The sequence below is a fragment of the Anabrus simplex genome, chromosome 7 (genome assembly GCF_040414725.1).
Source record: "Anabrus simplex isolate iqAnaSimp1 chromosome 7, ASM4041472v1, whole genome shotgun sequence".
Lineage (NCBI taxonomy): Eukaryota > Metazoa > Arthropoda > Insecta > Orthoptera > Tettigoniidae > Anabrus > Anabrus simplex.
The window spans coordinates 196,834,328-196,978,506 of NC_090271.1; the positions used below are offsets into that span (position 1 = coordinate 196,834,328).

General features: G+C 38.3%; 1 protein-coding gene across 4 annotated transcripts; it reads right to left on the bottom strand.

Annotated features, from left to right (window-relative positions):
* Positions 1-22,628: 22,628 nt before the first annotated feature.
* LOC137501485 (transmembrane protein 18-like) lies at positions 22,629-95,695 on the bottom strand. Of its 4 annotated transcripts, XM_068228523.1 has the most exons (6): positions 91,703-91,859; positions 67,209-67,326; positions 57,128-57,182; positions 51,173-51,266; positions 37,249-37,405; positions 22,629-23,738 (listed from the first exon to the last, which is right to left on the bottom strand). In XM_068228523.1, the coding sequence occupies exons 1-5, from the start codon at positions 91,763-91,765 to the stop codon at positions 37,274-37,276; spliced, it is 462 nt and encodes a 153-aa protein (XP_068084624.1). In that variant the 5' UTR covers positions 91,766-91,859; the 3' UTR covers positions 22,629-23,738; positions 37,249-37,273. The 4 variants fall into 4 exon arrangements, with proteins under 4 accessions (XP_068084624.1, XP_068084625.1, XP_068084626.1 ...); XM_068228524.1 differs by lacking the exons at positions 22,629-23,738; positions 91,703-91,859 and adding an exon at positions 95,632-95,695 and having other exon boundaries at positions 36,107-37,405; XM_068228525.1 differs by lacking the exons at positions 22,629-23,738; positions 91,703-91,859 and adding an exon at positions 91,522-91,572 and having other exon boundaries at positions 36,107-37,405.
* Positions 95,696-144,179: the final 48,484 nt, after the last annotated feature.

Here is a 144,179-nt window from a genome sequence, read left to right on the forward strand (position 1 = left end):
ATAAAATTTAAAACTGCAATAAAGGAATAAAGTTCCTAATTTACACCATTATCTCATAAATAAATAAACCCCATAGCACTACAGCCCTGATGGACCTTGGCGTACCAAGTGACTAATGCGCAGCCCGAAGATTGCGAGGTGATGCGTAGCCAGTGCAGAGAATTCTCTCGGCCATTATTCTTCATTTTCTAGACCAAGGTCAATACCTCACCATAAGATAACTCCTCAATTGTAATCATGCTGGCTGAGTGGACTTGAAAAAGCCCTGACATATGGATAAAAATCCCTTATCTGGCCAGGGATCAAACCCAGACTCTCTGGGTGAGAGCCAGGCACACTACCCCTAGACCACAACGACAGCACTATCTCTTAAGATCCATGCAAATATTGTTGTTGGTTTTTTGTTAGTATTTTAACGTTGCACTTACTCAGACAGGTCTTTTGACAACGATGGGACAGGATAGGGCTAGGACTGGCAAGAAAGTTTCCATGGCATGAAGAAGCTATACCAAATGAATTGGGAGTCACTATAGTAGCCCCATCATACAAAGTAAAGGAAGATAAACATAAAGCCGAGGCCAGTCAGCTCGACGTGTCTGATGTAAGCTGTGGGAAAGCATTATTTCTGATTATATCAGACATTTGTGAAATTACTAACTGGTTTGATAGAAGACAGTTCAGGTTTATTTTGTTAACAGGGAGCCATACTTTCTAGTGCCAACTCAGTTAAATGTAACTTAAAAGCTTTTCAGTCTGTCGAACACACAAGTTCAATATAAATATTACACTATAACATACCTGTAAAAAAAAAAACCCACTATTAGACAAGGAATAAAAATATACACTATTAAACAAAGAATGAGATGTTTCGTTCTTAAAAAAACATCATCAGATTCTATCATGTAACACCCAATATTTGGAAATATCTACATATACATAATACAACATGTTCTGACTGACTGACTGATTCATAATCGCCGAGCCAAAACTAGTGGACACAAAGAAATGAAATTTTGGGGACACATGTATATTACAGTGTAGGTGCTCACTAAGGAAGGATTTTTGGATATTCCGTCGCTAAGGGGGTGAAGAGGGGAGCAAATTTTTAAAATGGGTATATCTATATCTCAAAAACTGAACAGTTTAAAGATGTGAACATTTGAAAATAAACAAATACAACTTTTTGTTTTCAAAGAATTCAATTATGGGAGGAGGTGTAAAAAAAAGTGGAAAAGGGGTTGAATCCTTTTTTTTATGAGGATGCTTATACCTCAAAAACTGAAGATGTTACAGATGTGAAAATTTGTACTGGAATCTCCTTTAAAAATAAAGAAACACTTTTTTTTTGTTTTTGGAAAATTCACTAAACAGCGGAGGAGGGGGGGGGAGGGAAGGACTGAACGTGGGGTTGAATCCGTTGTCTGGGATACTTATATCTCAAAAACTGAAGATGTTACAAACGTGAAAATTGGTATTTGGAATCTCCTAAACATAAACACATATTTTTTTTTGTTTTTGGAAATCCATTCAAGGGGATGAAAAGGACCAAAAATTGGGTTGAATTATTTTTATTGAGAATACATATATCTCAAAAACTGAAGATGTTACAGACATGAACATTGGTGTATGGAAACTCTTTTAAAAATAAAGAAACACATACTTTTTGTTTTCAGAAAACCACTTAAGGGGAGGGTGTGGGGTGAAAAAAGTAAGGAAGGAGTTGAACAGTTTTCATAAAAATACTTATATCTCAAAAACTGAAGGTGTTAGACATGAAAATTGGCATCTGGAATCTTCTTTCAAAATAAACACGTATTTTTAGTTTTCGCAATGTCCACTTAATGGAGGAAGGGGGTGAAAAGAAGTGAAGGAGTTGTATTATTTTTATGAGGATATATTTATGGCCAAAACTGAAGATGTTACAGACGTGAAAATTGGTACTTGGTATCTCCTTTAAAAATAAAGGAACACTTTTTTTTTTCTTCGGAATATCCGCTTAAGGGGGTGAAAAGAATTCAAAAATGTGAATTTTTAAAATGACTATATGTACAGTATATCTCATAAACTTAACATGTTACAGATGCGAAAACTGGTATTTGGAATCTCCTTTAAAAATAAAGAAACACATATATTTTGTTTTCAGAAAGTCCATTTAAGGGAGGGATGGTGGAAGAAGTGAAGGAGTTGAAATCTTTTCATGAGGATACTTGTATCTCAAAAACTGAAGATGTTACAGATGTGAAAAGTGGTATTTGCAAACTCTTTAAAAATAAAAGGAATACGTATTTATTTGTTTTCAGAAGCCAGTTAACGGGGGTGAAAATAAGTGAAGGAGGAGTTGAATTCTTTTTATGAGGATACTTACGTCTCAAAAACAGAAGATATTACAGACATGGAAATAGGTATTTGGAATGTTCTTTAAAAATACAGAAACATATTTTTTTGTTTTCGACTTGAGAGAGGATTGTTTCTCACATGTAGCCTATAGTTCTGTGTCGCTTGTTCCAGACTTAGCTCTGGTAGTAGCCTGGTCATCTTAGCCCCAAAAGGCAATACCACAAACAAGCGGTAAATGAAAGGAAATTTTTCATTGAGTTTTTATACTTGAGGGATTTTCAGATAATGTCTTAGTGTAGTAGCGGGGAATGATTAATTTTACCAAATTATGAAATCCTCGCGAGCAAAGCCGCGGGTAACAGCTAGTCTCTGTATAAATACTCAGGAATTTGAAATTTGGAACTTATCTTAATGAAGTCCTTAATGAAATTCCTAGGTGTTTAGACTTGGTGACTTGAGAACCAAAAAAGTCCTATTTTGAAAGAAAAATCTTAAATTTACAATTAGGTATTTTCAGAATACATGAGATTTTTCATTTTTAAAAATATATTATTTTTTTAAATATAAAGTTAATATATTCATATATTATGAGATAGCAAAAAAGACATTTAATTTTCAGAATAAACCTCTGAAAAATAATTTGCGTTGTGTTCTGTAAAACAATGACGCTTATTTGTAAACAGAAATTAAAAAAGGCAGGACCGCAAAGCCCGAACAATCCCTTCAAAGAGACCTGAATGATGGAGTGATTAAAGTGATCCTATGTGTTCATAGAAGAAGAAGAAGAAGAAGAAGAAGAAACAATACCTCATCACATTGATCACACTAATCCATTGGTCTGAAATGACTTATGCCTGAGTTCTTTGTACGTAAGGCTTCTTCCTTTGAGAAATATTTCATTACAAGACAGGACTTCATGGCTAATGTGCTAGCCTTTGGTCCAAGGGGTCCTGGGTTTGATTCCCAGCAAGGTGAAGGGTTTTAACCTTCCTCTGGCTTAGGTACTTGGTCTGTGTGCTGTCTTGGGCACTAGAATTCATTATCATTCTCACTGACGCACAGGTCAATTTGAAAGACCTGTACCAAGCCTTTCCAGAGGCCATATGTTGTTGTTATAGTGAATGACAAAATCTTGTTTCTATCAGAGGGAATTTTACAAATGGATAGAAGGTAGAAAATGGAATTTTGGAAAGATGACCAAAGAACTCTGTTCCTAACAGAAAATTATCTACAATGTATTATCAATTTTTAAAGTGAACCTGCAATTCAGTGAATGCTGATCTTAGTACACTTGTTAAGTTCAATTATGCCAGTTACATTTTAAAACTTATAGCTGTTTATAGATCTAAAGTCATGTCCAGGGAAGCAAAGGCTGGGTTAGAAATATACATATGAAGCAACAGTTATAAAAAAATACAATGAAATTTAATTAAAGTCAGACATCATAGCACTTGTTCCTTCATGGTCAAGAGCTTGAAAGATTCCTGAATGGTTGTCCAAGAAGAAGTTCATGGTAAGTCCATTACTGGCAGCACTCATTGCATAGACATCATTGCCTTCGATGAATAAACAGAAAGCAGGTATAGTATATAATTGATCCAACCTTCAGATATGATGATGTGACACAGCCAGTAGAAGCTGACGAAGGGAAAATGAAAGAGACAATCCATGTATCCCCTACTATCTTAATAAATGTCACTTCAGGAACTTTGAAGTTGTGGGACCTCTGGTCAGACCCAGAAGCATGATTATGTCTTTCTTTGTAAACTTCTGCAAGAGGCTCAGAAAAATATGTCAACTATGCCATTGCTCTCATAGCAGTTGTGGGATCAATCAGAATATTGAGACATCATTTGCATTCATCCTCATGTTAATGCACTCAATATGTCCAAACCCCAAACCAAACCCCATGGCACTACAGCCCTTGAAGGGCCTTGGCCTACCAAGCGACCGCTGCTCAGCCCGAAGGCCTGCAGATTACGAGGTGTCATGTGGTCAGCACGACGATTCCTCTCGGCCGTCATTCTTGGCACTCAATATGTCACAAATCACAAATCTTTTAAAAAATATATATTTATGTTTCATTTCAACTCCCACAGGCATTTAACACATACATTTCTGGATTTTTGTAATCTCCTGTAATTTTAGACTGTTTAATAAATAATACCGTACTTTACATAAAATAATGTGAGGGACTATCACTGAAAAACTGGTTCTTATTTAGTGTTTTCTAATTGTAATCTTCCCCTGCAAACCATATGACCTTGCCGCAGTGGGGAGGCTTGCGTGTCCCAATGAAGCAGATAGCCGAGCCGCAGGTGCAACCATATCGGATGGGTATCTGTCAAGAGACCAGACTAACGAATGGTTCATCGAAAGGGGGGTAGTAGCCTTTTGGAAGTTGCAAGGGCAGCAGTCTAGATGATTGACTGATATGGCCTTGTAATAATACTCAACATGGTTTAGCTGTGTTGATACTGCTACACGGCTGAAAGCAACGGGAAACTACAGCTGTAAGTAACTCCTGAAGACATGAAGCTCTCTCTGTATGAATGATGTACTGATGATGGCTTCCTCCCGGGTAAAATATTCCGGAGGTAAACTAGTTCCCTATTCGGATCTCCGGGTGGGGACTACATGAGAGGGGGCAATCGTCAGGAAGACGGATACTGACATTCTGTGAGTTGGAGCATGGAATGTTAGAAGTTTGAATCGTTGTGGTTGGTTAAAGAATCTGAAAAGGGAGGTGGATAGGTTAAAGTAAGATGTAGTTGGTATAAGTGAAGTACGTTGGCAGGAACAGTGGGATTTTTGGTGTGACAATCACAGGATTATCAACACAAAATCAAACAGGGGAAATGCAGGAGTTAGTCTAATAATGAATAAGAAAATAGGGCAGCAGGTAAGATACTGTGACCAGCATAGTGAAGGGATTATTGTTGTCAAGATAGACACCAAACCAATGCCCACCACAATACTGCAGGTCTATATACCCACTAGTTCAGCAGATGATGAAGAAATCGAAAGAAGAGATAGAAGATTTAATACAATATGTAAAAGGTGACGAGAATCTAATTGTGATGGGAGACTGGAATGCAGTGGTAGGTCAAGGAAGAGAAGGTAATACAGTAGGAAAATTTGGATTGGGACAAAGGAATGAAAGAGGAAGTCAGCTTGTTGAATTCTGCACTGATCATAGGTACCAAATATACTTCATTATGACTAGGCAGAGATTCAGAAACCAGGTGTTGGATTGCAAAACTTTCCCAGGAGCAGACATGGACTCTGACCACAACTTGTTAGTCATGAAATGCCATCTGAAGTTGAATAAACTGAAGAAAGAAAGGCATGCAAAAAGATGGGATCTAGACAAGTTGAAGAAAAGAGTGTAAGGGACTTTCAAGGAACATGTTGCACAAGGACTAAGTGAAAAGGCTGAAGGAAACACAATAGAGGAAAAATGTACAGTCATGAAGAATGAGGTCTCTAGGGCTGCTGAAGAAATGCTAGGAAGAAAGGAAAGATCAACTAAGAATCAATGGATAATTCAGGATATACTGGACGTGACTGATGAACGACGGAAGTACAAGAATGCAAAAATTGAAGAGAGCAGAAATGAATACAGGCGATTAAAGAATGAAGTGGATAGAAAGTGCAGGACAGCTAAGGAAGAATGGCTGGAGGAGAAGTGCAAGGATGTTGAAGGTTGTATGGCTGTAGGAAAGGTAGATGTTGCATACAGGAAAATCAAGGAAACCTTTGGAGAAAGGAAATGTAGGTGCATGAATATTAAAAACGCAGATGGGAAACCACTTCTAGGGAAAGAAGACAAGGCAGAAAGATGGCAGGAACAAGAAGAGGCTGTTGATGCTGAATAAATGGGAGACCCAGTTTTGAGGTCAGAGTTCGACGGAGCTCTAAGAGACCTAAATAGGAACAAGGTATCTGGAATTGATAACATTCCCTCTGAATTACTGACTGCCTTGGGAGAAACCAGCATGGCGAGGTTATTCCATTTTGTGTGTAAGATGTATGAGACAGGATAAGTGCCATCCAATTTTAGGCAGAATGTCGTTATACCTATTCCCAAGAAAGCCGGTGCTGACAAGTGTGAAAACTACCGCACCATTAGTTTAGTATCTCATGCCTGCAAAATTTTAACACATATGATTTACAGAAGAATGGAAAGACAAGTTGAAACTGAGCTGGGAGAAAATCAGTTTGGATTCAGAAGAAATGTAGGAACACGTGAAGCAATCCTGACTTTATGTCTGACCTTAGAGGATCGAATATAGAAGGACAAACTCATGTACATGGCATTTGTAGATCTAGAAAAGGCATTTGATAATATTGATGGGACCAAGCTATTTGAAATTCTGACGGTGATCGGGACCTGATACAGAGTAAAAAGAATTATCTGCAATCTGTATAAAAATCAGTCTGCAGTGATAAGAATCCAGGGCTTTGAAAAAGAAGCAGAAATCCAGAAAGGAGTGAGGTAAGGTTGCAGCTTGTCCTCCCTGCTTTTCAATGTTTATATAGAACAGGCACAAAGGAAATAAAAGACGAATGTGGGAAGGGAATCACAATCCAAGGAGAGCAAATCAAAACCCTGAGATTTGCTGATGATATTGTTATTTTATTCGAGAGTGCAGATGATCTGGAGAAATTGCTGAATGGTATGGACAGAGTCTTGGGTAAGGAGTACAAGATGAAAATAAGTAAGTCAAAAACGAAAGTAATGGAGTGCAGCTGAACGGTTAGGTGATGCAGGAAACATTCGATTAAGAAATGAAGTCTTACAGGAGGTAGATGAGTATTGTTACTTGGGTAGGAAAATAACTAGCGATGGCAGAAGTAAGGAAGACATAAAATGCAGACTAGCACAAGCAAGGAAGGCCTTCCTTAGGAGAAGAATTTTGCTCACTTCGAACATTGATATAGGAATTGGAAAGAATTTTTTGAAGACTTTCGTCTGGAGTGTGGCATTGTATGGAAGTGAAACATCGAATAGAAGCTTTTGAAATGTGGTGTTACAGAAGAATGCTAAAGGTGAGATGGATAGATTGAATCACGAATGAGGAGATACTGAATCGAATTAGTGAGAGGAGATCGATTTGGCTAAATTTGACCAGAAGAAGAGACAGAATGATAGGACACAGCTTAAGACACCCAGGAGTTGTGCAGTTGGTTTTTGAGGGAAGTGTAGGTGGTAAGAACAGTATGGGTAGATCAAGGTATGAATATGACAGCCAGATTAGAAGAGATGTAGGATGTAGTAGTTACATAGAAATGAAAATGTTAGCACATGATAGGGTGGCATGGAGGGTTGCATCAAACCAGTCTAAGAACTGATGACTCATACAACAACAATAATTGTAGTTTATGCTATTACTTGATGAAAACAATTTTAGTTTTTTTACAATATATTAGGTTAACTGGACGAGGATGAAGAATTAAGGATTTAGCAAAGATAACATATAATAACACCCTTCCATGATAAACTGTGAATAAAAGTGGATTTATTACCTATAAATCAAATAATAGCTTTTTAGACAATATTGCAGTGCACCAAATAAAGCCATTTAAAAATTCTTACACTGAGCTCAATAGCTGCAGTCGCTTAAGTGCGGCCAATATCCAGTATTCGGGAGATAGTAGGTTCGAACCCCATTGTCGGCAGCCCTGAAAATGGGTTTCCGTGTTTTCCCATTTTCACACCAGGCAAATGCTGGGGCTGTACCTTAATTAAGGCCACGGCCGCTTCCTTCCCACTCCTGGGCCTTTCCTGTCCCATCGTCGCCGTAAGACCTATCTGTGTCGGTGCGACGTAAAACAACTAGCAAAAAAAAAAAAATCTTACTACAGAGTGAACAGGCTACATTTTTAGAGAGAGACAGTAATAATAATATGGCCACAGGTACTATGTTGCAAGCACTCCTTTTTATTTCATGCTACTTTGGCTGCCAACATGTCAATTTTTATGTTACGTTTAACCTGCGAGTGGTTGCTACATGAGATTTTCTCTCACATTATTTTTTATTGTGAAATTACTTCACAGTGATGAAAGGGAGATGACTGTTCCCTCTTCTAGCTGAGTTTATAACTGTCGTGAGTAGAGCGATTCACATTTGAAGGGTAAGCACCCCCTCCCCTAGTCAGAACAAAGGTTCCTATGTGTCCGTGCATGCTGCGTGAGAGTTTCTCTCATCGTGCGACTAATGACATTGGTGTTATGTTGAAGTGGAGCAGGAAACTTATTCCTGTTGTGTGCATTAGTATCTGTATTATGAGCACTTCTTGCTTTTGAAAATGTTATTGTGTTCAGAAACCTTGCTTTGTACGTAAATATTACTAGATATAATGCATGTGTGAGATTTTATTTTTTACAACTTCAGGAGGGAAGTTATTTTTTATGTACATTACATATGTTATTTTAATAAGTAATTTGTGTCTTAAATAAACAGCTAATCATTTCATTTTATCTAAAATATATAAGGAAGAACTTGCGTTTCATTTCAGTGGTAAATTTCAGCCTTACCCGCCTCTGCTTTGTCCAGCACAAATCTCACATGGAGTGACCGGGATTTGAACTACGCTATCCAGCGGTGAGAGGCCGATGCTGTGAAAAATGTCATATTTACTTTAATGTGAGAGAACGTCTCACGCGCGACCACTCACGTTATATTTTGGCTAGCGACCACTCGCGGGTTAACTCTACAGAAAAATTATAACTCTCTAGGGTGATCTCAGTGAATTTAATTTCTTCTGTCGGGTAAACACCAAATGTGTCACCAAAGACTCTTTACATGCCGACATAGTGTGTCCATGGACATTATTCCACCCTTCAAAAATCTTACTACCACTGCTGGGTTTGAACCTGCAATCCTGGGATTCGGAGGCAGACACTCTATCACTGATCCACACAGGGAGCTACCTAACATTTATTTTTTATAAAAGAGACTGCTCCATAGTTCACTGAATTGGACGTTGTTTTTAATAATACTCAAAAATTCAAGTCTATTTTATGCTCTGAATTTTATTCTGGGCATTTCTTCAGGGTTTTTCTGGAAGTTTTATTCCTGTCCTTATCTGAGATGATATGTTTATATTGCTTTCCATCTAAATACATTTTCTTTGCTGCCTTGTGTGATTTTCTCATTTCTGCTCAAAACATTAAGGATCAGAAAATTATTACAGTTATTACATAACGTTACATTCAAATAATGCACAATATCATTGCAGAAGCACATTTAATGAACAATGACAATAAATTCTAAGTAACTAATAAAAGAAATTTACAGTAGTGACTTTAAATGCATCTGTATGGGGAAGTGTAGGTGGTAAGAAAGGTGGTGACATGAAGCAATTAAGGTACTCATGATACAACAGTTGTTACAAGAAGCCTCAATATTCAACAGAAAAATGAAAAACAACCTGCTTTCAAATCTTTGACCAGGTCAGGGATGTAATGAATGCTTGCTTGTTGTTTTAAGGGGCCTAACATCGAAGGTCACCAGCCCTGTAATGAATCAACCCTATACAGGCTATTATTACAATGGGGTCGCCACTCCCAAAGTGGTTTTGACTGATAAATGCTACGAAATGATAATGGAGTGTTGCTGGAATGAAAGATGACAGGGAAAACCGGAGTACCCGGAGAATAACCTGTCCCGCCTCTGCTTTGTCCAGCACAAATCTCACATGGAGTGACCGGGATTTGAACTACGCTATCCAGCGGTGAGAGGCCGATGCTCTGCTGTCTGAGCCATAGAGGCTTAATATTCAACAGAATACCACATATTAAAAATTTACTGAATGATTCTCTGTTCTTGCAAATGTCGACCATATAAATATGAATACACCACTTCCAGTTATATTTATATGAACAATAAAAGTGGAAGATCTGAGATGATATGTTTAAATTGCTTTCCATCTAAATACATTTTCTTTGCTGCCTTCTGTGATTTTCTCATTTCTGCTCAAAACATTAAGGATCACAAAATTATTACAGTTATTACATAACGTTACATTCAAATGATGCACAACATCACTACAGAAACACATTTGACGCACAATGACAATAAATTCTAAGTAAGTTAACTGATAAAATAAATTTACAGCAGAGACTTTAAATGCATCTGTATGGGGAAGTGTAGGTGGTAAGAAAGGTGGTGATTGTTGTTTTAAGAAGAAGTACAACTGGATAACCATCCTGGTAGACCAAGGTATGAATATGACAAGCAGATTAGAGTAGATGTAGTAGTTACGTAGAAATTAAATGGATAGGATGACATGGAGGGCTGCATCAAACCGGTCTATGGACTGATGACGCAAACAAGAACATGGGGATGTTTTAATATTCAGTGAAAGTGCAGCGGATACAATTTGAGCAGGTAACTTTAATATGGAAAGATCATTTAGAATGTAATAACTGAAAGCAATGAAGAATTCATGTTAATCATCTGTCACCTTCAAGTCAAGATATTATGCATTTTCTTTCACTAGCCAATACATAAGTTTTTACCTATAGATATATTAGTTATTTTCACTTGACATTTTGTGAACAATGCTATTTAAATCAGACGCTATGTACCCGGTCACTAATATACAGACATTATCAGATACTGCCTTTCTGTGGGTTTAACTCCAAATTTACAGTCTGCTGGAATGATAGTCCAGATCACAGATGCTTCCTTACCAATTCATATCTAACCCCACTCTACTTACACTGACTCTATAAGTTTTCTAATTTCTTATAGCTAGGAAGGGGACCAAACGGATACGACTCATTATCTTCAATTTTTGTATCATGAATCTAAAATTCAATATATATATATTATAACCGTATGGCCTCAGCTAACGTGTGCAGACATTTCAATCTGACGCCATCTAGCTGTCTGCTTGTCAATTTCGACAGGTTTTTTTTACTCTAGTCCTACTAGATGGCAGGCCGATTAAACCGAAACTCTCATGGGTGTCTATGGCTCAGATTTTATTAATTCTGTCGGATAAACATCGAATGTGTCACCAGAGATCTTTTACATGCTGACATCGTACGACATGGAGTGTTGAATGGACTTTTCTCCGCCCTTCAAAAATCCTACTACCTCTGCCGGGTTTGAACCCACCATCTTGGGATCCGGAGGCAGCTTCTGCCCACTGATTACCGTGGAAGAATGATCCCCCACCAAACAGGGAGGGTATAAAGAATGACTATATTTTAATGAGTTCTGCTACACCAAATTAAAAATCTTTGCACTGTAATATGTCATTCCACATTCTACACAACTGTGAAACCTAGGGGTCAAAGTTGGAATTAACTATCAAATGCTTTGTAAACTTCAGAGATTGTGAAAACAGGCAGAAACTATCATCACTACATGTTTGAAAATACTAGTCATATCATCCTGGGCTTTTTTCTCATTCTAAACGTTTACTAATTTCTCTCTGGTTTTATTCTGATGTACAAATATAAATGTTTTGTTTCCAATGCTTCATGTTTAGTGTGTGTGAAATCATGTTCAACACACCCATGAAATTTAGTGAGTGTAAAGTTTGTCTTATATCTTATTTGGCTATATCATACTGTTTTATAATTTACTAGGTTCAGGATTGGCAAGGGTGTGACTGTGGCCTACATATTAGGTAATATCCAAATATTTGAATGTATCTGAAAGGAGGAATTTGTGGAGAATTGCTTTTTAGTGTGGAAGAGAACAAGATTCAAATCTACCATTCTTTTCAGTTGACCTTAAAAAGCTGAGTAAACTCCTAATCAAATCTGAGGGTAGGGTTAAAATCCTATCAATTACACCAAGGAATCAAACTCAAGCCAACCAGGCTGGAACTCAGTGGCATATACTGAGGGCTACCAAGGCTATCGATGAAGCCCAAACCTCAAATAAGAATGATGGAAATCTCAACCAGATTATAATGTAAGCATCTGACAATGTTTCATTTACAAAACTTGAAAGCAATGAGAAGAAACGTCGTTCGTATTTCTGAGTGCAAGGCATCAGAGACTGACATTGCAGCCCAGGTGCTGTGTCCCTCTCCCCTCGACCCACCTTGTGTGGCTTGCTACTGAATGTCCTACAGGTGCGGGGACCGAGGTGGGCAAGGTTTTGCTCCATCAGATCACCACTGCTAAGGAGGGGGAAGAGCTCAATGACTCGAAATGCTCCGGAAGACTCCGAATTGACATGATTGACCCACGTACTATGGTGTCACGTGTTTGCTGTTGCATGTACAAGACATCTGATTGTTTATAGTTCAGAAAATTATTTGTGTATTTCAGTAGTATTAATCTTCTCAGAACACTTTTACTTTACTTGACGCTGCAGTGTATAACATGACTGACCGCGTGGGGTCACTTTTGAAAAATGGCTGAACCGAGTGTAATAAAACAGGAACTGGATAAACCATTCTCGCAACTGAAGTACAGTATGCAGATAAATTGGTGACAGTTTAAAATGGTAAGCCTTCCCCACATCTTTCTCAAAATCAACCTCCTCTTACTCTTTATATTCCATGGCTTTGGAACTGGGTGTTTATGATGTCTTCAAAATTCATTTCATCCTCATTAGGTTACCACCAAGCCTCTCCAGAGGCCATGCACTATTACTATTGTTATTGTTAAAAAAATTAAAATGTAAAATTTTACAGCATTACCAAGAGTCGTACCTGTCGTTTACTGGTTTATTATCTTCTTCAGCAGATCAGTGGTGGTGTCCGACCCATGATCATGTGCTCAATTCCAAACAACTATATTGTGTTCCTCATCATATATACTTCCTGACCTCATACGTTTGACTTAATTATATTGATACCAGAGTGCTGATATTTCACTCCCTTCTACTTCTATTTACATCCTCGTAGAAAGGCACTGCAGAGCTGCTGTTACAGGATTAATATCATTTTCTTTTTATAGGTAGATCTGCTAAAATGAAATGCAATCTTTCAGGTTTAGTGTTCTCTTTTGTTGTTTGGAATCAAACCCATGATCATGGGTCGGACACCGCCACCGATCTACCGAGGAAGCTAATAAACGATGGGTACGACAACAGGTAATGCTGTAAAATTCTACATTTTAATCTGATAATAGTGCATAGCCTCTGGAAAGGCATGGTGGTGATCCAACAAGGATGAAATGAATGGCGATGACGTCATAAACATCCAATTCCCAAGTCAAGGAAATTAAGAGTATGAGGAGGTTGATTCCAAGAATTGAACCGGGGCCATCGGGTCAAAGGCAAACATTCTATCCATTTAGCCACAAAGTTGAACTTTAATTTACTAAACACTAGGCTACCATTTCCACTGATCAGGTGCTGAGAACTGGTTTGTGAAACAGCCTTGATAACACAGCAGGCTACTCCGGTGGCTCAAAATGCTTAAGGCTTGATGTTCACTAAACAATCGAAAAAAGGGGTAACATAAGTCTAGCGGTAGCCCATGTCTTCATCCCAGCATATGCCACTGCTGGAACCTAATAGGTTAATTCCTAATCTAGCAGGATCAGCAGATTAGAAATGGTAACTTTTTCCTTAATGTTTTCATTTCCAGTTGCCATATAGTAACGAAGCACTCCTAGTTTAACGAAAGATACAACTGATGACGAGGATAAACTATGTCTGATGAAAATTCAGTACATCCAAGTAAGGGACATATAAATAAAAGTAACAAACTTGATCAAGCCCACGCTGGAGAACACTTGGCACTATGTCTTCTGGCATGGGCAAGATCAGACACCAGCAGGCTTAGCTCTTACGAGCCAACTCTTGCCCTTCCTGCAGTGTGGGCTGTATACAGGATTCTCGTTTTGGCTTTGTTGTGTCAGCGCTATGCAGTGGCCATAAAATAACTTATGCTATTGATGAAGGAACTTACATAATAAAATAATACATCAAAGAATAAATATAAATTTATAACAACAATAAACTATATTTACAAGTCTGCCATGCAAGCATTTCAAATATTATCAAACTGATATAACTTCTTACATTTTTAAAAAATTAATGCTATACTTTACTTTTATAAATCTGTTATTGTCTTAATGTTTGCCTATCATTTTATCCCTAACCATGTGTTCAATATTTAGCGTTATATTCTGCACACAGTTTAACCAAAGAACAGTTTTCAGGTTTCCATCGGATAATCTGTTTTTTGGATTAGACTTTTGTAACTAAAATTAGCTGCCCTAGAAGTATGTTGACCAGGCGAGTTAGCCGTGCAGTTAAGGGCGCGCAGCTGTGAACTTGCATCCGGGAGATAATGGGTTCGAATTCCACTGTCGGCAGCACTGAAAATGGTTTTCCATGGTCTCCCATTTTCACATAGGGCAAATACCGCGACAGTACCTTAATAAAGGCCATGGCCGCTTCCTTCCAACTCCAAGGCCTTTCCTATCCCATCGTCACTATAAGACATATGTGTCGGTGCGAAGTACAGCCACTAGCAAAAAAAAAGTATGTTGTACCAAACATACACAAGATCTTAGCCGCATAATTATGTACATGTGGGAATACTGAATGAGAAACGTTTGGTAGTAATCTTGCATGCATTTTATTTTTAAAATTATCTGCTTGCTCCCCGTTACACAGAAACTCAATAATTTCTAGCTGTGATGGAGTCAACAATTATTGAAAATAAAACAGCAAATATGTCACACTGTAATGCAAGCTTGTCCAATTCCTGGAATCTTGATTAGGACTATGCCTGCAGTCCAACAAGTATTTCAGAATATTCCTTGAGATCACACTGTGAGTAGGGAGACAAGCGTTGCTTTACGTCCGTAGGTATAACCTTAAATTACCCTACACGTGTCTCCTGGGTGGTGCTAAATAGGCAACGAAATTGGCTGCTGGACCTTAAGCTCTGCTTAACGGATATCCCAGCAAATAGAGGATACATTTAGCTTCGACTATAATGACGGAAAATTATTCCAATCAAAATGGCTCTTTTCAGAGCCAAACAAAGGACATAGGGCCCGCTTTGAAGGTCCTACAACTGAATGTTGAGGGTATAAGCCGATCCAAAAGTGACTACCTCTTAAAACTGCTTAACGACAACCATGTAGATGTTGTACTACTTCAAGAAACACATTGCGAGAATGAGTACCAACTTCACTCCAGATGTAAACTACCAGGATTCAATCTTGTTGCAGCTACCTTCCATAAAACCTATGGCATCTCTACGCACATTCGAAATAATATTGAGCAAGTAAAAATTCTTGACATCAGCTGCGATAACATTTTCACCACCAGGATTAAAGTTGCAGACTTGGAAATAGTAAACATTTACAAACCACCATCTCAACCTTGGTGTAATGAAGCCATCAAGAATGTAAATCATCCGGCAGACATTATGGGAGATTTCAACAGTAGGAATACTTCCTGGGGGTATGGAGATACTAATTCAGATGGTCTTGGTGTGTTAGAATGGACTGAAACAGAAGATGTTTTCCTTGTGTACGATGCAAAAGAGAGAGGCTCCTTTCACTCAGGAAGATGGAAGGACACCAACCCAGACCTCTGTTTTGTTTCAAGGGACGAGCATGGAAGACCTTTACAATGCAGCAGGAAAGTACTGAACAATTTTCCCCGAAGTCAGCATAGACCAATTCTTCTAAAAATTGGCATTGAAGTCCCAATAATAAGATCAACACCTGTACCTCGCTGGAATTTTGAAAGAGCAAACTGGGAAGCATTTACTAAGGAGTTGGATCACAATATCCAGTGGATTCCACCCAAACTGGACAACTATAAGCGATTTGTTAGTTTAACATGCTCCATAGCAAAGAAACACATTCCCAGAGGATTTAGAAAAGAATATATCCCCGGATGGAATAGAAGATGTCATGAGCTGTACAAAGAATACCAAATCAGCAACAGAACAGAAGTCGCTGATGAACTATTGCAAAGCTATTCTGCCAGAAAAGATAAATGGAACTCATTGACAGCAAGCATGAATTTCCAACACTCAAGCAGAAAAGCATGGACTCTTCTTTAGAAAACTTGGTAGTTGTACTCCCAAATATATTAATAAGAGCTCAGAGGTATCTCCAGTAGATGTAGCTAAAAGAATCATCAAACTGTCCAAAATACCAGAAAATGTCAATAAAGATGAATAAAAAAAACTCAAGAAAGAGCTAAAAACTAGGCTATCCTCGACTGAATCAACCCCCCAGTTCTCAGGGGAATTCACAACTTCAGAAATCTCAACAGCTCTAAAAGAAATAAAACCAGGCAAAGCAGCAGGAGTGGATGGGATATATCCAGAATTCCTGAAACATTGTGGACCTAGAACCCTACACTGGTTACTTATGTTCTTTAATGACATCTTAAGAAATGGTAGGCTTCCATCTTTGCTTAAGAGAACTAAAATAGTTGCCATTCTAAAGCCCGGAAAAAGTGGAGATAGTCCTGAAGATTATAGACCATTAGCACTCTTAAGTATTTGCTACAAGTTAACGGAGAGAATGATTTACAACAGAATCTCAACCACAGCCTTCCAACGCATACCAACCGAACAAGCAGGATTCCGACCTAACCGAAGCTGCTGTGACCAGGTCTTGGCACTCACCAGCCACATTGAGAACGGATTTCAAGACAAAAAGAAGACAATCGCTGTTTTTGTGGACTTGACATCAGCTTATGACACCGTATGGCGACAAGGGATGATTTTGAAATTCTTGAAGATCATTCCCTGTAAGAAACTTGCAACACTGCTGAACAACATGCTATGCAATAGAGCGTTCGAAATACATTTAAACAGCAATAAGAGTAAGCCCTATATACTAAACGATGGTTTACCCCAGGGATCAGTTCTTAATCCTCTACTATTCAGCATCTATACTGCAGATCTTCCAGAAACTACTTCCAGGAAATTCATATATGCAGATGACATAGCTCTGGCTGCCCAATCGAGTGACTTCAAAACAGCAGAAATTACACTCAGAAAGGATCTCCATAACCTGAACAAATATTTCAGTACTTGGCGACTCAAACCTAACTTGAACAAAACTGAAGTAAGCTGCTTCCACATAGACAACCAAAAAGCCAACTATGTACCTCAAGTCGAATTCAAAGGCCAAAAACTTAAGTATAACCCATATTCAAAGTATCTGGGCGTCACAATGGATCGGACACTTTCATATAAGCAACATCTCTCTAACACTGCAGCCAAGATAAAAACAAGGAACAACATATTACACAAGCTCAGTGGAACAGGATGGGGAGCAAACGCGACAGTACTACGAACATCAGCTCTTGCCTTGATCTATCCAGTTGCAGAATACTGCTGCCCTGTGTGGCTTAACAGTGTATATACTTCAAAAGTTGATACACAACTGAATGATACCATGAGGACGATATCAGGCACTATCAAATCGACACCCCTTAAATGGTTACCCGTTTTATCCAATATCCATCCCCCTCACATACGAAGAGAACTGGCTCTAGTAAGAGAATGGCAGAAATGTCGCAGTAACCCTCAACTGCCCTTACATCAGGACTGCAACCCTCAGAAACCGAAGAGATTAAAGTCCAGAAACCCATCATGGAAGTTAGGCGAGAAGCTCCTGGAAACACATTTTGATGCTGATGAGATCTGGCGCGAAGAATGGACCTCTTCAAATCCTGACCACCTGGGTTTAATCCTCCATCCTTGTAGAGCTCCTCCTGGTTTCAACTTACCGAGAAAGGAATGGACATCTCTAAACAGAATCAGAACAAACCATGGAAGGTGTAAATTCTGGCTTCACAAGTGGGGAAAATCTGAAGACCCATTCTGTGACTGTGATAATGTGCCTCAGACCATCCAGCACGTTGTTATGGACTGCCCAAAAAGAAGATTCAATGGATTCATTAAAGAACTACATATTGCCTCTACAGAAGCAGTGGACTGGCTGAAAAGTCTGGACATTTAAGTTTTGAATGCTGACTTGTAATCACATACTTATTTAAGAAATATGTATTTATATGTACTTATAATGTATCCTGTTTTGCCATACGAAATAATAATAACGCTGTGAGAAAGAGATGTTTCACTGAAGTAAACCTTGGAAAGTGATCAGAGTTATTGTAGCAGGCAAGTGTGTGACATCATGAATGCTAGTACATAGGTTGTAAGGGCTGCAGCTGTTCTTGGCCTATCCACAGCAACCTTGCCCATCACAGTGCTAGACCAAGTTTGTTATTCTCACTTACCTTCCTCTGTCTCGGCTTTGACAATGTGCAAGTAGCAGAGGTATGAGCAATGTTGTGTATGTAAGTTCAGTCTTCAGCCCTAAGGCTGGTTGGATCCTCAACAGCTCTGCTATCAGCTGTCATAGATGGCCTAGGCATCACTGAAGAGGCATACTAGGGAAATGAGGAGCGAGGTAGTTTCCCGTTGCAACACTACTCCTTCCATTGACAGTCCCTGTGATGAATGGCATGGAAGTAATAATTTCTTGGCCTCTTCTGGTCATTGTCCAATACTGATGGTCACAATTCATAGATGGACTTGCTCCTACACTTCTGTATGTGGACTGTGGCACACAAACTGATGGTACCATCAGCATCAGTGGAGAAGAGTTGAAGAAAGTGGAGCAATTCAAATACCTCGGCTCCCTCATAAGCAGCAACGGAGTATCAAAGACGACACGGAATACATGAGTGTCACCTCAGAATATGCCTTGGACCGGTTTAAATGGAGACAAATGTGATGACAAGCAGACCCTGCCACTGTGCGGGAATGGAATAACACTAGGAAGATGATAATTGAGCTTGGCTAACACATAATAGCACCTTCTGGTTTGGTGACGAAAGCCATGAGAAACTACTTCACTCATTTTTAGAGGATGTGGTTATACTGTAGATGCAGTTTGCTACTTGCATTTGTTCATTAGAGACCAAACAAAATTCTGGAACATTGGTCTGATGAATCTCATATTATTATGTTGATCTTCCAGGTTAGAGTAAAATATTACCTGTAATTTACCAACTTCATATCGACTGTAACTTTCTTATTTTGATGGACAATTTACATTTCATTAGCGTTGCTCTTAGAGCAAGATTCTGAAGTATTTACTTTTTCTTAAAATTGCAAGATACAGATCCTCTCAATTTGAAATTTGCTTTAAAGGAATACAGGAGCTTACTTAATTTTCATTTTTGAATGGTATGTAACTTATCTAGTTTTTTCATGATGATGATGATGATGATGGTGGTAATATTATAATTATCATCATTTAACATCCTTTCTAACAGCTAATGGTATTAATGGATGCCAGGGTATTGGATTATTGTTCTACAGTAGTTATATAACATGCCAGAGACTCACAACAAATATTTATCACATTTAAATACCCTCAAATGCTACAATCTCAGCTGGAATTGAACTGGCTTTCTTAAAAACCAAAAGGCTAACAACTAACACCAAGTCTGGTTCTTGTTTTTACTTCACAAGCAATAAACATACAATCAATTGACATATTTAACAATTAGGATGAAAAATCATTGAAAGAAGGTTATAACTGATTATATTAAGCCTGCCATTAATATCATGAGTAATGTATTCCCTCAACTCCCAACACTCTACAAACCCTTATGTTCTCTACTCTTGTACAAGCATGAGAAACATTTGCTGCTTGGATGCTTCCAGGAATGTACAAGGAATATATACATATATTTATTTAATTTCCATCCTTAATAACCATTTTATTTCAATGTACAAAAAAAGGTAGTTTTTTATTAAGATGCATTTGAATCACCTGACGAAAAATTTTCCTCTGTGTAATTCTTCACAGACATCCAAGATCTAAACTGCCACTCAGTGTGCAGTATCGTTCACTATCATTAGTACAAGTGGAGCTGCATTTTTCTGAATTGCTTGACTGATGCGCAATTGGAAATGAATCATTTCCATTAAACAGCAGCTCCTATTATATAAAATTCTGTACATCATTGCTAAAGGACACTGGACAAGAATTAATATTCAGGTACAGCAGAAGTGAATCTTTATAACTTCAACTCTACTTGCCAAAGTAAAGCTCAAATTGTGTAGCTTGTTTTCCTAATGGTAATCTTTTGTGCAGCTGGAGAGCTGGTGCAAATATAACTACATTAATACCACATCACCTGACAAAAACTGTATAGGTTCTATATGATATTTCATACTCGAACATTTCCTTGCAGTTCTAACAAACTAAAAACAAGTACTCAGGTGAGTCACCTGAGACAACATATCATGTATTGTGGCTCAGTCAATCAGTTATAAATTATTAACCCATTCTGTGTTTTACTTTGTATGTTGATACTGTTTGGTTGGTTAGTTGTTTCAAATTTGTTGACTGAACATGGAATTTGGCTATTAATTGTGGTGTAGAGCAACATTGTAAAGTTTTACACAATGAGGATCAAGAAGTGATTTTTTAGATGATGATTATTGTACAACTAGAAAACTATCCCATTATGAAGCCCAGAAAAGATTAATCCTGTCAGTTACTGCATAACATGTGAGAAAGAGAGGTTATACCTAAACATTTGTAACAAATGCTGGAGGTGGGGTGATTCCTGGGATCAAAACAAGAAAAAAATCTACCTATGAACATATGACCTACAATGCATTCTTAAGGAGTTACAGGATGTACATTGGCAACATCACAGGAGATGCTCAGTCTGCCATGAGCTGTCTCGGCATGAACTGGTGAAGCCACTCCAAGGTATTTGGGTCCTGTCAAACAGTTGCACAGACATCATTGACATGCTTTTACAGGTCATTGATGTTGTTGACCAGAGTAGCATACACCACACTTTACATATGTCCCCCAGATAAAAGTCCAGAGGATTAAGGTCAGGAGAATGGAAAGGTCAATGAACACGACCTCAATGCCCAATATGCTGCCAATGAAAGGTGTTGTCCAAAAACTGGCATACATGTAAACAAGTGCACTGGAGCCCCATTGTGTGTGAACCACACAACATGACAAACTGCTAGGGGCATATATTCCAGTTGTACACATAGTGTGTCTTCAAGGTCAGATATGCTTGCCTATTCAGTTGTCAGGCTAGCATGTATGGATCGATCAGTTGATCAGGAATAATACACCACAGCAGACATCACATCCAAAGTGGTGTTGATGATTAACAACAACTGTACCATGGTTTTCAACTGCCCGTGTACGGTATGTGTATGTTATGCCAGGTTTATGATGCCATCTCTTCTAAAAGTGTCTTCACTGGTGAACAAATGGATGGCAAAAACATCACTATGGTAGTGGCCATGTGCAATGCTTGTACCTCAATACCAGCACACTGTTGGACATACTGTATGTTCATGGAGACATTGTTTCTTGTTTTGATCCCCAAAACCACACTCCATTGTCCACATTTTATTCCAAATTATAAGTGTGAGATGTAGTATTTACCCCTCCATTTCAGGACTTTGACTTTATTCAGAGTCATCCTGAGTATGAATTGGAGTAAAATTTGTGGTAAATGCTGTACCTCAAACCTATCATAATGAGTAAAGACATTTAGAAAAAACAACTGTTAGGGTCTTCTGTCTGCCGAAACTAATTGTTATCATATCACTTTAATTAACGTGTTTCATTTTTGGGTATAATTCCGTTACCATATGATTTCTTTTTCAGGTAGTTTATAAATTTATTTATTTAAAATTAGTTTTGCAGACCTAACAGTTATAATTTAAAAAAAAAAAAAATTTTTACAATTTGCTTAACGTTGCACCGACACAGTTAGGTCTTATGGCAACGATGGGACAGGAAAGGGCTAGGAGTGGGAAGGAAGCAGCCATGGCCTTTTAATTAAGGTACAACCCCAGCATTTGCCTGGTGTGAAAAATGGGAAATCATGGAAAACCATCTTCAGGACTGCTGAAAGTGGGGGTCGAACCTACTATCCCCCGAATACTGGATACTGGTCGCAGTTAAGCAACTGCAGCTATCAAGCTTGGTAGTTATAAATTAACCAAGTCAGAACTGGAAAGAGATGGCTTCAAATATTTCAAGAACATCTCTACTACAACCATTAAATATTTGTTACAAATGTTCAGATACACCCTGTATAGTTCCTACAAATGCCTGTTTTGTTATTGGAAGGAATGACAACATCCGTGATGCTGATGTTGTTCTTGTTATTATTATTATTCATAGCGTGAAATATTGAACGAGAAATGATTCTACACAAAACGGTGTTGTCAGACTAATGCCTATTGTTTTCAGGGTCTCTGAAAAAGAAATTTGTGTAGCTTGGATCCAAGTATAATTGTACATGTTTACACATTAGCATACTATTTATTTAAATATAAATACAGTAAATATTTTTATACATTTCTTCTTTACCAGGATCATTTCTTACAGCAAGCTGTTCTCACTCCCAATAACAGTTTTCTCCTTTGTCAATGCAATGTCCTTTCTTTTTCCAGTCCAACATCACAACAAAGTCCACTTTCCATGCTCAAATCGTTGAAACAATGTCTAAAGAATGTTCATGGATACTACCAGAACAATACTTCACAAATTAACAAACAGTGCAGACACAGTTCCTCCCAGTTAAATGGTCAAGGAACAAACAGTGTCTCTGAGAAATATGCTGCAGGTGATTCCGGCTTGAAACAAGCCACATTTCATATCTAGGCGAGTATATTTCTTCTGAGTATGCATTTGGACAAATAGATTCTTCAGTTTATAAATACAACAACTGCCTCCGGCCCATTCTACTTAGGTTGTTTTGTTTTTTTTTCCCACGTTTACTGGACACTCAAATATTTCAACAAAAATTTGAATTTAATGTGTCTTCATTAGAATATGTAGAACTTTTAATGGCAGAAGTGAGCTGACTGCTTTTCATTGCTTATTTACCATTACCTATATCATTGGAAATAAATGTAGAAGCTGCACTTAAATCCTACTCATAGAGATCAGGCCCTACAGGACATCATTCACATACCGTACATAAATATACCATAAGGTGAGGCCAACCTAACACAGAGTGTAGGAAGTCCCGTATGAGGACTAAGGGCTGGGGATCTCCAGGCCAAGTATAAAAATTTCCCCGAAACATACTAAGAGAAATTTTCCACTTGCTGCCACCCAGTTACTTGTACCTGAACAGATAAGGTGTCACAGTGAAAATGCAATGCACAATACACAAGACAAAACAAATATTTCTTGCCGAGACGAATCTTTTAAAGAAAGCCTTGTATGAGAAATGCTTACATAATTTTCACAGAACAAATCTGGACACTGCTTGGCCAGCGAATAGTACCATGGTGCAGTTGTTTATGGCGTGATGAGAAATAGGATCAGTTTCCTATCAGAAAAAGTGACGTCTAAGATGACCTCTGGCTGATGCGACGCTTCAAGATGAGTCCAAAAACAATGACTCAGTGACCTGCACAAGAATGCAGCATTTCTCAACGTTCTGTTGAAAGAGGTCTTAAAACACTCAAGTTTCATCCATGTGGCTCATAAATAGACATCGGATTTTTAGGTTCTTGCCCATTATTTTCCGTAAGACTATCAAACTATCTGTGACAGTTATCTGTATTATGTACCTACCGTCACAGTGAGTGAAGTTTTATAGTACCTATACACACTTATTTTGATGTTATGACCTATTTTTGCCTTTCTATGAGAACCTTTTTTTTTTTTTCACTTTAAATCTTATATATTTTCAAATAAGCAGTAATATTATTAATTGATTTTAGTGTTAAGTTTTTGCAGTAAGCATGTAAGATAAAAGGACAAGTCATGCATTAATATAATCAATTATATTTATTAAGTTTTCACATTACGCATCTAAGATAAAGATGTCAGCCAAGCAGTCGAGGGGGCAAGTGTGGCGGTTGTGTGGGAAGCCTGGAACCAGGAAGTGATGGGTTTTACCATTATGTCCATGCTGTTTGCTTCTACTAGAATGTCACAGAAACTAGGGACAGACAACATTTCCAGATTTAGGATGACGGTAGTATGGAATTCGTCAATTTCCAAGAAGCTGTTTGACGATGGGCGTTGGTGACTTCCCTTTCTTTACAGTTCCAACTGGAACAGTTGAGGCTAGAAACTGATACGAAGTGCTGGTTTTCTTTTGATATTGTGCCAGTGTTACAAAATGTTTAAACCAACACACTTGTAAATCTGCATTAATAAGGCAGTAGACTGCAGACTTTCCGTGTTTAACGACAGATGGAAAAGTGATTTTCTGGCAGCCATGCAACAAATAGCCAAATGCAAATTTTTAAAGTGTAACTTTTTCTTCTTATTTCACAGATTATGGAAATATGTTTTTCTTCTTCTTTTCACAAAAGACAACAACCTTACATTTCCGATAGAGTTCATAAACATGCTATTTTTTCAACGTAATACACAGCCTACTCAAATGAAATTTATAGCAGTAAAGGGGCATTTGTCAACTACCAGACTCCACAATCCAATACATTTAAATACAGACTGTGTTGTGCCGTTTCACATAGCATTGGATATCTGCCTTTGCTGGCAGGACCTAGTGTTTGCAGTGCACTATGTCTTCTGGTATAGGCTAGAGCAATTTTGTTACTTTCATTGATCTGTCTGTCTCATCCTTGGCTTTGACAATATGAAAGTGACTGAGGTATGAGCGATGCTAGTAATGCCATTCCTTACGCAGCCAGTCCCTGCCATGAATGGTGTGAAAATGTTGCTCATAGGGTCAGACGGTGCATGCATTTCAGTGGGCTTGGCAGACTGATCTGTAATAGCAACTCTGGCTCGGTGAGGAAAGCAACGGGAATCTACCTCACTCCTCATTTCCCTAGTACGCCTCTTCAGTGATGCCTAGGCCATCTATGACAGCTGATGGCAGAGCTGTTGAGGATCCAACCAGCCTTAGGGCTGAGGACTCAACATACATACATACATCTGAAGCAATGTTCTAGAGCTATCATTTGTTAACTTTTGCCATATTAAATTGTAGTTTCAGCAATTCTGTATATGATAAAACATTTTCTTAATCTATATGACAGCTCACTTTTTTCATGCTAAGAAGCAGTTAATGCTCACAGTACGTGATCTAAAAAATTCTTTGAATGCATCTCAGTAAAAACTTGTTTTAGGACGTAGCCAAACAAACGCTTGCACCATGTTAAAATACAACATGGTGTCTGACAAATCTGGGGTATACAGTATTGAAAAGTGTGTCAGATGTTTTGAATGGGTGTACTGCAGACTAACCAGAAGGATTTAATCTTGTTAGTATTTCACTGTTCAAATACGTTCCAGTCGTTTCAGCAAATGCTGAAAGATCATCCTCTGCATTCAGACTCATCTTGTACAGCAAAAATCATACTCTTACACCACAACATCAGGAAATATTAGTGATTTGCTGTGCACAAAATTATGGCAGAAACAACAGTGAGAATGACAATGATACACAAATAAATTTGTTGTTTCGTTGATCAGCTAGTTCCCAATTTTAGTGATTTCATCTCAACCAGATTTAAACTATTGTACACAAATGGTACATTATAATGTCTTGCATGCTCTATATTATAAAATATAAAAACTCCAAAAAACGTAAAAGTAAATAGTGGGACATAAATACTGTAATATTACAAAAATATAAACATACTGTATTGCTGTGTTTCTACTTGTATAGTACTCCTTCATAGGTATATTTACTTTCATTGTGCCCATTTTGAAACAATAAGAACCTATTTTATACATTTTTCTCACCTATATAGGTGCTTAAAACTTATGTTTTGGGACCTAAAGATCCAATGTCTATTCATAAATAAACCACTCTACTTTTTGTAGGATGGTTTTACAAACTGTATGCAATAGAATCGTGTATCCCACAACTTCTTATCAGTGCTTAAGCTTGGTTTCATCCTAGCAGATATTTGAGCATTCAGAATACATAGTATTGGGACACCACAAATTCACATGCAATTCACATGAAGTTCATTACATGACCAAACAGTCAGGTATGGTGAGCGATTAGTATGGGATGGATATTTGGTCCTACATTCATGACATAGTGAAATTTAAGCACTATGTGAATAACATTTTGCAATCATTTGCTGAAATGAATGAAAAGAAAAACAATACATGTACTTCCAACAGGATAGTGAAACAGCCCCCAGTTCGGTCCGTTCCATGGAAGTTACTTGTGTGATTTTTTATGAAGAAGCAATTAGCTAAAGACTTTGTTCCCCATCCTCATTTGTTAGACTTAACTGCTCGCGATTATTATACTTGGCACACCCTCAAACAGGAAGTGTGTAAATGAATAACCCTTCCACTCGAACAGGACATCTCTAGTGTAATACACATTATAAGCCAAGATGAACTGAAGTTAGATTTCCAGAACGTTTTGTGCCACTGCGACTTGTGCTTGGATATGAAGGGTGAATATTTTCAACAGCTGCTGTAAAGTTAGGACACAACCTTCATTACCACAAATTATATTACAACAGCGCATCATGTTACAGCTCTCCTCGGTGAGGTCACATGCAATGTGGGCCAAATGGGACCTGCTTCAGTCTGTCAATTTCCTAATGCATTAGATTTGCCTCTCCCTGTATTTATGTCCACATATCTTAAAGTTTTCCTAATAATCTCAAAAGTAAACACATCTTATTGGATAATAAAAGGAAATAAATTCTGGCTCACTAAAATACTGACAATGATTTTGTGCATCATGGATATAGTACAATGCAATATACTCATAAGAGAGCACAGCACTAAAAACAGGGAAGGTTGAGGGTACTTGAACAGCAAACAAACTCTGATAGTGTTAAAAATCTTCACTTTTTTGATTTCAATCATTAGAGATACAACAAAAATTTGCTTTTCAGTTTGTATTATCTCTCACTCTGCTTACCAGGTGATGAGTTAACAGACAAAATTACAACTTTACAAACTATTTATCAACTGAGTACATTTATATTACTTCCCTGTATTAATCCTATGTTGGTGATATCACATATTTCGCAAGAAAAATTACATTAAAAACTATGTAGTTTTGTGAAACCTTATGAAAGAATAAAAATGAGCACAAGCAAGAATAGGCCACCAGAATGATTTCTGAAAGCTGTCATATGCACCCTTCTATAGTCAATGATGAATGTTACAATTTTTGATTAAATATTTCAAACTTATTCCCTATGTTATAAAAAAACATACAAAAAAAAAAAGAATGGAATACATGAAAATGATAAGAAAAAGCAAGGGAGACAGATTTCATTTAATTGATGGGTTTACTAACAGCCATAGTACATTCAAGAAGTGAAGCTGTACTACTAGGAAAGAAAGCAATCAATTTACAGTTACAGAGCTTGAAAAAAGTAAAAGAACTAAATGAATGTGGAAAAGCAAATCATTATGAAAAAATTTCAGGTACTCCAAAAATGTATTAATGTACTGTAGTTTCAAAAATTTCAAACATTACTTCCACTAAATTTTTGAAGCCCAGCTAACTTTCCTGTACAAAAACTCACGATTACTTACAGCAACATTATTCTGGAAATATCAAGAGAAATAGGTAGTAATGCATACAACTTGCTACAAAGCTTTTTCAGTCCCTTAATACTTTCAGAGAATTTTTTTTTTACAACAGCCTACTTCTGGTCTGCTGTTAGAAAAAGCATTAAGTTGGCAGCAACAGCCAGGCCAGGTCATTTTAAAAGGTTAAATAGTCTCAGGAATGTCAGTGAACTGTGAAGTATGTGAGCATTTAGACAAAATACTGGTGACAGTGCAACAGGATAATAATGTTCACTATTAACCGTCAGTCAAGCGCATAGTGGTCTAAGCGACCACCAAGCCCTAGAAGGTTTGGACAAGCAATCCGTCTGAAAGTCAGCTATGCCTCCACTCTTCCAGACTATCTCGACCAAGCAATCATCTAGCCCCACCTCAGCAGCCCTGTAGACAAAGAGGTAGGAAGCTGAGTCAGTCGGTGTCTTTTTCACCCAATAACGTCACTTGTATCTTGATCATTGTGACTGGTATGCTCCCAAAAGAGATTTCCTAGATTTGCTTGTATCTACCTCATATGGACCCTGCTGTAGAGGAAAGAGTCTGAATATTGATAGTGTATTGGAAAGGTAGAAAGTGCCAGAACAGCTGCATTTGTAAAAGACAGAGATAAAGCACTAGGACAACTACTGGAAGAAGAAGTTGACTGATGAGGCAAAACTGAAGATCTTCAGGTTGACAACCATGATACAGATAATGAGCTGTCAGGTGAAGAAGAATGCGGTTCTGTGGTCCTAAAGTGAATTTGACAGACAAGGATGGTGGGACAGAATAGCGTGCGCACCCAACATTCGCAAGGACTGGTTGTGAACAAGATTACAATATTGTACCTCTCCTTTCAGGGCCTAAAGATTTAGCCAGGAACATCAAAAATCTAGCTGAAACCTGGGAGCTATATTTTCTTGATGACATAAAAAAAAAAAAAAAAGTCAACTATACAAATATTTAGTTAGATGAAAGAGAGAAATAACTTTCAGGGAACTCAAAGCACTCTTAGGTTACGGCCACAGTGCAGGCGGCGAGCGGAGCGTTGCCGCTATCGAAAAGTTGAAGAGTGGGAAGGAGAGAGCGGCTGTGTGGACATCTAGCAAGAATCAGTCAGCGGCGCGGTGTCTCCTCTGCACGTAGTGATTAGATAATGGCAGTTTCAATTTTCTCGTTTGTCTCTGCTTTTAGAAATGTTTTATCTAAACTGAAGAATTCGACGTACGGCTAGGAGAGAATTTCGTGATCATCTAGTAAATAAATTACGTGAAATGCATGGGGAATTTCATCATTTATATAGAGAACTGAATTGATTTCCTGCTAAGATGTTTCAAATATACTTCTATGTCCATTCAAACTTTTGACTTCTTTCTAAAACTTAAGGCGCGACTGCAGAAGCAAGTCACCAACTTCCAGAGACCCATAAAATTCAGATGTAATGACGAACACAAGTTTTCATAACGGCAATATATGACAAAGGATAATAATATTAATTAAACAATAATAATAGGGCGAATAATAATAATAATAATAATAATAATAATAATAATAATAATAATAATATGTTGCATTAAATACAATATTGTTTATGTCCATAACCGTGATTGATTTTTAACTGAATTTATCTCGTATATTTAAGATCGTTCCAATCTCTTTCCAGGCTTCCCTTGTCACTAATAGGTTTTCGAAATTCTTCTCTCTGTCGTTCCATAGGAAAGTTCAGGTTTAAACTTCAGAAATTAGCACTTTCATCTCCTCCCTTATTAATTTACTAACAGTCATTGCGAGCGGCGCAGCTGAAATCTCAAACAGGAGTGAGCGGCTAGCGGCAGGCAGCGTTGTCCTTGAGCCAACTTCCCCTCCAAAATGACGCGCCGCTGGCACTATGGCCACATGCATTTGCTAACACAGGTTTGAGTCTCATCTTTGCCGCCACACAACGCAACGCTCCGCTCGCCGCCTGCACCGTGGCCGAAGCCTTAGGGTTTCTCTGCTTCTCAGGTGCTTTCAGGTTGGCTTGCTGGCTTATGGAAAATGTTTAGAGTACACATGGTATGGGGATCGATGTTTTCTGTAGCATTATGAGCATCAAGCACTTCAAGGTGTTACTGCGTGCTTTATGATTCAACAACATTGACAATCAAGAATGTAGTCTACCAGTTGACAAAATGACAAAAATTTGTGGAATATTTTATCATTCCGTTGAAAAATATATCAGATTGTACTGTCCTAGTGAGTATACAACCACTGACAATATGCTTGAAGGTTTCCGAGGCAAATGCCCTTTCAGACAATACCTGCCTAATACGCTGGCTAAGCATGATTCGAAAATATCTGGACTAGCACGTGCAAGAATGTACAACACAGTGAAAATGGAACTCTATGTAGGCCAACAACCCGTTGGACCCTACTAGCAGGTAAGAACATTGAAAAAAAAAATGGTGAACGAATGGTACATTCCATCACTCAAACAGGGAGAAATATCATGATGGATTGGTTTACCTCCATTTCTCTTTTAGCTCGCCTGAGAGAAGTTTGTAAGTTGACAGCAGCTGCAACGATCAGAAAGAACAGCAGATCCATCCAACTTTTATGAAGCAGAACTTTTATGAAGCCAAAATCAAGACCTACCTGTAAGACTAGCAACTAGTTTGGCTTCCAGGATGAGTGTAGTCTAAGTGCCATACAAACCCAAGGTGAACAATGTTGTTATGCTCACCTCCACATAACTGCCAACTTTACAAAACCAAAAATTGGGAGATTTTGATATGAAAATCAGGAAAAATAAGGAGATACAATTGGTCAAAACTGCTTCTTCTATATATCTTGCACATTAAAGGAGTACTGTGATATACTGTATAATATAACACGTATTGTCTCAAAACCCGTCTGTTGCTATACGAAGCTACAAGGCTAAAAATTATCCGTCTCTATTCCCTCACAGGAAGTACATGAGTGAGATAATCCATCTCTGATAAGTCTTCCGAAAATAGTATAAACTCATGCTCCACATGTGTGAATCAGTCATGCACTTAGATGCTATTACTTAGCAAATGCATAGATTAGTATATTGCATCACACGATTATGCGAAGCGCAATTTTTAAAAATCATGTAATAAATTAAAATTCACCACAATTGTCTCCAAATGGCTCCTAAAATCTGTACAAAATTCGTTAGTCACTATCTCTGAAATTCTGTCACTAAATTACTAAAATAGACTCCAACTCTAGCGACTAGTCGCCAGAATCGACTAGAATGTGAATGAACACCAACATAGCATGCGAGAACGAGATATCTACAATCGTTATACGCATCGTGATATATAAGGTTTCAATAAACATCGCAAATTCGCGCGCATTTCTCGTATTAATAAACATCGATATTTCATTTGAAAGCGGCCAATGAGCGAAGGACTTCCGGCCAGTGGCGTACAATGCTGAAATGGTGGGATGTGAAAACATGTTTGAATTTCACCAAAAAAATAAGCTAAAATCGGGAGATATAATAGAATAATCGGGAGACGGGTACAACTGTTGAAAATCGGGAGTCTAACGCCTAAATCGGGAAAGTTGGCAGGTATGCCTCCAGCTTCCACAAAACACATGCCATAAGGTGAAGAATCAGGGAAGGTAGGAAGCAAAAATTCTAACATTTTATAATCTCACTAAAGGAGGTACCGACACTGTGGTACTCCGTGTCAGCGAGAAGTTGCAGATGGTCTCAAACCATGTTCTCTTTACTAATTAACATAGGCACAATCAACAGCCTCCTACTGCACAAGAGGCTACTGGTGAAATATGGAGACTATGATATTATCATACCGAGATTGGCGTCGAGCCTCCGTGCCGACTTAGTGAAATTTCGAGCCTTGTCACGAGACCTCAAGATGAGAATACAAAACATGTTTCAAAGCAGAAGAGAAAACATTCCAGAGCAACTAGAGAAGCACTTTCCTGAGGTTTGACAGTCAGCATTTCCAGAATTGAAAGAAAAAAGCATAGTGTTCATTGTACATGGCATTCATGTCGCAAACACACTTGTTTCCTTCGCTATGTTTGTGCTAGACATCAGGTAGAGAGCTGAAAAAAGCCAACGACTAATGTGAATGTTCAAAAGTGTATCTGTATAATTTCCAATACTGTACCACTTTAAAAAAAACACCACTTTTGTTTTGCTTAGTCTTAGTTGTTGTTGTAACTAGTAATTTAAAACTATATTTTCTATCAAATCAATTATATATATATTTTAAACAATTTTTTAGTGTGTTTACATAAATAAAATAGCACAAAACTGAACATGAATTGAAAATGTAACTTATACTTTTTTTCATATAAGTGGATTTCAGTTAAAAAGGTTCTTAAGATGTAAAATTAGTACTTTTTACCATTTGAAATAATTTTTTTTCTAAAAACCACTGTTTTAATTTATGACTATTCATGCCTAAAATATTACAGTGACGGGGGAAGAAGGGAACGATAAATGCTAATTCTTTATATTTAGTTCAAATAACTTCCATTTTAAAAACTGGGAAATTAACTGGAAATTTATTGTTCAGAGCTTTCAAGATTTCTTTGTAAATTAACTCACTTTTCAAAAAAAAAATTAATTATTCTAATAAGGCCATTAAGTATGTACTTTATTATCTTAATAAAAGTAAACTTACTTGCAACAATATAGGCCTACACCTTAATTTTTAAAAAAATTAATTCCAAGGCTGTACAATAAAATGATGAAAATAATCACTGTGGTTTAAAGGACTGCACGCCTGAGTGTGTTCGTTGGAAGGGTGCACCCAACTGAGGGTTAAGGAAAGACTGATCACATAAAGAAGTTGCAGAATTGTGTATGGTTCTAGAGATTCATAAATGAAGATGGAGTTATAGTTTTATTTAAAATTTTCTTAACAGGCGAGGCATAGTTTCACGTATCCAGCTGTGTAAATTCTAAAAATACACAGATATGGTCTTTGACAATGCAATGATAGTGGAGAGTACACAAATTGCATTTTATTTAGTTACAAGCGTTGAGTTCATACAGCCGACATAACTGCTGTTACTAGCACTCACTTCAGCGCAGAGCAACATCCCGGTAGAGTATTAAGAATTCTGGTTGAATGCCAACCCTAGTTATATCATTATCAGGTGTTATCAGGCTTTGCTTGAACTCCTTTGATCTATTTCCAGATACTAGCCCTAGTAGCATATGATCAGCACATTACTTCCACTCTTTTTTTTTTTTTTTTTTTTTTTTTTTGCTAGGGGCTTTACGTCGCACCGACACAGATAGGTCTTATGGCGACGATGGGATAGGAAAGGCCTAGGAGTTGGAAGGAAGCGGCCGTGGCCTTAATTAAGGTACAGCCCCAGCATTTGCCTGATGTGAAAATGGGAAACCACGGAAAACCATTTTCAGGGCTGCCGATAGTGGGATTCGAACCTACTATCTCCCGGATGCAAGCTCACAGCCGCGCGCCTCTACGCGCACGGCCAACTCGCCCGGTCTTCCACTCTTTTGTCTTGCTGTATCATTAGTCGCACCTCAACTATTATGTACGTACTTATTCCCCAATTCACACTGTTATACACTAAAACTTAGTTGGTACCTGTACAAAATGAAAGAAAATTTATTCCTCAGAATGGAATTTCAGATTCATTACCAATTCCATCCAGAAAAAACTTACTCATGGCAACATGAAGTAGTGAAGTGGTACTAAGAGAGATAAAAACAAAGACTGAAAATGCTCTTTGGATGATCAAGACTTAGATTAATTCAGCATTATGTAACTTCTGCCATTTTTTTCTGTAAATCAACTATTGATCCTATTTTTAAAAAAAATATTTTCTGTCAGTAAGGAAGGAGAAATAAACTGTTATGAGCTTTTAGATTTCTTTGTTTTCTAATACAACAAAGGTGACTAAGAAATGAGTATTGATGTATCATTATTTGGGGGGATGAGAGAAGATAAGGATGTTAAATGGCTGGCAAAACCAATATAAAAAATTACATTTCATTAGATATTGTAAAAGAAACATCAGAAACAGTACAGAAAGTAAAAAAGAAAGAAAGAAGTGATATTTAAAAATGTATTTTATAAAAAATTAAAGGTTTAAGAAATATTATTCCTAGTGTACAATGATCATTGCACTCCTAAGCAAGCATATAACTTAATATATTAAGGAAATTGCAAACTATCTTTGCATGTACTCACTTAAAAATGTTATAATTTTTAACATTACATAGGAATGGTACACGGAAAGCAATCACACATCTCAATAAATACAGTGCAGATCCATTTCTTTTTGTAAGAGTGTTATAAATGTGTCTTCAAACTTTCATGTGTGACTGCCAAATACTTACAGAGACTTACAGTAATTGAAAATCTTCCACCTTTTTGATACTTTTTATTTGCTTTTTAGCAAATTAATTAATTATAAACAGTACATGTTTCATTCTCACTTGAGTACATCTTCAGCTGTTGTTAAGCTTAGGTGAATCGCTAAGTTTTTGAGTACATTATTTTCAGGTACATTGTTCCTCTTAAAAACTATTTGAATATAAATTAAATTAAAATGATGTTAAAACAATGTGGGGGTTAATGGGTTAATGAAATGAGACAGGATGAATACATAGTTAGCCTACTTAAAAAACTATATCTATTCATTAGAATAGTTGTTACACTAAAAATATCTGTTTGTCTTCCAGTTAAAAATTTTTTTTTAATGATTGACTTCTTAACACTGTTCTATGTATTGTTGAATGTTCATTTCTTTCACTCCTTCCAGGTTGGCTGTTATTTATTTTGAGCTTGCTTAACGTGCCCTAAATTGAGTCTAATGCGGAACTATGAAGCTGCTTGCCGTTCACTTTTTGAGAAGGGAGCTTGGTCTTAATTTCGAGCCATCTTGCAAGGGTATATTAACAATGATAGTGTTGTCTTAGGCAACTAACGACACCAGCAGGGCTCTCTCAGACATGGACACAACCGACTCTCCCGGGCGAGGTCACCTCATAACAGGCATCAGTATATTCTGAGTAATCTTAGGAGTTATCAGGTTAACTGTCTGTACTGGTTTATCTGTGGAAGTCTGATAGTTTGCTGTCACAAGGCTCGTGGATTTACAGAGTTTTAACGTATTTTCCTCTGGAGCTTTGGGGACAGCAAGAAGTGAAGAACAGCTCTTCGATCTCTGCCTTGTTGTAGATACTGCAGGAGAAGATTGTACTGCTTCAGATACAGGTAGATCATAATAACAAGTGTTTAATACCTTTTCTTTCAGTCTGGCACGTATCAAACCAAAGTGAGTCTCATGCGGAACTATGAAGCTGATTGCTGTTCACTTTTTGAGAAGGGAGCTTCGTCTCAATTTCGAGCCATCTTGCAAGGGTATATTAACGTTGACAGTGTTGTCTTGGGCAACTAACGACACCAGAGGGGACTCCCAGACATGGACACAACCGACTCTCCTGGGCAGATTTTGATCTTAAACACACGCCAACGAATAGCTTCCACTTTCGATCAGCTCATATGTCAGATTGAAAATACTTTCCAACGCAGATTTGAACTACTTCTTCTCAGTTGCTTTTCTTGGATTGGTGTTAAACACTCATTATTATAATCTACCTGAATCTGAAGCGGTACAATCTTCTCCTGCAGTATCTACAACAAGGCGGAGATCGAAGAGCTGTTCTTCGCTTCTTGCTGTCCCCAAAGCTCCAGAGGAAAATACATTAAAACGCTCTAAATCCAAGAGCCTTGTGACAGCAAACTATAAGACTTCCACAGATAAAGCAGTACAGGCAGTTAACCTGATAACTCCTAAGATTACCCAGAATAACCAATGTCTGCCATGTGGCGACCTCACCCAGGAGAGTCGGTTGTGTCCATGTCTGAGAGAGCCCTGCTGGTGTCGTTAGTTGCCCAAGACAACACTGTCAACATTAATATACCCTTGCAAGATGGCTCAAAATTGAGACGAAGCTCCCTTCTCAAAAAGTGAACGGCAATCAGCTTCATAGTTCCGCATTAAGACTCAATTTAGGGCACATTAATCAAGCTTAAAATAAATAACAGCCAACCTGGAAGGTGTGAAAGAAATGAACATTCAACAATAAATAGAACAGTGTCAAGTCAATCATTAAAAAAAAAAAAAAAAGCAACAACTTTTAACTGGAAGACAAACAGTTATTTTTAGTGTAACAGAGTTGAAACTTTTAACAACTATTCCAATGAACAGATATAGTTTTTTTAAGCAGGCTAACTATGTATTCATCCTGTCTCATTTCATCAACCCATTAACCTCCATATTGTTTTAACATCATTTTAATTTAATTTATATTCAAATAGTTTTTAAGAGGAACAATGTACCTGAAAATAATGTACTCAGAAACTTAGCGATTCACCTAAGCTTAACAACAGCTGAAGATGTACTCAAGTGAGAACGAAACATGTACTGTTTATAATTAATTAATTTGCTAAAAGGTAAAAAAAAAAGTATCAAAAAGGTGGAAGATTTTCAATTACTGCAAGTCTCTGTGATTAGAATTTGATACGGAAAATGAAGCTGATTACTTGCAATGCCAAATACTTACAGAGGTGAGTTACTATCACCTCTATCTTCTCTTCCTCTAAAATACTAACATTTGTAACTGTTTGCTTCTTTCCATATCAAGCATTTTCAGCAAGAAATTGTGCTTGATTGTCACAGTTGAGTAAAGTGTAACAATTTTTCTACATGAAGCAGTACAAAATACATCATTTTGAATGACTGCACCTACCAGATTGAACAAGGAACTTGAGGATGAACTACCTACAAATAATATGCAGCCAGGATTATTTTATGTCCTCTGAAAACTTACCGTTGACGAAAGTTATTTTACTCACTTCAGTGTGACATGCTAATTATAGCAAACAAATGGCATTTAATGAGTATGGTTAGGCACCAACAGTACTATTATTAAGAAAAAAAAATCTTCAAGTGTTTTGAAGGCACTCACATGAATAGTGAATTGAAATTCAATCAGCCTCCACTCCCACGTCAGTCTTTCGAAAAATTTACCTAACTTCTGGAAACTTTTCTCAAAGATTAGCCTAATCTAGCTTAACAATTTCTTCCTATCTTCAAGTATCATTAATAGAGTTTGGAAGAAATTAAATATATGCATAATGTACATTACATATGAAAGCACTACATGCCTTAAGTATACTCTTTAACAAGTGATGTTTCAGTGTTACGAAAAGGATTTCAATGCATGATCAAGTTATAGGCATGTAAAATTTCTTTCATCATCAGTTCTTTGGTTGTTGCCAGTTAAGTACACTAAACTATCTATCAAGACTGCAGCTTGAAATATTATTAATGGCATACTTTCAGCATTCAAACGCAATGACTAGTCCACTCACATCTTTCACACATCAAAATACAATATTAGTCTGTCTTGGAGTGAAGCACCTCTTGAGATGTAGAACGACTTTGTTGCCGCAGAAACTGAGCCTGTTGCCGAAGTTGAGCACGTTTCAGCTTTGTCATCAGCTGACTGGACTGCCATAGCCAGTTAGCCTGAAATTAAAAATAAGGTACAATATAAGAAGCAATACCAATCCTATATCTGAATGTCAAGGGAAACAGCATTTTGGATCAAATTTATTAAGTGTATAGACAAGCAACTTTTACAAAGATAAAATTCTTATGAAGAAATTTTAAAAATATTGAAACTAGCAAAGTTTAGAGTTCAACCTTCATTTTTTTGCTACTTCTTTCAGATCATTAAATACAGAGACATATAATAACCATCCAGATCTAACCCATTTCTTTTACCCTAGACAATTAAGTCCATTAGAATTTTCAGTAATCTAAGTAATCTTGAATTATCTGCACCATACAACCCTATCATCAAACTATACTTACACATACATATTTCAGAAATATATCCCACAGATACATTCAACTTCATTAGACTGTTATGCCTTTCAGCGTTCAGTCCGCAAGCCTCTGTGAATTTACTAAATGCCACCACAATCCTCTGTAACTGGCTCTGTGGCCTCATTTAGTTCTATACCTCTTATCTTTAAATTGCTAGAAACTGAGTCTAACCATCATCGTCTTGGTCTCCCTCTGCTTCTCTTACCCTCCATGACAGAGTCCATTATTTTTCTACGTAATCTATATTCTTCCATTTACCTCACATGACCCCTCCACTGAAGCCAATTTATGTGTACAGTTTCATTAAACCAGTTCATTTCTAACTTAGCCTTTATCACCTCATTCTGACTACCTTCCTGCCATTGCTCCCACCTATTTGTACCCACGATAATTCTCGCTACTTTCATACCTGTTACTTTTAACTTATGAATATGATATCCTAAGTCAACCCAGCTTTCACTCTCATAAAGCACAGTTGGTCTGGTACAATAACAATAATAATATTTGTTTTTTTGTCCCACCAACTACTTTTTTTCGGTTTTTGGAGATGCCGAGGAGCCGGAATTTAGTCCCGCAAGAGTTCTTTTACGTGCCAGTAAATCTACTGACATGAGGCTGACGTATCTGAGCACCTTCAAATCCCACTGGACTGAGCCACGATTGAACCTGCCAAGTTGGGGTCGGAAGGCTAGCGTCTACCGCCTGAGCCACTTAGCCCAGCAAGTTGGTCTGAAAATAGACTGGTGTAAAGATAGTTTCATCCAGAAGCAGACTTCTTTCTTACAGAATACTGTTGATCACAACCGTGAGCTCACCACATTACTGGTTATAATTAATAATAATAATAATAATAATAATAATAATAATAATAATAATAATAATAAATATACTAATTCTGGAATGTATAAACTAAGAGTGTCCAGAATGTGAATCCTCTTAGGTTGGTCAAACAGGTCGAAATTTCATAACAATATACACAGAACATCGTAATGCCACGAAACATAATAGTTTCTCAGCCGTAAGTGCCCACCAGAAAGACTCCAACTGTAATTACGTGACAACAGACCAAGATTTGAAGATTCTGTGTCATGATCAAAAAGGCCCATAACTTAATTTTCCAGAAAACATCTACATTAATACTTATCAATACAAGAACCCCCTCTTAGAACTTAAATGAAAGTAACAAAAAAAGAAACACATTATTGGATTCCAGTTATTTGTTAACAGCCCAATAGTAAAGACAAGCCCTTCCCTCAGCACACAAGACCAACATCTCATCCCACAAATCCTTCCCCTCTCTCCACCTTCCCCAACTTACCCTGCCACTCCTCTCAACATCGCTCCCCACCAACAACAGCAATAACACCTCACCAATTAGAACACAGCAATCGAGGACAAGACTTCTAAACTAGCAAATCCTAGACAGTTAAGTGGACAATGAAAATGTAATTCCTGTAAGCCTCCAAAAAAGACTTTACATCTTATACATTCAGCTCTTTCATATCCACTACAGATCACACGGAATCCATTTAATGGTTGCACTTACCAGAATTAACACTACAACATAGCAACTAACTACAAAACCCACCTTTGCAACAAATTAACTATATCTAATGGCATAACTCACAACACTGTTTTATTGTACATTTATTACTATGCCATATTGAGCTTACACAAAGATGGAATTTAGATAATTTTAGGAACTATGAATTTTTAGCATAATTCTCTGTAAACATAGTAATATTTTATAACGTTTTAATCTAAAATAACCACTGAGGATGACTCAAATGGAGTTGAAACATGTTTGGGTAGAATAAAATTTCATCTCAGCAGAGGAAAACTGTACTGAATAGGATATAATAAATGGTTATATTATTGTAAAACTCACTGCATTAGCTTTCTTGCATTTTGATTTAATTTCACTTATTGTACTACCATCCTGGGAGAATGCACATCCTAAATACTTGAAATTATTTTCCTGTTCTAGCTTCGTATTCCCAACTTGATATTGAGTTCTCTTAGGTTTCTTAACCTACTTTAGTCTTGGAAAGGCTAATTTTCGTATCATAATCATTGCACATATTTTTAAGTTAAAAAATATTAGATTGCAGGCTTTCAGCATAATCTGCCATTAAGACCAAATTGTTGGCATAAGCCAAATTGCTTGCTACATTTCCACCTAACTGAATCCCTCCCTGCCACTTTATACCTTTCAGTCGATGATCCATGCAAACTATGAACAACAAAAGTGAAACATTAAAGCCTTGTCTAATCCCTGGAAGTACACTGAACCAATAACTCATTTTACTATCAATTCTCACTCCACCTCAATTGGAAATGTGCTTTTAATAATCTACCCTTAATCCTACAGTCCCCCAGTATAGCCAACATCTTTTCCATAAGTACTGTCATGTACCTTCTCAAGATCCAATATAGTCTTTTTCTGTTCAAGCATCTTTTTGTGACACTATCTATGGCAATTATTTTGTATAATTTTTTATTTATAAGGGTACTTAAGTCTACCCAGCCTACACTATCACACAAAAAAATCTGTCTAAATAACAAATTGTTTTTGCTAGAAGTTTTGTTACACCATCACATACAAGTTCTTAGAGACACTGGAAAGACAAAGTGCTACGATTGTGACATTAGCAGCCATGGCCTTAATAAAAGGTTTTGCTCGAATTTGTCTAGTGCAAAAATGTGAAACCACAGTAAACCATCATCAGGGTTTTCCATCTCCAAATGCAAGCTTGGAGCTACACAACCTGTATCATGTAGCCAAATTGCTTTCTGTTCCTAAGTAAAAAAACACCAACACCATACTCACCACACAAGATTATAGCTCAAAAGAGTTTTATACAGTTAACCATTTTATGACAAGAAATTCAAAACTACTGCCAGAGAAATAGCTCATAAAAATATACCACTGTCAGGTATCAGCTAATGTAGAATTTCTACAATTAAAATACATGTCAAGCTCAAGTTGGATGCACACCCTTCTGATGAGGCTGGAAAACAGAAATGAGCTCATGGGGAGCTGGGAAGAAATAAATCTGAATTACTGGGATTGGTGAGGGAAGAGCCCATTTTTAAAGACGGCCAGACAAACATGGAAAAAGTGAACAGGAAAGAGGATAGAAGTGAATACAGGAATAAAAGACCCGGAATATACATTAACATACAAAACTGAAGATCTGTCAAAATGGCTCCTCCATTAGTGCTGAGTTGTCTGCCCTACTGATGAAGCTGGGAAGCAGAAACAAGTTCTTCAGGGGCTGAGAAGAAATTGATGTAGAACTCAGACTTATCAGGAGAGAACCTGAAAATTACAATGTATGAAAAAGGGGAAATTGTTGTCTTTTTGTGTTTTGATCCCCTCTTTCTGATGCTCCTATCTTCCAACAATGACCTGTCATTGTGTCTATCCTGTAGTGTGTCTGTTCCTACTCATGTTCCTATCTTTCAATACATGACATGATTTGTCACTTATTAGTCCCTTTCCATTACTTAAACAGCAGATCCGATGGAACAAAGGAGATTGGTAAACAATAATGACCTGGTAAAATACACAGACCACCTATTGAAATTTGCAAGAAAGTTAGAAGAGCAAAAACTGAATGGCTATGAGGGCAAGTCAGTAAGTATCTGCAATCAATTTATTACAAAAAGAGTACACACTTTTTACTGATACCATTTTTCAACATAGTCACCCTGCTTTTCAATGCACATGGCCCACTGTTTCACAAGCTTTCCGATGCCCTCTGCAAAAAAGGTTTTTGGTTGCGCAGCAAGCCACGTATGCACCGCTTCCTTCACCTGTTGATCGAATCTGAATTGACTGCCTCTTAGAGCATTTTTAAGTGGACCAAACAGATGGTAATCCGACGGGGTGAAATTGGGACTGTACGCAGGATGCTCCAACACCTCGAAACACAGCATCCGAAGAGTTTGAGCGATGTGGACGTGCATTGTCATGCAACAAAATAACTCCTTCCGACAATTGACCTCTGCGTTTGTTACGAATTGCAGGTTTCAGCTTGTTTACCAGCATATCACTGTCTAGTGTCAAAAATTTCATTTTTAAATTCCGTATTGAATCGAGATTTACATTCAAAATTGTTAGGTATGGGGATCCACCTATTCAGTACAAGAAATAGTGATAATTATAAAGTCATCACATATTCATTTTATTTGGTACCGGTTTTGGCAATAGGGTATGCCATCCATCATCAGCCTAGGAAGTAAGACAAATACATTGGACATAGAGTACATTACATTTCTTAAAATTATTAACACTACTTTTTTTTAATTTATGTGCTTGAACTGAATTACTTTACACATGTACAAGGGTTTTTATAATTAAAATTGAATATAGAAAGGTGTACACCAAAATATTTGTACACTTAAAATTACAAAAGTGGAATGAGCTTTTTTCACATTGTAAGAACAATATGGGCCGCAGCTACTTTGTAGTCATAATGTTATATATGAAACTGAGTTTCTTAGTTCAGTAATAACATTTGCAGTCTTTATAGATAAGCTGATGGACTAGTTGCAACAACCATTTGTTTACCTAAAGTTCGTCGTAAATGTTCAATAATTATTCAATTTGGATATAGCAATGTGTGAAGTTTAAATAAATGTCTTATACGGCTAAAATATAGTAAGGCTTCTGTGTCACAGGTTATTATATCCACAAGAGTTCAGTAAACAAAAAGGATAAGTCCATTGTATAGCTTGGTCTGCGTGTCCGCAGGTGTTAACTACTTTCCAGTTCTTGTGGTATATGTAAAATTTGGTTTATCTATTTGAACATCTTGATGTCAATTTTTAAACATTTATAATAAATACAGATATGCTGATGAGCTAATTGCTACAGCCTATTATTCAAGTAAAAGTAGTTCCTCGAAATGAGTACTAATTAAAATACTTCCAGAATTTTTACAAGATCCACTCGATAATATTACTCTCTCGAAACCTCGTCTCCTCTTCTATATTAACTTACAATTTTTAAGTCACAATTTACGGTTACGAAAAAACCAAGCCATACAATGAACATACTCTTTATTTAATGAACTTTTAGGGATATAATAACCTGTGATACTGTATCATATCATCAGATTTTAGCTATATACAAGATTTTTATACAAAATCCACACAATGTTAAGTTCAAACTGAATGCCTCAGAAATTTTAATTAGTACACATTTTGAGGAACTTCTTTTACTTGAATAACAGGCTGTAGCAATTAGCTCATCAGCATATCTATATTGATTGTAAATGTTTAAAAATTGACATCCAGATGTTCAAATAGATAAACCAAATTTTACATATACCACAAGAACTGGAAAGTAGTTAACACCTGCAGACACACAGACCAAGCTATACAGTGGACTTATCCTCTTTGTTGACTGAACTTTTGTGGATATAATAACAAGCAACACAGAAGCCTTACTCTATTTTAGCCGTATAAGACATTTATTTAAACTTCACACATTGCTATATCCAAATTGAATAATTATTGAACATTTACGAGGAACTTTAGGTAAACAAATGGTTGTTGTAACTAGTCCATCAGTCTATCTATAATGACTGCAAATGTTATTACTGAACCAAGAAACTCAATTTCATATATAACATTATGACTACAAAGTAGCTACGACCCATATTGTTCTTACAATGTGAAAAAAGCTCATTCCACTTTTGTAATTTTAACTGTACAAATATTTTGGTGTACACCTTTCTATATTCAATTTTAATTATAAAAACCCTTGTACATACGTCAAGTAATTCAGTTCAAGCACATACAATTTAAAAAAGTATTTTTAATAATTTTAAGAAATGTAATGTACTCTATGTCCAATGTCTTTGTCTTACTTCCTAGGCTGATGGCATACCCTATTGCCAAAACCGGTCCCAAATAAAATGAATATGTGATGACTTTATAATTATCACTATTTCTTGTATTGAATACGTGGATCCCCATACCTAACCATTTTGAATGTAAGCATATCACTGTAACGTTCACTGTTTACCGTTTTCCCCCTTTCCTGGTAATGTTCCCGGATTGGCCTGTAAGAGTCTACAAACACTATGAGTATCACTTTTCCTGTAGAAGGTTGACTCTTGAATTTATTTTTGACTGGGGATCCGGAATGCTTCCATTCCATGCTCTGACGTTTGCTTTCTGGTTCGAAGTGGTGAACCCATGTTTCATCTCCACAGATGATCCGCTTCAGAAATGTTTTACCTTCGTTAGCATGATGGTCCAGTAGGTGCTGACAGACTGTCACATGATTGCACTTCTGCTCTTCATTGTTTCGGAACCCATCTCGAACAGACTTTTTGAAAGTTAAGCCTGTTTTGCATGATATCATATGCAGAACCATGGCTAATGTGCATATGGTTTGTCACGTCAACAGTCACTCGTCTGTTATTCAGGTTCATATCATGCACTTGTTCAATATTGACATCAGTTACTGCCGCAGATGGACGCCTGGATCTTTCTTCATCCTTCACGCTCGTGCGACCCCTTTTGAACTGTTCAATCCATTGGTCAACACTTCGTTGTGGCAAAACTTTGTAGCCATATCGTGCTGAAAGTCTTTTATAAATTTCCGCTCCTGGTACACCCTCATATCACAAAAAATGGATTACAGAACACGGTTCTTCCTTGGTGTAAACAGAGAGTGGCGTGGCCATCTTAACGTTGCAACAGCACAAGCTGTACTGGTCTGATAATGCTGAAACCTACCACAGACGTAGACAACAGTGCCACCTAGCGGCTGGTGAGCACACAATGCCATAGAGCCAACCTAAAGACAATTAGAGCAAAATTGCAGATATTTACTGACTTGCCTCCGTAGTTAGCCAGTGTAAAGAAAGAGAAGATCTTGATTCTAAGCATGATACATTCAACACGCATAAAGTGATCAAAGAAGCTGCTGGACTATATACAAGTAGGACTGGACTCCTTTATGATCAACAAGGAAAGATCAGTGTTGACAGAGTTGGAAAGAAATTGAGTCAACGTAATCAAATTACTTGTATTGATTACATTTTAAATAATTTTTGCTTGTAATCTTTTTCTGTCCACGTATTTTTTTGCAACACTATCCACCGCATTTTTTATAATTTCTAAATTTATAATTTTTCGTTTATAAGGTAGATATTCAAGTCTACACTATCACACAAAAATGTGATTTTTACTTGAATTTACTACTTGAAATAAAATAAAACTGTAATCGTTACATTCTACTAATTGATATCCATTGCATGGAAGCAAAACAGGGAAAAAATAAATGATAATGAAGATAGCTTTTTCATTTCTATTACAGCAGAACCAGTAGCTTCACCAGAACTGGACAAGGTACTTTTTTTACTTCTTCAGGGCTTCCAAAGTCTTCACACTTATCCCAATGATGATCTTAAAATTAACCACAGGTACTCCTTCAAGTGTCCCTGTACAGCATCTTTTCAATAAGTGCAAAGATGTACTTTCTCCTGAAGAGGATGAGGTTTAGTGAAGAAAATCTGAAGAACCAATTATTTTATTTGTAAAGTAAATGGCAAAGTATTTGAAATGCTAAAAGTCTCGAACTAAAACTAAAACAACAAGAAAAGATCATTTTGAAGTTCCAAGGTCTTACTTAGTCTCACCTAGTGTGCTAAAAGACACACAAAATGAAGTGATATCTTTTTCCTTAAAAACTTCTGTATAATTGCAGTGCTATGCAAAAAAGTTTTAGTGATTTCCTGAAGACTGGTGTTCTTTGAAGTAGTTGTAATTTTACTGATTACTTGCTGAAAAAGTAGTATGTAATTGTAATTAGGTAAAACATTTCTCAGGTAAGTGTAATACAGCCCAATTACTTTTTCCTTATACTTTTCCCATCTCTGATTGTTGAACATGAAGAAAAACAACTAAACAGCTGGAAAGGTTACGTGTCTGAACCTTTTCATGATAATAGACAGACTTTTCTCTTCTCAAATGGTTCAGATGTTGGACCACCCTTAACTCGCCAGAAGTAGAACATGCAATTAAGTCCTGTAAAAGCAGGAGAACTCCTGGTCCTGATGGTATACCTGTAGAAATGCTAGAAATAATGAAAGTTGTTCATTAGATAGTCTGATGGAGTAAATAAACCTAATTTATATACCAGTGGAAAATTTCCTTCAAGACTGTCTGACATCAACCTTTGTTCCCATCTTGAAGAAATCAACAGCTAAATCCCACAGAGATTATGCAATTTTAAGGTTTTTGAGACTTGTGCTTAATTCCTTTCTGAAGGCAATACACGTACGGATACATAGCAAATACGAAGTATATACGGGCAATACTCGATATTTTGTAATTTTTTTGTACCAAAGAAGCACTGGTTGGAATTCAAATTTTGGTACATAGATGCCTGGATATGTCTCAGGACAATGACACATATTTTATTGATTATGAGAAGGTATTCAACCTTGTGAAACATGGGACATTAGTGTGTATCCTCAATGATTCTAGCCTGGATGACAGAGGCCTAAGAATTATTTCCAACCTGTACTGGAATTGGAAAGTATTGATTAAATTCAAAAACCTGAACATAGCAGCCACTGAAATAAAACTATGGGAGATACAAGACTGTGTTCTATCCCCAATTTACTACAATTGCTACTCTTAATGAATCTTCTCTTAGGCTTTGGAAGGAAAACAGGAGGGGATTGTAATGAATGGTGGTGTAATAAACAACCTGAGGTATGCAGATGACACGATTCTACTTGCAACAAGTGCTGAAAATCTCCAAGCATTGCTGAATGGGGTAGAAAAATAAAGTCCATGACAGGCTTGTATCTCAACACCAGGAAGACAAGATGGTTGTGAGCAGACATACCATTCCCCCTGTTAACCTGACAGTCACAGGTAAAACATTAGGACAAGTTCACAGTTTCAGGTATCTTTGTTATTTACTTAATCATAAATGGGACGATTCAATAGAAATAAGATCTTGGATTGAACAGGCAAACACTCCCATTTACTGAAAGGAGAACCCCCTCCAGTGCGTACTTGCGGCGACCATCTTACTGTGGTACACATCTTTATGGAGTGCGTGGACCTGGTCGACCTGTGTCATAGACTAAACCTCCCGAATACCATATCCCTCATCCTGAGAGATGACGAGCAGTCAGCAAACCTCGTCATCCGTTTTATGAGGGTAGTGGTCCTTTTTATTGCGTGTGGTATTGGTCTTACAAGGGGACATTCCCTACTCTTCACCACCGATTTTGCTCAAATTTATAGAACATGCAGGGCTAGGCTAGAAATGAAAGTACCCAAAGTGGGAACTTCAGAGCCAAGCGTATAGAAAATAAACATTTTGATGTGGCTCTCGCACCGTATAAGCCACTTACGTTAGTGGGCACGCCGAGCAGTAGGTGGCGTAGCGGTAAGAGCTTGGACTAGTAATTCGATGGTCGTGGGTTCGACTCGCCGTGTGGATAATATTTTTCTCAATTTTCATATTATTCATTTATTTTAATTTATTTTACTTATGCAAAAGGCATATAGGATGTAATTTTTTTTAATGAGCGCACAATTGTAGAAAATTTGGAGTTGCGAACTTTACCGACGTGTTCAAACAGAAATTCTTCCTTTTTTTTTACCTTTATTGGCTATCTCCCCTCCCTGGGGAATGTGCCATAAACGTGAATAGTCACTTCGCTGTAAGATTCGTTTTCACCTGACAAGTGAAGGTTGCTCCTGGTGGTTGTACACAAACAATAGGTTCTTGGCGCAGGTAGACAATGACAATGAAATCCCAATTATTTTTTTTTTTACCTTTTCTATGCTTTTTGCGTATAAATATATAAAATGAATTATTCACCTCTTTGTGTAATTGTAAAATTAATAATATAAAATATGACTGAAAAAAACAGTCTCTATACGGGGAGTTGAACCCATGACCATCGAATTACCAATCCACGCTCTTACCACTACGCCAACTACTGCTTGGCGAGCGCACAAATGTAAGTGGCTTATACGGTGCGAGAGCCGCGTCAACATTTCTATTTTTATTTTCTATGCGCTTCGCCATTTGGAGTTCCCACTTCGGGTACTTCCATTTCTAGCCAAGCCCTGCATGTTCTATAAATTTGAGCGAAATCGGTGGTGACGAGTAGGTAGTGTTAGTGTATTTGTGTTAACTGCGCTTTTATCCTACTGACTCTCTTTTAGTTTGTGTTTGCGTATATTAATATGTTAATTTAACTTCTAACTTGAATTCTTTATATACGGGTATAGGCAGGACCTAGTGTTTTCAGTGCACTATGTCTTCTGGTATGGGTTAGAGCAATTTTGTTACTTTCACTGTTCTGTTTCAGTCTTATCCTTTGGCTTTGACAGTATGAAAGTGACTGAGGTATGAGCGATGCTAGTAATTCCATTCCTTCTGCAGCATGTCCCTGCTATGAATAGTGTGAAAATGTTGCTCACAGGGTTGGTTGGTGCATGCATTTCAGTGGGCTTGGCAAGACTGATATGTAATAGCAACTTCTGGCTCAGTGAGGAAAGCAACAGAAAACTACCTCACTCCTCATTTCCCTAGTACACCTCTTCATTGATGCCTAAGCCATCTATGACAGCTGATGGCAGCACTGTTGAGGATCCAACCAGCCGTAGGGCTGAAGACTGAACATACATACACATAAAACACTTCATTTAAGAAAATGTCAGAAATCCTCTTCAGCGGGGAATTTAACCTAAGTCTTCATCTCCGTATACTTTAGTTTTCTCAGTGATGCTAATCGGTGCTGAGGCCTTGACAACCACAACCAGTTCCAGTAAAAGGTTAACTTTTTTTGAGATGTGATGCTATAGACTACTAAAATATCATGGGGAGACAAAGTATGCAACACTGAAGTACTTCAACAACTACATAAAAGAACTAGAAATCATGCACACCACCAAAAGGAGAAAACTAGAGTATTTTGGACACATGAGAAACAACAAATACCAGCTCCTTCAAATTATCATCCAAGGTAAAACTTAAGGAAGAAGAGGCAGTGAATGAAGATGAATATCTTGGTTAAACTTGCGTGACTAGCACGGAACCAGCACTTCCACACTGTTCTGAGTTGTACGAAATAGGCAGCAGATTGCCCTGATGACAGCTGAAATCTGATGATATAGCATAAGAAGAAAAAGAATAGCATAACAGCCATACCTGTCATTTCAGTGCTTTTCTAGCAACATCAACAGACCTTATCTACTAGTTATAATGTACTTTTTTTTATTTCTTTTTGAATTTCAACATAACTTAAAAAGGGAAAAATTAGCAATGAGAATTACCATTCTGGAAGTTGTTATAATAACACTACTTGACTGTGTAGGAGCATGTTATGACAAATTGCTTTGCAACCATGTGCTTCAAATAATCAAGGTACCTAAGTGCAAGTGGCAAATTATGCAGATTACCGTATAATTTCAATCCAGAATGTAAAATAATTTTACACTTTTATATTTTTATAAAAGTTGTTTTACTGTTTTTATTTTAAAGGGTTCTCTATACTCAACCTTATACAAAAGTAATGTAAAACATGTTAAAACTACCAATGAATAATTATTTCCTTCAAAGAACTGATGAATATGATGACAATGGATCAGTTTCTGTGAAGGAAATCAAGACTCCATAGAAGTACTGTATGAGGATTGATGATAGGAGCAAGAGGCACAAATTTCATAACTTTTGTAAGATATTTAATTGGATAACAAATTTATTAAGGACATTGGGTCAGTGGCCTTGAAAGGCTCGTTGACAATAGAAATCATTTATACTCCTTGCAGTCTCCCTTAGCTACATCTTTGCCCTATAAGTAGTTCCTCATAGGTTTCAAAATATTGATTGATTCAATTTTTACTGAGTAATAGATATAACATGGTATACTAATCATTTATAGACAGCAGCCTCCAAATGGGGGAAGTAGAAATAAATGCATTTCACTCTCTCTAGTGGCAAACTGAATGAACCATTAACAGAAAGTCTCAATATTGTTGTCTGCCCAACCATTGTCCCATTTCTCTACGGAGTCTGGTATGAGGCGGGATGAATCTGTCGTGGAGGGTTTTATGACAGGATGCCCTTCCTGATGTCAAACTCATCAGAGGAGTTAATAAGTTGAAATGAATGGCATGGTATACGATAGTAGGAAGGGAGAGAGTGAAACCCGGTGCCAGCACATAGCCTACTCCTATCGAATAGCACTAAGGGGTCTTCTCAAGGCTTAACGTGTTGCCATCTGACGGACAAATCACCACTGACAGCGGCATATGCCCTCACTCCATATGAGCACTGCGGAGAGGTTTGGAATTTAATCCAGGCTTTTGACATGCAATCTAGTAATTAGAAATTGTATACCACCACCTCCCCTACCCTGCCGGCCAACATTCTGATGGTGACATTTTTCAACCAATGGGACTCGAACCAGCTAAACACGGTGTCAGAGTGTTTAAGCTTCAACGCCATAACAATCATGGCCAGCAGGCGGACAAACTCTCTATATCGTTACACTTACAAAACTTTAGAGAAAGTTCCAGATAGTGTTGATTAATCAGTGAACGACAAAAGAAAGTGTTAACTTTGAGTATAATCCAGGATGGTAAATGTAGTTCTACAAGAAGATTCAGAAACTCGAGCGCAAGTAAGACTTGAGTCCCATGAAACTGTTTAAATGAGGTTCTGTCGGAATAGTATACACGAGGTAGAAGTTTCACTCTCTCTAGTGGCAAACTGAATGAACCATTGACAGAAACTCTCAATAGTGTTGTCTGTCCAACCCTTGTCCCATTAATCTATGGAGTCCGGTATGAGGTGACAATCAACAGAAAAGTTTCATTCCCAAACTCTTGATTAATACAAGATAATGGAAGTTATGGTATCGTGTAAGGAATAAGGTGCACACACAGGATATTAAAAGAGAAATAATGTTCTGTAATTTTGTCTCTTTTAGCAACTATTTCATTAATTTTTCCTGCTTTAAATATCTATTTCTTAAATATTTAGGGCCTTTCTTACCTAATTACACTTATAATGCTTACAGAAATGCACCTGAGTCATCAGGCAAATCTAACACATTCAGTACGTTATATCACATGATCCTAAAAATGAAGCACCAACAACATATTAAATTTTTTAATTTTAAAAAATTATAATGTGCTTTACGTCACACCGACAGGGATAGGAAAGGGCTAGGAGTGGGAAGGAATTGGCCGTGGCTTTAATTAAGGTACAGTCTGGTGCGAAAATGGGAAAACACGGAAAATCATTTTCAGGGCTGCCAACATTGTAGGCTTTCATCCACACATCTCTATTCATAACAAATATAAAACACAATGTTCTTTGTACAGGAGGAAAAAGATTCTTACCACCATAATCATGCAGTTCAGGAGGATTGGCACAGAAAACACAAGGGATATGAACATCCCCTTAGAATCAAAGTATTGTTGTCTTGAGAACAAGCTGAAACACACACATGCAGACATAAGAAATCAAATAACTTATACACAATTTCAAATGTTATTAAAAATTAGATTTAAAATAAAACCATATTATGTTTAAAACTGACAGAATATAGGTGGGCCTATCTTTAGAAGCAAGTGGAAAATGGATTTTGAAGTGAGAAATTGTCTTTCTCTACTGCAAATAGTATGCATTCCTAGGTTGATGAAAATAATCTGAATACAAATTATGAACATACCTTGCTTGGGAAGTGACAAATGACTATAATTTGGGAATCTTATTGTATGTATGGATGTATGTGTGTATCTATAATATCCAACCCATGCACCGAATTCTCTAACAGGGTTGGGTATGAAGTAAGATGAATTTTCGTAGCGAGTTTTTACAACTGGATGTCCTTTCTGATGTCAACCTCATCAGAAGAATTAACGAGATGACATTAGGAAGGGAGAGGGTGAAACCTGGTGCCAGCACATAGGCCACTCCTGTCGAATAACACCAAGAGGTCTGTTCAAGGCTTAACGTCTCCATTCGAAGGACGAATCACCATCAACAGCGTCATATGCCCTCACACCATACAATCGCATTAAAAATTTACTCCTAAGAGAAAATTATATTTTTCCACCTTTCAATACACCATTAAGAAAGACTTTATCCTATTAACAAATAATGAAAGGACATTTTTATAACACCAGAACATGTTTCGGTCCACGTTGGACCATCATCGGCTGGCTAACAAATAAAATAGAAAAATTTGATGCATAAAAGAGATGGTGTGTTGTGAAAATTAAAAGTTCATTAAAATATAGCACGATGATTTTAAAAAGTCCACTACCGGGCAAGTTGGTTGTGCGGTTAGAGGCGCGTGGTTGTGAGCTTGCATCCGGGAGACAGTGGGTTCGAATCCCACTGTCGGCAGCTCTATGGATGGTTTTCCGTGGTTTCACATTTTCACACCAGGCAAATGTTGGAGCTGTACCTTAATTAAGGCCATGGCCGCTTCCTTCCAACTCCTAGGCCTTTCCTATCCCATCATCTCCATAAGACCTACCTGTGTCGGTGCGACGTAAAACCACTGGCAAAATAAAGTCCACTTGTTGCGAGCCTTAATACTAAGTACACAATGCATTATTATAACATATAGTGCAACGATTTTAAAAACTCCATTTTGTTGTCAATCTTAATGCAAGATACACACTGTGTTGTTACATGGATAGAAATCAACACTTTAGAGAGGTCTGGAATCGAATCCAGGCTTTTGGTATGCACCCTAGTGATTAGAAATTGTAAATCACCACATATCCTACCCTGCCGGCCAACAATCTGATGGTGAAATTTTTTTCAAGCAACGGGACTCGAACCGGCTAACCGCAGTGTCAGACCATACAGACTTCACGACTTGACGATCATGGCCACTAGGCGGGCTAATTTGGAAATCTTAATAATCTCGAAATTTACAAACATAAGCTGCACTCCCTTTAAAGGCTTAACAAAACTGTTACAGTACAGCTATATATTGTAAAGAATTCAGATTTGATGCATCAAATTTGGTTCCTTCCTCCCTGTATTTAATCATGACCACCATCTAACAATTCATGATTTAAGTGAGTTTGAATTCCACTCAAGGCTATGTTTGAAATGGTCTTCCGAGGTTTCTTCGATTTCAATGGGAGGAATGTCTGTGTGGTCATAGTCAATTTCTTTCCAACTGTCTCTATTATACAGATATCAGACAGAAAAAAGCATGCATACACAATACATGCATGGAGCCAATGTCTGGTAAGTTCCATACCCCTAAATTAAATCAAAACAACAACCTTTACCACACATGCACATGTACTGACAATATTGGGTAAACCTATATACAACATAACACTGACTGTTCCTGTTGTTCTTTCTTCAAATAACGAATACAGTCTCCATGGCTGTCTTACAACTCATAACTGCTAACCTGTGAATCATTACTGAATAGCAAATAGTAAAACACTAGACAGAATTACCTGAAATTAATTTTGAAAAGTACTGTAAAATATACATCGACTTTTATGTCAAAACGATTATTGGAATTAGAGAACTCATCATAGGAAGATGGAGATCATGTGAAGTAAACAATTTGAGCACAGAGTGTTTTAGTAGTGAATATCAACAGCATTAGCAGTACGGCACTGACAGTAAGAATCAATGCAAGGATAGGAAATTAAGTAAAAGGTATGAGAAGGTAATTGTTAAGTTTAGTAAAATACAGAATTTGTTTAATTTCAGTGAATACAAGATTGTTTAGAAAACAACAGTCATTTCAGTAGAATATGACAATGGACAAAGATATCCCCTTTACATGCCCAAAATAAGACCATACTAAGAAGGATATGAAGTGTTCTTTTTTAATGGGGAACTAAAAGATTAATGGAATGAATCCAATCACCTGCCATTTGAAAACAACAATATAAAGGTCAGCTTGGATGCTAAATATAAAAGGGAAATAAAATATAATGCAAACCATGATTTACTTTTCTTCAGCAGCTACACTCCTCTGTCAGCAACTGACAAATAATATAATGTCAGTCCAGAGAAATCTTGCTTTCTGGAAGAAAGAAAGTATTGGAATGTAATTTCTGCATCCCATCCCTTTCTTTAGGTAGTTGTTCAGATGCACAAAGGCTATGAGCTATTAAGTTCAAAAAGAATGGTGGATGCATTAAGATTTTGTACTTCCTGCAGTATCATTCTTTACATGAGTATATTTGCATTATCATGCAGAGCCTTGCTTCTGGCTTCTTCACCACAGGCAGCTGTTAAAATACTTATACATTCAGCCAATCATGACGAGTGTGCAAAATGGTGCTTCCACTAACATTCTGGAATACATTTTATCTGCAGAGCTTCATCCCTAAACACCCATCTTTTCGTGTTGATCAAAGAATTCTCCAGTTTTTCCTATTGCCATATAGTGAGGTGGGCAGGAGATAATCTTGAGAAAACTGCCATGAAAGGGAAAGCAAATGGAAGGAGATGTTAGGGATGGCCTCCCAGCAAATGGATAGGATGGATGACATCATTTACCACCTTGCTGCTCCAATACACCTTGAGGAGAGCTGAGGGCCATACAGGATAGCAGTGCTATAGCAATGGGGTCACAACGCTCAGTAATGATGATAATAATAATGTTATTGTTTTTACGTCCCACCAACTACTCCTACATTTGACTGTTTTCAGAGATGCCGAGGTGCTGGAATTTTGTTCCAGAGGGGTTATTTTACATGCCAGTAAATCTACAGATGCAAGGCTGAGGTAATTGAGCACCTTCAAATATTACCTTACTGAGCTAGAATCAAACCTTCCAAGTTGGGGTCAGAAGGCCAGCGCCTCAACCACCTGAGCCACTCATCCCAGCACTCAGAAATGAGCTCAATGAATAACGATGATGCAGAGCCTACCATGCCACCAAGAACACTCCATGCATTCAACTCCAATTGAAAATGTTGTCTAGGAGTTGCACAGTTTGGAAACTGTCCGGATCATTGATGACTGAGAGGTGCCCATTTTTCCATCCCTTGTTGCAGAGCTATTTATCAAAGTAAAGACGATATTACTGTTCTCTTAGTTAGCTCTCTGTTTATGCTTTGTTATTTTATGTGGAACTATATATAGTGTTATAAATAAAACACTCTCTGTTTTATTGATCTAATTTAATGTAGGATGACCCGATCAATACACACACACACACACACACACACATATATACACTCAATTATATTTGAGAATGAATAGCCCCAATTCCTTAATTAGCGGCTAATTACTTAGTCTCTAGCCCTCTCACAGTGAGTGGCAAGCTAGGTGATGTCTATCTGAAGCAGTGATCACTTCAGTAGTCTTGACTGACAGCTTGAACACACAATCTGCTAGCAATCACAACACACGGCGACTGTTCCTTGGCTCTACTTCAGATGGGTCCGGTAACTCTCATAATCAGCACAGTCAATTCAATTATTCCACAGTCAACGTGGCCGCACTACACAGTGAACTACTCAGCAGAATACACAGCATCACTAAACAATAGCGACCACACTTTAACATTACTCTTCGTCATATTCCAATAACAACTCTGATGACAGCTGCACTACTGGCATCATACTCCCCAACTGACATTGACACCCATCACACATTCGACACTACTACTACTACTACTACTACTACTACTACTACTACTACTACTCGTTCACAGCGGCCCTATATTTATATCTCAAGTGCTGAAGTACTGGAATCTTTCTTTGAGATTACTTCCAGGTTAAACTGACAGATCGGCAGCGCAAGACCCAGACCAAGGACATATTTCTGCAATCTCAAAATGCTTCTTCATCTGTATACTTGATTGCATAGAGAAGCTCCTAAAGTTCTTTCAATGCCTGGTTCCATCTATGTAGGCGAGTGAGTTTTTCTTTTTTTCTTGTTATGAAACTGACCAAGTCCCAGCAATGTGCGGGTTTAACAGACTTTAACCTACGCAAATCTCTGTTACTGATTACATCACGAACCTTTGTTCTAAACATAGATCTAACATATAGCAGTTGAGGCTTTCACGGCTGGCATTATAAATCATGTCTGTATTTTTTGGGCTTGTAGGCCATGAACAAGGAGCATATGATGGTCCCGACGTTTCACCGAAGACCGTGTTCGGCCATTTTCAAGGGTTCCAACTGACTTTGATGGCTGCGGAGCTCATAGTGGAATGGAGTGGTGTCACAATTCCACCTCAGTATCTAGTGCAGTCTGAGGTCTGCCACGGTGGGGGGCAGTTGTTGATTGGCTGTTCTTTGGCCAATGATAGTGCAGGCAACAGCGTGCTGCTCGCCTATTGGTCTGCCATGCTGGAGAGGTGGTGGTTGATTGGCTGTTCTTTGGTCAATAATTGAAGCACTAAAGAACCCAAAGTTGGTTGACCTGTCTTGGTGGAAAATGCCAAATGCAGTCTTTGGTGAAACGTCAGGACCATCATATGCACCTGGACCAAGGCCTACAGGCCTGGAAAATACAGACATGATTTCTAATGCTGGCCAAGAAAAGCCTCAACTGCTATATGAATCGCCTCTACAGGGAGGAAACTTCAAACTCACTTCGTCACTTCGAGAAACTACATAAGAAAAAGGCGCAGCTCTTGTCTTTACTGACTTTTCTTCTCCGATGCAGACTCTGGGATAGTTCCCAAATTCCTCAGAATGAAGCGATCGTTCAGGTCTGCCCAGCCATATCGTATCTACGACAGAACAGAACACTCATTGCTGCGGAAACATATAACCTCCAGACGCAAAGAGCTCGCTACCGTTGACCAGGCGCATTAGCAACTACATTATCTTCTCGGCGCCACACTCTCACCACAGGACTGGGAGGAAGCAGTATTGCTTTAACTTTTGGTTGTTTATACCGTTGGCAAGTTTCTAAAAATAAATGTGAAACAGATACAAGGTTCTCTTGAACTTTACTTGAACAGACCAGCGATGGATTTTCTTTTTCCGATTGCCTGTACAGAAGGTGAAACAAAAACAGAATATACCTAAGATGTCAGCTTCTATTATAAGCAACTGGTATTTGGACATCGAGAATATCAACTCACCTGCCATATCATATGATTTCATGATGAAACCTGGCTTGCAATTCTTGTGCAATTAATTCATCTACAAGTCTTTCAATTGTGGACAGAATACACTGACATAAATTTTCAAGAATATTTCTGAATGTGTCTGATCAAATGAATGATAAACAAGTATTTCAAAACTTCCACAACATTCCAAGGACTGTTTAATATATTTCAAAGGTTATTTAGAGAAAAATGATGTAAAGAGATTTATAACTACAATATTACTAACCTCCAATTGTTAGCTGCAATTTCATTGATGCTTTCTGAGAAGTAAACAAGTAGCACTGTAAAAGAATATCAAAGAGGTCAGTATTTAATAGCACATAAAATTCTTCTCCATACAGCAACAACAATTAAAACGGTCACACACAAGAGAGGAAGGCAGTAGAAATAGGATGCACAAAAAGTTGAAAAATCCTAACATAATAGAGTGCTCTCATTTTATGAGGAAATTTCTTATCGTTGAGCTGCTGACAAACTTCTGACTCTCAACTACAGTGTGGGAAGCCAGGCGATATGACAAAACCATCCCAGCAGTTAGATGCTTCTGAGAATTGTATCAGAATGTGTGTGCAACTGTTATTTGTGTATTACGGTATTGGGAGACCAAAATAAAACTGGCATAGAAAATATTTACAATAGGACTAACGCCGAATTGACCTTTGTTAATGAATATAACAGAAGATGGTAGAAATGTCCTCACCTGAAGAAATGAAAAACCGAGGATCCAAAAATACTGACTCCCCTTCACTCAGAAACCACAGGTAGAACTCAAGACGCCAAGGTTCGTTCGGATGCTTTAACGCATTCACAATAGTAAATCTGTAGGTATACAGATATAGATCCTTTCTGATGTTTGAACATGACGATCTCTTAACTCCAAATTGCAGAGATAAACGGCGCTGAGATTTCGTCGGACTTCGTTCCAGGCTTCCCTTCACTCAAGCAATGTTTTCTGGTGTTCAAACGTTTTTCAGATAGTTATGGTTTTTATTTGCTACAGAGTCCGTTTCACGCCATTTTGCCACCAAGTTTTGCATTGCAGACTTCCTAGAGGTTTTGCCACCAGGCGAGTTAGCCGTGCGGTTAGGGGCCGTGCGGCTGTGAGCTTGCATCCGGGAGATAGTGGGTTCGAATTCCATTGTCAGCAGCCCTGAAGACGGTTTTCTGTAGTTTCCTATTTTCACACCAGGCAAACGCTGGGGCTGTACCTTAATTAAGGCTATGGCCGCTTCCTTCCAACTCCTAGACCTTTCCTATCCCATTGTTGCCTTAAGACCTATTTGTGTCGGTGCGACGTAAAGCCACTAGGAAAAAAAAAAAAAAAAGGGTTTGTCATAACACTTCCAGTCTTAAACTCTTGCGCAAACAGTTCCGCAGAAGTTTTCTATGACTCGTGCTTCGTACAACACTCGACAATGAACACGCGCTGTTCCATTGTGAGCACCATTTCGTGTTGCATTCAACTGGTCACTAAACACATCTGCTCCTCTCACTCACACATAATGATACAGCATACTCAGGAGATACGTACGTGCAGACATGTGACAGCAACTAATTCGTGCATCGAAATAATGGTTTCCAGCATTTTCTGTGATGGGCAGTTCTGTTCATTAAAAAGTGTCAATTCTGCATTAATATATAATAATAATAACGTAAATGTTTCCACCTTTTCAATACAATATATTCACAAAATTACAAAATTATACGGTACTAGTTTCGACCCATCTAGGGGTCATCATCAGCCGTATTGGAGCAAAGATCATTTGTGGCGAAATCCTAAGACAATATTATTTTAAAGAATAACAAGTGAAATGAGATGTTATGGTAATAGTTAATAATACAAGGAATATACATACTAAGAGGTTTTAACAAAGAATAAAGTATAAATGGGGTGTTGTAAAAATTATAATCATGGAAATCAGTAAGTTCTTGTATTGAAATGAAATATGGCTTAGGAAGAGGGCTTAAGGTGGGGCTGAATGGTGCGGGAGAAAGTGTAATTGTCTTGGAAAAGTACCTTTGATTAAATTTAGGATTGAGTTTAGGTTGGCTGCATTATTGTTTCTGAGGAAATTGATAAATAGATCGAAGAGTATGTTGGGTTTCTCTGAGATTTCATTGAGATTGTGACTGGCATTAAAGTATTGGTCTAGGTGTATGTAGTAATTTTCCATTATGTTCAGTAAAGGGCCCTTGTTTGCTAATACGAGGATAAAATACAACAAGTTTTCAGCCATCGGCCAACACATGCAAGATTATAACCATAATTTCACCAATATTGAACAAGACATGGACATCCTCGTATTAGCAAACAAGGGCCCTTTACTGAACATAATGGAAAATTACTACATACACCTAGACCAATACTTTAATGCCAGTCACAATCTCAATGAAATCTCAGAGAAACCCAACATACTCTTCGATCTATTTATCAATTTCCTCAGAAACAATAATGCAGCCAACCTAAACTCAATCCTAAATTTAATCAAAGGTACTTTTCCAAGACAATTACACTTTCTCCCGCACCCTTCAGCCCCACCTTAAGCCCTCTTCCTAAGCCATATTTCATTTCAATACAAGAACTTACTGATTTCCATGATTATAATTTTTACAACACCCCATTTATACTTTATTCTTTGTTAAAAACCTCTTAGTATGTATATTCCTTGTATTATTAACTATTACCATAACATCTCATTTCACTTGTTATTCTTTAAAATAATATTGTCTTAGGATTTCGCCACAAATGATCTTTGCTCCAATACGGCTGATGATGACCCCTAGATGGGTCGAAACTAGTACCGTATAATTTTGTAATTTTGTGAATATATTGTATTGAAAAGGTGGAAACATTTACGTTATTATTATTACTTATATATTATTCTCAGTTCAATACGGACCAAAAACATGAAATTCATAACCATCAATTCTGCATTAGTCTTGTAAATTTTTTCAGGGCCAATTTATTTTCCCCAGCCTGTATATATTACTTGTGTGTTAAGTTATCGATTGGAAAATGAAGTATTTGGTGTAATGTTACATAGAAAAAAAAAAAAAAAATATATAACTATAGCATAGCTGCCAACTTTTAGAAATCAAAAATAGGAAGATTTTAATTCTTGGATTTCATCGCATATATTGCGCCACGGTCTAAGTGAAAAAAGGACAGGATAAAAGGCATACATATCTACAGTTACAATGTGAATTGACCATTACATTTAAAATCTTAAACTAAAAAAAAAGAAAATGTTTACAAGAAAAAGTACCTAATCACTCATATATGACACATACCTATGAATAATAATACAGTCGAACCTCGATGCCTCGGACCTCCATTACTCGAATTTTCAGGGGTATCTCGAAGTAACTTAAATTTTCCGGCCATTTGTTCTATTATTCACGTGTACTTATTTCTCTATTACTCGAAGCAAACATTTCCTCCATTGGTATATGATGGGCTCTTAATGAAGTTTCAGCTTCCTGCCACTGGCAGGAGCAGGTCCAAAAATATTCTATATACAACATCATCACTATAAGATTAGTACTTCTATCACCTAAGCTATTCAGTCCAGGCTAATCTGAAAAAGATTTGAATTAATATGTTTGAACAAGCTGATGTTTCATTAGCAAAGTTCATAATGGGAAGTGTCTATCATTGGTACGAATTGCTAGACTCTGTTTAACGCCTATGGTCACTGTTCACCTGAGAGAAAACTTTACAGAACACACGACAGGTACTTCAAGCATGCGTAATACATCACTGTTCACTACAATACCCAACAGAGTTAGCATTGTAATATTTATCTTCACCACTTGTTCACATTAGGCAATTTTGAAGAAATGTTTGATAATGAACAGCATATCAAGTCTCGGCCAATGAGATTGGTGTTCCGCAACTGGTGTGCCGTTACAAGCTGAATGTTTGCATGTTGTATTAATTGTAGAGTTTTCATTTCTTTTTAATTTATCACAGCTGCTGTGTTTCATACGTTTGTATATTTCTTCTCTATTACAGCACTGATATTTGTTTTTTCTTTATTATATGCTGAAAATTTTTGTGTATTACAGGAAATTAAATGTAAATTATTTGCTCACAGTTGTTGTAGGATAGTTTTGTCTATCAGCATATTCTTATTTCTTGCCTCTACCACCATGCTATGTGACTTCTTTGTTATCCTTGCCACATGTTCTGTGTTATGTGCTTTTCCCAAAACAGTTGAGATTAGAAAAATGCTATCTGTCCTTTATTTATTTATTTATTTATTTATTTATTTATTTATTTATTTATTTATTTATTCATTTATTTATTTATTTATTATGATCCAAAATTACTTTTACATTGTTTTGGTTCTTGATCCTATCTGAACAGAGTACAGCAAGTGTGTCATAGCCAGAATTTGTAGGGAATAATACGGAGATGATCATAGTACACACAGAGAAGGATCTGGCACAGGGGGTTTCCAAAATGTAAGGGCTCGGGAGTCACATTGGAAACCTTACGCATGATTTAGGGCTGCACTTTAATAATAGGCCAATGTTCATAAAATTCTACAAATAGAACCAGAGATGCCAGTATGAAATAACATGCATAGATCAATTGAAATTAAGGTGTAATCACTTTAATTACTTAAAAACACTATTTTACAAAAATGCATAAGTTTAAAGTAAACAGAAATGATTACACCCAGAATCATTGAATTTTGAAAAAAGAGCACTCAAACGATATCAGTTTATTTGAATTAATATTTGACAAAACTTCAAAAACGGAATAGATAACCTAAAGGAAAACAAAATAAAAGTGTAGTCAAAACAAAACTTCAAAAAGAAGAATTTAGCGGTAGTACTGTGGTCGATAGAGATCTGCATTCTAAAAATGTCATCTTGAATAACTGGACAGTAGCTGGGCTTGAGAAACTGTTTGGTGCATCAATTCTTTCACAAAAAGAAATCTGGTCTGGTTATAGTTCCCTAAGAGATACTTGAGTGAGCATGTTTTACTGCATTGCAGAGTAGTGGTTACAGACAGAGGGTGCAACATGAAGGAAAGCAATGCAAAACTTCTTACAATACTTTCATTTAAACAGTTAGTTTTCTTGTAGATTTGAGCACTTGTGAGGTCCAAACTTGAGTACGCGTCGGTAATTTGGTCTCCCATTTATAAATCTTATCAAAACCATGTGGAGAAAGTTCAAAAATGTTTCTTACATTATCTTTACTTTAAAAAATATAACAAGTTTGTTCCTAGCGACATAATTCACTATCAAGATCTCCTGAAAGAATTTAACTTCACTTCATTATTAAACAGACGTATAATAAATGATCAAAAATACCTCCGTAGAGTTATCAATAATGTGGTAGATAACAGTTACTTTCTACAACAATTCTCGTTCAATACCCGGAATGGAAGTTTAAGACACAGACATCTCTTGTTTCTTCTGATTTCTAAAACAGTATTTTATAGAAGCTCACCACTGTTCAGAATGTGCACTACTTATAACGTCACAGTCCATAAATTTCCTGATATTGATCTATACTTTGTTGTTAGATACAATTATTATGTAAAATTATTGAAGAAGGCACACAGTTGAAGTAATGGTCGCACTATGCTGGGCACTTTGAGTTCAGTTCACTATTTCTGAAGGTTTACCCTATAGGTGTATATATGTACTATACTATATTTATACTTATTTCTTGGTTAATTTGTGTTTCATTTTAGTGTTTTATTTTATTTAAATTTATATAATTTAAATATAGATAAAGAAAATGTAGGGAAAACTGCAAATAAATGGTCATTACTAATGTCTATTTGTACTCAAGATCTAACGTGCTGTTCATACTGATTGCCACAACTCATCTCTTACCAAACACATATATTTCATGCGTTACTTTCCATGATTTTCTTTTTATATGTCAGTTGCTTTAACTGGTGTCAGTCTACGATTGGAGTTATTTCTTTTGTAGATACTAATTCCTAATTTATTTTAAATTTCTGTATTTCTACTTTTTAATTCATTTTTAGATATTAAGTATTTTAGGTCTTAAGTCCACTTCGAACCTGAAAAAGTCTACTTTTTAATTAATTTTTAGATATTAAGTATATTCAAACTTGAAAAAGTATTAATGTGTAAATTCCGTTTGCTACTCTACTTGTTAATAATGTTGTATATTTTTATTACCATGGGCAACGGCTGAGTGGCCTAGTAAGTGGTCCTGAGAGTCGGGATACCAGTTGCTATGGAATGGGAGTGGGCATCTCGGACATATTCTGAGTCGTGGCCCTCCTTGTGCTCAGGCGGCTAGGACTACACAATTCACCGGTGGGCCATAACCCGTTAGAGGAGAGATCCTCACTTGGACTATGTGCAAGTAGGGCAGCATCCTGCTTCATGAATTTACCGAGCTCAGAACACTTTAAGCAAGCCTCGGACCTATGGGAGTAATGGAGTCCCACTCCCATTTGACAGGCGAGGGACTCCTTGGAAACAACTTGGCGAACGAAATGGAATTCGATGGGGAGCTATCAATATTAATGGGGCTTATGGAAGAAAGAAGGTAGAACTTGCTGAGTCAGCAAAGAGGATGCATCTGGATGTGCTAGGAGTAAATGATATTCGGGTAAGGGGAGATAAGGAGGAAGAGATCGGAGATTATAAAGTGTACTTGACGGGTGTTAGAAAGGGAAGGGCAGAGTCTGGGGTAGGGCTCTTTATCAGGAATACCATTGCACGCAACATAGTTTCTGTTAGGCACGTAAGTGAGCGAATGATGTGGGTAGATTTGTCAGTGGGAGGAATTAGGACAAGAATTGTGTCCGTGTATTCACCATGTGAGGGTGCAGATGAGGATGAAGTTGACAAGTTTTATGAAGCATTGAGTGACATCGTGGTCAGGGTCAACAGCAAGGATAGAATAGTGCTAATGGGCGATTTCAATGCGAGAGTTGGGAATAGAACTGAAGGATACGAAAGGGTGATTGGTAAATGTGGGGAAGATATGGAAGCTAATGGGAATGGGAAGCGTTTGCTGGACTTCTGTGCTAGTATGGGTTTAGCTGTTACGAACACATTCTTCAAGCATAAGGCTATTCACCGCTTCACATGGGAGGCTAGGGGTACCAGATCCATAATAGACTATATCTTAACAGACTTTGAATTCAGGAAATCTTTTAGGAATGTACGAGTTTTTCGGGGATTTTTCGATGATACAGACCATTATCTGATCTGTAGTGAACTAAGTATCTCTAGGCCTAGGGTAGAGAAAGTGAAATCTGTCTGCAAACGAATAAGGGTAGAAAATCTCCAGGACGAGGAAATTAGACAGAAGTACATGGATATGATTAGTGAGAAGTTTCGAACAGTAGACGGTAAGCAGGTTCAGGATATAGAAAGTGAATGGGTGGCATACAGGAATGCTGTAGTAGAAACAGCAAGGGAATGCCTAGGAACAACTGTGTGTAAAGATGGGAAAAGGCGAACATCTTGGTGGAATGATGAAGTGAGAGCAGCCTGTAAACGTAAAAAGAAGGCTTATCAGAAATGGCTCCAAACAAGGGCCGAGGCAGACAGGGATTTGTACGTGGATGAAAGAAACAGAGCGAAACAAATAGTTGTTGAATCCAAAAAGAAGTCATGGGAAGATTTTGGTAATAACCTGGAAAGGCTAGGTCAAGCAGCAGGGAAACCTTTCTGGACAGTAATAAAGAATCTTAGGAAGGGAGGGAAAAAGGAAATGAACAGTGTTTTGAGTAATTCAGGTGAACTCATAACAGATCCCAGGGAATCACTGGAGAGGTGGAGGGAATATTTCGAACATCTTCTCAATGTAAAAGGGAATCATCATGGTGGTGTTGCAAACAGTCAAGCTCATGGGGAGGAGGAAAATGATGTTGGTGAAATCATGCTTGAGGAAGTGGAAAGGATAGTAAATAAACTCCATTGTCATAAGGCAGCAGGAATAGATGAAATTAGACCTGAAATGGTGAAGTATAGTGGGAAGGCAGGGATGAAATGGCTTCATAGACTAGTCAAATTAGCGTGGAGTGTTGGTAAGGTACCTTCAGATTGGACAAAAGCAGTAATTGCACCTATCTATAAGCAAGGGAACAGGAAGGATTGCAACAACTATCGAGGTATCTCATTGATTAGTATACCAGGCAAAGTATTCACAGGCATCTTGGAAGGGAGGGTGCGTTCAGTCGTTGAGAGGAAGTTGGATGAAACCCAGTGTGGTTTCAGACCACAGAGAGGCTGTCAGGATCAGATTTTCAGTATGCGCCAGGTAATTGAAAAATGCTACGAGAGGAATAGGCAGTTGTGTTTATGTTTCGTAGATCTAGAGAAAGCATATGACAGGGTACCGAGGGATAAGATGTTCGCCATACTGGAGGACTATGGAATTAAAGGTAGATTATTAAAATCAATCAAAGGCATTTATGTTGACAATTGGGCTTCAGTGAGAATTGATGGTAGAATGAGTTCTTGGTTCAGGGTACTTACAGGAGTTAGACAAGGCTGTAATCTTTCACCTTTGCTGTTTGTAGTTTACATGGACCATATGCTGAAATGTATAAAATGGCAGGGAGGGATTCAGTTAGGTGAAAATGTAGTAAGCAGCCTGGCCTATGCTGACGACTTGGTCTTAATGGCAGACTGTGCCGAAAGCCTGCAGTCTAACATCTTGGAACTTGAAAATAGGTGCAATGAGTATGGTATGAAAATTAGCCTCTCGAAGACTAAATTGATGTCAGTAGGTAAGAAATCCAATAGAATTGAATGTCAGATTGGTGATACAAAGCTAGAACAGGTCGATAATTTCAAGTATTTAGGTTGTGTGTTTTCCCAGGATGGTAATATAGTAAGTGAGATTGAATCAAGGTGTAGTAAAGCTAATGCAGTGAGCTCGCAGTTGCGATCAGCAGTATTCTGTAAGAAGGAAGTCAGCTCCCAGACGAAACTATCTTTACATCGGTCTGTTTTCAGACCAACTTTGCTTTATGGGAGCGAAAGCTGGGTGGACTCAGGATATCTTATTCATAAGTTAGAAGTAACAGACATGAAAGTAGCAAGAATGATTGCTGGTACAAACAGGTGGGAACAATGGCAGGAGGGAACTCGGAATGAGGAGATAAAGGTTAATTTAGGAATGAACTCGATGGATGAAGCTGTACGCATAAACCGGCTTCGGTGGTGGGGTCATGTGAGGCGAATGGAGGAGGATAGGTTACCTAGGAGAATAATGGACTCTGTTATGGAGGGTAAGAGAAGTAGAGGGAGACCAAGACGACGATGGTTAGACTCTGTTTCTAACGATTTAAAGATAAGAGGTATAGAACTAAATGAGGCCACAACACTAGTTGGAAATCGAGGATTGTGGCGACGTTTAGTAAATTCTCAGAGGCTTGCAGACTGAACGCTGAAAGGCATAACAGTCTATAATGATAATGTATGTATAATGTATGTATGTAGATATTAAGTTCTTTCTGACATTTGTTATTTTTAATAATTAATGCATAGTGACTAAGCCACCTGTAATTGGAGAAACATCTCTGTTGGTGGTATGAAATAAATAAAATAAATAAATAAATATTGTGTCATGTCCTTAAATCAATAAATTTTAGAATAAAAGAGAAAAGAATCCTACAAGTTTCTATTTAAAATAAACACTAAATTTACAGAAACAGATGCAAATTTTGATAAATATACATGCTAATTTTTTCAGTCCCTAGGTATACTGTACCAGCATGTGGCATACAGCAGTATACCACCTCTTGTACAATTTAGTTCTATTATAATAAGTGCCACCTAAGTAAACACCATTCTGAAGCTGGTTGTCCTTCCATATATTTAGTATTTTTAAGGCATCAAAGATCATAATTTAGCAGGACATCATCAGACTGCATTTGACAGTTTCAAAGCGCACCTTTCATAAAAACAATGTACACTTCTAGCTTGACTTGAAAGATCACTCAATTTGTTACCTAATGTAAATGTCTGGGACACGCTCAAACAATAGTTGCAATGGTTCACTCAGCCACCAGCAAATCCTGATGAACTTGGGATGCATGTGGATATATCACAGGACTCAATTCATTATCTGATTCAATGCCTTGGCATGTACACCAACTTATAGATGTCAAAGATGGTTGCACCAATTACTCTCATGAAGTACAATGTGAAAATAAACAACATACAGCAACTTTTTCAGGTTTTATTATTTTAATGAACAGCAATGAGTCTTAATATAAATATTCAGCTGAATATTAAAGTAGCTTTCTTGAACGTACATAAAAGTTAAAAATAACTACTCACATAGTGTAAAAAACAGCAACACTTGGAAATTGCTGTGGTTCCTTGTAAGCAGTGTCATCATCGTAATTATGATATGGAACAAGATAAGTCCCACAAGCCAAGGATCATGCCAATCAACCTGGAAAAAAGAAAAATAACATTTTTTTAATTGGAGGACATTATAAAAATATCTCATTACCTTGTAAATTTTTGAATTTACAAATAGCCTCTGTATTTATGATTCAAGCCATACAAAAAGACAAAATATGTTGTAGTTTTACTGACTATATGCTCTCCATTCCACTGAGTAAAATTTTAAGACAGAATTTTCATTCAACTATCATGTCAAAAACAACCTACTGAGAAAAGCAATTATCAGCAACTTTCTAAATGGTTTAAAGGAAAAGTCAATAAATACATCTGCTTCTTAATGAGGATTAAGGCAAAAGGATGCCTTCAAAACACAAATTGGAATCCTGTTAGTTTTCTAGATGAACACAATACCATTATACTTCACTAGCAGTTACCCACGGCTTCGCTTGCGTCAATTTCGTAATCTGATAACAGTAATCGTTCCTCGGTACTGTACTAAGACATATCTGAAAATCCCTAAAGTATTAAAACTCACAGAAAAATTGAGTTTCATTTACCTCAGAAACTCTTTATAAACCACGTTTGTAGTATTGCATTTTAGGGCTAAGATGACTATGCGACATAGAACTGTACATGTGAGAAACAGTCTTCTCTCAAATTGAAAAAAAAAAAGTTTCTTTATTATTAAAGGAGATTCCAAATACCTATTTCCATGTTTTTGAGATATAAGTATCCTCATAAAAAGAATTCAACCCCTTTATCTGTCCTTCCCCACCCCATTCTAAGTGGATTTTCCGGAAACAAAAATAAACATGTTTCTCTATTTTTAAAGTAGATTCCTAATACCAATTTTCACGTCTGTAACATCTTCAGTTTTTGAGATGTACGTATCCTCATAGAAAGTAATTCAACACTTCTTTTCACCCCCGTTAAGTACCTCTTCCGAAAACAAAATAATACATGCTCCTATATTTTTCAAGGACTTTTGAAATACTTTCTTGTCTGTAACATGTTAAGTTTTTTACATATACTGGTACTTATTTTAAAAATTCACCCACTTTTTCAATTCTTTTCAGCCCCTAACTGGATTTGACCAAAACAAAAAATACGTGTTTATTTTTAAAGGAGATTCCAAACAACAGTTTTCACGTCTGTAACATCTTCAGTTTTGAGATATAAGTATCCTCATAAACAAAATTCAACTTCTTCTTTGCGTATTTTCACCTCCACCCTTGAAGTGGATTTTCCAAAAACAAAAGAAGATGAGTTTCTTCAAGATTCCATATACAAATTTTCATGTCTGCAAAAACTTCAGTTTTTGAGATATAAGTATCCTCATAAAAAATAATTCAACTCTTTTTTCACCCTCCCCCCAAATGTGTGTTTCTTTATTTTTAAAGGAGATTCCAAATGCCAATTTTTATGTCTATAACATCTTTAGTTTTTTAGATGTAAGTATCCTCATACAAATAATTCAACTAATTTTTCAATTCTTTCAACTCCCCTCCACTTAATTGGATTTTCCAAAAATGAAAGAATATGTATTTCTTTATTTTTAAAGGAGATTCCAAATACAAATTTTCATATCTGCAACATCTTTAGTTTTTCAGATATAAGTATCCTCATACAAAGAATTCAACTAATTTTTCAATTCCTTCACCCCCCTTTAAGTGGATTTTCCAAAAACAAAAAAATATGTATTTATTTTTAAAGGAGATTCCAAATACTGATTTTTCAAGTCTGTGACATCTTCAGTTTTTGAGATACCCTAATAAAAAGAATTCAACCACCTTTTCAGTCCTCCACCCTAAGAAATTTTTTCGAAAAAAAAACTTGTATATTTATTCTTAAAAGAGATTAAAAATAGCAATTTTCACATCTGTAACATGTTAAGTTTTGAAATATACTGCAGATATGCTCATTTTAAAAATTCACCTCCTTTTTCCGTTCCCCTTAAGTGAATTTTCCAAAAACAAATTATCTATGTTTCTTTACTTTTACAGGAGATCCAAATACCAATTTCCATGTCTGTAACATGTTACATTTCTGAGATATACTGTAGATATAGTCTTTTTTTTTTTTTTAATTCACCCCCCTTTGTCATTCCTTTTCACCCCCCATTAATTAGATTTTCCAAAAACAAAAATATGTGTTTCTTTATTTTTAAAGGAGATTCCAAATAATTTTCATGCCTGTAACATCCTCAGTTTTTGAGATATAAGTATTCTCATAAAATGTATTCAACCCCTTTTTGGCCCCCCTTAATGGAATTTTCCGCAAACAAAAAGATACGTGTTTCTTTATTTTTAAAAGAGATTCCAAATACCAATTGTTACGTCTGTAAACTTTTAAGTTTTTGAGATATACTCATTTAAACAATTCACCTGCCTTTTCACCCGCTTAGCACGGGAATATCCTAAAATCCTCCCTTAGTGAGTACTTACACTAATATAAATGTATCCCCAAAATTTCATTTCTTTATGTCCAGTAGTTTTGACTCTGCAATGATGAATCAGTCAGTCAGTCACGACATGTTATTTAATTTGATCTGTCCACTGAACTAACATGGCTCACCATAATGCTCTGTTGATGAAGTATCTAACACCTGAAATTCTACGATGAAGAAAACAGAATTGTATGTGGTGAGACCTGCAATGATCACTTGAATTCAGAGACTATTCACCACTAACAGAGCAGACTACCAAACCTTGAAAATTAGGGGTTAGACTGCATTAACTTTGTTACACACTGATTTAGCTTCTTTCTGCATAGTACTATTAGAGAATAATACACAGTTAAAATACTCTACTTGAAATGGTCCATTTATTTACATAACATAAACTTTTATTTGGTATCTCCTACCTGTTGGATACATTATCTGATATTATTCACGCTGCCTGGATGTTAATTTTGATATTCTTTTTTTTAATTTACTAAATGGTCGAGAAACTAGCACTCTACACGTGGAGCAACTGCAAAATTTTAATTACATTTATTGGGTAAACACTACATGTGTCACCAGAGTTCTTTTACAAGCCAACATTGTACATGAACTGTTGAACAGCTGTCTTTCTCCCTTCAAAAATCCAACTATATCCACCATGTTCAAACCTGCAGTCTTGAAATCCAGAGGAAGACACTAATTAATAATATTATTGGTTTTAGATTTCAACAACAGAAGCATGTAATAGTGAATACATTCACCCACATAGTGTGGGCATTAGGAAGGGCATCCAGCTATAAAACAAGTTCAAGTCCACATGTGTAACACAGATTCCACCTGACATTCTACCAGGGTGCGGGAAAAGTGGTGGAGGAAGAAGTAGATTGGTTTTACATCCCACCAACTGGCAAGAAAAGTGGATCACTTTGTAAAAATTGAATCGGAAAGAGATAAACACTAACATACAGGAGCAAGTAACATGTCTTCACCAATTTTAAAGATAAGAGATAATAAATGTCAAAAAGATTAACTTTTCAACCTTAACTGCTAAGCAAAGACATTATTCTACCTGTAGGCAATAAAACTTTTTAAAAAGATTTTATGATACCAAAGCAAAAGCTACTGTTGGATTATCGATACGTGGGGTAATTTTCATCACAAGTAACAAAATTTCTTCAGTTTTTCTTTCACATTTGTTGAATAAAAATGACTCTAAGCCGTGAAGATGCTGCGAGAGCTATTGTGTTAATAAAAAAAGGATGAAACATTTGCTGGGTTACTAATATGTTTGGTGCTTCATTTAGAAGTGTCCAGAATGGTCTAAGACAATTCCGTGAGCTCTGTACTTATCAGAGACTATTTGGCTCAGGCCATTGGAGACCTACAACTGCAGGTCTTGCGTGATCATCACACTGCTGCAGTCCAAATTATAAATCATCTCAAGATGGTTAAAAAACACAAAAACTTCTAGAAGCCAATTCGAGGTCAAGAAGATCTGCCTCTAGCAAGCAGCTAATACCCCAGAAATAATCAGCATGATTAATTTGCACGCCAGCACCAGAATTTCTTTCTAAATAATTTCAGAGAAAAGTCTATAGATACATTTGCTTCTTAATGAGGATTACGGCCAAAAAAAAAGAAAAAAAAGAAAGATGCAGTGGTCAAAGGTGTTCTTCACATGAGTTGCAATATTTTCTCCAGTAGTAGCAGAAAGATTTATGAGCTCTGCAATATCCCTGAGAATACACCATTTGGAGGTGGCTCCGTAATGATTTGGGGTGGTATGATCCTTGAGGTGCGAACAGAGCTTGGTCATAATTAATGGAGGGCTCTAAATGCACAGTGTTGACAGAGCATGTGATTCCCTTTGTTCCATTTGTCAGTGAAAACTTCAGGCTGATACAATAAAATGCCCGCCTACATGTCACTAGTGATACAAGTTTCTTATAATTTTATTAATGATCATAAGTTAACGTAGAATTACATCCTTATTAAATTGTTAACATGGTACATGTTTCGCTCCTCTTAGTGACCATCATAAGCCAACTAGCATTTACTCAAAGGTTTAATAAGATCATGAACATATTCTATTGAGCTAAAATATGCTTTACAAGCGTAGGTGAGAAATTTTACAATATTTACTGATCATGTGTCAGTAAAAAGTTGTGTCTTTAAGCATAAACACAATTGTCTAAAATGTCTGCATTAACATTATCTTTTAAAAAACTTATAGATGAAACTCATCTATTAACCATCTACTTGAAACCTTTGTATGAGATCTGGCTAATTGTATAGATTCAATATTTTTGAGTTGTATTATTGTCCTTGAATCATCATTTTATGAAGTTAATAATAGCCTGTATTATAAACCACTGTCGTATTCCCAATATTACTGAAGTAACACTAGTACAATATTTACTGGCTAAAAATCCAAATGTTTATCATTACATCAGTCTTGTTGTTCTTAAACGAACTTGTTAGTAAAATGAGATATTCAATATGAAGTAGACTGTAAATGGATACTGCAGATTTCAATTGAGCTTGTTGATATATCTGTAAATTAAAAATATGTTTAAGACTTCAACTATAAGTCAGTATAAACTTCTTAGTGAGAGAATTATCACTTACCATTCCTGCTGCTGCGCGATTGTCTAGTGTTACTCACAACTTTGTGATAACTGCTTGATGCTCCGTTAGTGCTCCTTGTATTAAACGAGTGAGTGTGAGTGAGCTTATGTTTTGGCGGGGAGTGGGAAGGGTAAGCGAAGGAAAGCGGTGCACTGGTAGCTAATATAGATGGTGGAGGGGATTGCCTAAGGGTAGTATGGGAAGGAGATGAGTTTGTTTGCGTCAATGAGTTACCAACTTTTGTTGGATTAAAATTATTATAGAATTTATTTATATCAGACTCAAGTATTTGTATTAATTTTGGTAATTGTTCTAAGAGGGAGTTCTTTATTTCAATTTAATAATTTAGGTTCTTATTGTATTGTTGATCTAAGTAAATGTACATATTTTCCAATTCCGTCATTACTCTTCCCCTTTCTACCCTTATTAAAATTCTTAAATCACTCTCAATAGTTGTAAAACAGTGTCCAGTTTCTTGCATGTGTGCACTCATTGCAGAATTCTTTTTTGTGTTTCGCTGCATTGACATGTTCAAGATATCTTGTAAGAAAGTTTCTGCCAGTTTGGCCAACATACGAATAATTGCACTCTGTGCACACAAGCCTATAGATTCCTGATAATTGTTATTGATTGCTATTTATATTAACATTTAATGACGGAAAAAAATTTTGGTTCGTATTTTGGGCCTTGGAAGCGATACCGTATTAATATCATGTTTTTTATGGTATTAGTAACGTGGTATATGGCTGGGTTAGTGAATGTAAAAGTTGCAAATTTGGATTTCTTATTTTTATCTGTAACGAGGTTTGTGAACAGTTTCATTTACACTTTGTTAATGACCTTGTTAACCATCTCTATTTTATAACCATTATAGAGTGCTGGGTCCTTTATACACTTAAGAAAATGGAAACTGCAACACTATGAAGGCATTGGTCGTTTGTGTTTATTTTCAAAATATGGAACGATGCTATGCAGGTATGTAAACAATCAAAGTTTCAGACCCATTGGACTGTTGCTACAGGTCTCGCCACGTGATTGGTCGCGAAGGAATCAACTCCAGTATACGGACTCTGGTGTAGCGTAGTTGACTTGCAGTCTGTGAGTGAGGTGTTCCCCGTCAAACATGCCTCGACGACAGAGAAGAGCGCGCTATCAACAACTGTTGCCGTTTGAGAGGGCTTGGATAATTGGGCTGTGTGAGGCTGGATTAGCGCTAAGGACTGTCGCTGCACGTGTTGGCCGAAAGGCATCTACGGTACAACGTGTATGGCAGCAGTGGTCAAATGAAGGTACCCACACTCGTAGACCGGGCACAGGCCCAGCGTGACAGACAACTGTGAGAGAGGATCACCGAATCATTTGAATGGCCTGGATGGAACCCCATGCAACAGCAGCACAAATTTGTACAGCTGTGGCACCCCACGTTACACAACAAACAGTTGGTAATTGCCTGCGTGCAGCTGGCTTACGAGCCCGTGTCCCTGCAGAAGGTGTTCCATTGACCCCACAACAGCGAAGTGTAAGGCTGGGCTGGTGTCGAGAAAGATCGACGTGGGTCGACGAATGGCATAGGGTCGTCTTTAGTGATGAATCGCGCTTCGGTCTTGCCCGCAGTGATCGCCGGAATCGTGTGCGCCCACGTACCAGGGAGAGGGGCCGCCCAGATCTTATTGTCGAGAGGCACACAGGGCCAATACCAAGCCTTATGGTCTGGGGAGCTATTGGCTTTAATGTAAAATCACAATTAGTGCTTGTTGAGGGCACTATGACTGCTCGACAGTACGTTGATAGGGTACTCAATCCAGTGGTTGTCCCTATGATGGCGAACATTGCTAATGGGATGTTTCAGCAGGACAATGCCCGGGTTCACACTGCACGCATCTCCAGAGAAGCTCTCCACGACATCACAACCTTAGAATGGCCCGCCAGTACCCCGGACCTCAGTCCTTTTGAGCACGTGTGGGACATGAAGGGTCGACAACTGGCCAACCGTCCTCAGCCACCCACAACTCTGAAACAACTGACCCGTGCAGTGCAGCAAGCATGGGCCACAATTCCTCAGGAAGCGATCCAGGGCCTTATTGACTCCGTGCCTCGACGAATTCATCAATGTATTGCAGCTCGTGGTGGGCACATCCTGTATTGATTGTTGTCCAATTTTGCGGTCAGAGGGACCTGAATGTGTAATCATTGAATCACAACAGAACACTCGTCCTGCATGTTCAATTGCAGCAATGTAGCACAACTCCTTCTGGGTGTTACAATTTCCATTTTCTTCAGTGTAAAGTTAAGTTTTTCTTTAAACTATTGTTTGCCAGTGGAATTTTTAGGGTTCTGTAAACTAAATTTAAAAAAGCTGCTTGTTGGTGAGAATTGGGGTGGATTGATTCGTTCTTAATCGTTATTGGGGCAATTGTCGGTTTTCTATAAATATGAAAGTCTAATTTCTTTCCTACTCTCTTTACATTGATATCCAGAAAACTTAACGAGTTGTTGCTTTCCTCCTCTTTAGTGAATTTTATGTTACTAAGTTATTCAAAATATTATTACTGTTATTTAGTTTACTGTCTATTATGACAAATGTGTCATCCATTTATCTTAGCCAAAGGTATAGTCCTTCTATGCTATTCAATATTTTAACATGATCCAAATGATACATATAAATGTTAGCCAGTATACCTGATGCAGGGTCTCCCATTCCTTAACACATTTGATGATATATTTTTTTATTAAATGTAAAATAATTACTGCTTAAAACAAATATTAATACATTTATGAATTCTTCTATTTCACACATACTTAATTTGCTGTGACTGAATAAATTATGTTTGGTTATATTAATGGTTTCATTATTGAGTATGCATGGGTACATGTTGGTTATATCATATGAACACATTTTATAATTCAGTTGTAGGTCGAATTTATGAAGCATATCACATAATTCAACTGAGTTATTAATTGTATAATCATTGTTAAATTTATAGTGTTTTTTTCAAAAACTGATGTATAAATTTAGAGGTCTTATAAGTTGGGCTATTCATATCTTTGGGTTCATATTTATCAGTTTCTGATACTCTAGTTCATTAAGGAGAAAGGATGAATTTTTAAGCAATTTCTTTAGATTCTGTTGAATTTTGACTGTAGTTTCCCCCTTTATCAGCTTTGGTTACTATTATATCATTTTCGTTAATGTTTATCTCTCTAACTAAAGTTGGAAGTTTCTTTTTGACCTCGAATTTAGTATCATTTTGCAATTCTAAAGGCGATTTCCCTATGTTAGATTCCGCTTCTGCTATAGTGGAAATTACATCTTTTATTTGATGATGGTTAGGCCAATTGAATTTTGCTCCTTTATTCAATAGATTCATTTCACTCCCGTAAAAGTAACATCCGACAAATTTACAGTAACTGGGATGTTTTTAAGGTCTGAATTAGCCTGTTTTACTCTTATATTACATTTGTTAGGTTTTGATTTATTCTCTCTTAAATGTGAGATTTTGTTTTCTAAAGTTTTTTTGTTTCTTATCTAATATGCCAACAAGCTTCTCATTCGTAAAATGTTGTATAGATTGCCATTCTAATGGGGTTAAAAGTTCTGAAATTTCCAAGTGTGTACAATAAAGTTGTAAGTTTAAAAATGATTTCTTTCTATAATGTGTTTTTATCTCATTTTTCAGCCAGATTTCATTCACTCTGTTTTGAGTGTCTACTAAATTTGGCATGGATAAGTTTTGTCTTTGTAAAGATTTTAAAAACTTAGGTACTAGGCCTAGTTTGAATTTTAAACATTTCTTTAAAAACCATATGTACTTGGTGATCTTGCTAATCTTAACCTTGAGGTTAATAAATCTGTTCATCTTGATATAGCCTGGTTGGCCATTACATTGCAGGTTATAAATTTCATTTCTTCTCTGTATTTAAGATCTACTAGTGATACAAATTTATTATAATTCTATTAAGAGACCACCTATTCAATACATCATAAGATAATGCAGAATTAAATCCTTATTAAATTGTTTACATTTTACATGTTTTGCTCCTTTTAGTGAGCATCGTCATCTAATTAAGATTTAGTCAAGGTTTAATAAGATCATGAACATATTCTATTGAGCTAAAATACGCTTTTCAAGCATGGGTGACAAATTTTAAAATATTTTACTGATCATGTGACAATAAAAAGTTATGTCTTTAAGCATAAACACACTTTAGAAAACAAAATCTCACATTTAAGACAGAATAAATCAAAACCTAAAGAATGTAATATAAGAGTAAAACAGGCTAATTCAGGCCTTAAAAACATCCCAACCACTGTAAATTTCCCGGATGTTACTTTTACAGAGAGTCACTAAGGAATTATCAAAAAAAAGCTGCAGGGTTGAGTTCATCTACATGTAATTTGGGTGAGTAGAATTGGGATTTACTAAATACATTGTGCTACTGTGTGGTTACTAGTTGCATGCCTCTATGAAATATCCAGGATACACTACCAGACAGTATTAATTGTAGAGGGTTTGAAATGGATAGGCCTACAGCAACATATTTCAGAAAATTGTATTTTCATTTTTTTAAATAGTTTTCTTCTGCTAACTGTTGAAAATTATCAGTGACATGTACTATGAGGACCCAATATAGCATGCCATACTCCCTGGCACAAAATATATGTGGATTACCGAAGCACTGTCTGGTGTTAGTGTAGTGTTTATTGTTATTAATAATAATAATAATAATAATACTCGTCATCATCACTAAAGCTCGTAACAAGCACATTCTTATGAACATCTATGAGAAACAAGTTGAATAAGTACGGAAGTTTAAGTACCTTGGCAAGCTGGATTACTGAGGGCTTCAACCCGGATTTAGAGATCCATGTATGAATAGAAATGGCTCATATAACTTTCTAATAATGAGGAATCTACTATATGACAAAAGCCTCAGTGTCACAACTTCGTCAGATGCTATGTATATTTAGTACTTCTGTACAGAGCTGAAACATGGCCTCTGAAATGAAACACAATTAGGAGAATAAATGCCTTCGAGATGGAGGTTTTCAGGATGTTATGGATCTCGTGGACTGACTACATCTCCAATGCTGCTGTATTCTGGTACATGAGGAGGGAATGAATGTTGGTGTCTACAATCAAGAAAAGAAAGAGCCTATCTTGGGCATAAAATGAGGAATGATACAAACCACCTCCTCAAATTGATCATACAGGGCAGGTGGTGGTGGTGATTATTGTTTTAAGAGGAAGTACAACTAGGCAACCATCCTCTATATAACACTAATCAGACGGAAAAATGGAAGGGATCCGACACTTCGAAAAATGAAGATATCGACCAAAGCAAGACAAGGGCCACGAAGGGCGTGAAAATGAAAGACTCCCTAGCCCTCGCAAACCTAATAGCGTTGGGGTCGGAAAAGAATAAGAGTTGACCAAGGGAGGTTGGATAGGATAGATGAAAGTGAGGAGCCTGACACAAGTAAGTGGAAGCAATGCCAGGACTCAGCTGAGGGCCCCGTGGTTGCCAACCCATGCTCCACAGTTCAGAGCCCCTGGGGCCTCTTTTAGTCGCCTCTTACGACAGGCAGAGGATACCGTGGGTGTTATTCTAACGCCCCCAACCCACAGGGGGAGTACAGGGCAGCAAGACTAATGGACATCGAGTCGTGGTCGAAGAAATCACTCTTAGCTGAGGAACTTCAGGGACTGGACAGGACTAGATTCGAGTAGACTGATAAGGATAACCGGACATTGCTGTGATTGTGGCCAACCTCCACTAATGGAGAAGAGACACTACAATAATAATAATAATAATAATAATAATAATAATAATAATAATAATAATAACTTAATAATAATAATAATAATAATGATGCCTGGAGTACATGTCGATGGTATTGTTGCTGATGGTGTATCAACCAACCCGGGTGCCTGGAAAGAACTTGGCATAACAGGGAAGAAGGAATGCTTAAATAATTCCTTCACTAATCCATCAGATGGTAATAGAAATACTGAGTTTTCTGATGCACATCACCTCTTCAAGTATATACAAAACAGTTTACATATAAATAACCAGTTTACTTTTGAGGGAACCGCAATCTGTGGCTCAGACGGCAGCGCGTCGGCCTCTCACCGCTGGATACCGTGGTTCAAATCCCGGTCACTCCATGTGAGATTTGTGCTGGACAAAGCGGAGGCGGGACAGGTTTTTCTCCGGGTACTCCGGTTTTCCCTGTCATCTTTCATTCCAGCAACACTCTCCATTCTCATTTCATAGCATTTATCAGTCATTAATGTATCACTTTGGGAGTGGCGACCCCATCGTACTAATAGCCTATATCTGCTTCATTCATCATATCCCTGACCCGGTCAATGACTGGAAAACAGGTTGTAGGTTTTCATTTTCACTTTTGAGGGAAACATTATGAAGTGTTGTCATTATGAATGCCTGTTTGCCGCTGACATAGTACATTTTAACTCATTTAAGAGCATTTCCTAAATGAACTCTTGCACATGTTAATCCTAAAATTCCATGCAAAATGTGAGAGTAACCTATATATATCACAATCATTTATTAATTCAACCGTCAGTGGGTTTATATTTCATTCAAAACAACAGGCCAATCAATTAGAGAACACCGAGACCACCATTTTATTTACTTTGAAAATGAACAATTTTTCAACATTTTAAACAGAAACTTTAGCTCAGAAGAAATAAGAAAATACAACACAGATTTTGCTGCAAATGAGAAGGGTTAAAATACTAGATTAGACTCAGAAAATTTCATAAGGACAGTGTCATAACTAGTAGCATAAGCAGATGGTTTGAGGGTAACCTTAAAAACCATCATGGATATTCCAACATTTGTGCTAGCATGCTGCAGTACTGAAATATGAATTATCTGCAAAATTCAACAAGGATTCCTTAGAAAATTTTTCAACATTATACAATCACTTGGTTTGCAGAATTACTATCCAACAATGCTCATATTTTTATGGTTGTTTAAATTGCTTCATGTGTACACTCTTAAAGCTGCCAAAATTCTGGTATTCTGAGACAACGCAGATTAAGATAAACGTTATATTACCGAATGAGTTGGCCATGCACTTTGCGTGTGTAGCTGACAGCTTGTATTCGGGAGATGGTGGGTTCAAGCCCCACTGTCAGCAACCCTGAAGGTGGTTTTCCATGTTTTCCCACTTTCACATCAGGCAAATAAGGCTGTACCTTAATTAAGTTCTAGCCCTGTCCTGTCTTATCATCGCCATAAGGACTGCCTGAGCTAGGGTGACGTAAACCAAATATCAAAATGAAACTTGTATTACTTTCGACGACTTCACAAGTGATTCTCAAGCTCATACAGGCTTGTAATCAAGAGAAAATTTAAAGAGTAAATTGGACAGTCAGTGTTCATGGGATTGTAATGAAATACTATAGCTGAACATATTGTGTGGCTGAAGTAATTGAACGTACAATTTATTATGTAATGGGATTTGTCACAGAAGGCTCTTCAAACATGTTAAAGTGCTGTATGTGTACAGATGCCCTCTTATCACCCTGACAACAAAGCATTTTCTAACATTCCAGAAGCAAATGTATTACATTGTAAAACAAGAGGAAAACTAACACATGCAAATGCTTATATAAATGATTATAACAGATCCTTCTTTTGAAGAGGAACATAGACAGCGCAAGTCGGCAAGTGTATATTGTATACATTTCCATTTACTTAGGAACAACCTCCTATATTTACAGGTTGCCACTAAGTACAAGGTAAAATATATAAAATTTTCTGTACAGTTCTATTAATTGAAGAAATCTCTAAATTACAAAGAAACAATATAGTTAGTGCAGCGTTTCAGAGCTGTAGAAGTGGTGTCTCAGGATCTTGGTGGAGCCTTGGAGGACGAGAGTCACAATTTCGGGGATAAGCTTCATTGGAAGTTGGAAGCACTTCCACGTGGCGACAAAGTGACGAGGTACGGTACCATGAGCTCCGACCATTATCCCTATTATTTCAATTTCCTGAAGGTGGTATTTAGATTTGTAGTAAGGTAGGTCTGTATTTTTTTAATCTTTTCTAGATTAACCTCCTCTGGCTATGGTGCTCGAACCTGACAGTCGGATTGAAGATGAATCCTTGAGAACTGTTGTCTTTAAAAGCTACAATGTCAATTCTCTGCAAACTACTGTTTATGGCCAGTCTGTGTACCTCCTCATATACATTGAATCCCTTCTTTCTCAGTTGTTCAGCAATGAAGGATCTGATCTGGTGGTGCTGCGTGTTTCTTAGGAGCTCCCCACTTGTGCAGAATCCCAGGACATGGCCAAGAGTCTCTTTCTCTCTGTGGCAATGCCGACAAGGTCGTTGTCTAGGAATCTGTCTAGCACCGAGTGCACCGCAGAAACATTATCAGTCATCTTTATAGCATCTCTCCACACGTTACAAGACAGTCCGATATGATCTTGCACCCAAGAGTTTGCTTGTATGTACTCTTTGTAAAGTTGTACTCCGAGTTCTTTTTTGCGGTAGTGAACATCAAGAGGTGAATTCACGTTCTCGTAGCTCTTGACAAATCATCTTAGAACTTACTCAGCTAGCCTGCAGGAGGTTTGAAGTAATTGGACTTAATATCAACCCTCAGAAGTGTACAGGAATATGTGTAATCCGAGGCGAGTTGAAGCAAGGGTCGCTATCCGTGGAGGAAGACTGTAGGATTGACTTAATTGGAGACAGCGAACAAATTTGTTACATTGGAACTACCTTCAGCGATACACTAGTATTCGATGAGACTGCTGTAATGAAAGATGTTCACAATAAGCTCCAACTTCTAACATCGTTGCCACTGCTTAAGGGAGGCCGTTCTTGTCAGTTATTTTCCGAGTATCAGCATTTGTTAATTTTGTTCTATACATTCCCGACTCTCTGCGTGAGAATCCCTCGGAGCAATACAGAGTGGATTTTTAGTCTTAAGCAAGATGTTGCAGGCATTAATGCATTGTAGGTAGACTTCCCACGAGGTTTTAAAAAGAGCAAGTCCTTTATATTTTTCGGTGTACAGTATGCCATCTAGAGTATCCATCAGCAACTGCAATATCTCCTTTGTTGCACTTTTAATCATTTTATCACTATCGGATAAACATTTCTGTGCGATTTTCTTGAATCTGGTCTTCCTTAAGCAGTGGCGATGATGTTAGAAGTTGGAGCTTATTGTGAAGATCTTTCATTAAGCAGTCTCATCGAACACTAGTGTATCCCTGAAGGTAGTTCCAATGTAACAAATTTGTTCGCCGTCTCCAATTAAGTCAATCCGACAGTCTTCCTCCATGGATAGTGACCCTTGCTTCAACTCGCCTTGGATTACACATATCCCTGTTCACTTCTGAGGATTGATATCAAGTCCAATTTCTTCAAACCTCCTGCAGGCTGGCTGAGTAAGATCTAAAGCGGCTTCTTTGTTCTTCCCAACGATGACGGTGTTGTCAGCAAAGCCCATTACCGTTATAGGTGGTAGTTCGGGTGACAGAGGTACCCCGTAATGCTGTGAGAGATTATCTTCGCTTAGCTCGTCTAAGATATGATCTACGACTACGTTTTAGAGGGCTGGTGATAATGGAGATCCCAGCACCACACCTCTCTTTATGAGCATACCCTTTATGTTTTACCCTTCTGCATTTCGATTTGAGTAATGTTCCCAGTCTGAAGTTTGGAAATTACGTCCCCAAGTTTTGCTAGTGGCTTTATGTCGCACCGACACGGATAGGTCTTATGGCGACAAAGGGATAGGAAAGGCCTAGGAGTTGGAAGGAAGCGGCCGTGGCCTTAATTAAGGTACAGCCCAAGTTTTGAAGGTATTCCTTTCGGACTGTAGGGTTTTTAGAAAGTGGCTGTGACTGATATTGTCAAATGCCTTTCAAATGTCCAAAAAATTACTGTGATGTCTTCTTTCCACTGTTTAGCAGATTTTAACAATGCACCGAGAATGGAAATATTTATAACAGTGCCTCGAGTTGAACAGAATCCTCGCTGGTGTTCATTATAGCAGTTGTACTCACGCAGGCGACTGTTGATTACTCTTTCTATTACTCTCCTAATGACTGAACAGATAGTGATAGGTCGCTAGTTCGACACAGTTTTCGGATCACTTTTCTTACATAACAAAATTATACGTGCATCCCGCAGACATTCAGGAATTTCGCCAGTTTGTAGCATTCTGGTTGCTATTTTTGCAATAATAGCCTGTACATCATCATCTTTAAGGGCTCTCATCAAAACGTGATCTGGGCCCGGTGCAGCATCTACTGCGATATGATCGACGGCAACAGTTATTTCCACCTTTGACACAGTGGGCGTGAACGTTTCCTTAATTTTCACACGCTCCGCTTCAGTGATTTTAAAAGGGTAAATTTCCCTTTTGTGAAATGTTCATGGGAAAAGAAACCATGGACGTTTCCAAGATCAATTTTACATACCCCACACTTGTTTTCAAACACCCGCCTCACTGTCTTCCGTCTCTGATTGTAGAACTGGTATTGAGTCAGTTCATAGTTATATTTGTTTTGCCATTTTTCACAAGCACGTTTATCTGCACGCTGTGGATTTGACAAATGACTATGGTGTTTTTCGCTAAGAGCATTGGGCGTTTCTTCCTAGCCTCACAAAATTTACTTGCTGGGTGTTTGGGACCAGGCAGGAGGTTAATAGACGTAAAGAGGAATGATGCAAAATCTTGAACCAATTTATGATAGCCATGATCGTAGTTAAATTGTTCACATTTTGATTTCCAAACACGAATTTCTTGTTTGTACTTTAGAGATGAATTATCTGATATACCCCCGTTGTTGCTAGAATTGAGATTTTCTCTAGTGATTGAACCAGATATATCTATTTGAGTTACTTTAACCGTGTGATTTTGAAGCAATCTTTCGCGATGTCGGTCAGGATGAGAGCGACTAATATGGATGGATATGCCCTTCTCACCAAGAAAATACTGGCTACAGTATTGGCATTTGACTTCCCGAGGCTCTTGTGAATTGTTTTCATATAAATTAGCGTTCCCGATTGTCTGGGTATCAACAAGTTCGTTAGGTGTTAATATCGAATGTTGTTTGGATGCATAAGACATGATGTGCATGCTTTATGTCACGCTGTGGTCAGGATGTGCGCACCTTATGTGTACAGCAATTTCTCTCTCTCTACGAAAATAACGTTCACAGAAAGAACACCTAATTTTGGAAGTTTATCCTGTGTCCATTGATCTGTCCCTCTCTAATTATTCTACCTTGATGTATGCATCGTCCGTAAACTTTTGTCATTAGCCGAAACAATACTTCTATTATAATCATCCATCTCAATACATGAATTGTCAGCAGAGGTAGATGAACTTCGGTTAACCTCACTTACGTGATCACCAGCTGACCATTCGAGTGCTATGGTAACTAAGCACTGTAAGTAAATAAACAAATATGGCTTCCCAGACTGAAGATGTATACACGTTCAACCTGAATAGATTAGGTAAAAACAAATACGCTAATGAAAACACAGATAACATAGTATCGTACAAAAATCAATATAAATAACCACAATCATAATCCTATTATGCTGAAGAATATGTTGCTTAAAAGAATAACCCTATAAAGATCACATGCAATATCCTTGGCTAATACATTCTCCATGGCCTTCATTTCTGTATCCCAACTTCTATATAACTACAGTATAATCTTACGTTCCCATGGATTAAACAAAAAGAGGAAACAATCGCTAGAATAATTCATGACTGTATATCCCCACGTATGCGAAAGTTACATAAACAGAGAAACTCTGCAATGTGAATTCAAATCAATGAACAGCAATAACTTTCCAGATTATATGCTGATTAACATATGGCAAGCTGTTCATTATACTGTTAAAAATACAAACAGCCATTGTCATTTTGTAACGGACAGTGAAAAATATAATCAAACTTGAGTCATAGCAGTACCTACAGTAATTGAAGGGCATGTGTCATAGCACTGCTTATGTTCGTAGGCCCACAGTTTTGAAGTGCCGCAGCAGCAGTCAAAGGAACTAGGTGACATTAACAAGACATGTTCCAAGTACTCACTTTATCACCTATCCTTCTAACAATGTGGTTTGCAGACAATTTAGTGATGGAAACTGCAACATTAGCACCACTCAGGTAATGGATGCACAAAGAAAAATTAGAATGAAAAGTGTACTTGGGACAAGGATGATAACCCTGAATTTTCAATTTAAAGGCCAACATGACAAAAAATTGCACTAGAAAATCAGAGAACTGGAAGAAATGTTTCAAGAGATTCTTTGCAACATGCTAAATGAAGAAGAAATTGATAGCTCGGTGCTTCTTTATATTAGTGGCTACACTTCTTTCAAAGTATCTGCAAAGGTGGCATGTGAACACTGTTCAGTCAGTGGCTTGAGGAAGTGGGAGTGATGGGTATTTGGAGCATATTAATAACTGATGAAGTATTGAAAGTAGGAAAGATTGCATTCCAGATCATGAACATGCTCATTCGAAAGTATGAGATATTATTTCTTCGAGACTGTGACAACCATCTTGAAAATTATAAACAGAATTATTAATATTTTACTTTCAAACTACAAGAAAAGGTACAACAAATTGATTCTTATTATATATTCACTGATAATCATGTAGTGTAAAACTACCTAGTCCAAATTTTGACAATAAGTAACATAAGCATCACGTTAGGCTTATGTTTCACGGTTTGATGTCAACTGATAAGTTGATTTACGTCACGCCAACACAGATACGTCTTATGGCGACGATGGGACAGGAAAGAGCTAGTAGATGGAAATGGACGTGACATGAATTAAGATACAGCCCCACCATTTGCCTGGTATGAAAATGGGAAACCACAGAAAACCATTTTCAGGGCTGCCAACAGTGGGGTTCAAATACACTATCTCCCGAATGCAAGCTCACAGATGTGCACCCCTAACTGTATGGCCAACTCGCTCGGTCAACAAGTTATGGGTCCTATTTCAGGATACTGGATCATGTTGACATAGCAAATGTGGGTATGTTTCAACTATTGTAAAGTAATCCTCACCAAGATGCAAGATGAAATGACAGAAATAGTGTGGGCTTCCGTATTTTAATACATTCACTCCCGTATCACCAGCAATAGCGTCAAGTGCCCTCATTTCATAACAACACTATTGAGAGTTTTGGAACTGAAACCAAGGTTTGGTAACTGGTATATGTGTTTGACTGACCCCACGGAAGGTATACGACACTAGAAATCATTATGCTTAGGTACTGGCCAGGACTGAATGTGTTAATAAAAATAATGTATGTCTCGTCGCTCTATGGGGTCGGGTATGAAGTGAGATGAATCTTTGTGGCGAGTTTTTTTTTTTGCTAGTTGCTTTACGTCGCACCGACACAGATAGGTCTTATGGCGACGATGGGACAGGAAAGGCCTAGGAGTTGGAAGGAAGCGGCCGTGGCCTTAATTAAGGTACAGCCCCAGCATTTCCATGGTGTGAAAATGGGAAACCACGGAAAACCATCTTCAGGGCTGCCGACCGTGGGGCTCGAACCCATGATCTTCCGGATGCAAGCTCACAGCCGCGCGCCTCTACGCACACGGCCAACTCACCCGGTGTGGCGAGTTTATACAACCGGATGCCCTACCTGACGTTAACCTTATCAGGAGTTATGAGATGAAACGAGTGACATGATTTGTGATAGTAGGAAGGGAGAGGGTGAAACGCGGTGCTGGTATACAGCCTACTTTTGTCAAATACCATCAAGGGGTCTGCCCAAGGCTTAACATCTCCAGCCAATGGACAAATCGGCATCAACAGCATCATATGCCTTCACACCATATGAACACTGTGGAGAGGTTTGGAATTGAATACAGGCTTTTGGCATGCGATCTACTAATTAGAAATTGTATACCAACACTACCTCTTCTACTCCACCAGCCAACGTTCTGATGGTGAACTTCTTTTGCCCAAGGGGACTCAAACTGGCTATCCACAGTGCCAGACCAGACGGACTTGCTGCCGTAATGATCATGGCCACCAGACAGGCTAATAATAATAATAATAATAATAATAATAATAATAATAATAATAATAATGTTGCTGGTTTTTCTTCCCAATAACTACTTGTATGGTTTGCAGAGAAGGTGAGCTGCTGGAATTTTGCTCTGCAAGAGTTCTTTTTATGTGCAAGTAAATCTACCAATATGTCTGTGTCTGTTAGGTCATCAGCCCAGAGGCTGGTTGGATCCTCAGATAGCAACCACCAAAGGCTATGCAGTCATAGGAAAACCACAAAAACCAATGGCAGAGCCCAAATGAGGCGTACTAGGCAGGATGAGGAGTGAGGTACTTTGCCATTGCTTTCCTCACTGGACCAGAAGGTGTCACTGCAGCACGACTGATCCTATGAGCAACACCTTTCATAACACACTGACACTATTGTGCTCCAAATGTCATTACTCAGCACTACTCATACCCCAGCAGCTTCCATATTGTCACAGCTTCGGTGGAAGCTACACTTTGCTCTGGCCTGTGCCAAGAGATAGATACAAAAATACTGCATCCATCAAGAAATGGCAACAGGCACATCTACCAATATACGGGAAGAATTTCGCTCAGCGAGAGTTTTGTAACGTGCCAGTAAAACTACTAACATAAGACTGGTGTATCTGAGTACCTTTAAATACTACTAGATTGAGCTGGATCTGAACCCACCGACTTGAGCTCAGATGGACAGTGCTTCTACAGTCTGAGCCACTCAGCCCAACACTCATATCTTTAATGCAGTTAGAATGCTAGGTGATGGTGCTAGTATTGGTTTGCCTCTCTTTCGCACTGGTGATATCAAGACTTGCACAGTATGAGCCAGTAAAGCTATCCTTCTGTACGTAAACAGCAAGCTACTGCCATCAAACTTTGATCTGTAACTTGTCTTCCTTCTTGTTGGAACATATATGTATCGATATCTCTATAGTTTCTCAGTAGGGACAGGCATGACACTGGCGTGCGGTAGCCAGAGCCATGGTTTCTTCAAGTCTAATTTTGTGATTGAGGGGAGATTAGTGTCCTCTGCCACTGTAGATTTTTCATGTTAGGTGATATGTCTATGATTTTTATGTTCTTTCAGCCTAGTGTTACTGCTGCACTTGGTGGTCCCAATAGAAACCAGTTTCCTATGTATAAACAATTATGCCATCGATCTCATCAACAGCTATCAAATGCGGATCCACCATATGTACTGCACCGTCATTTGTTTTACTACTGGAGTGCTAACAGCGCGACCTCGCAATCGATGACGAGACAGCACATACGATTAATGTAGATTTTGAGGGATGTTTCACCATTCAACACATTGCAACAATTTATTCCATTATAAGAAGACCGGTTTCGACTCCCATGGAGTCATCATCAGTTCTTGGTGAAAATTAAATTAAGGGGAATCTGATAACAATCGTCATAATGAAAAATCCATGCACCTATTGGTGGTTGCATGGAAATACATCATTGAGTTGATAGATATTACCTTGAAATGCAACATACACTTGGCAAGGAGAACTTGGAGCTTAGAAAGTTCCCAGTTCTGGCTCTAACAGTCTTGTGTTCATAGAACATGGAACACTAGAATTACATGTACTGGATTGAAAATCATTACAAAACACAATAAGGACACTTATAATGGTGTGGAAAACTTGGCTCTCTAAGAGCATTCTTGGATTTGACAGTCCTGTTTCTGTCTGAAAAAGATCGGATGAAATACACACCACGAAGCAAACTGTATAAAGACATAGATCTAGTCTAAACTGTCGCGCGTTCATGTACACGGAACACTGGGAATACTTGTATTGTTTGATAACACACTCGTTCAAATGAAAACACTTATAACCATATGAAATATTGGCGTTGCAAGAACGTTTATGGGTTTGACTGTCCTGCTTCCCCTGACTAAACTAGTGAAATAAATATACATTGAATGTTAAAGATAAACTACTTGGTATTTAAAGTTCTGTTTTTTTGTTTAAAAAATTGTCATGTGTTCGTGAAACACAGAACAGAACTGCTGGTCCTGCTTCTGTCTACTGGAAACTAATGCATTAACGCAGTTGAAATTAATTGATTGAAAGTTTATACACCAATGTGAAACACTTGGCACTTTAATATTCTTGGATCTGAGTAAAATATCGTATGTATACATAACTTGGCATAGACTTGTCGAGCGGTCTTGTCACAATCAACCAGAATATGTGAACCTTTTAAAAAAAAAAGGTGGAAGTAGTCAACAAGTCTTTGTTTTTTGTTTTTATTTTGTAATTATTTTCAATCCAGTACATGTAATTCCAGTGTTCCGTGTTCTATGAACACAAGACTGTTAGAGCCGGAACTGGGAACTTTCTAAGCTCCAAGTTTTCTTGCCAAGTGTATGTTGCATTTCAAGGTAATATCTATCAACTCAATGATGTATTTCCATGCAACCACCTATAGGTGCATGAATTTTTCGTTATGATGACTGTTATCAGATTCCTCTTAATTTAATTTTCACCAAGAACTGATGATGACTCCATGGGAGTCGAAACCGGTCTTCTTATAATTTAATAAATTGTTGCAATGTGTTGAATGGTGGAACATTCCTCAAACTCTACATTACTGGTTAAACGTCAACACGGAAATGAAGATCATAACTTACGACAGCACATGCGCACGTTGCTGTGGCCGCACTCAACTGAATATCCTGTTTAAGTTCATACCGAGTGATACAGTGTGTAGGAAACTCAAGAAGCTTACTTCCATTGGTCTGCACCATGGAGAAGCCTATGGTCTAGGATGGCTGCAATTACGGGCATCATTAGCCAACTTGTGGGACATGTCCAATCCAATAATTTTCTGCATCATGTCTCATAAATCACAAGGGGCATAATTACCAAGTCGCATCGCCACTGGATTCACACCAAGGTGGTGAGATCTGAAACATGGCCAATGCACGAGGGATTTTTGAAATGGGAAGTCATGTCTTTGTGGTACAGATCCCTTTTTTATGATATCTACAGTCATGTGAAACTATAACCTTGCTTGCTTTCATTTCTTCCACAATACTAATTACAGTGTAGATGAATTAAGAGTAATAAAACTTGTAATGAACAGACCTGTCGAGAAGCGTTTTCGACAAATTCTTTGATGTCTTTTTAGCACTTCTTGACATACGATTTTTATCCAACATCCAAGATGTCTTAATCTATACCGTCTCCAATTAGACCACGTATTTTCATCCTAATTTTAAATATTAGACTTCAACCTCATCAAATACTATATCTTTTAACTGTATTGTTCTTATCCTGTGAAGCCTTGGTTTTTGATAATCTGTTCTCCAGGCGTGATATATATTGTTCAAGCTTTTTATCAAAAAAATCCATTTCAGTGTCAGACATGGATTATTTTTTAAAAACAATGTGTGACAATTACTTTTAGACAAACGTTTTAATTTTTCAAAGTGATTTTAGTATATGTATCTATTTCATTCAATATTTTTTGTGCTGTAATCATTATGCAACCACAATATCAACACCTGTAAGAGTTCATCAATACGTTTTATGTAAATTGTTAAGATTCCTCAGACCAGCATGTTTAAAAAGATTGAACAAGGCTGATGATGCCCAATAATAGTGAGCGAAACATGTAACATTAAAATTCTGGTAATTTCTATGTGTATTTGACCACACAATAGTGGAATAAATTGTATTGAATAGATGGTATTAAAATTACTCCTTGTGTAAACTTTGTGATTAGCTATTTTTCAATATGGAATAATGACGACAATAATGGTTTGTAGAGCTTGGTAAGTTACATTGTTGTTAAATCAAGTATGTAGCTGACGTAAATTAATATACTGTATGTTTATCTTTTCAGCTGGAATAGTCAAGTCTATAGAATCGATATTGTAAGCCTAACTTACAGTTACTTGTAGCCTATGCTAAGTTGGAGAATATCTTTCTCCATCTTATATGTTACAATATTTCCTTAAATTTCTTTTTTAACTTACAAACATAACACAAAAAACACACTCTGCAGTTAAGAAAAAATCTGTAAAATACCCGTAGTTAATATTAGGCCTAAACAATGCTGATGGCTGAAACTACAATAATATTTCCTACAATCTGGTGTGGTTCAGCACAGTCACACTCATTCTGCACATATCAAAGAAATCCATGCTGATATCTTGCAGATTTGTACTGGTCTTTGAACAAGGAGGTCCAAAACAAAGGCATAATTGGAAAGTATCTTTGCAGATCTGCCAAAAGCAAACAGTATTCCCAGAACTCTATGTAGGCATAGGCCCTGAAGCTAAAAAGAAATCTTGCATTCAAAAACTTCTACAATCAAAAATTCATAACAAATCAGTTGACAGATAACCTATGTTCAACATAGATCAATGAGCCTGCTGATATGTAACACTAACTACGAAAAAGGCAGAAATTCAGGATGTGACTGAGTACCGTAAGTGATGAACTCAATCTCTCAATGCCCTACGGACAGAAGTTAAAGATACACTCTCTGTGGCTCAATTTAAGCTAAACAAACTGATTATTTCCAAACTGTGGAAGAGTCTGGTATAGCAATAAATCGCAATCTACAAGGTTAAGATCTTGCAAGTGAGGGAACAATAACTGAAAATAACAAGTGTATCCTCTAGAATAGTCTATGATTTATCATAATAAATCCAGCAAAGATGTTCCAGCTGCACTGATATGTTCAAAATTTTGTTCTTTTCACTGGCATTTTTGAAATGTTCCTAAAACCACCAACCACACTACATTCAAGCAGAAGAATAGAAGATCTATACAGGTCAGTATACACGACTTTTTACTTTTTTTTTTTTACTTTCGTGATCCCTGTCACTGTACCGACTTCCACACCAATACCTGTTTGACAAACACTGAAAGTCACTGCATGTCAGGAACAATCACCTCATAAATTTGTTGAATAAATCTTAGCCGCCCAAAACAGACACTTCACCTTCCCTTTCGTCAAGACGCCGGTAACATAATGAAAATGAACATTATCTTTTGCAATTCGTCGTATAACAAATACAAAGATACTATCTCCAGACTTGAAGTCATCGAAAAAGAACATGTATACGCTAAATACCTCAAAACATTCACTTTACGCTGGAAAGGCAGATATATCGAGCGGTCAAAACTGATAATTTTTAGCCAATTACGTTCTATTTTGTAAACAAGGAGAAGAAACAGACCAAGATAAACGAAGAACAAACAAATATAACTTATTTTTCATTTATGGAATGGGGTATGACACACATGTTACTAACACTTTGCAAAAAAGTCCAAACACCGTCGATCTCATCAACAGCGATCAAATGCGGATCCACCATATTTACTGCACCGTCATTTGTTTTACCACTGGAGTGCTAACAGCGCGACCTCGCAATCTGACGACGAGACTCTACAGCACATTCGCACGTTGCTGTGGCCGCACTCAACTGAATATCTTCTTTCCGTTCTTGAGCCTCGTACCTGACAGCCTTGTCGCATGTCGAGTGCACATGCTCCGAAACAATTTTGCAATTTCTGTTATTAAATGCAATCTTAAGTATTATCTAATATTTTTAATGATTTATCCCAGAGCAGCAAGTTTCGCCTCATCCGAAATATATGGAATTATTATTATTATTATTATTATTATTATTATTATTATTATTATTATTATTATTATTATTATTATTATTATTATTAAGAAAAGAATAGGAGTATACGGAACTTTTAAAATAGCAGTTTGCATTTAGTTTACTTTAAACTTTGTTTTACGTCGCATCCATACAGATAGGTTTGATGGCAACGACGAACAGGACGAGGCTAGGAATAGGATGGAAGTGGTCGTGGCCTTAATTAAGGTACAGCCTTGTTAAACTACGGAAAACCATCTTCAGACCTGCCGACAATGGGGTTCGAACTCACTTATCTCCCGAATGCAAGCTGACAACTTTGTGTCCCAAACAACGCAGCCACTTGCTCTGTGAAGCCGTTTTCCTACCTTGTCGTAACAAAATTGGACTGTACTTCCAAATTTTGAGAACCTAATCCGCGAGATAATCGAAACGTGAGCAAACATTTGAAGTGTACGGTACAGACAAAACTACCATTTTATTTATATACTGGCACTAGAGGCCTTTGCTGGCAAGATGTAGTGTCTACAGTGCACTATGCCTTCTGGTAAGGGCTAGACTAAATTTGTTACTTTCATTGACCTGTCTCAGTCTTATCCTTCGCTTTGACAATATGAAAGTGGCTGAGGTATGAGTGATGATAGTAATGCCATTCTTTATGCAGCCAGACCCTGCTATGGATGGTATGAAATTGTCGCTCATAGGGTCGGTTGGTGCACGCATTTCAGAGGGCTTGGCAGACTGATATGTAGTAGCAACTTCTGGCTCAGTGAGGAAAGCAACGGGAAACTACCTGACTCCCCATTTCCCTAGTACGCCTCTTCAGTGACACCTAGGCCATCTATGACAGCTAATGGTGGAGGGGGGGTGTTTATTCTGGTGAAGGAAACTTATTGTTCACATGAATGGTTTACAGATGAAAGGGATGAAATATTAGGGATAAAATTAGTTTCTGATAATATGAAGGAGGTGGGAATTATAGGAACATACAGGCCTGGAAGAGAGGAAAGAGACATGGAAATATTTGAGAAAATAATAGATTATACTCATAAAAACAATAATAATGGTATGGTAATAATTGGGGGAGATCTAAACTTGCCTGAGGTTGAATGGAATGGAGCTGCAAGTGAAGCCCATGAACAGAAACTGGCAAATAAGTTAATTTGGGAGGGAGGATTTACACAAGTAGTACAAGAACCGACTCGTCTCAATAACTTACTAGATGTATTCTTGGTTAAACCATGGGAAATTGTTGATAAAACGGAGGTAATTGAAGGAATAGGTGAACATAAGGCTGTAATAATGGATGCAGGACTGGTACCAAAAAGGCTTAATAAGAGGGTCACACAAGACAAGAAATTGTACCGAAAAACTAAACTTGATGAATTTGGGACTTACCTTAAATCACAATTCAGTTGTTGGATAAGTGAAGGGAGTAATGTGGATACACTTTGGGCTAAATTTAAAGGAATCATTTGGGAAGGAGAGAAGAGATTTGTACCTGTTAAGAAGGGTAAAATGACCTCAGACCCTGTTTATTATCGAAAGGAAATAAGAAAATTAAAAAGTAAATGTAGAATAGTAAACAGGAAAATCAAAGAGGGTAGGGAGAGTAGAGAAACTAGAAAACAGCTAATGAGGGAACTGAATAGAGCGAAAAAGGAAGCAAAAGAGAATTATATGAATGGCATACTTCAAGAGGGTAATGACCACAAAGGGAAATGGAAAAAGCTGTATTCATATATCAGGAATTAAAAAGGAAAAGGAATCCATATTCCTACAATGGTGGGAGAAGGGGGTGAACACTATTTAACAGATCCTGGGAAAGCAAACCTATTTAGTAGTATAAATTGCCAACCCTTTCCGTTCCTGCCTCCGGTACCTATCTTCTCATCAAGCCCCGCGTTGGGCGACTAATTAACATTCACCCTTCCACCTATCAATAATTTCAATCATCTTCTCAAGTTCGGAGGATTAATTGCGTTATTCATGTACGGTAATTGTAAGTATATGTTCAGCTAGCTACTCAGGGTAAAATGTATATCAATTCGATCCTCAAATCATACTACCGTAATCGCAGGTTCCGTTGAAGAGTGTCAATATCCTCAATTAATCATTCAATTCTCCCAAAACCAATCATATCATAAATATATTCTATCAGCACTTATGCTACCTTATGACTACGTATTTTAACTTATTCTTATAAAGAAAACGTATAAATAGTCCTATATCTAATTTATTAGCATGCTAATGCAGTATTAATAAAAATATAAATCAAATTATGGGCAATATAGAAAAGAAAATGTAGTTACGTTACATTATTAACTTTGAATTCATTAATCATCTCCGTGAACATTATTGAAATTGGGTAAATTATAGTCTTCCCCTTCAATATTTGTCATTATCATCGTGTTGTATGACCACAGTTCATCATTCAATAAATATATCATGGGGTAAGAGAGGGTTGAAACTTTATTTTAGGAGGGAGTGGTATTTCTTCATGTTTGGTCTGTTTGAATTTGTTTGGATTTTCGTAGTGACCTTTTCTTGACATGAGAGAAGCAATAAGTTTCCCAATAATGGTTTTAAAATATCAACTCACATTAAATAATTCTGTCTATATTAATACCAAGTATATTATTACCAAATTCTTTCATATGTGCCAGAAGAAATCAAATATTTTCACTAATAAGTGCCATATCAACTCTCATATCATTTACCGCTTTGCCAACATTAGGTTATAAACTGATTTACCAATCTACATTCATATTTTGAAACGCTTGTCCTGCTAGGCGATGTTCCTTCATATTCCTATATTTATTCTATAATGCATGTGAATTTCAACTAACCTAGCATAATCTTTGATATAAATACTACCAATCGACCGTTGACCACTTGGACTGTATCTTATATTCATTTGGATATGACCTAACTCCATTGCTTGCAGTATTATCTACCATACCATAACCGTAACTAACACAGAATTCCGTAATAACATCAACCAACCATTGCTTATACAAGGAACAATTAATATTTCCCAACACTATTATCATTACATAATTCTCATATAGCTCTTCTTTCCATTTCATCTGCATATAAAGATCCTCATCTAACTTCTTCTTAACAATCTCTGTGTTACAGTTAAAACAGTCCATCGTCTACAGTTACTATTTATTAATGGCAAATTCCTAATATTTAATCCACTTCTTCTAATATCAAAATCGAATTGGCCATGTTTGCTGATCTGGTCTTTGTAATATCTAGGTTTCATTCTATACTTGACAGACTCTCTTCTTAACCTCATCTAGTTCGACATTAAATGATCTTTCCAAGTAGATTGGCTCTTAAACATTGATATTCACATTCCGTTTCTGTTTACAATAACCTAAAATCATCTTACGAGCACGGTATAACTACTACTCTCTTTAGCACATGTTTGCAGTTAATATCTTAGAATGTAACACTAGTATTCACTTATCGGTACATATTACGTATCTGTTGGCACTTCTGCACTCTTACTAATATCTTTCATTATTTACCATTAACATTAGAATGAAAACCTTGAAACTTATTACTTATCTCGTGTCGGCTGGTCATCTGCTGGATTCTGCTTGCTCCTCACGACATCTCCGAGTAATCAGCCATGGTCCTGGATTACGTCACAGCCGGGCATCGGTTAGGCAGTCTGGCTTGAGCTATGGCATCTTGAGCAGTCTTCCGCCAACAGTTTAAGCGAGCTCCATCATGACTCCAGTGTCCATGCAATGAGAAAACAGTATAAATCGGGTAGAATACATATCAATTCCTTTCATTCTCAGCTTTCCAATACGTATGTTTATCTATTTGTATTCCTTATTACTGAAAGACAGTGTCCTAAGATATTATCAATCTCCAAAATATGCTTGTTTTTGTCAAATATATCGACTAATATAAGCTGATTAGAGCTTCTGACTGTTATTTCTGCAGTTTTTGATAGTATATGGCCACTTATTGTAATAATACTGGCCCTTTTCTCGTCAACGTTTCACTGGACTGTAGCCTTTCTTTACTTCGGTATTTGGAAACGAAGTATGTGCGTTTTCCTTTAGTTTCTGAATTATTTCGCGGATATAAGTAGCTGAATCCCTCGTTTGAGTGTGTATTTTACTTCAGCTTTCTCTGACGCGTTGATTATTCTTCCTATTTCGTAGTGAAAATTGCTATCCTTCCTTAGTGCGGTTTTTCTTCTTTCAAGGTAGTTAAGAATCGAATGATTTCAATTATTTCTACGGACCATAGTTGTTCTATCTAAGAAACTCTTTTCTTTTCTCGTCGGTCTATACGAGTCTCCGCCTTCTAATTACGGTCAACTTGCTGCACGAATACATTCCGTTTATTTTTACGCCACCTGAAGCCGCTTAGCACCATTTTTATTCGCTACTTCACCATGTCAGCGGCCATCTCAACTGTAACGTAATGGTACATTTCACCTCCCAGTTAATTTTAAATGTGTTGGTCACAATATATTTAAACTCTACTTCCATTTACATGTATATAATGGACCTTTACGTTACATAATCTCCATCTCCGTATTTCATTTCTTGTATGTTGACCTTCTAAATGTTTTAATATTATTTTTAAGTTTCCTTCTTTCATCTATTTTTATGCAGTTTCATTCTCACTATCTGTCTGATATTCTGTATCAGAACCATCTTCTCTCGCACACATTTCCAGCATATTACTTGGGATTAGTTCAACCTAAAATTTAGTCATCCATTTTCTTTTCTCTACTGCGCTTTATATCAATACTAATTCATAATTAACGTTTTTTCTTCTCGGAAACGTCTAATCCTCTATTAAAATTCTGCGCATTTGGATTTAGTCGACGTTTTCCTGTCTCCATGTTTTTGAATTCCTGGAGCTCCAAACTCTCTGCACCTTCCATATCTCCGACAACTTCCTTTACCTTTATCGCCTGTTCCCATTTCTCTTTATTCCTTGTATTGTCCTTCAGCTCCTGGATATATTTTCTATTTGCAAATCCTCTATCCTTGTAATTCTGTCCTCTCCTTCCTTCGTAGAACGCTTATATGTTCGCCGACATTCATGACATTTTTTGACATTGGCATTCTCTTAACTCTCTTCTCCCATCTACCTCTTGATTCTTAGCATTGTCTTTAGATTCTCTCCGTTTACCAATTTCCAAGTTCTCCTGCGCTATTACAGTTATCGACACCTCATTTGCTGTATTCCGCATTAATCTAGCCGTAGGGTGTACAGTTGTCATATCAATTGTCTCAACCTATCCTTCATCTCTATCGCTGTCTGAACGTTTGCAGCTGCCAACAGCCTTCGCACATCGGGTGGAAACTGCCTTTGTATAGTTTTTATGGCTTCCAACTCACTCGGCGCAGCATCCAAATCTTAGAATCGATGAAATTGGAATGCAAAATAATCACTATATCTTGTTTGCCCGTTAGATGCATATTTACGCGAATAAAGCTCCACCCTAAGCTGTTGCTGAACCTCTGAATTCCAATACCTTCTCAGAAATGCTGCTTTAAACTCCTCATAGTCATGAAAACTATATTTGAATGCTTGATACCATATACTTAGGTTCGAGTCTAAATGCTTTCCAATAACTCTGAGCTTCTTCTCACTTGGAATTTGATTCTCTTTGAAATGATCTTCCATTTCCCTTAAAAATTGTTTTGGTGATAAACTTGCGGTATTATTGAAGTGCTTTGGCCTATCGTCGACAGTCTTGATTATATTTATCACTGCCGGACTCCTATTATTACTATTCCCATTTCTTATTATACCACCATTAATGACTTGGCTCGAATCAGTTGTCATCATTAGTGTCATTTCTCTGTCATTAACCTGAATTTCCACAGTCCTTAATAAATTGGTTCTTGTGGCTTGGTTGTCTATCCTTAATTCCTGTATTTCTCTACGTATGGTTCGCAATTCCCTTTCTGCGTTGTCAATCCTATTATCGGTCTCGTTTTTGTTCCTCTCTGCTTCTTCTCGTATTATATTCATTTTATCTGCTACCTGATCTCTTGCCAGAATGAAATTTACCTCCATCGACTTATTCGTGGTTTCGATTGCATCATTTAATCTTTTTATCCTTTCCTGATATTGTTCCCATCTCTCCGTGGAGATTAGTTTGAAGTTTTCCAAATTATCCGTCAGATTCTTCATTTCCTTCTCCTTTAGATTTTGTATAACGTTTCTACTCTCCGTCAATTCCTCTCTGACTTTATTTATCTCTTGATTAACCTCTTTACTCTTGTTCTTCACAATCCCTGTCATCTCAGTACGCAAAACGTCAATATACGTTTTAATTTGCGTTATTTCGCTTCCAATTTTCTCAATCTCCGTCCTCAGAACCTCTTTCACTTCCTTCTTCATTTCTTGGAATTTTTCCTCGATCGTTTGCTTCTGTTTCTCCTCCTGCCTATCAATCATTTCTTGGAGTTTTTCTTACTGCCTGCTAATCATTTCTTGGAATTTTTCATTCTGCTTTCTTGCTTCTTCATTGTTCTCGTTAATCATTTCTTGGAGTTTCTCATTCTGCCTCCTTGCTTCTTCCTGTCTTTTTCTTCTTTCTTCCTCATTCCGCTTTCTTGCTTCCTGATTCTGCTCATTAATCATTTGTCTGAACTTCTCCAAGACACCTTTTTGTTCTTCCATGTCTTTCTGTATCTGTTGTAGATTATTACGTATCGCTTCATCTCTCTTCTTGGCTTCCTCCTCAATTTCCTTCTGGTAACTCTCAAACTGGGATTTTAACTGAGCTAAATTCGACATTTTTATATCGCTTAGAATATTGTAATATGCCCGTTAAGTTATCAATAAGCCTAACTTCCTCTATATACCCTCCAAAATTAAATAATTCAGCCTCTAAATCTTAACACAAAATAGTCTATCAGACTTATCTATATGCTTAACTTAATATTCAAAGTTTCTTTTTCTTTGACTAAATTCTTGCTTAATTGGGAAAGACCACCCAAGAATACCATAACTCAGCCAAGACAGCTTATTTAAGTCATACGAAAATCCAAATATTAAAAAATATCCAATTTCAATTATGTTTAGCCCATATTCGCTTAACCTGTATATATTATAAATTAAAATGACATTCTATTACTGTATTTCCATCATCATTGATGTATTAAAATTCTCTCAAATAACCTAAATAAATGTACAATGAATTCTTTCCTTCTTCAGTTCTGATGTCTAGGAAATCATTTTTCATTGTATGCCACATCTATATTTACAATCCATCAGGCATCATCTCTCTCTTCCATGCAATCTCATAGTTGTACTCTAATTTCATATCACGGCTATTTTCCTAACTGTGGTACTCTGGATCACTTTTGCTATCCTCTTTTTCTATAATCTTGCTTCACAGTTGAAAGCGAAATTCATATGCCTTCACGTCAGCCATAATCTATCTTCCCAATGTCTATTCTTAACTCCCGCGGTGTTTTCTCTTCAACCTTGCCTTACAATTGTGCCACTCAAATACATTCATCCAGGCCCAACGTTTATTTCTGAGTCCCATGGCATCTTTCTCTTCGAACTTGCCTCACAGTTGTATGCTAAATAACATACGTGAACCATAGTGCCTTTCCCTTCAACTTGCCTTTCCCTTCAACTTAATTCACGTATAGGAACCAAAATATCATACGACAACCACGGTGCCTTTCTCTCCAAACTATACTTCTTTTCTTTCTATCTTCCTCTTCAACTTGCCTTACGTACGAGCGACAAATAACATACGCGACAACCACGGTGCCTTTCTCTTCACTCTATCTTTCTCTTCAACTTGCTCCACGTATGGGCGTCAATTAACATATACCTTGCCAACCCTTTCCGTTCCTGCCTCCGGTACCTTTCTTCTCATCAAGCCCCGCGTTGGGCGACTAATTAACATTCACCCTTCCACCTATCAATAATTTCAATCATCTTCTCAAGTTCGGAGGATTAATTGCGTTATTCATGTACGGTGGTTGGAAGTATATGTTCAGCTAGCTACTCAGGGTAAAATATATATATCAATTCGGTCCTCAAATCATACTACCGTAATCGCAGGTTCCGTTGAAGAGTGTCAATATCCTCAATTAATCATTCCATTCTCCCAAAACCAATCATATCATAAATATATTCTATCAGCACTTATGCTACCTTATGGCTACGTATTTTAACTTATTCTTATAAAGAAAACGTATAAATAGTCCTATATCTAATTTATTAGCATGCTAATGCAGTATTAATAAAAATATAAATCAAATTATGGGCAATATAGAAAAGAAAATGTAGTTACGTTACATTATTATCTTTGAATTCATTAATCATCTCCGTAAACATTATTGAAATTGGGTAAATTATAGTCTTCCACTTCAACATTTGTCATTATCATCTTGTTGTATGACCACAGTTCATCATTCAATAAATATATCATGGGGTAAGAGAGGGTTGAAACTTTATTTTAGGAGGGAGTGGTATTTCTTCATGTTTGGTCTGTTTGAATTTGTTTGGATTTTCGTAGTGACCTTTTCTTGACATGAGAGAAGCAATAAGTTTCCCAAGAATGGTTTTAAAATATCAACTCACATTAAATAATTCTGTCTATACTAATACCAAGTATATTATTACCAAATTCTTTCATATGTGCCAGAAGAAATCAAATATTTTCACTAATAAGTGCCATATCAACTCTCATATCATTTACCGCTTTGCCAACATTAGGTTATAAACTGATTTACCAATCTACATTCATATTTTGAAACGCTTGTCCTGCTAGGCGATGTTCCTTCATATTCCTATATTTATTCTATAACGCATGTGAATTTCAACTAACCTAACATAATCTTTGATATAAATACTACCAATCGACCGTTGACCACTTGGACTGTATCTTATATTCATTTGGATATGACCTAACTCCATTGCTTGCAGTATTATCTACCATACCATAACCGTAACTAACACAGAATTCCGTAATAACATCATCCAACCATTGCTTATACAAGGAACAATTAATATTTCCCAACACTATTATCATTACATAATTCTCATATAGCTCTTCTTTCCGTTTCATCTGCATATAAAAATACTCATCTAACTTCTTCTTAACAATCCCTGTGTTACAGTTAAAACAGTCCATCGTCTACAGTTACTATTTATTAATGGCAAATTCCTAATATTTAATCCACTTCTTCTAATATCAAAATCGAATTGGCCATGTTTGCTGATCTGGTCTTTTTAATATCTAGGTTTCATTCTATACTTGACAGACTCTCTTCTTAACCTCATCTAGTTCGACATTAAATGATCTTTCCAAGTAGATTGGCTCTTAAACATTGATATTCTGTTTAAGATACAGCAGGTCGTTATGCTACGTAGGTTCCAGAATGGGTAAAGAAAGTAAATAAATGCAATGTAAATTTTAATCATATACCAGTTGTATAGTATCATTTGAAGTAATTCCACATACTGTATATCAGTTGACTATATTTGTAAGTAGTATAGGAGATATTATAAGTAGAATTTTGTAAACAATATAAATTTATTAAGGATGAGCTGTGTGTTTAATAGAAAAAATTGTATAATATTGCATCAAAGGAAAATTTTCTTCTCTTGTTAATTTACTATTTACTGCTTGACAATAATGTATTTTAGTGTTCCATTTGCCACCGAGGTCGACACCTCATTTGCAAATAAAGAGATTTTAATTTGATTTGATATTGAGGATCCAAGCAGCCTTCGGGCTGAATACCCAACATACAACATACCGGTACTAGATAAGGTAGAATTCTAGACAGGGACTGCCTAGCGGTAAAGGCGTACTCAGTTCACCCAGAATGACGTGGATTCGATTCTCCGTCAGCAAGTCAAAACCTTCAAGATTTCGAGATTTCAAGTTCTGGAGTGGCACAAGACCCTGGGGTTCACTTAGCCTACATCAAAAATGAATACGGTTCCAGGCTAATTCCTGGGAGTAAATGCGGCCAGGCGTAGAGCTATGGAGAGTGGAAGCCTTTACCTTCCACTCCTCGCAAGGTTTTAATAGCCTGTAACGGAGATGATTTAGCTTTGCTTTGCTTTAGAATACCAGATTCGTACAATTAAATGGTATGTGAACGGTTGATAGAGGACGCACGAACATTTCAGAGAAAAAAGTACGAGCAAAAATACGTAGTTGCTTTTATATGTATTTCCTCAAGACGGTATTTGACAAAGAAACATGAAAATTCACTCCCTTAGAGAAATTTTATGAGCTTTTTAATAACCAGCCAGGGTGACCATAAATATCCATAATACAACACATGAATGCACCAGTTATGAGTGAAGGAAATGAAAAATAAATACCGTACCGTACTAAAAGAGAAATTTGTGATTTGCAGCAGATTGGCTGGTTTAACATGAGGTTCCATGTAAATGCTGTATCAGTAATCCTTTAATGTTGTCAAGGCAATACCTATGGATAACATTTTTACTGTTTCTGGGTCTGTCACAGAATTCGATGAAGAAAGACTTCGGTAATGGTGCCTCTGGCTCCGAACATAAGTTCCACCACTTCAAGGCTTTCGAAGTGAGTAGATACACATAGTTTATATACTGAGCGGTGTGGTCGCGCGTATTAATGCGCTACGGTTATGGAGCCAAGCTCTGCATCCGGGAGATTGGCCTGCATGGTTCAAACCCCGCCATCGGTTGTCCTGATAATGGTTTTCTGTGTTTTCCCATTTTCACTTCCAGGCAAATGCCGCGAGAGTTCCAATCCATAAGCCACAGCCTATTTAAATTTCCTTCAACATCGTCATTAGCTCTTCAACTGACGTTGGCGTCAGGAGGGGCATCGGCTATAAAAACATGCGAAATAAATTCGTTTCATCTCATTCCCGACCCAGTATCAAGGAGTTCACAAACAACACACGGTTTTTATATATTCTTTTTCTCTTTTTCAATTTCTTCTGTGTCGTATCAACCTCAAATCTGACGGTTTGAATCATAGGTTTCAATATAATTTGTTTTACGGGGCAACAAAACTCTTACCAAATCGATACATTTCACTTGTCGATAATGCTGACTTCCAACAGGACGAATAGACATGTGGTGTGACAAACTGTGCGGGTTGATATGTTCCTCCACTACGCGGCGCTGGTGTAGATAGATATGGATCAGCTGTCTCTGAATATGTACAGTATTTTAAAAGGGAATGGATGTGATATAATTCGGAACTTATTGTTTAAATAAATTATTTGAAACCGTGTATTCATTACTGCGATGCTTTACGACTGTTTAAGATGTAGTTGTTTCATGTTTCGAAAGTAGGTAATCTGTGAAAAATACGTAGGAAGTATTTTACAGTTAAAAATGATATAACGACATTACCTAATTCAGAAATTGGTTCGTCAGTAACGTAATCAACGTCGGTACATGCAGAGTGGGTTTCGGCCCTTGGGTTTCGTCCCTTAAGAGGCCACGGCTTGCCCGTGGTCCAACAGCTCTGTACTCTGACCGGCCAACCGAGCAGAGGGAAGTTGGCCACGGCTCTACCGTGGCTCTACGCCTCTGCATTCGGGAGACGGGCCTGGGGCACAGTGCCGGACTACAGATCTGGCCCCACCCGTCGGCTGTCCTGAGAATGGTTTTCCGTGGTTTTCCATTCTCCTGCACTAAGGCGAATGCCGAGACAGTTCGTAGTATAGGCCACGGCCGCCCACCCCCTCACCTTCTCCGCACGTCTCCTTCACCGTATAACAAATCTCCCGGCCTGAGAGACGGCGTCAACGTCTAAGAGGCCCGCCTCCCCCTTCAGGGGAGGTATGAAAATGTATAGTAGTAGTGATAACTATACTATTACTACCTCTGCAAGCTTCCCACATTATTCTTATAAATATGTCTGGCATAGACATGTAATTATTACATAACCACTTAATTTATATGTTAACATGCTCAGCTTAATCATGAATCTTACTTGTAACTTCCTCCGGAGATGCTTAGTTCTCTTTTCAAAGATATACTCCTGCTGATTATCAGCACTAACTTTGTGTTCTCACCAGCACTGCATACAGAACTAATACTAGGGGAGTCCAGTATGGAATGATCATGAATGAAAGGAACATCTGATTTAGTAGATTGACGTTGATGTGGACATCGTTTTACTATGATGTTTCAGGATGAATATAATGGAAGATCTGAAAAAAATGTGGGACTGCTGTGGGATCCAGTTTGCGTCTCTGTCTTGGAATTTTCACTTTTTCATCATTATAATGAAACTGTCACAGTTTTCGATAATTTCGGCGGTAAAATGCAGATCACAGGTACGACTTTTATCACTCAAAAGCAGATCTTGTAGTGGAGTAACCTTCGACCACTTGGAGAACAGACTGGATTCTTTGGAGTGAAAACAAAAGTTTTCTATTTGACTGTTTATCGCAAGCTGACTTGTAACCCGGTACATAGCGAGTTGTTAGCATTAATTCTCATGCGGTAGTAAATTGAAGCATATGCCGAAGTATACACTCTACTTCTCAAATAATTCATATTTTTCACTTTTCACAAGATTTTTGCGCGTATAAAACTACTGAAAAAGACCAGAAACTGCTTACACACTTCCGCTTTAAGCCGACAAAAAGCCCGCCTACTTGGCTTTTATATCGACAGCAGCGCTTCAGGCTGCGGAGAACATGTTAACCAGAGGGAGAGATTCAGAGGGAGTCATCACATTGTTCATTTCGTACTAACAAAGCAAACCTACTGTTTCTAAATGTGACGAACAATTCAAGAAATCGAGAGTCAAAATCAAGTCTGTTTCCTTTCCTTTCTTTCTTTTTTTTTTTTTTTTTTTGCTAGTGGCTTTACGCCGCACCGACACAGATAGGTCTTATGGCGACTATGGGATAGGAAAGGCCTAGGAGTTGGAAGGAAGCGGCAGTGGCCTTAATTAAGGAACAGTCCCAGCATTTGCCTGGTGTGAAAATGAGAAACCACGGAAAACCATCTTCAGGGCTGTCGACAGTGGGGTTCGAACCCACTATCTCCCAGATGCAAGTTCACAGCCGCGCGCCCCTAACCGCATGGCCAACTCGCCCGATAGCCTGTTTCCTTGAAGATAAACGATAATAAGTGCAGTGACTGGTTAATGGCTATATGGCTATTAAGCAGAGCTCAATACATTTCTAAGAAGAAGAAGAAGTCATGCTTTCAATTTGCTTCCATACGTTCGAGGTTAAATGAACATTCTTTGAATTTTCTCTGTTATTTTTCTATAAATAATATTTAATTCGTCTGTTATATAAATCGAAACTACGCTTTGCATCAGGTTTACATAGAGCCGAAAACCAGTTATTTTTCTTTCTCTATACAGCTTTTCCCTTTTCACAAATGGGGTCGATGTTCTTGGCAGCTCGTCTCCACGTGGCGCAGTTGTATTTATCCGCCTTCGTTAGCAGCTTTTCCTTCATCGTCGTCCATCTATTGTCATTTTTTCTCGTTCTTTCTCCCTTATCTCGATTTCCAGCAGTCCTGTCCCCACGTAGGTATTTCCTCTTCACCTTACAAGCCCATCCCACTACATTTCTTCTTTCCTAAACCTTCCTTGATGCCTCTACTGCCTTTAGAGCCCTCCATATTAACTCGTTCCTTATTCTAACCACTTTGGTAATATATCTGAGCATTTTCATTTCGGCCACATTGAACGGGATATGAACCGTTACAGAACGTACTAATTACCGTACGTAGGCAGTACAATTTAACGCACATTATTATATAAAAGAATGTAACTAAGCTGTAAACATAATACACTTAAGCGTAATCTTATGAAAATTGAAGGACTTCTAACCAGAGCGTACGGAATCATGTCAAATTCTTGGCTTTTCAGGAAACACAAAATACCTGGTGACATCACATCTGTAGATTTAAAAATCGATATCATTTTTAAAGCTGCAATTAACTTATTGAGATGTATAGAAATAGTTTATTTATTCCCAATGACAGCGCATAATCCGTAAATAAAGGAGGACAAGCGTGTCATTGTTGCGCCTTTTGTCTGAAAATTGTTATTTTATTCATTTTCCTACATCAAAGTGCATAGATTAGTAGAAATAACACGTATTTCATGAATTACCTGTCACTATTCTGTTTAAAAAACTCCTTGACCTCTTATGAATGTATCTATCAGAAAACTCTCTGTCCTGTAACAATATTTACCCTTCAGCCTGGAAGCCGACTTGAAATACCTCTGACACCGATGCAACAGCATCATGCATATTACATTGTATACATAGGCCTATCACAAAATTCATAGTACCTAACTTACTTCGTACGTTGTTGTCAAAAGTTCTTCTATTGTCCACTATATGCTCCACTATTAACAAAACTATGCATTAAGTTCCTCCACAAGATTTTTGGTTGCTTTGAGTCTACTCAAAGATCAAATCTAGTCGTCTCTCCTGTTTTGTGAATGTTGTGATGACATTATCATAAAATGTGCCTGTGCTCTTCAGTTGGTGCGGAACTGCCAAGCCTAAAACTCGCTCTTGACTATGCGTTGACCTCTGATAAGTCTTCATCCTCTTGAGAGCTGAAAACGATCTTTCAACTGACGCTGTTGTGCTTGGAACAGCTACTATAAGTACACCCAACTTGTACACTTCAGGAAGGGCTGTGTCTAATTGTTTGCTTTTCAGGGAACACACTAACTGATGAGGTGTTGACCATAAAATTCGTGAAACGAATACAGCACGGTAAGTTCATTCTTCAATCGGATAAAATCAAACAAGTCTTTATAGGACAGTTTAAGATTTTCAAAAGCAGAACGAGGAAAAGTAGCTTTGTACGCTTCATACTTCAGAGGATCCAACAAGGAAGTAAACTGTAATTGGTTTAATGAACCAAATCGTTCGTCTAATTGTATAATAATATTATAAAAAATAGAGTGGCAAAGGCATTCCCTTCAAATGATTGGATCTTCTTCCCAACATTGTCGTTTAGTTGGTAGAGAGTCTTCCACACCACGATAGACCAAAGTCTCGGCCCAAATTACGTGATGAAACTAAGAAGAAATTATATTTTACTAAATACTTCTACACAAATAAGCAATTACGCACTCACGACACAGGCTAATTATAAGTACTGTCCACGTTGCATGGTATTGTTAGGGAAATCATTAGAGCGTACGCTCCTACAAACACGCCGGTATCTACTAGTAAGCAAGTTCTTCTCACATTGTTACATTTAGAAAACTAATTTTCAGTTCTAAAATGAACTGGATACTCGTACTTTTAAAACGTTTTTCACCGTTATCAGTTGTCACTCACAAGAGCTGTTTCAGCAATAAGCCAAATCACAGTAAATAAACGTATCATTACTGCGCATACGTCAACTTGAACTCAACGCTGGGCGAGCCAAGCGGTAGGTGTGTCGCGTACCCTCGCTACTGCAGAATATAGTTACTGCATACTGCAGAAAACCATACTACAGCAATTGCAGCTATTAAAAAAATAGTATTGCCAACTGACAAGATAACATAATTATTGCACTTTGAGTTGAATTAGTGCTTCCTTTGCTTCTCAATTCCAACGGATAAGCCCGGCTTAGCCTGCATACCCACAATGCACGCTACTGATCTGAGCCTCTGTTGATGGGTTAGATCCTAGCTCAGTTCGGTGTTTTTTGAGGGTGCTCAAATACGCCAGCCTCACTGCGGTAGATTCACCGGCACGTAAAGGAACTCGTGTGGGACAACAGTTTGGCTCCTCGGTGTCTCTGAAAACCGTAGTAGTTAGGTGACTTAGGACCAGTAATATTATCATTATTATTATTTGAGATTTTTGAAATGAAAAGTCGCGTTCCGGTTGTTCGGATTTTACATGAAACTGGAAATCCCGCGGATAAGACCATGATATCAACAGTAGCGTAAAACCACAAACTTGCTTGGTTTTTTGTTTGTTAAATAACACTTACCGGTACGTTAGTGGAAGTTCGTCATTCGCTAACTATGGCTAATTCGATAAATGTCAAATAGTCAAATTCACTTAGTTATTATCCATAATATGTTTCTGTCATTAGAGGTTCTTTAAAAGACAAACTTGAGAGGACGAGTCTGAGGAACAATACACTGCAATATATCTCCTTGTCAGCTTCTTGTGTGCATTGAGGAAAGTAAACGAGATAATTTCATGTTGGTTTGCTTTAGAATGTCGCGTAGGACTCATCATTAGAAAATGTAAATGCGATGTTACAAGGGAGTTTTAAAGAGTAACGTTTTCATCCTTTTAGAAAAGACAAGGAAGCAAATAAGTGATGCTAGTGCCTCATCCGAGCCTGGACGTTGGCGACTCAGCTGCCACAGAACGATGCATAAAGATACTGGAGATCAGTTTTTCCGAACTCTTCGTGGGTAACCGCTCATGTTCGGATGTGGCCTTCGCACACTCGGCATCGTCCGGCCCATTCCTCCTCGGTGTTAAGGGAGCGCTCGCTTTCAAACTATAATACGCGTTAGTTGTTTCACGATACAGTCTGTTCTGAAATGGTGTGACGTGCAGTACACGCTAACAGTAGCAGCTGAGCGTAAAATATATTGTTCATAATCTGTTTACCCTCCGGGGTTGGTTTTTCCCTCGGACTCAGCCAGGGATCCCACCTATACTGCCTCAAGGGCAGTGTCCTGGAGCGTGAGACATTGGGTCGGGGGATACAACTGGGGAGAATGACCAGTACCTCACCCAAGCGGCCTCACCTGCTATGTTGAACAGGGACCTTGGTGGGGGATGGGAAGATTGGAAGGGATGGACAAGGAAGAGGGAAGGAAGCGGCCGTGGCCTTAAGTTAGGTACCATCCCGGCATTTGCCTGGAGGAGAAGTGGGGAACCACGGAAAACCACTTCGAGGATGGCTGAGGTGGGAATCGAACCCACCTCTACTCATTTGACCTCCAGAGGCTGAGTGGACCCCGTTCCAGCCCTCGTACCACTTTTCAAATTTCGTGGCAGAGTCGGGAATCGAACCCGGGCCTCCGGGAGTGGCAGTTAATCACAACACCACAGACGCGGACTCGGTAAAATATACAATATATATATATATTATCTAATTATTTATATTTAATGAAACGTTTTTCATGAAGAATGGAAATATTTTTTGCCAGTAAATCAGTAGTAGCAACTAGAACTCCTTTTTCTGCAATTTTAAATATTTCTGGCATTATTTTTTCCCTAATCACGACAACTCGGACCGTGATATTATTGTACAGTCACTTAAAAGGCCAACAGCATTAGCATTGCCATCTTTTGCTTCAAAATCACTAGCTTACTAAATTTAGTTTGCGAACTGTGGTTTATTGAAGACTAGCTGATGTACCCGTGCTTCGCTACGGGATTCTCAGGAAGACTGGCTTGGTGGTTTTCCTAACTGAATTCAACATGGGTCATTACAAAAACGTCAGTAGGAATGTAGCGATTGAAATCAATGTACCCATGCTTCGCTACGGGCGTCTCAGGAAGACTGGCTTGGTGGTTTTCCTAACTGAATTCAACATGCGTCATTACAAAAACGTCAGTAGGAATGTAGCGATTGAAAGCAATGTTATCATATAAAATACTCGATCAAATGAAAAACTGCACACTTTCTCACTTTCAACGAACAGTCCTACGGTGACGATCTAAGAGTCCAAAGTTCCAGAGCTGGAATAACCAGGTCGCAGTCTGACGTGAACACCCCTCTGTCTTTATTCCGTTAAATATGCACACTACTCATTCCAACCAGTGCCTCAGAGTAGGGATTGAATAGCTCGAATGCTATGATGAACCAGTGTATTACGTACCAGTAATATCAGAAAATGTATGAACCAGAGGAATGGCATGCTAAAGAAGAAAGTTATCTAACTCCCCAGCTACTTCCCGCCAATATACAGGCAGGCTGTTATACTCGGTACGACCAGGCGAGTTGGCCGAGTGGTTAGAGGCGCGCAGCTGTGAGCTTGCATCCGGGAGTTAGTGGATTCGAACCCCACTGCCGGCATGCCTGAAGATGGTATTCCGTGGTTTCCCATTTCACACCAGTCACACCAGATTGTACCTTAATTAAAGCCTAGGCCGCTTCCTACACACCCCTATTCCTTTCCTATCCCATCGTCGCCATAAACCTACCTGTGTCGGTGCGACGTAAATCAAATTTAAAAAACCTCGGTACGCTGCAGTAATCCTATCTATCGGGGATGAGTGGAAACAGAAGACAAAAAGCACATCACAACAAACAAAGGTCAATTTAATGTTATTGTTGATAAAGTTTATGAGCTTTCTATATTGCAGGCCTTCACATTACTTTCCTTTCGACTCTGTGATATTAGGGCGTCTAACAAAATTATTTATATTGTAGACTGTAGTTACTTATTCTCAGACTTTACATACCTATTATCACTAAATTCTGTTTACCCATTTTCTCGTGACTCGGCGCTGATATGACTTAGTAACAAAAATCCAAATTCATTAAATATCTCTGTGATTATATGCGGTACGGTAACAATGTATAAGACATAAATGATCGGAAATTTAATAACTTCTTACATAACTACTACTAAATTTCGACATAACTAAAATAAATATTTGAGAATTAAATTTCTGGCCTTCCCCTAAACTACCATTTCACTCAGCGTGAATAAAGTAATTTATAGCCTAGATTGTAGCGGTTCATCGCCCGACTTTACATTCCGATTTTCATTAAATTCTCTTCAGCCGTTTTCTCGTGATGCGTGTACAGACAGACAGACAGACAGACAGACAGACAGACAGACAAGACAGACAGACAGACAGACAGACAGACAGACAGACAGACAGACAGACAGACAGACAGACAGACAGACAGACAGAAATTACGGAAAAGAAAAAAAATGCATTTCCTTGTTACTGTGGACATGACCGATAGAAATACCATTCTTTTCAAATTCTGAGCAATGTACAGACAAAACTCGTATTTTATATATATAGATATTAAATGGCCTTATATCCACAGCGCTTAACGGGAAACTACCTCACTCCTCATTTACCTAGTACGCCTCTTCAGTGATGCCTAGGCCATCTATGACAGCTGATGGCGGAGCTGTTGAGGATCCAACCAGCCTTCGGGCTGAGGACTAAACATACATACAACATACATATCCACAGCACTTACTTCAACGCAAGTATTGAAGAATTTCTTTCCTTTCGGGGGTTAAATGAACTTTGTTCGTATTAGAGCTCGACGGAGAACACAAAGTGTATTGCAAGAACGGAGGAGCAAGCTGTCTTCTCAAATAATTTAACTGTTTTTCATGAGAAACACTGGACAAATCCCTGCATTTGAAGTATTATTATCCCTTACTTCTCCGAATTAGTCCCTGTTTTTATTTTCTACTACTGTAAACTCTCATGATTTAATTTTATTTTCCCAGCACATTATTTTGACATTGTGTCTTGCATTCTCTTGAGTGTCCTTGGGTCAGGTGACAGTGCGCCGGCCTCTCACAACTGAGTTCCGTGGTTCAAATCCCAGTCACTCCATGTGAGGTTTGTGCTGGACAAACCGGAGGCGGGACAGGTTTTTCTCCTGGTACTCCAGTTTTCCCTGTCATCTTTCATTCCAGCGACACTGTCCAGTATCATTTAATTTCATCTGTCAGTCATTAATTATTGCCCCAGAGAAGCGTGACAGGCTTCCGCAGCCGGCACGATTCCTATCCTCGCCGCTAGATGGGGGTTTCATTCATTCCATTGCTGACCCGCTCAACTGACTGGAAACAGGCTGATGTCTTCGCCCTCATTCTCTTAACATCAGCGGAAACAGTGCCCAAGCTTCTATTTGAGGTCGACATCGTTATGCCATTCATCTTGACGCTGCAGTTTAGAGCTACCAGTTTACGTACTACTACGAGAGGAGCATTCAGCCAACACCGATCGTTCTCCTATGGCCCGAGTGCTCGTTATTTACGTTACTTCGTTATTCATCGGAAACATTCGGTAACTCTCGCGATAATCAGGATCTGCCTTCTCATTGGATTCGTGGAGGGTGTTACGATATCTTACTCTCGCTCTATTGCAGTTTTTTACTTTTGAAAGTTTTCATTCCCCTCCCTGAGGGGGAGGGGCGGGCCACCTAGTAGGTAACGCCTTTTCTCTGGCCAGGTGATTCGGCGGGGTTGTGAGTTTGATGGAGTTAGGAGATGGGAGATTGAGGTTTGTTCGATTGGGAATGTCAGGGGGTTTCGATCTCTTGGCTAGATTACCTTTATTGATTGGCTTGATTTTACATATTTGGTTACATTTGTGATTTTATTGTACAATATGGTGCAACAATAATATGTATTGTCTAAAATCTGGGGAGGGTGTGTGGAGTAATGTGGAGTGCAAGGACACCATACGCCATGACATAGACGGTTAAACACATTAAAACAGTGCTGTGACGGATAATGAGCAGAGAGTGATTAGAATTATCAGCACCAGAGGCGGTAGTAGACGGCAGACCATTAGACGACAGTTTTAACCGAAGTAGTCTTTACTAGTTTCATAGTTTACAACCATTCAGTGTTGTAAACGGATAGTAACGAGAGAAGTTTAACTATTTTAGTTTTTATTTGTGTAATAATAATAATAATAATAATAATAATAATAATAATAATAATAATAATAATAATAATAATAATAATAATAATAATTGTACCGGGAGGTACACCCACCCCGTTCTTTCAAATGAAGCGCCTTGAAGTATGCCATCTAAAATATGAAGTTTGCAACAACTATTGCAAGAAGTTTGGACTTTTCTTTACAGTTGTCTCTACCAAAAAAAAAAAAAAAAAAAAAAAAGTATGTCATACCCTCTGGCGTGAAGAGGGATTATTAAGATTGCAAAGTAATGTGTTATTTTAAAGTTTACTAAACTGAGTTGTTTATTCCTCGTTTTGGGTGTGTCAAAGTTTGTAGCACTTCTATCTCTTCCCGCCAACTTTGGATGCTGGCCAATAGAAAATTTTGTATATTTATTGTCTTAATCATTACGATCTGTCTTGTAGTAGCTATTTAATCACCCAATGAAAATTGGGGGTGTGTCGGGCTTTAGCCTAGAGCTCTCTAGAACTTTCATCACGGGTATAAAAGCTGGCACATTTTTCGACCAGGTTGTCTTATTGATCGTCCAGTCTACCGAGTGTGTGTTAATAGTGGAGGTGGAGGCGTCTCGCCCATTATCGAGTATTCCATCTGCTTAAGGTAATGGCAGCCATTATATAACTAAGTGATAGCCTCTGAAATCTAGCTCGAGGGGAAGGTTTCCAATCTTTAGTAATGTAATCTTAAATTTCCAAAAATGTAAATTTCTACTTCTAGTGTAAATTTCAAACAAACTGAAAAGAACTTAGCTGAAATTAAGGAATAGAGAGATGTATTTTGTGCTTTAGGTAGGCCTGGACCTTCTTGAAAATCTAAATTTGATAGAGCAAATAATTTATTAATGTTGAATGGTACCTTTGGAAGGCTGTAATTTTATAAGGTGTGGAGAATAGTCTCCTATACAAACTTGTAGAGCAAGGAATCGCTTACTTTGGTGTAAAAGGAATTGGGAGATCAGTCTCCTTGACTGGTTTTTTGGAGGAGCCGTGGCGCTCTTTAGAGTGTATATTAGGGGGCTTCAAGCTCAAAGTTGTTAATCAATTGTTATTTAATTTTCTAAAATTTGTTACCCAATCATATGTATTTTAGTGTCTCAAACTGTAAAGTCTAACTTTTGGAAAGAAAAAAATGTAGCAGAGGAAAAAGAAATATAGCTGTAACTTTAAGAATTTTAATTGATCTTTTGATTGTCTTAGATAGACCCATTTATGCCCGCACCTTCTTTCACCTCTGTCTACCACGCTATCTCCGTAATAATAATAATATTATTATTATTAATAATAATAATAATAATAATAATAATAATAATAATAATAATAATCTCGTGGTCTGGCAAACAGAAAACACATAGTGATGTTATCTCCCTCGATGGAAACACATTGAACATTTCAAGTATTTAGGATCCTGGCTAACACAAGAGTCGGTAGATGCAGAGTGGGTCTCAGCCCTTAAGTGGCAACGGCTGGTCCGTGGTCCAACAGCTCTGCACTCTGTCTGGCCAACCGAGCAGAGGAGGGGTGGCCACGGCTCTACCGTGGCTCTACGCCTCTGCATTCGGAAGACGGAACCGGACTGGACCTCACGACTGGCGCCAACCGTCGGCTGTCCTGAGAATGGTTTTCCGTGGTTTTCCATTCTCCTGCACTTAGGCGAATGCCGGGAAAGTTCCTAGTAGAGGCCACGGCCACCAACCCCCTCACCTTCTCCAAGCATCTCCTTCACTGTAACAAATCTCCCGGCGTGAGAGACGGCGTCACCGTCTAAGAGGCCCGCCTCCCCCTTCAAGAGAAGAATAAAACATTTGTAGTAGTAGTAACACAAGAATGTGATAAAAATGTGGAAATCAAAATTGCAATCGACATTGCTAGAAGTGTATTTCTGAAGTTAAAATATCTTGTGTGCAACCGTGGCTTCTGATCCAGAGTCGTTGGCTTGTCGTGAAGTGTTAGGGCCCGGAAGTTCATATCCTAAAACATTACCAAATATGTACGCAAACATGCTCTTGAAAACAAAATATGCCAATGCACGCTCCTCATCGATTTAACACTCGCGCAGGAGGAAGTGAGATATTAGGTGCTGTTGATCCAAACAACTGGACTCTCGAACGTGGGGGGGGGGGAGGTTAATAAAATACATTATTTGTAGAGGCCACAACCGATCTACCAATGTGAAAGTATTGCGTATTTTTTCAGCAGTGCGATATGAAGAGCATGAGCTAAACATGGCATATGAATTTCGTTAGGAAAAATAACTTCCAGTGTTTGTCCTAATTTTACCATATAACTACCTGCATCTATAACAAATTAAAGTAGCCGGTTCATATTTAACATCAGAAGGCCATAATAATTTCAAGGAGTCCATCACACACATTGGATCACAGTTACATTGTTAAAGACCGGTGATTCACACATATTAAGTAGATAAGGTCGTAAATAAAAAAATAAATAAATAAATAAATAAATAAATAAATAAATAAATAAATAAATAAATAACCTCTGATCTGCATTTAGGGTTGTCGCCCACGTGGCAGATTCCCTATAGTTTATTTACCTCGTCTTAAATTATATCAAACTAGTCGGAAATCTATCCAGCGTCTCCGTTGGTAAATTATTCCTATTCCTATCTCCTATTCCTATCTCCTCTCCCTATAAACGAGTATTTTTTCCAGTTTGTCCTATTGAATTCCAGCTCTTTCTTCAAAACAAGCAAACAGACAAACGGACACCAAAGCTAAAAAAATATGCAGATGTTCATTTTACACCTGAAATGGATAACTGATCGAAAATTTCGCCAAAATAGTCAGTGTACAGACACTCGGTCGCTACGATTTTATGTATATAGATAAGGAATCTGCTCCACGTACAACACCTTTTGGGCTATGTCCACTGTACTTAGCCTGTAAAACTCTCCGTCAATGATATCTCCCTTATTAATTATCCTATCGAAAAAATGCACGTGAGAAAAAGTTTTAGAAATGGATTTCCGTCAAGGTTGGTCGATTCTCATTCATGTTTGTTGGTCTGGTATATTTTGTGGGAGAGTAAAATCACTGTTTCGGTTTCCTAAAATCCCCAGTCCACTCCGGGAATTTGAATACCATGGACCTTAAAACCTACATTTGGACATGGGATGCTAAATATGAAGTTTGGTTAAAGTATTTCCAATAGGTTTGCAGTTATAAGAAGTAGGCCTATGCTTACATGTGCCCGCTTTTAGGCTAAGTCCGCTCGAACTTAGAGTGAAAAACGGTCCGTTAATGATATCTCCTTCATTAACCCTCATATCGAAATGATGCACATGAGAAAAAAGTTTTAGAAATTGAGCCCCCTAAGGCAGGTAGATTTCCATTAAGTTTGGTTGTGTGTATTTTGTGAGAGTGCAAATCACAGTTTCGGTTTCGTATAAACCCCCAGTCATTTCAGGGATTTAGAAACAATATCGGCCCTAAAACTTATCCAAGGACAGGTGGATTCTAAATATGAAGTTTGCTAGAAATATATCCAGTAGTTTATAAGCTATAAGAACTCAGACAAACAGACAGACACCAAAACCAAAATATGGTCATTATTACACCTGAAACAGATAAATGAACGAAAACTTCGCCAAAATAGTTAATCTACAGACACACGGTCGTTACGAATTTATTTATATAGATTATGATTTTTCCTTTTAAATACTCCGCTGAAGCTTATTCGTCTACTAATGTCATTCCAGGTCATGGGTATTTTTTTCTTTATTTAACGCACCGACAACTGCATTAGCAATAAAACGGACCTCAGAATCAATGCTTTTATCAACAGACAACCACAGGAAATGATCCGCTAGTTGATTTTTAAAATATGATATTAAGATATAGTAACAACGTCCTACATGAGTACTTTCTTCAAGTACATGCTGAGTGTATTTGGCAAAGAAATCTTTTAATTTGGGACTATTAATTTTCTACAATGAATGCTATTCTCTGAACACTCTATTAATTGCTTTTAATCAGGCTCCTTATTCTCTAATTTCTGCTTAAATTATCTTTGTGTTTTGCTGTATTTACATGCTGAACTACCTGAAATATTTTCCCATTCCCTACATTTTTCTCACATGCTCCACAAAACTGTACCCTGTTATGTCTAGATATTAAATCTACCACTCGAAAGTGATGTGACTTTCAGCGTATTTTAGTGATGAGTGACTTTTTTTATAAAGAACTGGTCTCATTGTTAACACACACATTATAATTTACACAACTATTTATCTAGCACGCAGCTAGTTCACATCACCATTATGGCTAGCTACAGACTTCCCGGTCTCACACAAAGCATACAAGGATGATACAACGGGGGATTCACCGTATGACATCAGCACCTCTCCTGTACACATTACGAGTTGCATAATCACGTGGAACGTTACTGCCACTTGTATGATCCAGGTGGATTTTAAATATGCCATATAGGAATTAAAATAGTTAAAATATGATTGACGCGTTTATAGAAATCACGAAAATATGCACCATAAAGTTCACGTTCGAATAGCTGACAATTCCATTATTTGTACATGTAAAGTATAAGCATGTATATATTGTGATAGTACATATATCACACCCTCGCAATGCATTCAGAAGTAAGAGTTATTATTATCAGTATTCGATTTTTATTATTATTATTATTATTATTATTATTATTATTATTATTATTATTATTATTATTATTATTATTATTTCATTTGTATATTTATTCTTAATATTGTAAGCTGGAAGGTCTCCATACGTGATATGAGTAATTTGGTTTGTACAAACGGATGGGAAAACACGTGTTATTTTCAACTTGGATAGTTCGTATGAGTCACGTGGAACACTCCAGAGTCAGTTGATGTTGTTATTGTCACGCGGGCAAGACAGAAGCGCGATTCATCACTAAAGACGACCCTATGCCATTCGTCGACCCACGTCGATCTTTCTCGACACCAGGCCAGCCTTACACTTTGCTGTTGTGGGGTCAATGGAACACCTTCTGCAGGGACACGGGCTCGTAAGCCAGCTGCACGCAGTCAATTACCAACTGTTTGTTGTGTAACGTGGGGTGGCACAGCTGTACAAATTTGCGCTGCTGTTGCATGGGGTTCCATCTGGGCCAACCGAATGATGCGGCGACCCTCTCTCACAGTTGTCTGTCGCGCTGGGCCTGTGCCAGGTCTACGAGTGTGGGTACCTTCATTTGACCACTGCTGCCATACACATTGTACCGTAGATGCCTGTCGGCCAACACGTGCAGCGACAGTCCGTAGCGATAATCCAGTCTCACACAGCCCAATTATCCGAGTCCTCTCAAACGGCGACAGTTGTTGATAGTGTGCTCTTCTCTGTCGTTGAGGCATGTTTGACGGGGAACACTTCACTGCACAGACTGCAAGTCAACTACGCTACACCAGGGTCCGTATACTGGAGCTGATTCCTCCGCGACCAATCACGTGGGGAGACCTGTAGCAACAATCCAATGGGTCTGAAACTTTGATCGTTTACATACCTACATAGCATAGTTCCATATCTTGAAAATCAACACAAATGACCAATGCCTTCATGGTGTTGCAATTTCCATTCTCTTTTTGCTAGTTGCTTTACGTCGCACCGACACAGATAGGTCTTATGGCGACGATGGGACAGGGAAGGGCTAGGAGTGGGAAGGAAGCGGCCGTGGCCTTAATTAAGGTACAGCCCCAGCATTTGCCTGGTGTGAAAATGGGAAACCATGGAAAACCATTTTCAGGGCTGCCGACAGTGGGGTTCGAACCTACTATCTTCCGAATACTGGATACTGGCCGCACTTAAGCGACTGCAGTTATCGAGCTCGGTTCAATTTTCTTAAGTGTATATTTCGGTGTGTTGATGAGGTGCTCATGCACGAATGTTATGCAGAATTTAGTCAGTTATTTTAGAATCAGTGGATTTATTGATGAACCTAGGTGCAGTTCCTACCTATTTAGTCGGTTTCGGAAGGTTAGGTAAGGCCTGAAGCAGATGTACCAGTACGCAGTTATATGCACACGCCCTGGGAGAGAAAGAATTATCATGCTCTGTCAAAATTCGAAGAATCTATTCTAGTGAACGCTGGCGCCCATACTTTGGACATTTCGATTAATTATTTTTATTAATTTGATTTATTTTAGTAATTTTGTTCAGTTATGTATTCATATATTTTGAATTAGATTACAATTTACGCTCAAGCGCGAGGCGATTAAGTATTTTATTTTATTTTATTTTATTCTATCTAATTTACGTGAGAGTAGTAAACATCAATCAATGCTGGGTGAGGAATCGAATAACCGGTCTAAGACTCAGCATGTAGGCGATTAAGGGGAGGATTTAAATCTTAGTATGTTTAAGTCGCTATTTAGTGAATTGTCCAGTAAAGTAAACTTGATAGTCAGAGTAAAGAGTTGAAGGGTGAATTGAAAGTTGTTAACAGTAAGTTTGATGAACTGTGCAGTAAGATCGATGAGAGGGGTAAAGTGTTAAGGGAGGCATGTAAAGAATTGATAAAGTAGAGAGTGAAACCGATGACCAGAGAGATTTTGAGAATAGAGGGAGTGATGAAATTAAGGAAGATGTGTCGGAAGACTTACTTATGGAGTATACATCAGAATGAAGATGTTTTTGTTGATTTAAGTGTACATGAGAAGATTAAGGTTAGGTCGATTATGTGTTAAAATGGTGACTTTAAGTTTAATGAATTTTCTGATAAGAGAGTCGAGTGTAGCAGTGTTGTTGGCATGAAGGTAGTGAAAGTAGGAGCCAGTATGGAAGGTGATGAAGATGGTTTAATTGTTGAGGCTTTAAGTAGTAATGATAGCGATTTAGAAGTGAATTATGGTGATGATTTCGGTAATAGAGTGAGCGTGAGTGAGGGAATGTGTGTTAAGTATAGTGTGAATTCGTTTGAGGTAATTGAAGTAGGTATGTTTGATAAGCGAGGGTTAACTACGACCGTTGTTCTTGAAGAGTTGTTTGAAGCGGATTGTAAGTCATATTTTGTGGTTATGGGGATTCATCGGAAGGATGGCAAATTGTATGGTGATTCGCGATTAGAAGATGTTGTGAGAAATTGTTGTGTCAGAGATTATGTGGGTGTGTTGGAAATGTTTAAGGAAAGTGAGAATGGAAGTGTGCATGAGATGAAGTAAAGTGTATTCAAGTGAATGTGTAATGTTTTATTTTATGCTGAGAGTTGTGTGAATGATTTGAATGACGTGCTGAATTATATCATTGTGAGAAATGGAATGTGATTTGTTTGCCTGCATTAATTATGGGTTTGTGGAAAAGAAAACCTAGTGAGATTCCTGCGCATTTCAGAAATAGGGATGTTTTTGAATGTGAACTCTGTTATGAATGTTCCGAATGAAAGCTTGTAAGATTCTTGTGTGACTGGATGGGATGAATGTTTGTGTGTGAGATTGGATTCTAGATGTTGTTTGTCCAACCCTTTTCCCGTTTCCCTACGGGGTCGAGTATGAGGTGAGATGAATCTGTCGTGGCGGGTTTTATGACCGGATGCCCTTGCTGACGTCAACCTCATCAGAGGAATTAATGAGATGAAATGAATGACGTGATATATGATAGTGGGGAGAGGGTGAAACCCGGTGCCGGCACATAGCCTACTCCTGTTGAATAGCACCAAGGTGTCTGCTCAAGCCTTAACGTCCCCATCCGACGGGCGATCACCATCAACAGCGTCATATGCCCTCACTCCATATGAGCACAGCGGATAAGTTTGGAATTTAATCCAGGCTTTTGGCACGCAATCTAGAGATTATAAATTGTATACCACCACCTCCCCTACCCTGCCGGCCAACATTCTGATGGTGAAATTTTTTTCGACCAACGGGACTCGAACCGGCTATCCTCGGTGTCAGACCGTTTAGACTTCAGCGCCTTAATGATCATGGCCACCAGGCGGGCTTGATTGGATTCTGCACGTAGTCAGATTTTATTACGGTATGTATTCCTCATATTTCGATGCTGATATAAAATATGCAAGTGTGCTTATCGGCTTCTAACTTCTGAGGACAAGATCCTTGGGACATATAATATCTATAGTCTTCGTAGATATAAGAGATAAGATCTGCACCTTGGATGTATATATTATCAATTTATGTGTTCAGTAGTAAGAAGGGATTGTATTCAAGGATGTATGAAACAATCAGAGTTGCTTGTACATAGCCATATTATTATTCATTTTTGGACAAACTGTATTTCACGTGTGCGAATACAGTGAAGTAGACACAATGTATATATCCTTATCATTGTAATTTAAGTGTTCAATTATGTCATTCTAGGATTATTTATGAAATTCTGTTTTGTGGTGAATCATAAAATGTGATATCATTGATTTACCAAGGGAGCGTTATGTGATAGTATAAATGTCAACACCCTCGCACTGTATTCAGAAGTAAGAGAGATAATTATTGTCAGTATTCGATTTATATTATTATTATTATTATTATTATTATTATTTCATTTTTATATTTATTCTTAATATTGTAATTTATTTTGTACAAACAGATGGGAAAACAGTGTTATTAGTGCTATTAAAAGCTGAGGTCTATACTGTATAGGCATGTGATCAAACGGCGGAGAGAGGACTTGCAACTTCTGATACTGGACTGGACTTCAAACTTTGGTGGAGAGGACTCGACGTTTCTTTTTTTGCTATTGGCTTTACGTCGCACCGACACCGTCTTACGGCGACGATGGGGCAGGAAAGAGCTAGGGCTGGGAAGGAAGCGGCCGTGGCCTTTAAATCAATCAGAGAACAGCGTCAGTGATTTCTGAGAATTACAATATTAAATCTCGGTTAATTACCAACTTTTGGTAATATTAAGTCATGCTTCTAAACTTTTCCTCATTATGAATCTGTATTCAGGTTTCCTTTATAAATTTAATCCGTGAAGTTACTCTTTATATCACTTCCCATAATATAATGTTGGTTTGATTGCTTCTCCTCGGCGAACTTTACTATTGGCTCATAGCTATGCGAGAGTTTGAAATCTCATGTTATTCCTTTAAATACCAACTGCAGGCTTCGACAAGGTCTCGGCGTAGGATTTTCCATGAGTCATGGAAAAGAGAATTTGCCAATTTGCCTATTTTATTCCTGTGTTCAAAAACGTAGACTTTTGATATATAAATCCTTTCTAGGGTCTTCTTAGCTATATTTCGTTAGTTTTATTGTGCCTATAAGTGCCTATTTCAGGGGTTTGTGCCTATTTGGAGTATAATTGCCTATTTGATGCCTATTGTGTATATTTAAAAAAATCCGATTTTCTTCCTGTGCATTATATTGTACCTAGTGTGCTCAACAGAATTATCTTCTCTTTTCTCAATACCTGTTCACCCCACGAACAAAAATGGGAATTCTCAGAAGTCACCAGTAACAGTTCTAGGGAAATTTCCATCAGGAGAAACAAGGAACAATTTGACCTCGAAGACTTCAACCCCTCGAACCTCCTAAGACATAATGCGAGAACCATTCAACGTCGAACTACTGTATGTTGCACAACCCATATGCCCTGTACATCCCTTTCTATGCGAACTGTTGTACGCGTACGCTTTATGTTCTGAACGTGTTGGGATTTATTGTGAAGAAGAAGAAGAAAAAGAAGTGTGTTTGCGGCAATGCCCAAAGAAAAATAGTCGAAGTCCTACTGGCTGGAGCCGTGGAACAGAGGGGATCCCAATTTCACTACGGATGGAAGGGTAGTCTGTCAAGCTTGCTGTAAGGAGGTAAGTTGGTTTGTTCCGTCTATCGTTTTTGCGAATGAGAATTACGATCGCATTTTATTCTAGCATTTATAGGCGTATTAATGTATGTATTGTGGCAAGTTATTTTGTTGCAATGCTGTACAGTATTAGTTGGGAACATTCAATAATTTATATTGCAAACATGTAAATCATCATTAAATTACTGAACGAGGAGTCAGAACGCTGGTGGTCTCTTGACACATAATGGATGAAAATTAAATAGGTATTTTGTACTGTGATTCATTTCCTGTGAAAGTAGAGATTTTAAAACTGAAATGCAATTTTTAAAACTCCCTTTAAAAAATCGTTAGTTCTATTACACGCTAAGCCTTTGCGAAACACAGGTTGCAGATCCAATGTAGCCCGGCTAGGACGATGCCAAAGCGTGTTTTACAAGGTTGCCAAGATTACCTTCACAAGACCAGGCCAGCGAAAAGACCGTTGGACTGGATTGGTGAAGTCGGGTTAGTAACCGTTGTGCTTGGGGGGAGGGGGAAGCAATGAGTCTGAGGGGCGTAAGCTCCCAGGTTAGCGTCGCGAAGTCGCCAACAAACCTCTAGCATCACCCCCAGAGTCTTGCTAAATTGTGACAAAAATAAGGTTATGGGCGCATGCCACGACAATTTCAAATTACGCGGTTTTTAATTTTCAGCCTGGCTGAGTAGCTCAGACGGTTGAGGCACTGGCCTTCTGACCCCAACTTGGCAGGTTCGAGCCTGGCTCAGTCCGGTGGTATTTGAAGATGCTCAAATACGTCAGCCTCGTGTCGGTAGATTTACTGGCACGTAAAAACCTCCTGCGGGACTAAATTCTGGCACTTCGGCGTCTCCGAAAACCGTAAAAGTAGTTAGTGGGACGTAAAGCAAGTAACATTATTTATTTTTCAACGAGGGTGGCGGCCTTGTAGGCACACATGATGCAGGATCTATTGCAGGCAACAGAAAATAGTCTTCATGGAAGCTGACCTGGCTGACAAAAACCACAAAGCCAAAAGCAACAAATAAAATGTTTACAAATCTGAGATTTGTAGTGCCTCCGTTTTCATTCTACATAAGTAAGACTACTGCTTGGGGCAGCTTGGTGGGTCCTTGGCAAGCATAAAGGACGGATCTCTCCTCTACGCTACTCTGGGATCGTTTCACGTCTTTTTTATTATATTTTTCACCCGGTGAACTCGACACGATACTGCCAAATTATAACTGAAAATCCTTGAGGACATACTTCCATGTAAATTACTAATTCCCTTGTTCCCACTTTAAAGTTTTGTTTGTACTTCTAGAAACATCTGTAATAGTTTTTTATGTAACAAATGCATGATAAATACCAAGCATTATTGCCAATTAGTCCAACTATAGAAATTTAAGATACGGGGACCATGCAATTTATGTCAATTTTATTACTTTTCAGATCAAATGTGAGAAAAATACCACATAGATCAACTTAGAAATACTGCGATGCATCTGATACGAGTACAGAAATCTGTATCAACGCAGCCGCGACTTTTCTTTTTTTTGGGCAGCGACTAACAAGCATTTTCTTGACTTATGCACTGTAATGTTGGGAGCTACCATGTCCCTGCATAAACCGGAGCATCTTCAAATTTCAACAGGCTGCCGGGAGCAATCACCAAGTTAGCAAGGTCTGTCTAGGGAGGTCAAGTCACGAATGCTACTTATGGAGCCGCCATATTGGGTCTTTAAGCGAGCGTAACCAAAGGCAAGTGTATTCGAATTTACAGGATTTCGGTACCGTACACTGAAATAAAAACAAAATACCAACAAATTTTGATAAAGAATTTAATTGGGCATCTCCTGGCCATGTATATATAACTGTATAACACTTAAATGATATGAATAGATTCACAGCTATTTGAATACGAGGATAATTAAGAGAGCTAGAAATTCTTTTTTTCCTTCTTTTTTTGAGAAACAAGAATCAACAGAAAAGCTCATGTTCTTCTCTTTTACTTCCTTACAACTTGGTCTTACTGTGTTTCTTATTAATATCATCTGTCAAATACGTAATCTTATTGATAGAAACATAGAAATCTGTACAGCACCTGTGTCATATTATGATTACCGGTACATGAAATACTGAACTTGAAGTACTGCATTTAAAGGACTAAACGACGGTTGTAATAAATTACCTTCAGCGTTTTCTTTATTAAGAGAGTGATTTCCGATACTGCGTTTCTGAAAGGTTACCCCAGTATGTTGACCAACTATGAATGCCTCTTGAGTTGAGTGCATTAAATTATGTATGGTAAACGTTTTTATCCATTCGTGTGGTATTTATTTCGGTTCTAAGGCAAAAATATTCTGCACGTAAACAACAAGAGTGATGTTCTTAGCTACTCTTAACTAGTTTATTGATAAACCATGCAGCTATATAGTACAAAGTAGTGGTGGTGATTATTGTTTTAAGAGGAAGTACAACTGGACAACCATCCTCTATAAACACTAATCAGAAGAAAATAAATGGAAGGGGACCAAAACTTCGAAAAATGAAGGTATCGGCAAAAGAAAGATGAAGGTCACAAAGTGCGTGGAAATGAAAAACGTCCTAGGCCTCGAATGCGCTAATGCCGTCGAGGTCGGAAAAGAACAAGTGTTGACCAGGGGAGGTCGGATGGGCTAGAATAGTGAAAGCAATGTCAAGACTCAGCTAAGGGCCTCGTAGTCACAATCCAAAATAGATTCCCCCCGTGGGTGGGGGCAATAGAACAACAACCACGGTATCCCCTGCCTGTCATAAGAGGCGACTGAAAGGGGCGTCAGGCTCTCCTAACCAGGGAGCGTGAGTTGGCGACCACAGTCCTAATATTCATGCATATAATAATAATAATAATAATAATAATAATAATAATAATAATAATAATAATAATAATAATAATAATAATAATAATAATAATAATAATAATGGTTAAGAAAATTAAAGCCATTGGTAGACACGATTTCATAAGAAATAGAAATTCAGTCACTATTAAGTTGAGTTAACCTAGGTTAGACTATTTTAGGGAGTACACTAGGATATTATGTTAGGCTACGGTACATTAAATTACAGTAGTTGGTTAATGCGAGTGAAGCGAGTGTTGTGATCTTTAAGTATTTGTCCAGCCATATAATGTACTCTATAGAGCATTTAAGATGAATGAAATTTAGCTGTAAATAATAACTACAGTACAGTATAAGACTGCTATTATCAATACAATTGCTGTAATGATGGCCAGCTAGACATAAATTGTTGGTTTGAAGTGATAGGCCTATTGTTTGTTGTGATTATAATTGGTAACTGAACAGGAACAAGCATTTCAAATATCTGTGAAATATTTCTACGTTGCATGTAGGGTTAGAATGATACTGTCTGTAGTTTACATGAAAAGGAATGGAATGAAATGGCGTTTGGCTTTTAGTGCCAGGAGCGTCTGAGGACAAGTTCGGCTCGCCAGGTGCAGGTCTTTTGATCTGACTCTCGTAGGCGATCTGCGCGTCGTGATGAGGATGAAATGAGGATGAAGACGACACACACACCCAGCTCCCGTGTCAGCGAAATTGACCAATTATGGTTAAAATTCCTGAACCTGCCGAGAATCGAACCTGGAACCCCTGTGACCAAAGGCCAGCACACTAACCATTTAGCCATGGAGCCGGATACATGAAAAGGAAATTTTCATAAACATCAATACTAGTATTACACATTTCCTGTTACTTTTCTTGCTTGTTTTGAAAGACAATTCTCTTTCTTTGGGAGGTTTCCTATTAGGCCTATATGTCAAAGACTTAGGTGGATTAGGGACTTTGAAAATTGTTGGGATGGAATTCCACTTGAGTAGTTTCCGTCCATCTGCCCTCTTTAGTTCAAATTGCGATTCTTCAAAATGATGCTAGAAGAAAATACACCGGGCGAGTTGACCGTGCGGTTAGAGGCGCGCGGTTGTGAGCTTGCATCCGGGAGATAGTGGGTTCGAACCCCACTGTCGGCAGCCCTGAACATGGTTTTCCGTGGTTTCCCATTTTCACACCAGGCAAATGCTGGGGCTGTACTTTAATTAATGCCACGGCCGCTTCCTTCCAACTCCTATGCCTTTCCTCTCCCATCGTCGCCATAAGACCTATCTATGTCGGTGTGACGTAAAGGCACTAGCAAAAAAAACATAATAAGACCTATAAATATAAAACATCGTTCATATAAACATACTGTTATTCAGGAATAATACGAATGTATAACTTCACTAACCTCGCACAAGAAGCAATTATCTGTAGGTTGCCATTTGTTACGGCTACAGTTTTGTACCCACTGAGCTCTCCTTTGCTTATCTCTCGGGAAGCGAAACACTCTAATTCCGTCAGTTGTCTTATTTTGACAATTTGGTGCGGCGCACTATCCCGTTTTCCTTCAAAATACAAGTAATAACTCACATCAATACATCGGGCACGCCCGCGTAACAACGATATTTGAGACCCAATATGGTCGCCACCGCAAAGGATTGTGGTAGCGTGACCAGACCTCCCTAGACAGACCTTGCCAAGTTAGAGAAGAGTGGCATGCCCCTGGTGGAGTCATTTAGGATTGTGGAAGAAGTCAGGGAAAGTTCTGACCGAACCTCTGGGAAGGCAGCCACTGTCAGTGAAATAAAACCAGATGCAGAGAGTTCATTGAAGTTTTGTCTAATCACTTTATGTGATGTTGAGAGATATTTCTCTCAGTACAAAAACATTATGCATGACAGGAAAACAAGATTGTTACCGGAAAATATTGAAACGTTGCTTGTAAATTCCTTTTGTAGTAATTGAGTGTGTTATTAAATTATAAGTAATTTTTTCATGCCTATTTTGTTGCCTATTTTACACGTTAGTGCCTATTTAAATGCATATTTTGGCGAATTTAAGAGCCTTTATGCCTGCCTATTTTAACTGTTTTTAGTGCCTATAATTCTCGTCTCTATTCATGACGTCATTTCCACGAACTCCTTTATGACGTGCTCCCTTTGTTCAGTAGATCCGCTAGGCCTGGGCCGGTTGGGTTTGGGAATAGCCCTTCCGTTCTCTTTCCAACTTGGCAATAGTTCTTGGAATACTAATTTTTCTGGCCATTGTTTCCTTCTGAGACCGTAATCCTCGTGGAGACAAGTCTGTGTAGCTGTCGCAATGCCTTACCACCATCGCTCCGGGAAATCATTCTAAGGGGCCAAGTCCTAACACTCGCAAAGCGCACGACAGCAACATTTTTGGTACCTTTTACTTAAATGGCAAAAACAGCCTGGGCGTTTGCTGAGAAGATTATCTTGTGTGTGGAATCTAGACAGAAGTTCGATATCCATAATATCGGGACCCTGATGCGAAAACGAAAAAGAGGAATAATTATTCCATGATGGTCGCCAACTTTCAATTAGGATAAAAGTGAGCGAGTTAGCTGAGCGGTTCGGTTTTAGAAACTGTGAGCTTGCATTCGGGAGATGTTGGGTTCAAACCACATCGTCGGCGGCCCTGAAGATGATTTTCTGTGCTTTCCCATTTCCACACCAGACAAATGCTGTGCCTATACTTTAATTAAGGCCACGGACGCTACCTTCCCATTACTAGCCTTTATCCGTCCTTGCGTCACCGAAAAACCACAAGTACAAGAACTCACCACCACCACCACCACCACCACGACCACGACCACGACCACAATCTCGACCGCGACCACCACCACGACCACCACGACCACCACGACCACCACCACCACCAACAACAACAACACAGTAATACTAGCGCAACATTCGTAAGGCAGTCTCTCTGATGAGTGTGGGTGCTGTTTGCTGAGGTGGAAGATAGTGTAATGTGTAAGGTTCGAATGTTAAGGGAGAGTCATATTTATGTCATGAGATAATTTTACCCGAAAGCTGAAAAATAAGTGTGAATGATGGGCACCTGACCCCGTTTAAAGTAATTTTATATTGCATATAAATGCATATTTCGGCCATTTTTATCGCTTGGTTTTATTTTGCTCATTTTAGCGACATAAGGTCATATTTGGTTATATTTTAAACATTTAAGTTAAAGCGCCGTTTTTAAAAGGCACATGCTCTCTGCGTCGATTTTCAAACACAGGATTTCAAAATACTGTTGTAGGTGTATTTATTTTTCTTTTCCCGACAATGATAGGTACGGTAGCAGGTTTAGAAGCCATGATTCCGAGAAAGAGATGCAGTACGAACGTATGCCGACAGATACGAAAAAGCATGCTAATACTTGGTTTTTGGTTCCTTTTTAGGAAAATAGAGCGAGTACTGCGCCTCAAGGCTATGATACTGTAATGAAGTATAAAGTTTTAATTTACCGACTGTAGCTCCGTCAGTTTGCATGATTAAATGTGTCTGTTGTATTACCGCTTACCACTTTTTGACTCGTTTAATGTTAGCAATATTCTAATAATTGCAACCTATGCCTAGAATGTTTAAGTCATATCTGACTTTTAAAGGTCATATTTAGCTAATTTTTAGGGCATATTTTTTACTTCTTTAGTTCATAAACTTATGAGCTCTAGTGACGTGTTTGTTTATGGGGTAGTGGTTGAACTCTTACGGCTCGGCTGGGGATCGAACTCCAAGCAAGCAAGTCGTCGATAATGTTTTAGGTATGGCGCCTTTCTTCCTGAGGACAGTTTTCAGAACAAGACATCACCAATCATGTTCTAAAAAAAAAAAAAAGAATCAAGACTTGTACCATTCAGTACATTCAACTGTCTTGTCCCTCTTATTCTCTGAACATTCAGTTTCGAACTGCTTGTCATGCCATGATATACGTGAGCAGCTTTCTCTGGAATTTCTCATCAGCTGCATCTGCTCAACATATTCTCAACATATTCTGGGCTACTGCTACATTTGACAACATGTTTATCACAATTTTGTATGAAATAAACTGACATTTAGCTTAAGGAAGTTGATGCCGCCAAAACACGCATCTCCGAACCAAATGCCGATTTGTTTCGAGGAAAGTAATTTTCTCGTTTTGCTAGTGGGTTAAAGTCGTACCAACTCGTAAAATTCATAAAACCTGGTCTACTCTAAACAGGATACGATCGGGCCATGATAACTGCGCAGATTTCCACTACAAATGTCCGGCTCCATGGCTAAATGATTAGCGTGCTGACGTTTGGTCACAGGATTCCCGGGTTCGATTCCCGGCAGGGTCGAGAATTTTAACCATAATTGGTTAATTTCGCTGACACGGGGCCTGGGTGTATGTGTCGTCTTCATCAACATTTCATCCTCATCACGACGCGCAGGTCGCCTATGGGTGTCAAATCAAAAGACCTGCATCTGGCAAGCCGAATTTGTCCTCGGACACTCCCGGCAGTAAAAGCCATGCGTCATTTCATTTCATTTCCACTACAAATGTAAAATAATTTCTAAACTTAACTGCGATTGTGGTGCCTCTAAGCAGACTATCCAACATATTATCACCGAGTGTCCAAAAAGAAAGTACCGTGGCGACATCAGTGAATTTGCTCATGCGTTTCCAGAGACAATTAGTGACGTGAGAAACCACCATTTCCCGAATGTAAGTTAACATAAGTTAACACCTATGCTGCCCAAACAACGCAGTCAACTCGGCCGGTGAGAAAAGTATCAACTTGAATTAATGACCGTGACTGGCTTAGTGACAGGAGCCAGAATGACCATCCCTAAATTATCTGCCGACTTTTCTAAATGGTTTGGACTCACAAGAACCTTCTTAAGCACACTTGCCATAACAGTGAAGGTTCCATTTACATATTTAGGAACCATGCTTATGAACCTTATTATATATTTCATTGATTTAACCCAGATTTTCAAAGAATGCGTTTTATAAATATCAGTAGGCTATGTAGAGAGAATATCCAACAGATAGCCGTCCCTATTAGGGAATTTAATCTATCGGCCTCCTCATCAGTTTACACAGAACAATATTTATGACAACGAATTTGATATTTTTCCTATGTTTTATTGTCATTTTGCTAGCAAGCAGGTTTAGTATGATTATCTGTTGGAGTTCCTTCCCTTTACTTCATTTAAATTTTAAGCATTTTCTACTACTGTTAAATGTTTTCATTCCTCCCCCCCTGAAGGGGGAGGCGGGCCTCCTAGACGCTGTCTCTCAGGCCAGGAGATTTGTATCGAAGGAGAAGTTCGGAGAAGGTGAGAGGGTTGGCGGCCGTGGCCTATACTAGGAACTGTCCCGGCATTCACCTTAGTGCAGGAGAATGGAAAATCACGGAAAACCATTCTCAGAACAGCCGACGGTGGGACCAGTCCCCCTCGGTCTCCCGAATACAGAGGCTTAGAACCACGATAGAGCCGTGGCCACCCCTTCTCTGCATAGTTGGCCGGTTCGTAGTGCAGAGCTGTCTGACCACGGATCAGCTATGGCCACTTGTGAGCCGAGACCCACTCTGCATCCGCTGACCTGAAGCATTTTCACAGTCATGTCGTTGAATACAGGTGATGTCTGATAATTTATAACAAGTGTTTTAGTACCGAATCTGCTATTTAAACTCTTTGGGCGGCAGTATTTAAATACTGTATGTCGCCTGTCGGCGTCATGGTAATGACACAGTTACGTAAATGCATTCTTGAAGTCAACTAAAGCATGATTTTTTATAGAAAAAGAACTACTGTATAAAGGAGTGCGCTATTCTGAGAATAAGCGCACGTAAGTGTGATAATATATAAAGGATAATACTGTGGTGATAGACAGCTGTTGATTGGTTGAATTGACAGATATTCTATTCTTGTACCGGACAGGTCGTTGGAACCATGAGATAAATATTCACATGAACATATCAAAAGCCTTTATCTAAAATTTTATTTGTACCGCGATGATAGATGTAGAGAGCCAAGGAACATACGTGCGAATGTGTAGTCGTTTGCCATGGCAAATGTATGACACTAATTTTATCCTGCTATTACTTACTTAAATGTGATTGCTGGATTCATTTGGTTTGTTAGTGGCACGTTGGAGGTCATCTGAATAAGGGTGATCACGTGAGAGGAAATGCGGGACCCTGACGCGTGATTATTTCCATTACCAATCAGCAGTAAATATTCAATTATTCTGAAGTTTAACGAATAGCATTCTGTTCAAAGATCCTTCCGTAGGCTATCCGTTACACACGAAGTGTAGAGGAGGCGTTGAGAACGGGCAGAAAGAAGCGCTCCCTTAAAATTTAGTCAACAGTATATTGGATGTTTAAGAAATTGGTACTTCTTGAAAGAACTTGCAATTATTGCTATTTAGGCCTAAGCCTAGCGTAGCCTTGAATGACAGACCCTCTGGGTGACATTCTGTCTTATGCTTGATGGAGAATGTGTTTGTTGTGTTGGGTAGCATAAACACCTAGTTCTTGGGTTAAATAAATTAACGATGGACCAGATGAGAATCGAACCCAGAACCCCATATCGAAAGAAAGTGCCATGCAGTTTTTCCTGCAAATTAATGTTTGCTCGGTATTTATGTTCGACTTTCTTCTTTCGAGATTATCACCACTTCCGACAGGACAAGTCTTCTTCTTCCACCGCTTTTCCCGCACGCTGCTGGGGTCGCGGGTGCGACTTGTGTTGCACATGTGAACTTGACCAAGTTTTATGGCCAGGTGCCCTTCCTGATGCCGACGATATTTGGGGGGTGTATTCACTATTGCATGTCTCTGTGGTGGTTTATTTAGCGTATGCTTTTTATTGCCGAGAGTGTCCGCCTCTTGGCTGAATGGCCTTCGGTTCAGAGGGTCCTGGATTCGATTCACATTTGGGCCGGGGATTTTAACTGTGCATGGTTAATTCCTCTGGCTCTGGGATAGGATGTGTATATTCGTCTTAATTTACACACAACACACCACACTACCAACCACACAGAAACACGCAAAAGTGTATACGTCCCTCCTGTGGATTGGCGTCAGGGAGGCCAACTCTCCCATAAAGCTGGCCTTATTCCATAAGGGACGATCTCAGGTAACTAGGACAAAGGCCAGGAAAGCAGCAAATGATAATTTCGTGTGGTTGTTGCTTGTTTGGTTGGAATCCTTGTAAGGCAGACCAGCCGACGAGGGTGGGCATCATCTGCCATGTATAGGAAACTGCATGTTAATGTGGTGTAAGATAGTGCTGTGTGTAAGTTTCAGGAATGTTAGAGAATGTACAATTTCCCTGTCCCCGAGCTAAGTGAATTAACTCTTTGAGATTAAAATCGTTGGCTCGGACGGGGATCGGAAACAGGGTCTTGAGGACCGAAGATCAAGTCATTGACCACTCAGCTATGGAAACGGACATTGTGGTAGTATCCAACAACGAAAGTGTAATTCTACTGGACGGTACCTATAACTGAGTAAATAGTAATTTCGTCGAGTGAGACAGAGAGCGCCACCAGAGATAACACGCCAAAAGCAATGGCATATAGTGTCAAGAATTTTGACTGCCCTTCGAAAATCGACTGCTGTGGTCAGGAATGAGCCCTTGAACTTAGGATCATGAGTCGGACCGTTGTTGGACTCACTACCACTGATCCATCGATGTAGATGTGACCGAGCGAGTTGACCGTGCGGTTAGGGACGCGCAACTGTGAGCTTGCATCCGGGAGATTGACATAGAATTAAAAGTAGACCTAATTCAAATGTATTTGCTACTTGCTCTGTTTTTGTCCTAAAAGTAAGAATCAATCAGACAACATGGACAAAAAACAAAACTTTTCTTTATTTTACATAATCTGATCACATCGTATGTTTACACAAAATGAAGTCTTCTCTTTCGATTTGAATTAAAGTCATTAATTACTTTTGAAAATGCAACGTCAGAACTCCTTTTGATAGCCAATCAGCCAAAGAGAGAGTTACCTCTCCCGGGCGATCGTGTCTCTGCAGTATAGTTTTAAACGCCGTAAGCACGAACATTATCTCTCACAGGTTGCTGAATACACTGGAATTGTAATTTAAAAAATGAGAGTGAACACACTTTCCAAATACTTCTGCGCAAGAACAGCAGGCTTTTTTTTATTTTTATTTGATCGTACTTATACATTATGCATTTCTATGCCTGCAATATTACGATTACATTACGAAAATTTTATGGACGTGATGCTGTATAGACTTTTGGGCTTATGCCGTGTCAAGAAAATAAGGTGAAATTCTTAATAAGCCTTTCTCGTGGGCAATCAAGATTTCTTCTGAGGACGCAGAGCACAGTTTTCTGCGTAACGTTAAGAATTTCACCTTATTTTCTTGGCACGGCATAAGCCCAAAAGTCTATATAGCATCATGTCTATAAGTACGGGCCGTGAAAGCATTAATGGCGAAAATTGTATTTCCTTCAAAATATTGGGAGGAGGATGGGGGGGGGGGTGGCAGTTGCCATCTCTTGCCTCTCCCGAATTACCCTATGATCGAACCAAAAGCGATTTATACTAATAATTCTCTTTAGAAACATCAATATCGAAGCCACTATTGTGAGCAAGTAAGAAAGAGCATTCCATTTATTGTCGATATACTGTAATATAGAAGCACACTATCTTCAAGGCGAAGATACGCAAATGCTTTTGCGAGCTTTGAAATAATGAAAGTAATGCTTTTCCGCCAAAAAGAATTCTGCAGAAACCGAGACAAGTGGTAGTTGTATGGCAGAAGGCGAAAGAGAAGAGCAAGAAACGGGATGCTTTCCTCACCCATGTTGCAGCTATGTTTATACAATGCTGCATTTCACTTCATAAAGTAAATATGCTTTCAATGAATAATTTGAAAAGTACACATGAAGATCTGTCCCGGACAAAAGAACTCTGGGAAATAATTTACTTGCAGCCAGCATACGAAGCCAATGTAGAAAATATATAATACTGTACATTTATTCAGAGAATGAACACTTCCCCCATAAGGAGGTTGACCATAAGGACAAAGTATACTAAGTAAATTTATGACTATGTAAATGATTTCTCAGTGTAATGAACCTTTGAAGGCTTTCGGAACCACATTCTTCCATTAAAGAGGTAATAGGAGACATCCCGTTTGTTTTAGTTTGGATGAAACACCTGATTCTGTCTTGAGAGCTGTCCCGAATATTTTTGTGATGCCCCTGTCAGGAGATCCGTTAAAGTCAATGTTGTTTGCAATGTATGAATTGCAAATAGTCAACTCTACGTCCGTTATGCAGAGTTCTAATGACTGCAGCTGCAAGTTTGCCCTCAGGAATACCGTAGAAGGAAGTCTTATTTTTCTTCTTGTTATTCTCATTCTAACGCTTTTCCCACCACTTGTGGGGTCGCGGGTGCGAACTGTGTCACACATGTGAATTTGGCCCTGATTTACGGCCGGATGCCTTTCCCGACGCCAACCCTATGTGGAGAGATGTAATCACTATTGCGTGTTTCTGTGGTGGTTGGTAGTGTAGTGTTTTGTGTGAATACGAAGAGGAGAGTGTTGGGACAAACACAAACAATCAGTCCCCGAACCGAAAGAGAAGAATTAATCATACGCGAATAAAATCCCCGACCCGGCCTGAAGCGAACCCGGGACCCTCTGAACCGAAGGCCTCAACGCTGACCATTCAGTCAAGGAGTAATACCGTAGAAGGAAATATGGCAAGTTTTTACTGACCATTTCGAATAACACCCAAATCGGTAATTGGGCATAATAATTTTTTCATTGTTAAGAAATGAATAAAAGTAATACAAAGCTAAAGGTACACAATAAAAGCACGTTTAGTGCTAGTAAGGGTAGTGATGAAATAAGAAGTACAGTATAAGACACCTGCGTTTGCTTTTGAGATAATTTTAAGATTGGATTTTTTTTCTCTTCGATTCAAGGGCTCGGTGAAAGTCATATCTATTTTGTAATACGATTAGATAACAGTTAATGATCTTCACATTCTGTTAATTTTCTCCATATCTTGAATTTACATGAAGATAATGGAACAGTTGTACATTTTACTTATCATATAACTGTAACTAACACTGGAAGCATAGAATAAGTTATGATTAAACTTCAAAATTTCGACTGGGCATTCTAGCCAAGGGTGCAGCGATGAAGTTACTTTACAAATAATTTTGCTGTTGTTGTTGACGTTTGTAAAAGGAATGGCACATATGTGGCCATATACTGTGTGTACCGGAGACTGCTGAAAGATGTTGGCAATAATATTCTGCAGCAGACAGAATTGCTGTGCGACCAGTAGTGATAGATTTGTGTCTAATGCCTGCTGAACACCATCAGATTGTTCTTTCAATTCAATATACTTCACAAGAAAAATTGGCAAATCTTGTCAAAGATTGTTCAGCATCGCTGAAGGTGAAAAGACTTGGCAAGGTTTGATAGCATTTTATTTTAACATGGAGGAAAGACAAACAGCAGTTGTGGTTCTTGAACTAGCAGTGGGATATGTTCTTAAAAAGAAGTGAAAATTATAATTTACATGGCGAAAATATTAATGTAGTTATCTTCAACATCGTTTTTGCAACGTATTTACTGCCGCAACATAATTTGCATAGGTTATGTTATATTGCATTTACAGACATTAATTGAATAAATATGATAACAGTGCAACGGAAATTCATAAATTATTACATGAAAACATAATAGGAATTAATCGTCATAAATCGAACATTGCTTATAGTGTTTACATACAGGTTACCGTACGTTAATAAACATTAAAAACGCTGTCCACTTCCTTGAAATGTTTCTCTTGCAATCTCCAAGTACGCTGCCATTTTATTCATTTTATTGTAGTACTCTACGGAGTCCACTGAACAAGGCCATACCCAGGAATGTATTTCGGAGGGGTGGAGGGGTAGGATATTTTGACGGCGAGGGGGAGGAGGGCTCCAAAAATAAAAGCTAAAGGAGCAATAAATTACCCTGTGGATGGGAGTGTTAGAATGCTCCAACGGTATCCTCCACCTATCGTAAGGGGTGACTAAAAGCGGGGCCTAAGTGGGGACCGTGGATTAGCAACCAGGTTCTGCCTGGCCGAGACGGAAAAGGCGTGCTTGGTTCGCTCGGAAGGACGTTGGTTCGTAAAATTTAAGAAACGAGATTTCCACTTCCGAAGGTGCATATGGCCCTGAGGTTCACTCAGCCTACACCAGCCTGCACGCCTTTACCGTCTCGGCCAGGCAGAACCTGGTTGCTAATCCACGGTCCCAAATTAAGTCGTCGCCCCTCCCCCTGCCCACTTAGTCCCCGCTTTTAGTCACCCCTTACGACAGGTGGAGGATATCGTTGGAGGGCAAAGGCGGCCGGGCGTAGGACTAACCACCCTACCCCATCACGTGACGAGGTTAACAAGGGCCTGCATGGCCTGTACGGAAGTGACTTAGATTTGCTTTTGGATTAGCAACCATGATTTCTGTAGCTGAGTCTGGCAATGCTTTCACATATTTGTGTCATGCTCCTTACTTTTCTATCCGATCACCCTTGGTCAACACTTCTTATCTTTCGACCCCGACTTTTAATTTTCACCCCGCTTTGTCGACCTTCCCCTTCTTTTGCCGATGCCTTCAGTCTTAGAAGATGGGGCATCTTCCATATTCCTTCTGATCAGTGTTAATAGAGCCTGTTTGCATAATAATAATAATGAAATAATAGCGTATGGCCTCTGGAGAGGCGTGGTGTGCAGGTCTTTCCAGATGACGCCCTATAGGCGACCTGCGAATCTGTGAGGATGGGTTCTACCTAAGATAAATTTTAATGGCACAAAAACCCACTCCCCGATCCAGGAGAATTATTAACCAATGAAGGTTAAAATCTCCGGCCTGGCCCGGACTCCTTGGATGAAGGCCAGCTCAGCTCTCATGCCATTCTTAAATCTGTGGCAGTACCGGGGCCTCTCATGGCGGCAACTGACAGCACTAACAGTGTTACGCTACAAAGACGAACGTTGCACTGTTGAACTTCCTCATAAAGAATAGCCACAATCATTAGCAAATAAAAACGCTACATTTTTAGTTCTGAAATAGATTTAATCGAATAAAAACGTTGAAACATTTTTAGAGTAGCACCATTTACAACTTAATGCGTTAAGTGGAAAGGTAACGTTACAGCGGTCTAGACAAACAGATATGTCAGTTGTTTAAAAATGGAGAAAACCATTTTTAACATTAAAATTATTATAAAAGACGTTTACAGGTTTGATACGTTTTAAAAAACCCTTATAGCGACTCGATAACATGCTCATATTTCTGTATATTTATAAAAAATGATGCCACCCGTGTGTCATAATGAATAGTTCGTTCTTGTTTATATGTTATACGCGAATTTCACTCATTGAAAACTTTCACTTACAAAATTGTTTTTAAAACACTGCATACAAATCATTTGTCTATACTTTTTATAATATTTGGAGTTTACAAAGCTACACAAATAGCCAAAATACATTTCATTTGGTATTATTAAAGTATATAATTTTTGTATTTGGGTAATGTTGGTGAAAAGAGGAACACTTCACATATTTTGACTCATTTATATTATGATTTTAATTTTATTCTTCAAGTCTGTCTGTCACTAATTATTTTTTCAAAAAAAATGTTTAGGGGAGGACATTTTTCCATAAGCACCAAATGTTGTCTTTTGTCATAATGCTGTAAGCAATAATTTGTTCATACTAGTTTTGAGATTTTAGTAGGTAACTATATTCATTAATACGCATTTTCTAAATTGGAAAAAATATACTCTCTGTTCGTATAGAAGAATGGTAAGAAAAGGTGTACACAGACAAATGTATAAATACTGTATTATTAGGCAGCAAATTTAAACTATTTCATTACGTCTGCTTATATTGTTGCATAAAATCAGTTTAAAATCAATTCATCTTCACACTCCAATAAACTGTATAACTTCACGCACATAAATCAATATACAGTAAATTACTATAACATTTATTATACAGTGTGTATGTATGTATTCAGCCAAAGTATATAATTTTTGTATTTGGGTAATGTTGGTGAAAAGAGGAACACTTCACATATTTTGACTCATTTATATTATGATTTTAATTTTATTCTTCAAGTCTGTCTGTCACTAATTATTTTTTCAAAAAAAATGTTTAGGGGAGGACATTTTTCCATAAGCACCAAATGTTGTCTTTTGTCATAATGCTGTAAGCCCTAAGGCTGGTTGGATCCTCAACAGCTCTGCCATCAGCTGTCATAGATGCCCTAGGCATCACTGAAGAGGTGTACTAGGGAAATGAGGAGTGAGGTAGTTTCCCGTTGCTTTCCTCACCGAGCCAGAAGTTGCTATTACATATCAGTCTGCCAAGCCCACTGAAATGCTTGCACCAACCGACCCTATGAGCAACATTTTCACACCATACATAGCAGGGACTGGCTGCAGAAGGAATGGCATTACTAGCATCGCTCATACCTCAGTCACTTTCATATTGTCAAAGCAAAGGAAAAGATAGAGAGACCGAGCTCGATAGCTGCAGTCGCTTAAGTGCGGCCAGTATTCGGGAGATAGTAGGTTCGAACCCCACTGTCGGCAGCCCTGAAAATGGTTTTCCGTGGTTTCCCATTTTCACACCAGGCCACGGACGCTTCCTATCTGTGTTGGTGCGACGTAAAGCAACTAGCGAAAAAGACAGAGACAGATCAATGAAAGTAACAAAATTGCTCTAGCCCATACCAGAAGACATAGTGCACTGTAAACACTAGGTCCTGCCAGTAAAGGCATAGCAATTTATATAGTTTATAACATGTTTCCACAAAACTTGCGGGTGTATTGTAAAGTTAGAATAAGAAACTTGCGAGATCACGATCAAACTACAACTATTATCAATTAACAAGTTAACTGGCATTCGGAACGATACGATGGTGAGACTTGTGATGTTCGAATATGATTTCAGACTAACAAACTTCGCTCCATTTCTCCAGTTATTTTCTGCAAAGGTGACCCTTTAAGTAGGGAAACGAAAAATAACTAAAATGTGTATGCCAGAAAGACGGTGACCTATATCTGTTGGGTTTTCTTCAGGCCAGAAGTCCCCTTTGCAAGCATTTGTTTTCCGGCTTTTGAGTCAGGGGTTGACCTTTTGTTAATCGGCTGACACAAATAAGGGTTTTACGAAATGTAATTACTCTGAGGAAAATTCAAAATGATGGAATTGTTAAGTGACCAATGCGAACATTTAAAAATAATGAATGGTTATTTACACTGAAAAAAATGGAAATTGCAACACCCAGAAGGAGAGGTGCTACATTGTTGCAATTGAACATACAGGACGAGTGTTCGGTCCCTCTTACCGCAAGTTTGGACAACAATCAATACAGGATGTGCCCACCACGAGCTGCAATACATTGTTGAATTCGTCGAGGCATGGAATCAATAAGGCCCTGGATCGCTTCCTGAGGAATTGTGGTCCATGCTTGCTGCACTGCACGGGTCAGTTGTTCCAGAGTTGTGGGTGGCTGAGGACGGTTGGCCAGTTGTCGACCCATCATGTCCCACACATGCTCAATAGGACTGAGGTCCGGGGATCTGGCGGGCCATTGTAAGGTTGTGATGTCGTGGAGAGTTTCTCTGGAGATGCGTGCAGTGTGAACCCGAGCATTGTCCTGCTGAAACATCCCCCCCCCCTTTTTTTATGGGCAATATGTTCATGCTATTCATAGCAGGGACTGGCTGCAGAAGTTAGAGGGACAAAAAAGAACAATGACATTATTGAATCCTAAAGGAGTGTTAGGGTTTCCTTGACTCCCCTCCCTCAGTTCCCTAGAACTCCTCCATATTCCAACGCCCCTTCACTGTTCTCCTCTCATTCCTTACATTGTGCCGTACTAATCTAATCACTATTCTACTGTAGAAAGTCTGAACGTGTTTTTTGTCTCAGCATAATCTTAACTCACGCTGAGATATTTGTGGAGCGTTGGTAATGGTCTCGTGAGTTTCTGGGAACACTTATCACTTTTAGAACAAAGCTGTTGTAACTACAACAGTTTGTGTGACTAATGTCAACTCAGACGTCCTCAGCTCATCGCCTCTTTTTCCGTGCTCGTTCACAGCACTGCACAGGGAAGACAACTGGTGTGTGCTCTATGGCTGGTCAGGCCATCCCTCTAGCACAGGGAAGATACAGTATACTACTGGTGCGTGCTCTATGGCTGGTCAGGCTATCCCTCTAGCACGGGGAAGACTACTGGTGCGTGCTCTATGGCTGGTCAGGCCATCCCTCTAGCACAGGGAAGATACAGTATACTACTGGTGCGTGCTCTTTGGCTGGTCAGGCTATCCCTCTAGCACGGGGAAGACTACTGGTGCGTGCTCTATGGCTGGTCAGGCCATCCCTCTAGCACAGGGAAGATACAGTATACTACTGGTGCGTGCTCTATGGCTGGTCAGGCTATCCCTCTAGCACGGGGAAGACTACTGGTGCGTGCTCTATGGCTGGTCAGGCCATCCCTCTAGCACAGGGAAGATACAGTATACTACTGGTGCGTGCTCTATGGCTGGTCAGGCTATCCCTCTAGCACGGGGAAGACTACTGGTGCGTGCTCTATGGCTGGTCAGGCCATCCCTCTAGCACAGGGAAGACTACTGGTGCGTGCTCTATGGCTGGTCAGGCCATCCCTCTTTTTTTTTCTTCAAATAATTATTTTATTTTCTAGAGCAAAGTAAAGGATACATAATTAATTACAGTGCTGCGTAAATTAGACATACTGTTAGAGATAAACATCAAATACAAAATCAACAAAAAACACCAAACAAATCTTGAGAGATATCACGACCATTAAGATATCTCGTTTTTTTTTGTAATTAACACCCGTGATCCATCACTTTAATGAGGAACGGAAAGGCGATCCACTTTCGTCGGTGACCGATACACTATACAATTACATCGTTAATTTAGATTATTAAATAGAGAAACAAATAACTGCAAACAGAAACAAAGTATTATTTACACAATCTGTATCATCACAAGTTAAGAACATAAAGTTCATTGAATTTCTCCTGCCCTCAAGAAGCACTATACACTTTCAGTTTTTGTCTTGCTGTCTTGAGAAACTGCCTAAAACCTTGTACAGAGCATTTTTCGTTGGTCTGCGCATAATGAAGAAAGCCCATTGTTAGCCATACTAGGGCAAACTTGTTGTTCCTGTTGGGTATGTCCAATGCTAACAAGATACGATATACCGGGTGGTACAGCTGCCCCTATTTTTTCCCGAATATATGCAACCAGCTAGGACGTAAATGCCTCTTAGTCCCATCTTGCGCAACACCTTACAGCAATGTTATGTACAGTTAACCCGATGGAGACTTCTCCGCACAATGGAAAAATGGTACAAGAGGCAGTAAGTGAGGTCCATCTCAAAAACACTGTACCATTTTATGTAGAGCGGTGTCCAATACTCTACTAATTTTTACGAAATGTTACTATACTGTACAAACCATAAACACGCCTATAGCTGTCGGTAGAGAATTGCGCACCTGATTGGTCCAAGAGGCCATTTTCTTTTGATAGAAAGGGCGGCCGTGGTATCATAGAAAACGTGATAGGGTAAGACCAATTACAGACATGTCAATGCACCACCATTTTGTACAGTCTCATCACATAGAAATTGATAGAAACGTGTTTTGCACTGTAGTTTATAATCTGTGGCACGCAAATGCTGTACAGCAGATGTGATAGCTTACGCCATGTAATTACTACCGTTAGAGCGATCAAAAAAGGCATAAAACGGGACCATAAGGCTGTAACTCATCAGTAACTTGTCGAAGCGGGAACTTCCGCTCTCCTCGTGAATACAGAGTTACAAGGATGGCGCTTGTACGTTGCAAATAGCTGCGCGGAATTACGTATGGAAGACGTACCTCGATAGGTTACTTGAAGCAGGAAGGGTTCCAACCATTCTTGAGTCATGCATTTTTTAATGTCATTTCGTATTCGCCTAGGCATCGTTTACGAAGACCTTTCTGAAGTCTCCGATATTCTTCTACGGAAGTTATAATAAACAGGTATCATAAATATCGCCACATACGCACCGATTGTGAATACCACCTGAAACATAACGCTGGACTCATTCAACCAAGTAACGCGTAGAAAATGGTTGCAACTATCTGGGCGTCAGAGAGACGCGATTCTTTAGTTCACTGTGGTGTTTGCACATTCGAGTTCAGAACTTTTAACATCAACGATCAGTATCGAAGCGATAGCCTAGGTAATTCCATTAGTACAGAGCTACGAGACCAATTCTTTGTCGCCTGCAGTGGCTACATGGCACCAATCGCAGCGAGCATACGATATGTTAGCAGGCATTTAGAGTTCGAATCTAGTTACGAGCTTTTCAATTTTATTTTTATATTATACTTGTAAGGCCATTCGTAATAAATATTTAACGTTCTTAAGTCTCAAAAGTAATTTGCCATCTTTACAAAGAAAGCATACATACGAAAGGAATAATAACATGCGACTTCCATATGGCAAACGACTACAGGGAATGAAGCGCAGTGCACGTGTTGTCAACATTCTGACCCACCCACTCAACCAAGCAACTGCGCACGTTCGACTCGAAGACCAACTAACAGCGGTCTACACTTCATACGCAGGGCACATGAAACAGCATATCGTAATCCTAGCAGCAACGTGTGAGCACGTACTGTACGGTTAGCACGAAAGCAAACATTATGTATTCACGGGATGATTATGTGAATATGGTACTACTTTATGGAGAAGCAAGGCAAATGCACGGGAAGCCAGACGCTTGTATCAAGAACGATTTCCTGGACGAAGGCTGCCAACTGCAGATACATTTCGACGTGTTGAAAGACGGTTGCGTGCAACGGGGTCATTTCATACATTACGCCCCGTTCGGGATGCTCCAGTGACGTCTGGAAATAACGACGAAGCTGTTCAAAATGCAATTGCATACAACCCGCACACAAGCTCACGGGCCATAGGAAATGAACTGAACATCAGTCATGTATCTGTACTGCGAATATTGCACCGCCATAAATTCCACCCTTTCTATCAACAGCTGCACCAGGAACTTCACGGAGATGACTTTCCAAAACGGATAGAATTTTCGCAATGGATATTACAAAGAGTTGAAGCTGATGCGAATTTCTTAATGGACATTCTCTTTAGTGATGAATCCAGATTTCACAACAACGGAACTGTTAATCGTCACAACTTCCATTACTGGAGCGTTGAAAATCCTCACTGGATCAGGGGAGCTCGATTTCAGGTACAATGGGGCGTCAACGTGTGGTGCGGGATACTAGGTGACAAGATAATTGGACCATATTTCTTCGAAGGAAACCTCACGGGACGACGCTATCTAGAGTTTCTTCGTGAGTACCTCCCACTCTTATTGGAGGATGTGCCCCTTATGACACGGTTACGGATGTGGTTCCAGCAGGATGGAGCTCCCCAACACTGGTCGTTGGCAGTACGGAACCACTTGCATAGGACATATCCTGGACGATGGATTGGACGAGGGGGTCCGGTCACATGGCCGGCTAGATCACCTGACCTTACTCCATTCGACTTTTTCCTCTGGGGTTATTTAAATGAAAGAGTCTATGAGCAGGAGCCTGAGAGCCCGAATCATTTACGGCGGCTAATCACGGAAGCCTGCAGGCAGATTCCACCACATATGTTGCAGCAAGCAAGAATGTCTCTCCTCCACCGTGCTCAGATGTGCATTAACGAAGCAGGTGGTCATTTTGAACATTTGCTTCATTAATCGAATGGCCATGCATAAGCCCATCG

What these genes read in the sequence shown, in the direction of transcription:
- LOC137501485 (XM_068228523.1), bottom strand. Translation starts at nt 91,765, where the DNA reads ATGGTGGATCCGCATTTGATCGCTGTTGATGAGATCGACGGTGTTTGG. An exon ending in TTTGGACTTTTTTGCAAAGT is followed by an intron (nt 67,327 to 91,702) that starts GTTAGTAACATG and finishes TCTTTTTTCCAG; the next exon opens with GTTGATTGGCATGATCCTTG. An exon ending in TGAACTGCATGATTATGGTG is followed by an intron (nt 37,406 to 51,172) that starts GTAAGAATCTTT and finishes TTTTAATTTCAG; the next exon opens with GCTAACTGGCTATGGCAGTC.